The sequence below is a fragment of the Rissa tridactyla genome, chromosome W, assembly GCF_028500815.1.
Source record: "Rissa tridactyla isolate bRisTri1 chromosome W, bRisTri1.patW.cur.20221130, whole genome shotgun sequence".
Lineage (NCBI taxonomy): Eukaryota > Metazoa > Chordata > Aves > Charadriiformes > Laridae > Rissa > Rissa tridactyla.
The window spans coordinates 27,600,955-27,722,850 of record NC_071496.1 but is presented as its reverse complement, the minus strand read 5'-3'; the positions used below and the strand labels follow the sequence as shown (position 1 = coordinate 27,722,850).

Here is a 121,896-nt window from a genome sequence, read left to right as displayed (position 1 = left end):
CGTATGTCCACCTTATCCCATATTTATGTTTGACAACTATTTGGGAATTCAAAGGTGCAGCCCTCAGTATTTGTATTATTTAAAAAAAGGAAAGGAAGCATATCTACTGAGAAAAGAAATTCTCAAATATCAATTTCCATTTTTAAATTTAATTTAAATAGGAAAATATTAAAAATGTGCACATCTAAATTTTTCCATGTTCTGTATATACATATTTGTGTACATATACATAGAAATACTTGCACTTCTACAGATGTTATGCCAACTAACTGTTGCTGACATCACATCGAGGACACATCTGGTTTATAGCAGTGCAAGTGACAAGAGAATCAGGCCAAAACATCCCCAGGTAATTTAAAACCTGGTTGTATCTGCTCATCTGGACCTGATGAAGATATACACGCCACCGTCTAAAATCCACTGAATGAAAAACATGTAGATCACCACAAAGTTTTCAACCAGTAGCACGCTGAACCAAGCTCCCCCCACCCTTTTAATAAATAAAATAGTTGAGAAAATACCCTAAAAATATGGAGGAAACTTTAACATTGTGTACATTACATACAATATAATACATGATGGTTTAGTATTTGACCTAAACCATTTTCCTGACTAGTCATAGGACACCTGATAAATTAATGCTAAAGAAAAAACCCAGTATTTTAGAAATAAAGCATGTATTTCTGATATGAATGAGAACCTGTGTGTATTATATGGTATATACACACAGTACACACATAAAAACAAACTTATATTTTCCAGTTTTGACTAGCAGTCTCTAAGTGGAGAAAATTGTATTATACAAATTTAATAAGCAGCTAGATTTCATGTTTAACATTCAAATTAATTTGGGGAGCAAACAAAGGTCAGTGCATCTTTTGACTTTGAAGTCTGACACTCATTCATATGTTTTAAAAAGTCCTCTTCAACATTACAAGCAATTTATAGCAAAAATGTACTTTGATGCAAGATACATGACACTTGGCTTAGCTTTCAGAGTTTTTTTTAAAATAAATCTGTTATATAAAGAAATGCATGTTTGTCAAAAGTCTGTTAAAATTACATCAAAACAACTTTAAAACCTACTCACTGAGGCTAATTGAATTCGTTTTCTTGTTTTTAAACATTTAGTTAACAGTTCAGAATATTGCCTGGTGTAGTTGGCTGGACAAGTTCAGTGTACGAGTAATCTCTTGCAATAGCTCTATTCCCTTAATGCAATCTGTAATAAACAATGCTCCCCATAAGCCACTATTCATAAAACCTGAAATTCATGTGACATTCTGAAAAAGTCTCCTGCAGAACAGGTTAACAGTTAATTGAACATAGATAGTCGATATATGTATCATGGCCAGAAAACAAACAACTGGCTATTTTTGTTATCTGTGCATGTCAAATTTTACATTTAAAATTCTCAGGGGTTTTTTGCCCCCTTTTTTTTTTTTTCCTGAGGGACTCACCTGCCATCATTGATTGGCTTCAAAATATAGGTAAGTGGAAGATAGTATCTCACTGTAATTACATGGAATTCATATGAAAAAGTAAACCTTACATTGGACAATAGTGTAGAACACCAGAGTAAGCTCCATAAAGAAATACGGTATCTTCCAGTGTGTGTATATATATATAAACAAAAAACCCCAACCAACCAACTAACTGAAAAACCCCAAAAGGAAGAACTTTATACAAGCAGTTATAGTAACTTTGTTTCAATTAAAGATGCAACTCTCTCTCACTCCTGGCAAGAATAAATTGATAACAGCACTGCTGCTCCACAGTGGAAAGTATCCTGAGAAATTATTAAGAACAACAAAATACAGTTCTTGCACAAAACACAGCAATTAAATATCTTAAATAAATAAAACAGCAGATAAACTATATTGTGTCTATCACAAAAAGGGGATGTGACCTGGGACACTGCTAATTCTTCTGTCACTGATAATTAGAAAAGGATTGCATTCAGTTACTGTTAATATCTTTCAAGTTATCTATGGCCAATAATGTACAAGGAGGTAATTTGTAATTCAAGTTTGTTGTTTTTTCTTCAACTAGCTACAAGCTGAGTTCTAAATTTTACATTGAAATATGACTCAAATTTAAAACAAGCCCTCTCAGAAGAGCAGTTTCTAATTTTGTGCAACTTTGATGCAGAGCCCAACACAGTCCTATGAAGAGAGACAGTGCATCTTTAAGCTGATTGACACTGAAATCCCATTTTCTTCAGCTGCATTCTATTAGCTTGGCCAAATTATCTCGTAACTCTGTTAGTTCAAATATTTTTCCATCAAGAATTTCTAAAAATGTCTTCAAGTTATTGCGAACAGCTTCTTGCTCATTCTGACTTTTCTCCAGACGTTGTTCTAGATCAGACAGATGGTCTTCCAGGTCTTTGTTTCGAATTTCTACTTCCTTCAGAGAAAATACATAACATGTTAATGTGTTGTCTGCAAACAGAAAGCAGTTTAACCTCTTGCTGGTATTCGTGTGCTATTTTTGTCAACTGGTTTTTGAAACAATTTGTGATTGTGACCCTTTACATTTTCCACTAAGCCAAAACCAGAACCAAAATTGTTATTAGGATTGCATATATACTATCATTTCCTCCATTTTTTTCAGTAATTCATCTGAAGGACAGAAACTTTTGGACAGGGATAAAATTTAGTCAGTGAACAACAGATGTGATGTTCTGGTAAGTTATCGCTTCTATCATTCAGAAATATGCAACCTACTGAAAACAGCTTCTCAAAGGTTTACTTAAGTTCAAGTATTCCCTTATTTAGACAACATGAATTGCTCAAGTACACAGCCCCCATTAAATATAGAAGCTCATCCAGAATACTGCTTTATTGATGGAGGAGTACTACCTTACGCCTGTCCTACATTATAGGCCTTTTCACCCTGAAAATTAAGACAGAAGCATAAACTAGCAAGACTGATGTCAAGGTGAAATCGATTGTAACAAATTTAAACCAGCAAGTGCAAGCTGAATGTCTTGTCTAGTTGTACTGTGCCCCCGAGCTCCCACCTGCAAGCTCTGCAGTAGTGCAGCCGTGGGAGCAGGGAAAGTGCGTGAGCCACCAGTGCTGTTACAGACAAGCTGTTCCCATACAGCGATTCGAAAGATGAAGCAGCAGCACATTACACATAGCTGAGGGGATCTGACCCTGAGCAAGTTCAACTCTCATTCATGGGTAAGAGATGCTCCCTTGTGCCAGCCAGCGGGAGGGGAGCGCTGCCTGTTGGGACCCCTCACAGCTCTGGCTTGTGCGTGAGGGAGGGAGGTCACAGCTGCTCTGCTTTGTGCAAACTGGATGCCCTCTCTTTTTTCAAATTACTAATGTAGCAGTCATGTGGGTCTGGAATAGCATATTGTTATTTGTCTCATTTGTTGCTGAATTTCATAATTTCAGTTATGAAAAACACTCTCAAAGGTAGCACAGGGACAGTGTATTTAGTACACCATACACCCTGCGTAGCCATTCTCTGGAAAAGTGCATAGTGTATTCATATTTACATACATTAACATTTTTAAACACCACTTACCTTTACAGTGGTTTTGTGTCACAAAGCTTTAACGGGCCTGCTCTGAGTTTTTACAACTAGTTTCACACAGCCATGGGGTGGGCAATTTGGCAGCAGTCATTCCTCCCAGCATGAGCTTGCTTTCTGTCCTCCCACTTTCCCACTGTTTTTGTTATGATTCTTCTGTCTCCCTCAAAGCTAACAAATACATTAATGTTTACATTGGAGAGATCTCAGCTAACCATAAGTAACAACCTGAGCCATACAGAATATGTATTTGGGTAGTCAAGAGTAACAGGTATAAAATGGCAGCTTTGTGTCAAAGTCCATGGCCTTTACATCTGTGAGGGGTGAGATGGCAGCATCGATTGTCCGCTGCACCTCTGGCCAGAGGAGGAGATGATGTGGCCAGAACTCAGTGTCAGCTCCCAGCTTCTGCAGGAGGGGAAGAACTCTGGGACCCCCAGCAGTGGTGAAGGTGGAGAAGGCAGAGCCTTGGGGATAAGATCTCCTCATCGCTGTGGTTGCTTGTGCATCCAAGGATTACATCCAAGCTGAACTGGAATACCTCCCTTACTTCTTGTTTGTAAATGAGCAAGTTAGAGTTTTGGCCACTGGTCTCGAACAGCACAGCTGAGAGCAGGAATTACCCCTTGCTGCCAGGACCAAGAGCAGAATTAGTTTAATCTGTTTAACACTGAATAATATAGTCGCCAAAGCATTAAAAGAAGCTAACTGAAAAGAGTATTTGTAGAAATAATATAAACTAAAATACATAAATGCTTATATAAGGATTAACTACCCCACCGTTGCTATAAATGAACAAGCTAACTGATTATAACCCAGTCCATACACTCTGTAGACTCTCCTTCGTTGACTCTACTCCTGCCCTCCAAACAGTACTGACAAGTACTACCCAGTGTAATGACTGCATGGGTTCAAGACCCTCTGAGGCCAAGTGACTGCAGTACAGAAAGAAAAGGGAAATTCAGGGTCCTCTCAGCTTTGCAGGAATGATACAGTTCTTCCTTTAGCTCACACAAAACCAGTTGCTGTTTTTCCATGTTTGCTCACGCTTCCTGCTTCTCCTGTCACTGCTCCTCTTCTACGCACCAAATGCATGTGTTCTAGGAAGTCTCCTTGCCACTGCTCTTACCTCAGAGATAATTAATTTTTGTAAGTAGGCAAGTCAATGATGAAAGGGATCACTGGAACAAATCCCTGGATATGTATGTGGTTTTATTTCATGACATCTGGGCGTGAAGAGCAGCCTATTGGCTTGTATCTAGCACTGAACATCATCTTTCAGGCCCTCCTCAGATGCTCTTAAACCGAGGAATTGTTTTGCTGTGAGCTGTTAGGTGGGAGCACCCAGGTAAAACCAAAAGCTTTATGTTAGATGTAGGAACTTCTAGACATATTCAGCATAAGGTGTTTCCCTTTAACTCTCCGTTGCTAGTCCTTGCCCTCTATCTCTTCAAACCAAAAGCATTCCCTTCTTTTGTTAAAACTTCCAACTTGTATACTTTATTTATAGTCCATTCTTGATATCTCTTTCCTAATCCATATACATTTAGCTTCCCCAAACACTTCCTCAGATATACTTTCTCCCATACTTCCTTCTGTTTTATTTTCCCTAACCTGTGCTAAACATATTTAATGACTTATGGGAAGCTGTTGCTTTTAATTTCTGGAAAACACTTCTTCACAAATTTTACATTTGATCCTTATGCATATTTACCCTAGATTAGCATAACTGATTTTTGCAATAGTATTGTATTACAAGTCCATGTCCAGCTCGTGCAGTTTCCTATTACTAGTCAGTGTACCTCAAAACTGTTGCTTCTTGATGTGAAGAAATGGAGAGGTGTCCATGCGATATAATCTATTCCCCTAGTTGTGTCATTTAACTTTATTTGCAATTAATCTCATCTAACAATAAACTAACTCTTCTGATACATTCGGGCCCTTTACAAGGTTTATTTTACATTGTTTTTTCAAGCTTTTCTTACAGCAGGGAGAATCATTTGTCATACATTGTTTTGTTTTAGAAAAGAAATAAATTATTAACAAGTTATGTTTGTTGTTTGCACTGTAATCATCTTTTGTGGAATTCAGTACAAGGATCTGAATAAAATATTCAAACCATACACAACAGCTATATTTAGGAATCAGCCACAATAATAAAGATACTCTGACTTACTGCGAGAGTCACACTGATCATGACTCATTGATAGGTCTTCTCTACTTTGCTAATGAAATTATTAAGTAACAAGGGCCCTAATACTTACCCTTCACAGCAATAACATACTGCTCTTCACTGGAATTTGCCAATGATGAATTTCTAATTCATTCCCTGATATGAGTGCGTCACAAATGTAATACACCTTGAAATAATAATTTCTTTGCATATAGATTTTCATACAGGCTATATTCCAAAATATTTTAGACTTACATAATCCATTTGCAAACACAAGAGGGAAAAAATAAAGCAGAAGAAAAAAGAGTGAGCTGAACAGATATGGACCCTGGAGACAATCACCCTGAAAACAGATGATGAATCAACTAAAAGTGAACCAATGTGAGATGGTTAGTTTGGAGCTACAGAAGAAAACACCATTTCACTGATATCACAGATATAGGGTGAAATGGCTCAGTATTATCAAAGCAGGAAGATCATAGCAAAGCAAAGATTCAAGATCTTTTAGATGGGCTACATCAGGTCAGTAATAAGCTTTAAACTGAAGAAAGGTGTCCTGGTTTGGGGTAGAGCAGAGCCAACTTTCTGTTCAGTGAGAGAGGCTCTTGCTTACACTTGTTACTGTGGCAATCTGGGTCATCTGACTCAGTTGTTTACCCTGTGGAGGGGTCCCACCTGTGGGGAAGAGGGGACAGGACAGGTGACCCAAACTGACCAATAGGGTATTCCATCCCAGCTGCCATGCTCAGTATAAAAGCTGAGGGATCAAAGAGGTCAGGTTGCTTCTTCATCTTTGACTTCTCTTTGGTGGCCTGCTGCTTCGGTGGCCGATGTCTGAGGGGAACCCTGTCAGCTCATCTGCCTTTTGATCTGAGTCAGTGTGTTCTAGTTCCCATTTGTCACTGAGTCCAGTCTGGAACTTTCCCAGTGCCTGCCAGTGATGTCTCCCTGGGAGCTTGATCTGGTTTTGTGTATATTGTATCTAGTTCATTATTTCCTTTTTATTTTTTTATTATTAGTATTTCATTAAAGTAGTTTTTTTTTTTTCTAAACTCATAACTTGCTCTATCTCTCTTCTTCCTCTCCTTGGAACAAGAGGTGGGGGAGAGCATCTGTTGTCTTGTCATTGGCCAACTTAGCCCAAACCATGATGACAAAAGGCAACTTTTAACTTGGATCCTAAGACAGCTTTAAATTTATTTGAACAGAATCATATAGAACCGTTTTCAGAAACTGATTGCCTACAGTGTGACATATGGAAATACATACATAATATATCCATTTGGATACTAAAGATAAATATACCAAAAGGAAGCTACTGACTTCTTATAAAGTATATTTTTTAATAAAACCTTAGCATTTTCTAATTCTCAAACATCTTTCATCTTACTAGTGTCTCATAATTCTAAGGATAGCTAGTTCTTGGCTCATTGTTACTTTTCATGTCATCTTACACTGAAATTATTGCATATGCTAATCCTAGAACAATTTACAACTTTCATTATAACTTCCTTTTGAGTCTCTCAGATAAATTCCTTTTCAGCTGAAAACTCCCATGCTTAGTCTAAAGCCAGCAACAATTTTTGGAATAGTGGAATAGGCAAGCTCAGGTGTATTCAAAACAGTCTTTAATAACTGTAATAACATACTTTTTCCAAATAATTTGACTTAAGAATGGGGAAAAATGAATAAAGTCATTTTGTTCTTATGTGGTTTATTCTGTAGTTAAAATGAGATTCAAGGAAGTTCCAACTAATGTAATGCATTTCAAAGAATATCTGCTTAATGAATTTTAAGCTGTGGTAGTCTGATAGGGCTTGTTTTCAGCGTGATTTAGGTCAGGCTACAGAACAGTGAGGGTCACCTTTCAGCACTTTGGATTTGGAGCTATTTAATGCCTGAGTTTCCAGTCCTATCAAAACTCTGAAATCTGAATTCAGAATTTAAACCCAACTAAGCTTTCACGGAATCACGTAATTTCAGAGTTGGAAGGGACCTCTAGAGATCATCTAGTCCAACTCCCCTGCTAAAGCAGGATTGCCTAGAGCACATTACTCAGGACTGCATCCAGGCGGGTCTTGAAAGTCTCCAGAGAAGGGGACTCCACAACCTCCCTGGGCAGCCTGTTCCAGTGCTCTGTCACCCTCACCGTAAAGAAGTTTTTTCTCATATTTGATTGGAATTTCCTATGTTCCAGCTTGTGCCTGTTACCCCTGTTACTGGGAACCATTGAAAAGAGTCTGGCTCCATCCTCCTTAGACCCACCCTTTAGATACTTGTAAACATTAATAAGGTCTCCTCTCAGCCTTCTCTTCTCCAGGCTAAAGAGTCCCAGCTCTCTCAGCCTTTCCTCATAAGGGAGATGCTCCAATCCCTCAATCATCTTAGCTGCCCTTCGCTGGACCCTCTCCAGTAGTTCCCTGTCTCTCTTGAACTGGGGAATCCAGAACAGGACGCAATATTCCAGTTGTGGCCTCACCAGTGCAGAGTAGAGGGGGAGAATGACCTCCCTTGATCTGCTGGCCACACTCTTTCCTATGCAGCCCAGGATTCCATTGGCCTTTTTGGCGACAAGGGCACATTGCTTGCTCATGGATAATTTACTGTCTACCAAGACCCCCAGATCCTTTTCTTCAGAGCTGCTTTCCAGCAGGTCCACCCCTAACCTATACTGGTGCCTGACATTCTTCCTCCCCAGGCGCAGGACCCTACACTTGTCCTTGTTGAACCTCATTAGGTTCTTCTCTGCCCAGCTCTCCAGCCTGTCTAGGTCACGCTGGATGGCAGCACGGCCCTCTGGGGTGTCAGCCACCCCACCCAGTTTGGTATCATCAGCGAACTTGCTGAGCATACGCTCTGTCCCCTCGTCCAGGTCGTTGATGAATATGTTAAACAATACTGGTCCAAGTATTGACCCCTGGGGGACACCACTGGTTACAGGCCTCCAACTCGACCCTGCTCCATTAATCACAACCCTCTGAGTCCTGTCACACAGCCAGCTCTCAGTCCACCTCACTGTCCCCTCATCTAGTCCACACTTCCTCAGTTTCCTAAGGAGGATGTTATGAGAGACAGCGTCAAAAGCCTTGCTGAAGTCAAGGTAGATGACATCTGCTGCTCTGCCCTCATCCAGCCATCCAGTTATAACATCATAGAAAGCTATGAGATTGGTCAAGCATGATTTACCCTTGGTAAATCCATGTTGACCACTTCCAATAACTTCCTGCTCCCGAATGTGCTTGGATACGACATCCAGAACGAGTCGCTTCATTACCTTCCCAGGGACAGAGGTGAGACTAACCGGTCTGTAGTTCCCTGGGTCCTCCTTCTTGCCCTTTTTGAAGACTGGAGTGATATTGGCCTTCCTCCAGTCCTCAGGCACCTCTCCTGTTCTCCATGACCTTTCAAAGATGATGGAGAGTGGCCAAGCAATAACATCTGCCAGCTCTCTCAGCACTCGCGGGTGCATCTCGTCAGGGCCCATGGACTTGTGAATGTCCAGTTTGGCCAAGTGGTCTCTAACCTTTGGGTCAGCCTCATTCAGAATAGAGGTTTCACAAGGGAGGTGCGTCTGTGCTGGCTGGTCAGCCCAGCGACAGAAGGACAGGAGCTCAGATGTAGCAAGTGAGGGTATACTGAGGGCATACTGCTTTCAGTAGGCTGAGGTATCTGGCTTTATGCGCAATAAAGAAACAACCCAGAAAAAACAGTAAAAACACAATGATTCTAATTCCAAGAAAATGTCAGTGTGTTTTTTGAAGTCTATACTACACAAGAACACTTAAACCTTTACTTTCTCAAAGCATGTTTAAAAGCTGAAACTCATCCCAATATGATGATACATAGCCTGACAGTTCAGTGGAACACGAGACCTATAGGAAGACACTGCAGTGAAAATGAGACCAGAATTGCCTAGAACATGTATCAATGAAGCACATCTGCTAGCCTGAGCTTATTCTGTGGACTTGTAAATGAAATTTGGGTCTGTTCACTCAGGAAAAAATAATGAATTACAGCAGGTGGAAATTTTGGTACAAATTCCCAAGGAGCATCCCGACCCACCACTTCACAACGCAATGTAACTTACATATTTATCTGGCACCTTCAGTGAATATAGCACAAGTTGCTGATGCGAACTGCTCACTTGATGATCATTTTTCCCTTCTGTCTAAATTAAGATGATGCACTGTAGCTCACCTGTAACTTCTGGGTCAGAGAATCCCTCTGTGCCTGGAGCTCTTTGGAACTGTCGATTTCTTGTTTCAGTCTTTCTATTTCCTAAGGGAGAAGAAACAACCTCACTAGCAACACATTACCTGGCTTGGCCTCAGTGCAGGTAAGCTGGCTGCTGCTGCTTCTCCTGAGCAAGCCATTGCAATGATATCAAAACTGGCAGTTAGCTACTGCCCATTGCAGCACATGAAGTTTAAGCTCTGCTTCAAATATTCCTGATTCACAGTCCCAAAACAGCAATTCTGTTGTGGATAAACAACACAGACAAGCATTTTATTTGCTATAAAAGTCCAAGTCTTTCTCTCCCACACAAAAAATCTGAAGTAATGTTTTCCTAGAAAATAAAGAGTCCTTGTAATTAGAGAAACAATTTTATACTTTAAATTCTATTATAATCTATCCTCCATTGTTTCAAGTGAAAACCCCAATTTTCATCTGTGAGCTGCTTATTATGTCACTAGCATCAGGGTTGAGCATCAAAAAATTGCCTGCTTTGACCATTGATTTCTGTAAGATCAGAATCAGAATCTAAAAGAATGTGTCTTTAATTTAGCAAGAAGAAAGTAATAAGGTATAAAAATAACAAATATAGATAAAATAATTAATGGAAGAGAAACCTTTTCTTACCTTACTTTCAGGACACAAGAATAGAAACAGTTAATGAAACTAAAAGGTATCAGTCTTAAAACTAATAAATATTTTTCCTCAGAAGGGCATAGTCACCTCCCAGAACTCCTTTCAGAAAGATCTCTTTGCATCCAACAGCTCAGCGTAATTCAAAAGCGCATGGGCACCAAAATGGGAAACATTACGAACCTGAGGCTAATCTCTTAAGTATGAGGGAGTTTGGAAAAGGCTTTGTTCCATTTTGGGAGGATATTCTATAACTACTGTGTGTCTCATGTGTCCTCCTCAGAAACACCTAACAACAGCCCCACTGGAGGCAAAATCCTGCAAGATACACTGCCCCTCTGAACATGCACACCAGTGCCCGCTGTGTCTGTCATGGAAGGCTCAAGGGATCTGGTCTTACAAGGGGCAAACAATACTTCATATGTGGCTCATTCCACCTCCTTTTTCCCATCCATAAAGGGGTGATTCTTGATCATTCTGTGACACAAATCTGCTTTCCTCTAGGACCCATGCCAGCACAGGTGTTATTCCAATTCCTTGTATTTTCCTGCTGCTGGTCCGCCCAAGGCAGACGGCACAATAAATATCATCAAGTTACAGGCTGGGGGTTTGGCATGCGTTTAAGGAAAAGGATCTTAGGGATCATAAAAGTCAACTATATTAACATAGCCTGAAAAACAGATTGGCCTGAATAAGACATTGATCTATTACTTGCTCCAAATCCTACTCTCCAGAAAAAGGAAAGCATGCTTACGACTGCTTCCCTTCTTAGTGAATTTGGACTGCATCAGTGTGATGAGTGCTCTGTCGAAACTACATATGCCTCAATGCAGACTTACTTTTGCAGAGAGATACTCGGTAAAAGCAAATAGGAAAAAATGATACATTTTTTTGTTGTTCAGATACCCATCTCTATATTGGACTGATGTAATTATATACACGGAAAAATATTAATCATTTCAAAGAAGCTGAAAAATGGATTTTATATTCTAACAGCTATAGGAAATAATACAGTATTTACCAGCCATCACAAGTTTAATATTGAAAGCCTTTAGAAATGATGTAACAGAAAAGCCAAAAATAATGTTAGCAAATACCTCTTCTTTTTTCTTCAACATAGACTCTAACTCCTGTATTGTCTGGTTTAATTCTGTTTTATGTGTGTGGACTGCATTGGCTTGACTGCTCACACACTCTAGCTCAGTCACCTGTTGAAATAAGAAGAAGCAACACATACAGAATTAATTGCAAAAAATTCAAGGTATTATAACTTCTTTGCATAAACAGCTGCATTTGAAATATACCCTTAGTTCTGGGTGACTTATGTTGATTAAAATGGTGAAGGTGTTCTTATGAAGTTAGCATAAAATTCCTTTAAAAATTGTTTTGCATAAAATTAATTTTTTTCTAAAAAAGAAAAAAAATGTTCTTAGTCTCTCCTCCTTTATTTTGCATTTATCATACAGGTAAGGATTGCACTTAGGGAAAAAAATTCTGAAAGGCCTTTTTAGTGACTATTTAATGAGCTAACTGTTCTAGCATATGGTGATTATTATACTTAACTGCATACTTCAGTGCGAAATACATCAGCTGAAATAAGATAGCAAGGCAGCTTTTTCTAGAACTTCTCAGTAGAGGCCATTTGAGAGTTTTCTGGAAATATTGATCTTGGGTCAACAGCCTATAAATAGAGGAGGATGCCAGGCAGAAGTTTTCATTGTAGAGACAGCTAGTGCACGCTTGGCTGCTGGGAAGACTGGAGGAGTGAAGCTTAGGTCCAACAAAGAGTTACAGGCTTGATGTGAGCTCAGTGACAGTGACTGCTCAAAGCTTCAGAAGGCTGAAGAATGTCTCAAAGAAAACAAACCAAATCAAAGTACAAAGAAACCAAGAGAGGAGATTGCACCAAATCTCAACACAGACAACTGCTTCATGAGTGAAGACTTTGGTTAGACAGAATGAAAAGAAATGGGAGTGACAGAAATATTTTGAGTGGTAATCTTCCCCAAGCAATTATTGATGGAATGAATCTGAGCTATGTTTGCTGCAGGCTGATTCATTTTTTCAAACCACTTTCTTGAGATAAAAATGTACACTTCTGAGCTCAAACAACAATAGTTTTTATTCAGCATCTTAAATTCAATGCCAAGCAGATCATGAAATTCCTTCTAAACTTCATACAGAAATTACTTCAACTGCTACAGAAATGCAAAAAAAAAGAGACAGATTAAAACATATTTTCAGTCTAGCTGTAGCCTATTTCATAGATATACCTGACACTATTAACTTCTTGTTTCCTAAATATATTTTTATCCCGTATATTTATTGCGGAATGCAATATCCAAGGTCTACTATCCCGGTCTACAGTGCGGAACAGGCAGAGTGCTCACATGCGAGACTGAATTTATGTATTAATTATGTATTTTTAGCTGATTGAGTTACATCCCTAAATGGATCATAACTGTGACTGTGATATTATTCCATCAATAATTCAAGATGAACCTCCTACAAAAAAGAAAAGAGCCCTTTGCTTTCCACAATGACAAGAAAAATGATGTTGCATGGCTCAGCACAACTGGGAATAACTGTATAAAGTTTCACATAGAAACACAGAATCATAGAATGGTTTAGGTTAGAAGGGACCTTAAAGATCATCTAGTTCCAAGCCCCCTGCCATGGGCAGGGACACCTCCCACTAGACCAGGCTGCTCAAATCCCCATCCAGCCTGGTCTTGAACACTTCCAGGGATAATTTATGGTGGACAGTAAGATGCAAGACAGCATGCAAACAAGCCGATCATAAAAATAATTCTAGCATGTCTTTCAAGAATAAAAACTCTGGAAAGTTTTTTGGTGCTAAGAAATGTGAAAATGCAGAAAACATAGTATTATTCATATACATCATTTGTGATAGAAAATTAATTATTGTAGTTTTCCAAGATTTACCCATAGATAAAATGATAACCTGGGGGCAGGGGGAGTTTTGTGCATTACCAACATTATAGTACTTTTTTCAACTGAGAAAACAATTAAAGATTTTGCTGAAAAGGACACATTTTTATCTGTGGGCACTGATGCCTCAAGCCATGGAAATATCAAAATGTTTTCTACAGTTGTTCATTCCTACAGAGATGAAAGAGGAATAATCCATCATCTGCTTCTGCTTGATTTTTGTGAAGAAAGTAATGAAACTGCAGTAGGAATATTTGGAAATATAAGTGTACCAAAATTGATGCTTTGAGCTTCAGACATGCATTATTATTTGCAACTGCTAATGCTAAGACTAACTTCAGGCAACATCCCTTTCTCTGCAATCTAATTAGAATATATTTTTCCAGCTATCTGTCCAGCTCATGAAATACATGCAATAGCAAACACGGTACAGATATGTCATCCTTTAATCCTGAGGATTTAACTCCAGTAATTTCCTCATTCTCCAATGGAGTTTTGGTATTATAGGATACATTTTATTCTACAAATTTTGACTACATAAAAATGTTGTGGCATGTCTGTGTATGTTTTTTATAACTTGCAGATAAAAGGATCTTAAATCATTGCTTATTTTTTTAGAAAGATGGTGAAGATGGGGATGAGGGACCCTTCAGTGAAAACATTTTTTTCCTTTCCCAGAGTGACAACAGTTTGGTTGGTTGTTTTTATTTCTTTTCCAAATTATAATCTTGTATATGACACTTTTGTATCACCCCACATTCAGTGAAAGTGAATTCCCATTAAAACACCCTAATGAAATAGTCTTGGGTTCTAAATGCAAATCTGCTCTAAAAACAAATCAAGGCAAACAGAAAAAGACAGAAAGGATTGCCTTCAGTTCACCATCCATAAAAAAAAGCCAAATTCACATTTTGATTTCAGAAAACAAAACTACCATAACCAGGTTCACTTGTTCTGTCTGAAAAGGGAAGGTCTTTTTAGTAAACTGCAAGTATTATCTAATGGTTGAATCTTGATAAAGTCTAGATGTGGATTATTTATATTAGGAATCATGCATAGAAAGGGAGCTGAGAGTACATTCTGGATTTCAGAAATCCTGTCCTAGGAAATGCTCTGATACTCTAATGTCAAGACTAACAACATATTCCATTTAAAAATTAATATGAAACTTATGATAGCTGAAATGGATATTGGAGGAGCAAAAATGTACATCTGACATAAAAATACATATCCCCTGAAATAAAATGCTCATATTTTTTCTTTGGTCTCCCCTAATTCCATGCAAAGAAGGTGGTCAGCCTCCGCAATGGTTTCTCTTCTCAAGGATTTTTAAAATACTACTCTGGATTTCTTTTTATTAGAAACTAGTTCCACTGTAAGAAGGATAACGGACCTCATGCAGGTAATTACAGCCTGCTCTAAAACATAAACTCTTTTTTAAGGCAAGATTGTAATTTCAAAAATAAAACCCGAAGTCACTATATTCACACGTCTTCTAAAAACTTGACTATCACAGTTAGAACAATTAGCCTTTCCAGATCTTACTGTGTTGTAGAATAGTGATAGGATGAGAGGAAATGGCCTCAAGTAGTGCCAGGGGAGGTTTAGACTGGATATTAGGAAAAATTTTTTTACTAAAAGGGTTATCAAGCATTGGAAAAGTCTGCCCAGGGAAGTTGTTGAGTCACCATCCCTGGAGGTATTTAAAAGCCATGTAGATATGGCACTTAGGGACATGGTTTAGTGGTGGACTTGACAGTGTTAGGTTTATAGTTGTACTCGATGATCTTAAGGGTCTTTTTCAACCTAAATGATTCTATGATTCTATAAGATGTCCTCATACTTATTTAATTTATTGAATGAAAGAACCGGAACGTAATAAGCTAATTTTAACTTATTTCCTAGGAAATCCTGGTAAAATAACAGTCTAGAATTCAAAACTTTACCTCTCTGTTCTTTCAGGAAAACCCTAGAGCTTTATCACTTGCCTTCATCTCTTGTTACCTCAGGTTTCTTTTCCTGCAGATGAATGATCTTCAAGGACTGCAGCTCTTTTATTATGCACTGGTGTTATTACTCTGCGTTATTGCTCAGTGTCATGGGATGATTTACTTTAGCAGTTAGCATGCAAGAAAAAAATGTATAATTTTCATTTTTTACATGACAAAGATGAATCTCTGAGTTACTTTCCATAATGTGTATCACCATACAATCCTTTTCTTTCTATGATATCAGGATTAATGTTAGTACCAATGCTATTCTATTTGTCTGAAGTAGCTCACTTCAGGGTTTTTCTTTCTGTTACCGAGCTGTTCTAAATTCATGAACCCCTTTGACTTTGAAAAGCTATGCAAGGTATATTGGAGTGCTCCCCAACCCTGTTTAAGGGAAATCCTTGTTGTTAAACTGCTTCTGAGCAGATTAGAGGAGAGAAGGTTGAGAGCTCAAGTTAAACTCTTGATGGGGCATCACATCTTCTCATAATTATTATCTTTGTATTTTAGAGGGAAAAATCCATACACTCATTTAGTAAACTTTTGAAAAATATAATGTCTGACAAAATATCAAAGTACAGTATTTCTGACTTAAGCTCACAATATAGCAGAAGAGACCACAAAACTTTAATTTATTGAGAACTTTGCACTCATCCACACTGAATGTGTACTCTGTTTATTCTCAGCTCTAGGCATTATTAATGCAGAGAACAAATGGGAGAAGGAAGATAAAGGCCTCAGAGAAAGCAAATAAATGTAGGATAATATGAAAAACTGAAGTGATAGATGAGGAAATCTCATACTTAATCAGAAATGACAAATAATAAATGAAATTAATTTTTAAAAATGCAATCAAAATCAGAGAGGGGCATTTTAGCTTTGTTTAGGTATTTTCAAATGTGTAAACAATGTGATTGTTATGGTTTGAGAAACCCATAACAATTATTCTATCACTCGATGACCCCTCCCCACCTGGGAAGGGGAATCGGGGAAAACAAAGAAACACGAGGGTTGAAATGTAAACAAATTTAATAGCATAAGACTAAATAATTAACATTATTAATACTAAATAATCAGTATTGATCCCAATATTAATATAAAATAGACAAGGATTATACTCAGCCAATTATATCAGCAGGAAGCTGTGCACTCCCAGCAGTGGACAACAAATGTCGGACACTGCGAGCACAACAGCTTCAGGAGGAAGGGAAGGCCTCAGGGGCCCAGCACCGGGACAAGAAGTTCTCTGGACCGCTGCCATCAAGGGAGAAAGTGAGACTATGCAGCAAACTTTCTAATTGATATTGAATGTGATGTTCATGGTATGAAATAATCCTGTTGGCCAGGTTGAGTCAAGTGCCCAGGCCTCGCTCCTCCTCATCCCTGCACCTGGCAAGGCTTGAAAACACAGAGACCTTGAATCCCACATGACAAAGTTCAAACTATGGGAAAAGGTACCATAAGAATTCAACTAATATGACAGTATTAGCAATAAAAAATATTTTTTTATATAAAGAGGAAACTATTTATGTAAATAAGGCTATTTGTAAGGCCATTTATATAAAGAGGAAGCTAAAGATGAAAATAATAATGCAAAGTTTACTAATCGATATGCATTACTTCCCCACATTTGCCACACTTGAGAGAGGGTGAGTCTGCTGTAGCTTGCAAACAGATGACTCAGGCACCAAAACTTGTATATAAACCTAAAGCACGTAAGGAGTGAATACCACAATTACATTATATATAAGCCACATAATGTATTATTAATTTGAACTAAATATAGCACCTAGTGTTGGCAGTGCCATTCTTCGTTTTGGAGGCTGGTCTATTTTATAAAAGACTATGATCTTGTAAGTGGGCATATCCCTCCAATGCGTACATATCTACACACATTCTTCTTTTCCAGTGGGCAAGATGCTATGACAGCCAACTTTTCCATATAAAACAACTACATTACAATTGAACATGCAAATTGATTTACAAACTTCTGTTTGAAATAAAACTTGAAACTTTGAAATAAATTTTTCTAGGAGCATTTCTATTCAACTTTTTTCAACAAAAGTTCTTTTGTATCAAAACCAATTTTTCTTCTGAACTGGCAATAGATGCGAGTTGCAGCATGACAAATTCCAATTAGATATTAGGAAAAATAATTTGACAAGAAGAGTGGTCAAACATTGGAACAGGTTGCCCAGAGAGGCTGTGGGATTTCCATTTTTTGAGACTTGACTTGCAGCCCTGAGTAACCTGATCCAACCCTGGAGTTGGTTCTAACTTCAAAGCTGTCCCTGATTTCAATGGGGAATTGGACCAGATAACCTCCAAAATTCCTCTCCATGCTAAATTAATTGGTGATTCTGTGAACTAAGGATGAGGTTCCTTTCATCTGACTAAAAGTATGTTTACAGGACTATCTAGATGATTATCCTATGGGGAAAGACAAGCACTTACAGGACCAAATTCAACTCAACACCTTAGTTTTCTTGGACTGGGACACTTATTCTTCATGCTTTTGTCTCTCCATGAATTGCAATTAAAAAAGATGACCATCTTAGACTTGATGTATAACTTCTGCATAATCTCAGGTGAGATGGACTCCAATTTGAGGAACATTTTTTTGATCAGTTGCAGCTACGTGTTTATACTGAGCTTAACAGATAAAACTAACAGAAAGATAACATGATACAGTGACTTAACACTGCTTGCTACCACATATCCCATAACCAACAGTCTCTGCATCTGCCATTTCAACAGCACATTTTCTATCTATGTAACAGAGGAGTATCTGACTTACGGGTTTTTTTTGAATGGGGCACTATTTCAATTTAAAAGATCAGTCTCCAGCATGCAGATTAGAACAGCTCTTGTATCACACTGTATGGATAACAGATTGAGATTGATTTTTTTTTACATAATCTGCATACTTTTGCCTAGAGTTAGCCAAGTCTATACTTTTCTAAAAGCAATTCCAATAGAGGGCAGTACTCTGCATGCCCAGAGAGACATAGGCACAGAGTGTTCCTATATTCTATGTGAGATATCAACAAACCCCAAGGTCACACATTACAGAAACATTTGATAAGGCATGTAAAAGGTGATCAAAAGAGCATAGTGTAGATGATCCCATGTAATAATATTTTGCATTCCCTCAGCAATACAAAATAATTGCAGGAAATTTTCTGGGTAAAGGTTATAAAAAAAATCAGCTATTAATGAATGTAGCTAGAAAGACTTGGTTACTATTTCTGTTAACTGTAGTATCAGGTATAAGCAAAGTGACATGCTAAAAATTCCTATATTTGTTAAGTGCATTTTTCAATAACAGATTTTAAATAAGATTTTACTAAGAGTGAGAGTAACATCAAGAAAAAGGGATCTTCTACCACAATTCCTTGCCCGTCTTGTCTGATTGGGTCTCCCCATGGCAAGGCAGGCAAATAATTCAGCTGCTGTATTGTCTCAGCTTTGCAACAAAAGCTGTTAATACATTTTAGTATGAAGAATGCTACCTCATCATGCCCGTGTTTTAGCAATGAGTTCTTCACTGTAAAACCTGAATCTGGTGATCAAATCCACCTGAACTTTTGCACTATAGTAATTATAATATAAGGTTATAATTTAAATAATTTTATCAACAATGACTATTATCATCTATTCACAAACCTGCAGCACAGGTTAGAAGTTCCACCCTTCCAGAGGAGAAGCTTAAATGAGATGACAAAGTGAAAATCTCTCTATACAAACACACATGACAAACTTGTTTCTGACTGGAAAACTTCTGAAGCAAAGCAATTTTGTCAGCAACTGCCAATTTCTTGAAATGAAAGCACTTTGCAAAAAGCACCAGTTTTAATTACACTTCGTGCGTTTTGTCCAGCCAGCCATGGCACATGCAGTTACTGTCTAACAGAAATTGTCATTCTTCCCTATCAAATCATTTGGCTGGGATTTCAAGATCCTCATCTGCAAGTGAGTCCGGGTATGGGACAGCCCCAACAACCTGCCATTTCCCCAGGTTCCTCAAGCTCAAGGGAATTCCTGGTATTCTTCCAGACCCCCAGGTTAGATGCAGCCCTGCTGAATTTCTCCTCCTCAGATCAACATGATCCTTGTTCCTGGGACTACTAGCCTCCAGTTGGACAGATCCAGCACGGGGCTGAAAGAACCCTTCACAATTTGCAGGATTTGGCTAACTGTAATTGCCATATGTTATTTCATTTAAGAGAGTACAGCATATAAAACCAAATTGTCTGACATGTTTGCTACTTGACCTTTCCCTTCTGTCAACATATTAATGAAACCGGTCTTCATGCAAAAAAGCATACAGGGCTTTTGTTTGTTTTTATCTTCTTAACTAAGTTCATCTCCTTGATATTTTTCTAAGTTAACTGATATTAGCAAAACTAATGCAACTCCATCAAAGACATCTTCCCTCTACATATGCTAATCTTGCTTTCACTTTGTACAAAAATATATCCTAAACTATGATGACAAATTCATATGAATAAAGATGAATAAATTATACAATATAGAGTTACATGTGAAAAGAGAAGAGAAATAAAAATATTATATACTTATTTTCATAATGCAGCCTTCAACCTTGCACACACTTTATTCCTCTCTCAAACACTGGCATTTCTGCTCCCATTGTGCTCTAATTTCTGGTTTGCCAAATGACCTCTGCAAACAAAATTTACAGTGAAGGGAACGGGACCCTGCCCCTCCTGTATGAAAGCAGAGGCAGATCTGTAATTGTGTATAATGAGCTTGATTCTCTGATCCATTATCTTTAGGTGCAAGGATGAAAGGAAGCTGTTGGTCTTTGTTATGTGTGGAAACTACAACAGGGTTCCTTTAACTTACAGATCTGATGTCAAGTTTCTATGGGCTTAAATGCAAGAGGGACTAAAGTGTAATGCTACGGAGAAGGTTCTGAAACAGATGTAATGTAGCTGGCAGCAAATGAAGAGTGAAAGCTGGCAGATATGTCCTAAGTATCACAGGTTAGATAACCCTGCAACAAAACCCTCTGTAGAAAAGGACCTGCTACAAAAGAATTTCCCAACTGAAGAACCCGGTGTTCTTTAGTCATCATTAATTTCTGTCTCAAAGATTAACCTAAAGCCCCAGCAATAAGCTTATTTTACTTCAAAATGAGCGGACGCAGTCACCAGTACTTCCACCTCAAGGATTCTGGCCATTTGCCTCAACTTACCCGCTTATGAAGACGTTCTGCTTCCTCCTGATAGGCAGCAAGCTGTTGCTTCCATTGTTTTACATTGGCAGTGGACTCCAGCAGGGCTGCTGTGAGCTTAGCATTATTACCCTTGAGCGTGGCCAGTTCTGCCTCCCAGTGCTTGCTGATTGTCGAACTGCACAGACAGAATGAGAACGGTCAGAGCCCTAGCCCTCAAATCTCTTCTTTATCTTTTTTTTTCTTAATATGTCTTATATTTTTTTTCAAAACATGCAGGAAAAATAGAATTATGCAAAAATCCTGTGACTGAATGTCCAAATGAGAATTCAAGTGCTCAAGTCATAAAAACTTTACATTCAGAAAATATTCATCAACAGATTTTTTAATATAGATATATGATTATTAGAAAACAACCTCTACCCTCCCAGTTCAACAGGGTATTTTTTTAATAAAACGTTAAGGATGATGAAATCCACATCAGCTTCCCAAAAGCAACAGCATGTAATTCTAGAACATGTAAATATAATATATATTATATATATTTATATATTATATATATTTAATATATATGTATTTGTTATAGTTTGAGAAGATCCATAACAATTTATTGTCGTTTAGACCCCTCCCCACCCAGAAAGGGGAATCGGGGAAAGCAAAGAAACACGAGGGTTGAAATATAAACAGATTTAATAGGATAAGACTAAATAATTAACAATAATACTAAAGAACCAGTATTAATCCCAATACTAATATAAGATATGCAAGAATTATACTCAGCCAATTATATCAGCAGGAAGCTGTGCACTCCCAGCAGTGGACAACAAATGTCGGACACTGCGAGTGTAAAAGCTTCATGAGGAAAGGAAGGCCTCAGGGGCCCAGCACCGGGACAAGAAGTTCTCTGGACCGCCGCCATCAAGGGAGAAAGTGAGACTATGCAGCAAACTTTCTAATTGATATTGAATGTGATGTTCATGGTATGAAATAATCCTGTTGGCTAGTCTGGGTCAAATGCCCAGGTCTTGTTCCTCCTCATCCCTGCACCTGGCAAGGCTCGAAAACACTGAGACCTTGAATCCCACATAGCCTAGTTGTCTATAAAGTAAATATTTTCATTAATTCAGACACTAGAGTCTTCCAAAAGTGGAGTTTTCCCCAGCATTAGAAGAGAAATTAGTCCTGTGTCGCTCAACCCAGGACAGTATTGTGGGTAAGTGCTTTTTTAATCCACTATTTTATGAAATATATTGTAAAAAAAGATTTGTCACCAACTTGATTAAAGAGAGCTAATGTAGTGCTTTGGAACTACAGCTTATTTGTCTTAATGAAAATCTTCTATGCCTGAAATATACTTTATTTATTAAATACCATATTTAATTTCTACTTACAAATTCAAAAGTCTTGAATTTCAAAACCATAATACTGTTAATGTGCCCTTCTTCATTAATATCAGCAGAGACCAAAGATCAAGTAGCACAGAGGTATTATTGCAAAGAGGAAGCTGATGTTGGGGTCTCTTGAAGTAGCCTATGGAGGAACAATCCTTGCCTACAGTTTAGTTATTCTCTGAGGAAACACAAGGCTTTATTTTTCACAGATAATTAGTCTGCCATCATCCACAGACCCTATCCTTGCACTCAATATGCAAGGGAAAAACATCTCAGACACATGAGGTGAATGCATTAGTATGTAAATAGTTCATTCATGTTTACTTGTATAATGTCAACAGCACATGAGGTACACACCTATATGGAAAATACATATAGAAAATAATTCATTTTGTCTTATTAGCTTACTATTAAAGGCATCATTGAAAATCAATGATATTTAACTCTGTATATAGGTTTATGGTGAATTACAAGTAATTAGTATAATTATTTATTATAATAAATATATTTTAATATGCTTAATTTAATTATAAATTATTATTATTTTGCATGTAAGTTTGTAGGCTTATTTGAACTTTGTACATATGAACAATTAAACATTCTGCCACCATTTTGCCCACCAAGCTTCTTTCGTCCACTTCATGCATATATGCACAGCCCATCCCATAAAAGCATATTTCAAAAACTTTATGATTCCTATAAAAGCTCCTTAGGTGTTCAAAGCCAACCAGTCAATGAGGAACATTCATTACCAATTCAGATCACATCTACTGTCTCACTAAAACATGATGTCTGATTCTTCTCCAGTATTTCCTTATAAATACACAATTTCATCCCCTTGAACAGGAATACAAGTTCCTTCAGAAGAGGAATATGAGTTCTTTGCTCTAGCATTTCATGATCTATTCAACAGATTAGAAGTTCACCACTGGAAATTTTAAATCTTAAATCACTAAACTAAAAATAACGATAATCCTATTTCATCAAGGAACACTGACTCACATAGGAAAGAAGATGAGAATTAATTTTTGTAACAATATCTACTCTTCTGTTTCTCTGATCAGATTTATTCTTCATTTATAGTAGCATAGTAGATCAAAAAATTCCATAAAAAGCATGCTACAAAAATCGAGTTCATTGTTATATTCACAATTCCTCCTTGATGTTCTGATCCAGCAAACAACTATCCACACCAGCAATTTCATGCAAGAGAGTAATCCCATTTAGTAGTCCTGCTACAGCAGGACTAGTAGCTAACTGTGTGTGCATGACATGCATACATGTTTACAAAATGTGCCTTACTACTGATTTTCCTCACAGGAAAAATATTTTATATTGATGTAATGTATCAGATAAAAAGCTTTTTATCCAGGACAGTTACAGGATGAGAACTATTTGGTCACTTAATATCCTAATTTAAGATGCAAAAAGGGTAGCAAATGGATTTTTTTTTCAATGTAATAATTTATATACCCACAATGATACAAGGTAAACTTATAAGCCATGAAGATCCCAGAAGACAGACTCCTAGCTAGTGCTGAGTAATAATGTGAGGGGAATTCGTGGCGTTTCATCTTTACCTTTGCACAGTGCCTTACTACCCTGCCAAGAAAACAGCCAGGAGCTCTGAAGTTATTGCTTGTATACTGGAATGTCAGCATTAAATACAAAACATATATTTTCTATTACTGCTATGGCTACCCTAGTTCAAAGGCTAAAAGGTTTCTTTGGAGCTGTTTTTTTTTTAATTGGTTGTTTTCAATAGCACTGCACCAGTATTATTTCTCAATCATACTTTTTATCCCTGAGATCTATATAGTGGGCATGAACATGTCTATTGTAATGTAGATGTTATTTGTTTGTAGCATATACTGTTTTCTTCTACAAATAATTTCTACTGTATCTTCTATAGATTGTACTATGGCTCCATAAAATAGAAATGTATTACTTAAATTAGTCTAGTTTTGTATCTGATAATACACAATGACTTCCCAACTATTTAGACTTATCCTGTTTCTTCTTATAAAACTCCACATTCTCTGACATAAACACAGAAATGTGATGGATATCACACCAGGAAACACAGAACCAAAGATGTGAATTTTTTTTCATAAATTCATAATTTGATTAAAATAGCCCATAACCAGTCCTGTGAGTGCTGACTTACTTTTTTCAAATACTTCCTTGACAAACTGAAAAAAAAAATATTAAAATTATGTTTTGTGGATTATTTTGGTTAAAACTGGACTTATTTGGATTTAAATTAATTATTTTAGGACCAGATAAAAGCACACCTACAGTAGGCTGTTCTTAAGCTAGAGTAAGAGTATCTGCATTGATGTCTATATCTGTAGAGCTGCACTGGTTCAAATTTATCAACAGTTCCAGAGGGAACACTGAGAAACATATGGTTCAGGCACAATGATAATTCCCCCTCAGAAGAGAAGATGCTGGGGCTAACACCTGGGACAGGGAACACACAAGTTTAGAAGCTGAAAGCCCACACGTGGAGCTCCCAACAACTGCTAGAGCCCATGGTCAAAATTTTTATCATGAAACAGCTGCACTACACTCCCTCAGGATAGGTACATGAGGGCTGCATGTACTCTCTCTCACTAAAACCTTTTACTTAATTCCTGTTTGAAAGGCTTTTTGCTAAAAGGTATTGATTCTGCCCTCAAAGCATTAGGTTGTGTCATAGGAAATACATGCACAGCTCTGACAGGTTGTTTTAACAGTTGTAAATATCTAAACCAAAACCAAATCATTCTTCATGTGTTCTGAGATTATTTGCTCTAGGAAGCACATGAAATGTGAACGCTTATTCGGTGATCAAAATGATCCAAAGTGCAACAGAACTTCTGCCAGAACACCTTTCAGTTTTACACCATGGCACAAAGAGCAGAGCTGTATGTATACATTGGGGGACACAGGCACACACAGGTTTGCAGTCCTGCAGTGCAATAATTCAACCTGCACACATATTTTGTTTTGTTTTGTTCTGTGCCACAATTTTAACAGTTATTTCTGTCACAATTTTAACAGTTATTTCTTCAGCCCTGTCAGAATTAACATCACTGACTGCCTGGCACACTCAAAGTTTCAAGATGGTCTTTCAAAAAAGGAGCCATCCTTAATACTCCTGCTTGTTGCCTGTTTCTCAGCATAAAAAGCTCCACCAAACTTTAAAAAATATCATAAGAGAGAATAAAGCCTGGTCATTTCCCTTGTGAAACTTCTGAACGTCTGAAAATAAGATAAAAAGCTGCTTTGCAAACATCACTACATTAGTGACAAATACAAGAGGGAGAATGGGCCTCTAATGGATAACAGCAAAATATGAGTTTTATTGGCTCAACTGATCATGCTATACAAAAAAACCCTTCCATAACAGAGGTTTAGGTCGTACTTATTGCATGGAAAATTATCTTTACAATGACAACTGTTCGTAGGATTGTAAGCACTTGTTAGCGAGCAAAAGCTCAAAACTATCCCTGAATCTTTGATCCTCTGTGCAGGCCACAGTATCTGGTACATGTGTAACATCAGACATGTCCGCAGTCAGAACACCACATAGTGCTCCATTGTCAAGGCAAAGGATTTTAATTCAGATATTTAACATCTATGGCATTCAATAATTTAATCACTACCACAAAACACTCCTAGAACAATTGCTGACTGGTATCATATGGTGTAACTGTGACACCTCCTGAAAATTCAAGTAGGACTCAATGATCTTCCACACTTTTAGGCATCCTGACCAATTAACATCCAGCTAATCTTTATTCCCATTGGGGATTAGTTACAACTCCAGAAAGTCACTGAGGAATAGCTTTGCTATCTGGCCATCTGTGACCTGAATAGAGTGACAGAGGCTATAAATGCACGAATATCTTTCTCCGCAAAGTAGGTCACTTAAGGGAAATTAATCCGAAAAGCTCCAGTCACCACAGTTAGCCAGTTGGAGAAGGCTTTTGAAGACAGGGAGTGGGGAGCACACGTTAATGAGTTGCATTCAGAATGAAGTTATTTCAAGAGATGCCTTCATGAAACAAAAAACCAAAACGGTCCAAATCAAGAGATGTTTTCCACTTTTTGAATCAGTATTGCTTATTCATTGTTTGATGAGTTGTATGCAGTGCCAACACTATAAAACATGGTTTAAGTTTTATTTCAGATTTATAGAAATAAAGCATGTGCAGAATTATGCTTTATTAATATTTTATGGTTTTTAATATTGGATTCATTGCTTAAAATTAATTCATTTAAAAATTGGATTTCTTACTCTAGTCATGGTTTCAAAGAACTACAGTTACTCAAGAGCACGTAAATTCTTTTCTTCAGGTGTCGCTGTGATCTGCACTGCAGATGTATGGTGAGCAGTACTGTCTTGAGATAGCAGAAATGATGAGGAATTCAGATGAGTAGAGATTGGAGCATTTTCACTACAAAATTTGGTATCTGGTATAGTAACTAAATCCATAAGACTTGACAAATATGAATAGAGCAGAATCCCTGTAGCTGCTGCGCAGATTATAAATAATGGCATGTGTTGGAAGCAGACCAAGAATCTGGTGGAGTGAGCATTACCAATCAGTGGGAGAAGTACGTCAACCAGCTGGTAACAACGCATTGGCTGTGCTGGCAGCAAGGGATGATCCTTTCTGACAGCCTTGCTGGTGAGCCTTATGGAGCAGCTTTTTATGCTTAAGGTAGCAAAGGGGGACTGTGAATGATTTATTCTGTTACCACAGTATCTGAGAGCTCTAGTGTAGCAGCGTAGCTGCTCCTCTTTGGAAGTGTAAGGCAAGTGTTTTGGTTTATGTAAAACTCTCTGGTGAATTTGGGAAGGAATTCTGCACAAGGTTCTTATGAAATCCTCCATACAAAATAAAGCCACAAAAGTGTTCATCCACAGGGGCCTGAGAACACTTAACAGTCCTGGCTGCAATAATGATAACTGAAAACAGTGCTGTGAGAATAAGATGGTAAGCTTTAAAGGGTGCCTTAAGATAGCTCCATAAGCTTCTGATAATGCTCAGGTCCCAGGCTGGAAGGGTGAGTGTAGGCTGCAACAGCCTACACTTGCTATTGCCTACATTGGAATGATGTGGCTGTCCTATTAGATGGACATGATGACTGTTGGCACAGAAGATAAGTGCAGCATCCCTCAAGGTATTCCTAAAAGCTCCCAAGAAGCCTTCTCTCTCATTCATGCCGAGAATGACAGTTAAGTTCCTCAGTTCACATCCTGATTTAGAAGAAATTTTAAATAGGGATTTGGGGATTTCATCCCTTTTCAGAGACTTCAAAGGGCATCTGCTGTGGTCATCTATTAAATGTGTAAAATTACATCATGATAGAAAGGATTTAAACATGACGGTTTTAGAGTTTGTCCTGCTGCTAGTCCAAAGTACCTAAAGCCCTAGGTAATGAAACAAATGTCTTCAGTCTCTTTCCCTCTCTTGAACATTCAAAGCAAAATTGGAAACAGAAAGGGGTTTTGTCATTTAATTATACCTAATTAGGAGTCCTGGAGTGAGTGGGAAGCTGAAGAAAAAAGCAGTGGAGCACATAGCCATTAGGTCCTCTTCCATTCCAGGAAGAGGCAAGAAAAAAGTGCCTTGAGTTGTTCTGCCATTTTAGTCTTCATATAAAGCTGCCTGCTTGTACAGGCCCAGTAGATTCAGCCACTCAAAAGACTCCGAACTTATGTGCATGAAGGACACAGTCATCTACAGTATAAATAATTTAAGACCAACAAAAGAGGGGAAGCTATGGTAAGAACGACAGCTTTTGTAAGAAGGAAACTTAAGAAACAAAACAAAAATACTTCTTTATGCCTACTGCTTATTGTCTTTTTATTTGTAGTTGTGATTAACTGGACACATGCAAAAGGAAGTCTTACTTGATAAATTGTAATTTATTAAAAAAGGGTTAGTCCTCTCAAAGTTATAATCAAGAGACAATTACCAGGAAATTGCTTTGAGTTAAATATTTTGAGTGAGGCCAATAAAAAAACTAATTAATATTCAAAGAGATTCTTATCCTTGATCAGAATTTTTAGCAAAGGAAGGGAGCTCCCCTGGGGAGAGTAGTAGAAAGATCTGTTCTTCCCTTTGAGATAAGGAATATCTGCATGATCTCAGTGGAGCTACATCAGCATAAAACCATAGTTCATAGAATCATAAAATCATAGAATTGTTAGGGTTGGAAGGGACCTTAAAGATCATCTAGTTCCAACCCCCCTGCCATGGGCAGGGACATCTCCCACTAGATCAGGTTGCTCAGAGCCCCATCCAGCCTGGCCTTAAAAACTTCCAGGGATGGGGCTTCCACCACCTCTCTGGGCAACCTGTTCCAGCGTCTCACCACCCTCATGGTGAAGAACTTCTTCCTAACGTCCAATCTGAATCGACCCACCTCTAGTTTTAATCCATTCCCTCTAGTCCTACCATTACCCGATATCCTAAAAAGTCCCTCCCCAGCTTTCTTGTAGGCCCCCTTAAGATACTGGTAGGCCACTATTAGGTCTCCTCGGAGCCTTCTTTTCCCCAGACTGAACAATCCCAACTCTCTCAGCCTGTCCTCATAGGAGAGGTGCTCCAGCCCTCTGATCATCCTCATGGCCCTTCTCTGGACACGCTCCAGCACGTCCATATCTCTCTTGTAGTAGGGGCTCCAGAACTGGATGCAGTACCAGAGAGTGAGGTCTCACGAGAGTGGAGGAGAGGGGGAGAATCACCTCCCTCGACCTGCTGGCCATGCTTCTCTTGATGCAGCCCAGGATACGATTGGCTTTCTGGGCTGCTAGTGCACACTGACGGCTCATGTTGAGCCTCTCATCCACCAGCACCCCCAAGTCCTTTTCTTCAGGGCTGCTCTCAAGCCAGTCGCTGCCCAGCCTATATCGGTGCTTGGGATTGCCCCGTCCCAGATGGAGGACCCTGCACTTGGCCTTGTTGAACTTCATGAGGTTGGCATGGGCCCACCTCTCCAGCCTGTCAAGGTCCCTCTGGATGGCATCCCTTCCCTCCAGCGTCTCAGCCGCCCCACACAGCTTGGTGTCGGCGGCAAACTTGCTGAGGGTGCACTCTATGCCACTGTCCATGTCGCTGACAAAGATGTTAAACAAGACCGGTCCCAGTACTGATCCTTGAAGGACTCCACTTGTCACTGGCCTCCACTTGGGCATGGACCCATTGACAGCCACTCTTTGGGTGCGGCCGTCAAGCCAGTTCTTTATCCACTGAATTGTCCATCCATCAAACCCATATTTTATCAGCTTGGAGACCAGGATGTCATGCGGGACAGTGTCAAAGGCTTTGCTCAGGTCCAGGTAAACGATGTCAGTTGCTCTCCCCTTGTCTATTGATGTTGTGACCTTCTCATAGAAGGCCACCAGGTTTGTCAGGCACGATTTGCCCTTGGTGAAGCCGTGTTGATTGTACCAAATCACCTCTTCGTTATTCTTCTGCCTCAGCAGCACCTCCAGGAGGATCTGCTCCATAATCTTACCAGGCACGGAGGTGAGACTGACTGGCCTATAGTTCCCTGGTTCATCCTTCTTTCCCTTTTTGAAAATGGGGATTATGTTTCCCCTTTTCCAGTCAGTGGGGACTTCACCAGACTGCCATGACTTTTGGAATATAATAGAGAGTGGTTTAGCAACCTCATCCACCACTTCCTTCAGTACCCATGGGTGTATCCCATCGGGTCCCATGGACTTGTTCACTTTCAGGTTCATCAGATGGTCACGAACCTGATCTTCACTTACAATGGGCAGTTCTGTCCAACCCCTGCCATTGTCTTCTGTGACTCTGGGAGTGTGGCTGGAGCCCTTGCCAGCGAAGACTGAGGAAAAGAAGTCGTTGAGAACCTCGGCCTTCTCCATATCACTTGTCACCAGCTCCCCCATTTCCTTTCTGAGGGGGCCCACACCCTCCCTAGTCTTCCTCTTACCATTAATGTACCTATAGAAATTTTTGCTGTTTCCCTTGATCTCCTTGGCTGGATTTAATTCTAACTGAGCTTTAGCTTTTTTCATCAGGTCTCTTGCTGTTCGGACAGCTTCTTTATATGCCCCCCATTCTAGCTATCCTTTCTTCCACTCCTTATAAAGTTTCTTTTTGTGTGACAGTGTGTCCAGGAGCTCCTTGTTCATCCAGGCAGGTCTCCTAGCATTCTTTCCTGCCTTCCTCTTTGTCAGTATACTTTGCTCCTGGACACGGAGAAGGTGATCCTTGAATACTTACCAGCTGTCCTGGGCCCCCCTTCCCTCTAGAGCTTTGTCCCATGGCACTTTGGCCAGCAGATCCCTGAAGTGATCAAAGTCTGCATGCCTAAAGTCCAGGGTCGTAAGCTTGGAATATATCCTCCTAGTTGCCCTGAGGATCTTAAATTCTATCACTTCGTGGTCACTGCAGCCAAGGCTATCCCTGAGCCTCACGTTGGTCACCAGCCCTTCCCTGTTGGTGAGAACGAGGTCCAGCATAGCACCTTTTCTTGTTGGTTCCTCTACCATTTGGAGGAGGAAGTTGTCATCTATGCATTCCAGGAACATCCTGGATTGCTGGTGCCTTGCTGTGTTGTCCCTCCAGCAGATGTCAGGGTGGTTGAAATCCCCCACAAGGACCAGGGCCTGTGAACGTGAAGCCACTTCTATCTGTCTATGGAGGGCCTCATCTGCTTGGCTCTGCTGGTCAGGTGGCCTGTAGCAGACCCCTACTGTAACATTGCCTTCCCCTGTCTTCCCTTTAATCTTAACCCATACACTCTCAACCAGCTCATCGTCCTTCCCCATGTGGAGTTCCTTCAATTCTAGCTGGTCACTGACGTAGAGGGCAACACCTCCTCCCCTCCTACCCTGCCTGTCCTTCCTAAAGAGCTTGTATCCGTCTATCCCTACATTCCAGTCATGGGAATCATCCCACCAAGTTTCATTAATGGACACTATGTCATGGCTTTCCAGCAGCACAGTGGCCCTTAATTCTTCCTGTTTATTGCCCGAGCTGCATGCATTCGCATAGAGGCACTTCAGCTGGGCTGGCTGCATCACCCTCTTGTGAGAATCCCCCTTGATTCCCTTGGGGTGTCCCGGTGCATCGTCTCCGGCTTGCCTTAGGGCAACAAGTTGAAAGCCCTTGCTAGGACTCCATCCCTCTGCCCCTGATGTGCTGCCCCACTGTTTGTCACAGGCAAGCATGAAATTATTGACCCCTTCCCCCTTCAAATCTAGTTTAAAGCCCTATCAATGAGTCCTGCCAACTCCTGCCCCAGAATCCTTTTCCCCCTCTGGGATAAGTGCATCCCATTAGCTGCTCACAGCTCTGGTGCCTCATATACCAAGCCGTGATTGTAAAACCCAAAGCCCTGTCTACGACACCAGTCCCAGAGCCATGAATTGACCTGTTGACCCCTCCTATATATTCCCTCGTCCATCGCTGATGTCAGAGGGATGGGGGAGAACACAACCTGAGCTCCTGATCCCTTTACCAGTTGCCCTAAGGCCCTGAAATCTCTTTTAAATGATTGTGAGCCTCTCATTGCTGCCTCATCACTTCCCACCTGAAAGACCAGAAGCGGGTAATAATCTGAAGGACTCACAAGGGTGGGGAGTTTACCTACGATGTCCTTTACCCGGGCACCAGGGAGACAGCAGACCTCTCTATGAAGTGGGTTTGGTCTTCATATTGGGCCCTCTGCTCCCCTCAGCAGGGAGTCACCTACAACAATGACCCTTCGATTTTTCTTTTCAGGGTCAGTTTTGATGGCCAGCCTGAGGCGAGTTGGCCTTGGTGGCTCTTCTGGCCTTCAAGAGCCCTCTTCCTTGCTTGCAACCAGTTCCTCCTGCAGAGTCCCATACCTGTTCTGCAAGGGCACTATAGGTGGTGCACTTCTTAAAGGAACCTGCTTGCTCCGTTTCTTTCTTTTGTTCCATCGGACAGAGACCTGTGAATCATAGTTGTGAATCATCTCTTTAGATTGGAATAACGTGTACAGCTTAAATGACAAATTTGGTCATAGCAAAAAAGATGAAGGAGGCCCTTGAAACACATTGTATTTAAAGTTAGGTGACTAATAACAAAGATGCACACACCTACTGGAAAGAGAAAGGCAGCTGAATGGCTGAAATCAGCAGGTGAGAGCATGGCTTTTCTGATTCTATTGTTTTCTACAAATGTTGAAGGTTTATCCCACTCCAGGGATACTCCAGCACGCCCCTTTGCTCAATAAGGAACTACAATATGCTTGAACTCCCAATTACTATGTCAGTGTAGAAGATAGAAATGCAGAAGCTTTTTCTGCAAATTTGGGAAGAGGGTGCTTATGGAGCTATTACAGATTTCTCTTTCAAGGTGTTTCATATATGATCTTTCACTTGCGTTTAGCCTTTCAGTTTGACCATGCTCTCAGATTCTGAATCATAGAGTCATAGAATCATAGAGTCATAGAATCATAGAATCATAGAATCATAGGGTTGGAAGGGACCTCTGGAGATCATCTAGTCCAACCCCCCCGCCAGAGCAGGGTCACCTACAGCAGGTTGCACAGGAACACGTCCAGGCGGGTTTTGAAAAGCATCATCCAAAGCACACATGCAGCCTGTGGACAGAAGAGTTGCTTTTCCAGTTCTGTTACAGACAGTCCTGTTATTAGGCATCTCTTGTCCTATCAACAGCTCACTGGGGCAGGGTCAAAATCTTTGCAGACTTGATGGATGAAGCTGACCAAAGAGGTTAAGTAATGGTACAGACTCTTTCCACTATATGGCAGACTATGCAATGCAAATCAGTGGCTATATTCTATTTAGATCCACCATCTAAATCCATGTTCTGTAATACAGATAATAATACATAATACAGCCTTAATTCATCACAGGGCCCATAGAAACCACCACAACACAAACACAGACCACCTTTCAATATGGAAGCTTATCACTGAGGAAAAGACTGGAAATTAAATTCTTTTTAAGGAAGGAAAATTCCACAGAAATGTTCTCTATGGTAACCCATCACAGTACTCCTGCAGAAGATAACAAAGCCAGAGAAAAAAATGCCTAAGTATGTTAGTGTTCACTGCTTATTGAAACACTAAGAGTCAATACCAATAGAAGAGCTCTTGAAAGGCACACCATGGGATGCAGAAGATTGGGTATTAACACAAAATTAATGCTTCAGCTACGGTCCTTTTCAATCAGGGATTTAGATCCCAGTCCTGACCCAAGTTAAAGAGAAGAGTCACTCTTCTCCACAAGAAACAATGAAGTTTCCAAGCTTCTTGTATTGTCTGCTAGTATATGCACCTGTCACACAGGTGACATTTAAACTCTGTTTCTCATTAAACTTACACAGTTAACAACAGCTTTATGCATGCCTTTTGTACACTGTATCACAATGGAAAAGATTTGTATTTAACCTGAATTATCACAGTAGCACTGAGAAAATCGCTGATTTCTCTGAAGATGCTCAACTTTTATTTTAATTTTATTCTTTTAAAAAGATCTCATTTTTGTCTTAGTCATTTAATTTTATATAGTAAAGAGACACTAGGTTATCTCTTCATGAAGGCCATATAGCATAAACCAAAATTGATAACTCTGTCTCATAACTTTTAGCCTTTTGCATAGATAATTAATTTCTAGCTTTTTTTTTGCACTAAACATTAAAACCTTGCAGACCTAAAATTTTATCACATACTCTGAAAAAGTAAAAGATTTGCCCTTGTTCCTTTACTGAAATTGCTTATCAGTATCACTGGAAGTAGTTTATTCTCACACCTGTAATGTATTTCATATTTTTCACAACTGATACCAAATAAGTTTTTTAGTGCATTAAGTTACTATTGAACACTAGGCCTAATTCCTTGCTGTTGCTATGGTGCTGAATACTTCAAATATTCCACCAAAACTACATTTTCAAAAGCAACCTAAATTATTTAGGAACTTACGTCCCATTTTCTGAGATGACTAGGTATTTGTCTGCAAAGAAAGTCAAATTGTCTTGGGGTCCTATGGCACTTCATCACTTTATGAAAGCAATTAGATGATGTAGTTATTGGCAAGTCAGATACCAGGACACGGTGACCCTGACACTAAAATGATCTGAATTACAGACACTTTCATTCTGGAACTCATTTGTATACACAAGAATTTAAAGCAGTTTACCTGTAAATTCACACTTTGAATTAGTATGGATTAATTTTTCTGGGGCCCCTGGCTAGACAGAACTCTCTGTTTCTTTCAAAAATCCTACCTATAACAACAATTTATGTGTACATTGATACAACCCACACTCTGTCAGTAATGTAACAAAGAGAAGAGAGTATTCAAGTGCCCTAGAGTTCTCTCAATTTCAAATGTGCTGTGGTAGTAAGGGCAAGGAACAATTATTTTCCCAGTGACCACATCTCCACCACTAAGTAAAGCAGGGCCAAAAAGCCCTGAGCTTCTGAAGGCCATATGGACTAGGGAGTTCGCACTCTCCCCAAACTGCTCAGGTCCACACCAGCTGCCAGACAGATCCTGAGCATAGTTTGCACATAGTCAGGTTTAGCACCCTTCCATCTCTACAGTCTTCCAAAACCACCCTACCAGGCTTTATGCAATCTGCAACCCTCCCACGCCCATCTGAAACACTTCTGGGCATGCAATGCACATCCTTGCTTTTGTGCAAGGAGAATATCGCTCTGGTGGGTGGCGACACAGCCCTCAAATCATTGCAGGCATTTAGAACTGGAAAAGGACTCCACACAAAACAGTAAATGTGTCTTATGGCTGCAATGACACTACATAGGCCCAGAAGAGATCCAGTGTCATTGCTATAACATGTAGATATGCTTCAGATCATGGCCCTCGGTGCCAAGGCCTGTTTTATTTAGCCATATAGATGTGACCCATGAGGCTGTTGCAGCTACAGGTTGATTCTACTGAGCTCAGCAGAGATCCTCAGCTTTGCAATGACAGAGTAAAGACAGACAGAGCGATGCTCTGAGCAACTGCTACCACATATAGAGCAGTGAGGTAACTAAAGGGACTTCTCCCAACCCTGTAAATCTGACATACACTACATGTAAGGGGTGGAGATCCTCTGCACAAACCTCTGTCTGCATTTCTAGGTACTGTCATAGCTTAAACTGGTGTGTGTTGTGCCTCTGCCGAAGACAGTAGCTGTTACGAAAGGGTGAAATGTGAAAGATTTGCAAGTGTTTATTTTAGATCTTAGTTGAACCTTTTGTCGGTGATACCACAGGATATCTCAGTCTCTAAGACCCTTTAATGCTGGTTCCTGTCTTACTTTCATAGCAAACACTGAATTTAGCAGAACAATCATTACAGCTGTAGAGCCTCACAATTTCACTATCAGGAACATAAAGACATGCTGTAGAATGACCTACAGAAATATATGTGATTAGGCAGTTGCATAAAGATTCTGAATGATGACTATTTGTCCTCCGCCCAGCTAGTGCATTAGGTTATCTTACAATATCAAATAATAACTACTGGTGCAATTCATTTTTGCATTACAATTGCCATTTTTTTTTTCCCAGTAAATAGAACGACATGCATTAATCACAAAGTTAGCGTAGGAGATGAACTGTTAGTTTACATGCTGACAACAAAATAATTTTATTCCATTAAGGGAACAGAAGCTATGTGAGACCATGGCAAATTTAAGTAAGTTTCATTTGTCTCCCGCAATAGCCATACAATTACTTAGAGTCAATAGCCTATATAAAGCCCAAACTAAACCATCTATGAAGCTGTCAGAAGTACTTTGAAAAACAAGCAGCAAGTCACATGAACTATGTGATCACAGTAAACCATATATTGACTGCATAGGTTTGAACAAAACAATTTGCTAGTGAGTCGCAATGTTTATCAGTGGATACTGCCACTCGTGGTTTTTTCTGTCTCAGCTTTTTAAGAGAACGGAAGTAATAAATTTGCCTTGTTTAAACCAAATCTGAATCCAAGAAAAGTCTACATTTACTGCACTATGTTGATCCTAGAGTCAAATTTACTAAAAGGAGATTAAATGGATGGAAAAAAAAAAGAAATTTGATGCATGGGAAGTCTCTGATTCTGGTGCTTTTTTCTATGAACTACAGGTTAGCACTCAGAGGAAGTAGTCCCTATGTAAGTTTGATGCTGCTCATGAATTGCCAGTTATCCACATCTCACCAAAGTGCTATTCAGCAACTTGAATTCATCTCAGCAGAGCCCCCTGTTATACAATCAAAGCACCGATCAATGCAAACTTATTTCTGCCTGTACTACAAAACGTCAATGGCATTTACAGTGATATTAAAGGAACTCAAAAGATATGACACTAGGTACAGAAAGCTTCCCTAAAGCATAAAGCTGATGTAAAATTACAGGAGATGTTGATCTCCATTTAACTGCATTCCCCGATTTATTCTTCAAGCTAACTCTTCCCTTAAAAGAGAATATATTAAGTACTTCATATTTTTGACAGACAAAATATTCTACTTCTGTGTTTATGTGTGCCTGCCTCCAACTTTTACCCATGTCTGCAGGAAGTAGGTCAATGCTGTTGAACTTGCACTGCAAGGGGTCTGCCTACCAAAATGCAACAGAAAATAATCAACGTGACACAATTATTTTCAATAACACAGCTTCTGCTGGTAGAGCCTGAACACTGTTTGTACATTCAGGCACATTCTGAAATGGCTTACAATAAAGCAACTTTGGACTTTTACTTGATCAATGAGCTTTTACTCTGGTCTTCTGGGGGCTTATGCTATCTGGATAGGAACCATCACCTGTAGAATGGGCCAAGTGAATGAAACAGCCCACCAGGGAGGCACGGCAGCAATGCCGGGGAACGTGACACTGTGTTGCCTCCATAGAAAACAGGAAGCACAACTCTGGATCATAATGTTGGCAGGAGGTACAATTTAAGGATGGACCCGTTAAAGAAAGCTTGGTGGATGAAATCCATCTTCCCCAGGTTTAGATGTTTAAAAGCTAAGAGAAGTAAGTATCCTCAGATGGCTCTTAATCTGGAAGCCCCTCAGGCATAATTTTTTGGCTCCAGTGTCATGTGAATGTGGCAGAATTTGCCAGTTCTCCCCCAGAGAACCCAGGCCACAGTATTCTCCAAAGGAATTACTACCTTAACTAGGTTTAATTGTAAAATCTACCTCTAAATAAGGGAGAAATCGTCAGCAATCTTAATTCATCTGACAAAAACAACACATTCCAAAGAGTATCAAATTAGTAAGACAGCATGGATCTTTTGGATTAGACTTAAAACCAAGCTTTTTACTTCATGTGAAAATTAAGAGCTCCTGGACCTTGGTCCTTGTCGTGGTTTAACCCCAGCTGGCAGCTAAGCACCACGCAGCTGCTCGCTCACTTCCCCCAGTTGGGATGGGGGAGAGAATCAGAAGAGTAAAAGTGAGAAAACTCATGGGTTGAGAAAAAGACAGTTTAATAGGTAAAGCAAAAGCCACACGTGCAAGCAAAACAAAACAAGGAATTCATTCACTGCTTCCTATCAGCAGGCAGGTGTTCAGCCATCTCCAGGAAAGCAGGACTCCATCATGCGTAATGGTTACTTGGGAAGACAAACGCCATCACTCCGAACATTCCCCCCCTTCCTTCTTCTTCCCACAGCTTTATATGTTGAGCGTGACATCATATGGTATGAAATATCCCTTTGGTCAGTTGGGGTCAGCTGTCTTAGCTGTGTCCCCTCTCAACTTCTTGTGCACCCCCAGCCTACTCGCTGGTGGTATGGTGTGAGAAGCAGAAAAGGCCTTGACTCTGTGTAAGCACTGCTCAGCAATAACGGAAACACCTCTGCATTATCAACACTGTTTTCAGCACAAATCCAAAACATAGCCCCATACTACCTACTGTGAAGAAAATTAACTCTATCCCAGCCCAAACCAGCACAGTCCTACATCTCTTGCAGGGATGCAAAGTGATCCCTCAAAGCGTACACAGCTACACAGTTTATGAAATTCAGTCATCTCTATTACAGATAAATTCTGGAAAAAAAAGACCCTTTGATGAAAGTTATTTTTTGTATAAAGGATTCATTTAAATATGAAACAATTCTTTAAAAAAATATATTAAGTTGGTACTTATGCTATGTATTTTCAATATAGAGTTTTCCAAACTGCTTTTCTGTGCTTTGTCAAACTTTATTTTTTAAATACACGTTCTTTCAAGAAATGGGCAGAGGTAATCCATTTGGCTGAATCCTATCAATAAACATATAAGATCAGCAAGTGGCTTCATCAAGTTCACTATGATTTCTTTGCACCATGCAGACAGCTGTATGTTGGCAATGAATGGGAGAAGTCAACAGACACAGCACAGTTAGTTCCTAAGCCAGGCTCCACATATGCCTGGGAGTGAAAAATATTCCAGGGAACAGAAGTGTTCACTCAGCTCTATCCAATCATCCCTTCTGTGTAACCAATGAAGGAGCCCATATCAGCTGCTCAAGGTACAGTTTCTGAAGCTCTAACTATGGCACAAGAGGGGTAGCAAAGGAATAGGACTTATAGCCACCTCCTAAACTCACACTCCATCTCTTCTTCCTTTTAACCCAAGCAGAATTTGGCACAGCAGCACATCTATCTCATACCTTCATCAGGAAGAGACTCCATAACTTACATTAAATATTTCTTGCCAGCTATCATTGGCTCTGACTTCCATGGTCAATCCTCTAGGAGAAGTTATAAAATTGATTAAAAATTAGCTAATTTTTAAGTCCATATGGGCTTCATTAACACAACCTGAGCACTTTGCAAATGGCAAAACACTCCTCCATGGATCTACATAGCGCATTTTAGGTGAATCCACAATTAATAATTCACCAAGGATGAAAGTGGAAACACTCCATGACTTAAGATGTTTGGCACCTTCTAACTCAGGTCAGATGTAATGTAAATTCCCCTGCTCTATATCTAATAATATCCTTATTAATGACAGCAGGAATAAAAAAAGAATTGCTAGTTCTTAAGCTCAAATAACTGCAGAGGATGGTGCTAGCCAGGCTGATTTCTGCTTCCAGAGTGTCCCTCTTCGCCAAGGAGAGGGGGCAGTTAAGAAGGGAGTAATACAGAAAAGATTAAAAAGAATATATAAATCCATAAAGTAAATCAATCATTTAATCTCCAATGTGAGTTGTTAAAGGATGAAGGTACGTTTATTTATAATCTACTTGGAAGTTTGAGAAAAACTAGTTCTACACCATTTAAAGAATAGTAACTTTTTAGTCATTACGTTGTCACCATACTTCTATGCTTATCATTAGGCATTCCAGACAGCAGTGATAACATAACCACACAGCATATAGATATCCAGTTCTAAAATCTTTTATCTATATATATGTGCAGGTTCTCATATGTCTCTCATTATCCACCACTACACCAGAGACAACACAGAGAGCAAGTAACTTGTTGATATCAATAAAAGAAGGACTAAATTGGTATCAATCAGATGCATTCAATGGAGCTTCAGCTTCACTAAAATGTACTTGGTTACAGACTTCTTTTTTTCTCTCTCTTATTTTTTAAAAATGCATTCCTCAAGTACTCCACTGGGTTTGGCCCCGCTGCTTAAAAAACTTAACATATATCCTTTCTCTTAAAGATAATAAAGTGGACAGACAAGGTACAGCAACACAGAGATCTTTCAGAAGAGCAGGTGAGCAGGTAAAACAGACACTATACCTGGTGTGGGGTGCAGGGGCCAAGTGACTTTGAAACACAAAGAGCCTACATTTGAAAAGAGCCACTAACTGAAAGGTTTGGGCTTTTTTTTTGTTGCTGGAGGCTTTTTTGTTTTGTTTTGTTTTTTCTTTCAGGTGACAATTTTAGCTCCTGTATTCTCAGTAAAGCAGGAAATAATTCCTGGTATAGAGTCATAGAATGGTTTGGGTTGAAAGGAACCTTTAAAGATCATCTAGTCCAACCCCCCGCCATAGGCAGGGATGTCTTTCACTAGAACAGGTTGCTCAAAGCCCCATCCAACCTGACCTTGAACACTTCCAGGGATGGGGCATCCACAGCTTCCCTGGGCAACTTGTTCCAGTGTCTCATCACACTCATCGTAAAAAAACCAACATGGGTGAAGTTGAGCAATTGAACAATTGGAGATGTTTCTTCATTAAAAACACACACTTCAAAAATATTCAAGAAGGTATGGCTTTGGGGCATAGGTTTATGTGGGCTTTAAAAGAATAAAGCTGTATTTTTAAAGTATATTGTTATGAATTGTAAATTGCTATGAGTTGTAACAGATTTTAATATACCAAAACTGACAAAAAGCGAAGTTTTCACTTGTCTTCTGAGTTGTTGTTTTTTTTAAAGCTGTTTTTTAGCTTATGGACTTTGAACTCAAAATTGTTCAGTAACCCTTCAATTTCCTGTATTTCTAAGGAATATGACAGAGGCATTTTACCATGACTACAATCACTATAAGTTACAGAAGCTCATCCATGTTCTGTATATTGATTTTACAAAATAATCCAAAATTGACAATAAGTGAACCTTGAGATGAGTAAAATACACAAGAATCGAACTAAGATACTGATGCAGACTGTTCTGCAGCATACTTAAAAGTGATCAGAAGGCCACAAATCTTCAGTTATCTTTATTTTCCTTTCTCGAAAACTGCGTAACCTTTTCAATAATTTCTATGTGGATGGGAATATATGCCAAGTCTAGACTATTCCCCAGTTTCATAGAACCAGATTGTGACTACAGAGTCCATTTAGAGTCAGAAAATAGTAAATGAACAAGTCTGGAAAAGTTTCTGTAGCATTTGTCTAACAAAATAAGCATTATATTCTGTGTTGATAAAGGTAAGTGGACAAAGGAACCTTCAAGATTATCGAGTCCAACCATCAACCTAACACTGCCAAAACCACCACTAAACCATGTCCCTAAGCACCACATCTACCCATCTCATAAATACCTCCAGGGATGGTGACTCCTCCACTTCCCTGGGCAGCCTGTTCCAATGTTTGATAACCCTTTTGGTGAAATTTTTTTTCCTAATATCCAATCTAAACTTCCCCATGCGCAACTTGAGGCCATTTTCTCTTGTCCTATCACTTGTTACTTGGGAGAAGAGACCGACCGCCACCTCTCTACAGTCTCTTTTCAGGTAGTTGTAGAGAGCAATAAGGTCTCCCATCAACTTCCTTTTCTCCAGACTAAACAGCTCTGGTTCCCTCAAATGCTCCTCATAAGACTTGTTCTGTTTGAGCTTAGTACTAACAAAATGGCAAATATTCTAAATAATATATGTACAAAACACCCCATAAAAGAAACCTCACAGACACTGCTCAAAAATTTAAACAAGCATACACATCTGATATCATGATATCAAAATGCACAATAGAAAAAGTTCATTAATTCAAGTAAACTACTAGGAGAATCTAGAATAAAGAGAATAGGTCCTCCACCAATGCCTAAAGATGACAACAAAAAGTCACTGTGTGCTAAGAATAGACTCCTAAAAGGAATAACACATTTCAGAAAACTGTATTATTGAAAATACCTAACAAAATTCATGATTGTGAATTAATGGATGCAACAACAACAAAAAAAAAGCCAACACACCCCACAGAATCTGATTTAATGTTAAATATCACATATCCCAATTTATAGAGGCAATGTTCACAGTTGCTGAAGTATTAACACACACTTTTAAATGTCATCCATATTTTGGATTGGTTGAACACAATGGATATATCCTTTTAGAAAATGAAAGTTCCTTCCTTAAGCAAGATAGATAGTGCCTTTTTTTTCTTCATTTTTACTATTTTTTTAAATTCTTATGTATGTGATTAAAAGAGGAAAAAATTACATTACAAGTTGCATGTTTTTTAATATAAATTGTATAAGGATTATATTCCTCTTCTAAGAATGTACTTGACAGATATGTTAGAAGAGTGCTCACTTGTCCCTGAGGATGGTATTTACATCATCTCATTTCAAACACTCATCTCGCATTGTCTGAATCACCCCTTAGAGTTCTTGCTAAATAAACAGCAGGAAGTAGGTAATTCACATGCTCCAAACTAGGACTTCCTTAGGTGCACAAGGGAGATAGTGATATTACTCTCTTAAGTGTTGGGCTATTTTTAGTTTTGCCTCTCATCCATTCCCTCAGCCATTAAAATTAGCTCTATGAGTTGCAGAGTTGCTTAATTTTAAAGATATAAGTAACATATACACCATGACCATTCTTCTAATAGGAGATACGAGTCCTCTCCACTTCTCCTTCCATTATTAGAGATATCTTATGAAAATGTTACAGTATGAGCTGTATTATGCTGTGTTTGACACAATACTGGTTTAAAACCATGTAATGGTTTCCTACGTATTCCAGAGATTCACTACAGAATTTTCAGAAATTGTCACAATCAGGAAAATCAGACATGAAAAAATTTACACGAACACAAGGTAAGATTTTCCTTTGAAATTAATGGTTCCCTAGCAAGAACTTTTATTTTTGAAGGATAGCCTACTTGAGCTAAATCCCAGCAGCTCAGACAGAAGTGCAGGAAGCAGTAGGAATTAGGTCATGGAGGGATGGGAGAACAATCCCTCTCCATGTGCTTCTTCCTGAGACCACCAGGCTCTTGCTGGTGGAGCACAAGAGGCAGAACAGCATCACAGCTAGGACCTTCAAAACATCAAACAAATGTCGGTTGAGGTGAAGTCAACACCTACTTCTAAGTTGCTAGATTAACCAGTTCTTTGCTTACACTGACAGCGGGAACATATCACCTTTGAGTTTCTTTTCTGAGTGTACCTCAAGAAATAATCTTTTCTCAACAGAGTAATTGAATTTACCAGAGTTCCTCCAGTGTGCCCTAAAATGTCACAGTTCATTATAGTACTGTGCAATGTGAAGACAGTTATTGCTTTTTATGTGGTAGAGAAACCTTTTTAAAAAGCCTAGCTTTATCAGTCTCCATTCTAGGAGGTTTTCAAAACCCAACTGGATAAAGCTTAGAGCAGCCTGGTCTGATCTCATAGCTGGAGCTTGGATTAGAGACTTCCTGAGCTTCCTCACAACATGAAATTATCCTGTCATCAGGTGTCCTGGTTTCAGCTGGAATAGAGTTAATTTTCTTCGTAGTAGCTGCTGTGTTTTGGATTTAGCATGAGAATAATGCTCATAAACCACTAATTTTTTTAGCTGTTGCTAAGCAGTCAAGGCCTTTTCTGATCCTCATACCACCCTGCCAGCGAGTAGTCTGTGAGGGCACAAAAAGTTGGGAGGGGACACAGCTAAGACAGCTGACCCCAACTGACTAAAGGGATATTCCATACCATATGATGTCATGCTCAGTATATAAAGCTGGGGGAAGAAGGAAGGGGGGGACATTCAGAGTTATGGTGTTTTGTCTTCCCAAGTAACCATTACGCGTGATGGAGTCCTGCTTTCCTGGAGATGGCTGAACACCTGCCTGCCAATGGGAAGCAGTTAATGAATTCCTTGTTTTGCGTTGCTTGCACATGTGGCTTTTGCTTTACCTATTAAACTGTCTTTTTCTCAACCCATGAGTTTTCTCACTTTTACTCTTCTGATTCTCTCCCCCATCCCAACTGGGGGAAGTGAGCGAGCAGCTGCGTGGTGCTTAGCTGCCAACTGGGGTTAAACCACGACATCAGACTGAATAGCATTCAAAAACAAGAATTAAAAAAAATAATAAAGTAATACACACCCCCAGAACTACTTGGTAAGGAAGCTACGCATAACACTATAAAGAACATCCAAATACTAGTCTTTGAGTATAAATTCAAATTACAAAATATCACAAAACTTATAAACTCAAAACTTTTCTTTAAAGCCAACTTAACAGTTCAGCATGATTCACAAAGTATCTTTACTGTAACATAACTGAAATATTTAAGCTTGTAGAAGTAAGTAGTTGTAATACACAAAGTGAAAAATCTACTAAACAGATTTCTGCACACAACTTTTAATGAAAACTCAGTGAAGGAACATGAGCTAGCAGCAAGATTTTTGTTTTTTTCTTTGTTATTACAGCATTGGATTTACATGCAGCATTATTAAATGATAAGCTATCTAAAAAATGAAATACCTAATATATAAACATTGTAAGTCCATTTTCACTAAGGCAACGAGTTAAAATTTCATATTAAAAACTTGTTTGAACACAAAAATAGGAATTTTAACGAATAAGCAACAAACGTACACATATATATTGTCTAATTAAAACATTATGTAATAGAAATTCCAAGTTTCATTAAATTTAGATGGAACATCTTTATATATTACATGAAAAAATGAGGCATAAGGTACAAGTCATAGTTGACAAGACTTTCAAGATTTGTCCCAGAAGAATCTTCTTGTTTTAAGTTTTGTTTCTGAAAGTGTTTTATCCCACAGCTTCATGAGGTGCCAAAAATGGAATAAAACTTGTTATAGACAAATATGTTATCTTCAAAGGTGAAAGAGCAAGTTCACCAAACAGTTACCAAAAAACCCCAAGCAGCAGTTGCAGAGTTCGCCAGACACACTATTTGGCTTTAATATTTGAATTATATTCTAAGGCTAAATAAGCTCAGTATAGTATTTCTTTGGTATATTCAGGCCATCAGGAATTGTAAACTATGCACCAGCAGGATTAAAACTTACATTTAAAAGCCAGGTGCAGTCACATTGGAAACGGTTACAAATTTTTTAGCAACTATTTTCTCTCCAAATGCCTTTTTATGGTCAACTTTTTTTAGTTGGGAAAAAAAATAATCACAATTTAAAGAATGTGGAAAATATTTTATAAAAAAGTAATATGTCTGAGAAAACTAATATTTAGTTAAGAAAATACACACTTTTTTAGTCTTAATTATTTTAAATATTAGATTTTATTAACTAGCTTTTGTTAGAAAAAAGCCTTCCTGGACTATCCATTGTTCAGAAAATCAGACTCGATCAGAGTCTCAGCGAAGATTTTTAAAAATTCTAATGCCAGGCTTAGGTTACATTTTACTTTCATTTGTTTTGGCAACATTAACTAATGAGAGCAGTGCTCAGGTTATATTATAAGATGTGGGAGCTCCCAAGTAATATTACTTCATAATTCAACATTAACCATTATTGTTAGTTTAAAAAAGGCAAGAGGTTTAATTGCAAGAGTTTATCTTTCTGTGCAAGGCTCATAACCATTTAATAGCCTTATCTCTCAAGCAGTTGACTAGAGTCACACTGCCTGTGAACAGTGTTAGGACTTTACAGATAAGGATAAATTGAAGCAAGTAGACTTTTGCTCTATTATGATCATGGGATATGAATAGGATTGTAGACAGATGTGGCAGATCTATGAGCAGAGGCCTGCATACGGCCAAAGACACAGTGAGCAGAGCACACAGGAAACACAGAGCCAAGAGAACAGTTCATACCTTCACTCCATCCTGTGACGACCATATAACATTTTCAAATCTCGGACAAAGAATAGGGCTAAGTATTCTTCCTTCGCTAGGAACAGCAACGGCATTAAATACGTTGAATAAGATAGGGTGTTGGGCAAGTAAACAGATAAACCTTACAACTGAAATCATACCTAGCTTGCTTACTGATGCTGATAGCATTCGGCATGCTATGTTGCAAAACTATTGATTTTTTTGCTGTTAGCTCAGGGTCATGGATGTGAAGATTTTGAAGGTATGTGTTGTATGAACCTTTCCGACCACTCATCATCCATTCATAAGCAGTTACGGGAGCTGAAGGATAACATGTCCAAATTAAAAGCGGTTAAAAATGGTTTCGATGATTGGTTAAGCTCATGGGGTATAATGGGATGGTTATCAGACTTACTAAAGCAAGGGCTCATGCTATTGTTGGTTATATTATTATTGATTATGGTAGCCTCATGTGTTCTCCGCAAAGTGATTGACATGACAGAAAATGCCATGCATAAGGTCTGGCTGGCTCAAGAAGAAAAAGGGGGTATTGTAGGAATGTGTCTGAGAGAAAATGGTCACGTGAGCCAGCCTCCCTACTATGAGAGATTCGATTAAGAGCAAAACAGGTGGTAGAAGATGGAATTAGTACATGGGAAAAATGGGGACTGAGAAGGTAGAAAACATGTTGTGCTAATGACTAAGCAATTTACTATGTGAATTCTTGTAACCAATCTGATGTGTGAATGAACTGCATGGACAGCGCGTGAACAGAGACTGTAAGCCAATCATATAGCTGCCGCTAGCGCGTGCTCTTATTGCCTGTCTCTATATACTCTGTGAAAACTTGAATAAAGGGAGAACGATCATACTCATATTGAGACTCCATCGTTACTCCGGGTCCGTCTCCCATTTCGACATCTTCCGACAGACATATATTGGAGAATGTTCATTTCAATACTTAAAATTATTTACTGAAATAATAAAAAAAATAAAGATCTAATAACAAAACTCTGGTGACGTAAGTAATTTTTTTTTCAGCTTTTGGGTCAGAAAATAACTATAAATACCAAAATAGTCTGTACTTACTCTGCTGAAATAACATAGCCCCCAACTATCTACACTAAGACATACAAAGCACAGAAAAAATGCTTGCAGAAGAGGACATATCCCTGCCAGAGAGGATGTGTTACAACAAAGTCCTGATCTAGTTAAAGATGTCCCTGCTTACTGCAGAGGGATTGGACTAGATGACCTTTAAAGGTCCCTTCCAACCCAACACATTCTATGATTCTATGATTCTGTGAAAACGAAATTGAACATTTTTCATTGTGCGAAGATTAAAAGTGACAAGTAGTAAGATGTAGACTAAAGCATGACCTCCACACCTTTCATTTTGACCTTGCTAACTCCTTTCAGACCCTTCCAGTTCATACAGACATGAAAACTTCTTCATCACTGTCTTGACAACAACCCCCTTCAAACCTTTACCCCTGTTCTCTGACACAGAGATGACTGCACTCAGCTAAGCTCGCTAATGAGCTCTGAGAGGCTAACTCTCTCGGCAGCAACACAGTTACCACCTCACCAGCCATCCTTGCTGTGCGGTGCTGTGGCCCCTCATCCTGCCCATGAAGCTCCAACCTTTGCCCCATGGCTACCTGAGCTCCTGCCAGGTGGCCCCACACATGCCTCTCCCAGAGACCTGGGAGTCCTGGTGGACAACAGGATGACCATGAGCCAGCAATGTGCCCTCGTGGCCAAGAAGGCCAATGGCATCCTGGGCTGCATCAAGAAGAGTGTGGCCAGCAGGTCGAGGGAGGTCATCCTCCCCCTCTACTCTGCCCTGGTGAGGCCGCACCTGGAGTACTGTGTCCAGTTCTGGGCTCCCCAGTTCAAGAGGGACAGGGAACTGCTGGAGAGGGTACAGCAGAGGGCTACCAAGATGATGAGGGGACTGGAACACCTCTCTTATGAAGAAAGGCTGAGGGACTTGGGTCTCTTCAGTCTGGAAAAAAGACGGCTGAGGGGGGACCTTATCAATGCTTATAAAATACTTAAAGGGTGGGTGTCAGGAGGATGGGGCCAGGCTCTTTTCAGTGGTGCCCAGTGACAGGACAAGAGGTAACGGGCACAAACTTGAACATAGAAAGTTCCACCTAAACATGAGGAGGAACTTCTTTACTTTGAGGGTGGCAGAGCACTGGAACAGGCTGCCCAGAGAGGTGGTGGAGTCTCCATCTCTGGAGACATTCAAAACCCACCTGGACACTGTTCCTGTGCAATCTGCTCTACGTGACCCTGCTCTGGCAGGGGGGTTGGACTAGATGATCTCCAGAGGTTCCTTCCAACCCTATGATTCTATGATTCTATGATTCTGTGGTTCCCTGTGCTCCAGCCTACACTGAGGACCACTCCTTTTGGATCTTCGCAGGGTAAGTATGTACTGTCATGCCAGAGCAGAATATAGTTTTCCTAATCGTGGAAGAAATGAACTTGTTACACTAGTGTTATTTCAGTGAAGCATGGCCAGCTTCAATGACTCTCATGTCCCGTATAGCTGAACTCATTGGAAGGAAGACCCACACCATCTTTTCTTTTGAAAAGCACCTAGAGATTGATCAACAGCTCCAGGAGTAAAGGCAAATATGTAAAAAGCATTGCCATGCACAAGACAACACTCACATGCCCTTCCAGCATTATCCTTCTCACCCAGAAGCATTGGCTAAACTTTAACTTTGCTGAAACACAGGGTGTGGAAGAGGCTCAGTGATCGTCAGGAGTTACCAGGGAATACAGGGAAAGGGCTGTGTGGCAACTCCTCTCCATCACACATGGAGTGTAACCAATACACAGCAGCATCAAAAGGGCAGGGAACACGGAGGAGCACAATCCTTTTCTGTACCCGACGTGAAAAGACCAGGGAGTCTCCAATGATCGGGGTGTAAGATTTTGTTTAATTTTTTTTTTTTTTTTGGAAATCAGAGGCAGACAGACTTCCTGCAAAGATGCAAAGAGCACCCTTCCAGCCAGCACAAGCAACTAGGTATGTCTACCAAGTTGCCAATTTAATATTATGAAATGCCTCAACAAAAACATGCCCATTTAACCAGCACTAACACAGTCCTGGAGGTTTTACTTTCCATCTCTTTCATGCATGTTTTACATAGTGCCATTTTAGAGAGCCTTCATTACAGCTAACAATTAAATCCAATCAAAGCAGCAATATCCAAACTAAGTTATGTCATCAACTTGAAAAACATAATGGTGCCTGGGAAATAACTGGAATCTTTTGGAATATACATTTTTTAAAATGGTAGTTTTCCTCTGATTGAGACAGTGTTCCTTGACACTCACACACACACAAAAGGATTCTTTTTTTTCTATACAAAAAAATTGACAGAAAGCACCTGAAAGCATTTTCTGTCTGGATTAATTAATAATATATAAATGTCCTCACTTGAGCTTTTCAGTATTAAAAGTTATTAAAAGTAACCTATATGAATCTTTATTTATTTATAATAAAAACCTTATATAGTCCAAAATTTAATTAATTTCAAAGGGTTTGAAAACAATTGCATTTTCTTCAGTAATAGCTCACTAACAAGCTTGAAGCTACCATTAGCAAGACAAATGATTCTCATGTGAATCATCATGAGAAGGGACCCTCAAAGTGTAGAGTTACTGTCAGAAGACCAATTCTAGCTAGTGGTATTTAATAGGACAATAAACTAAAACCAAGCACTCACACTGCATCATGAAATAGATAGAAAAATGCAAAGCACGTAAAAATTTTGCAATGTCTATTCTACACCATCAAAAATTAAAACTGGGTAGTTTCAAAAAATATCATCAGTCATGGTCAATACAGAGCAAAGCATAGTTACTATATCGGCATACCAGAAAATATATTTACATATGCAAAGTGAGAGGGAATATTTTGCAGCTGTCATTTTTTTAAAAAAAACAAACACCACTACTCCTGTGTGGACTTTATCAGAACTCCTTTTCACGAAAATATTGATAGAGAATTCCAACACACAAACAGTAAGTTTAAATGAACTCATTACAGAACACTGCTGTGCAACATTTGTAATACTCTTTTAACATGCATGGAGGTCTCTTACAAAGTACCATTTCTTGTAAAACATGTAATAGATGCACTGGTGACAACTGAAGTATAAACACAATCACTCTGCTAGAAAAGTATATTTTTTTTCTCATTTGAAAATGTAAATTATTTTTTTCCAAAATTGTTTAATAGTAGTATTCTCTTACAAAAAATGAGGTCTTGAACAATTCCAATTCCATCTCTGCTCATTCCGAATTATTTGCATGACATATCTGACATCCTGGCGTTCCCCAACCTTTAATCAAGAGCTCTTAAACTCTAAACCGATTCAGACCATGTTTAAGAAGTATTATGAAAGAATTTCTAGCTTTGCTCTAAGTTTATTAAATATTTAAGTTACTCTCCATGGTCTCAGTACATAATGTGTTTTATTGAGTGTCCCATTTACAATCATTTCTAATAGACGAGATATACCCATCTTAACTCATTATTTGTATCATTAAATTAAAAGTCCTAGTTTTCTTAAAGAAAAGAGTACAGTATTGCTAGTGCAATGAATTATAATTCAGTCTGAAGCAGAACTACACTTCTCATGCTTCAAAAAAAAGTTGAAAAATGTTTACAACTGTCAGAGAACTGTTCAATTAAAGGCTGTTTTAAATTTTATAATGTGAAAGTGTTGTAAGAGTCTCTTTTCTTCCAACAACTCATCAGTGAAAGGCTAACATCCAATCATATCAGTCATTTAAAGAAAATGTGTGCAAAAATAATTTAATTGTAATATTCTAAGAAGCAGTTAACTTTACTAAGATCTCAAACATTGAAATAATGCTTCCTGTTAAAGGGACACCTGCACTAGCCAGTGTTCAAGGGCTTGCATTCAGCTGATTAAACTATAAAATAATGCCCTCCAAAATCTTAAAGAGATTTCCTCATGTTTTTTGTGAAAACAAAGATTATACTGCAAATCTGACAGTCAATCTTTTTTTTTTTTTCTAATCACGCAATTTAATTCTTAACTTTGCTAGGTGGAAGCCACGACATGGGAGAAGGTCTCTTTAATGAGGAAGGACATAAGTATCACTTAATCAGGATGTGAGAATGGAATCTGTACCTATGGGTAAATGACAATGCGTTCTGGGTTGGTTCAGCTCTTGGTTCTGAGTTCTGCGTCACTTCTGGCATCACTCTCTCGTCATCTGTCCCATTAATACTTTCTGGCGTTAAAGGAGACTGAATATCCCCTCCAGCTGATTCCTTAAGTAAAACAAACGACACATTAGAATTACCAAGCAACCTGCTCAGGAAGGCTATGGTGTATATAAGCACTGACATTAATTCTTAAATGAGATACGGACTTTAGGCAGTATTAATGTGAGGCTCACAGATTTCCAGCATCCCTCATGGTCATATTTCATCATGTGAATTTAATTAAGAAGTGTATTACCACAGGATTCACATTATCTTGCACAAAGCACAACTGACCTATGATTTCTTTCCGAGTATCCAGCTTCCTGCTTATTACAGACTTCTCTCTTACCTGATATTATATTCAGCCCTCAGACAGCTACACAACAGGCGACTATTGACACCCAGGATTCTTATCTCTTACTTTATATTCTAACATGGTGAAACAAATAATTCTGATATTTGTTTGAAAATCTAGCTTTCATTTTGTGTATTGACCAAAGTGAACAGTGGAAGGGCCATTGGTGGTGCGTTCACAGTTTCACCTATGAGCTAGCTGTAAAGAAAATTTGTTCAGCACAGTCCTCACAAAACTTTTGTAGACACGTTAGCCTGGCCTAGCTCTTGGCTGGTCATGATATTATCTGGGAAGGCGAATACTCCAGTTATACCCAGGCAGCTACTGCTACGCAACCAGACACCTGAAAAGCTTATTGGCTGTCTTCCTATCAGAAGGCACTGGTGCAGTTTTAATCAGCCTTCATCACGTCAACGCATACATTTATGTTTTGTCCAACAAACACTATTTTCCAATTTCTAGTCACTGAAAAGTACTTCCTTTTTAAAAAACAAAGTACACTCTGTAGCTCACATCCTAAGTTAGAACATTATAGGCTTTTCAGTCCCTGTATGTGGTTTAATTTTAATATTTTCTTTCCCATTATATACTTTTTCAAGCAGTGATTTTTGCAGGAGATAAGCGAATCATATAAGCTAAGTAGCTCATCTCGATTTTAAAATGTCTTAGTAGGCTTTTAGTAATCAAGTGGTAACATTTAACTCTAAGATAGAAGAGTTTCACGCATAGAGTTAAATGGATGTCATGGAGGGGTGTCTATACAGCAGAAGACTGGTTGAATTACAGTATTTCCAAAAGCTAAGCATCTCCTATGGCCACACAGCCTTTTACCATCTGCATGGGGAAGAGATAAAACTGCTAGTTAATGTTATTAAACTGAAGCACAAGCACAGTCTCTGGAAAGCAAGCAGCTCCTCTTCCCAGCTCTTTGACACTGCGGAGAAAGCTGAAGAACAGCAATCTCAGAGGAAATTGCAAAGTGTCTGAAGATGATCATGATCTTACAAGATCAGGGTCTAATTTTGAGCCTCCACTTGCAGCCTTCAACTAGGATAAGACTTTTTGAAAGCCAATACTGAATCTGATCCTATATCTATAAGAAATGTTGCCCTTGACTTTGAGACTTGACCAGATGGAAAAACTCAGTTCTTTGAAAGAAAATAAGATCTGGCTGTTATCATCACCTACCACAAAGCACTCGTCACTTAACCAAAAATATTGTCGTTTAACATTTTCATTACACTTTAAATTATATTAAGCATTTGCAGCACAACAATTGTCAACATTTTGCTTTTATTCTACTGTATTTCTGACATAGTGAGAGACATATCTCACTCTACAATTTGAATTAGTGAGTAATACTGAGTTATATTAAAACATTTTAATGACGACTTCAAGTTCTATTATATTTAGCATTCATCAAGTTATACAATGCACATGCACAAGAGTCTCCATTCTGCATCTTCTTATTAAATTCCTACTGATTAAAAAGCAGAAAATAATTAGTTTACACTGATTTATTACACAAATATAAACTGTTATTTATAATATAAATGTAAATTATTTTATGAATGTAAATTGTTACCTACTTTTGGGAAGAATCCTCTTATTTTATACACATATTATCTTGTGTTAATACTTTAGAAGTCAAAATTAAATCTTGATTTTTACAGAACAATTTTACTGAACTGAAACTGAATTGAAATTAAGCGTCAAAGGAGAGCAGAGTTGGCAAGATAATCAGGCACAGGAATTATTTTATACAAATTATGTGGTTTTGTTTAATATTATCCTCTGATTTGATAAACAGTTTCCACTGCCCTTAAATGAAAGGCATTATGAACCCAAGAGTTTCTCTGTTATTTCCTCCTCTTACCAAACTACACTAGATGTTCTAAAAAACATATACCACATCCCACAAAATCTGTCTTGCTTGTATCTTTAAGCTAAAATTCCTACAACACTATTATTAGATACATAAAGCCAGAGCTTTATTAAAATATTTTAAGTATGAATGCATAAAAATTATTTCAGCAGAAGAAAATTGTGCAAGTTCCATCTAGGCTTATTTTTCAGTAAAGTACTTTCAGAGACATCTAATTTGAATGTAAGTCAAGTGACAAAAAATTAATGCAGACAAACATCACAGTCTAGGTAATACCTAAAGGTTCACTCCCTGCAAATTCATGAGGGGCTGATCATACTAGCATCAGATTCTAGTATGTATTTCTTCCACCAATACAGGTTAATCAGTGCTCTCACACACTCACAACTATCCCTGCCTGGTAAATAATTTATTATGAAGCTGGCTATGAATAAAGCACCAAATACAAATGAAAAAAACCACTTACACAGACCAAAACTAAGTTTGCAAATAATATATTCACATTTTATATTATTTGGAGAGAATAAAAGAATTCTAGAAACATTTTTGTGAGACATTCGTAAATAATGAAGTTTTTATTCCATATCCTTATACCTTCACATATCCACTTCAAATTTTACAGAGTTGGTCAGCTGAAAAAGATTTTCACCCCTCCCTCCTAACTGGAAGAGTGGGTTAACTAAGACCCTATATGGAAAAAAAACAGTGCTTTAATTGAAAGTCTTCCTGTAAACCAATGACATATTTTTAGGCTTGATATTTCCCACTCACGACAGCTACAAATAGATATTTCATACATTTGAGAAGAAAGGATGGTATAAAGACATTATTATATCATATATAGGCTTTTGGAGGATATTGAACTTTAAGTCACTTGCCAGTCCTGGACTTACACATGGACTGAGGATTAATATTTTTCAACGTGACAAGTAAATGTGAGAGTCTGCTATTTAAGAGTTTTTCAGAGACCTGCATTGTCTAAAGGAGCCTTGGGCCTACTAATAAGTATCCAGGACTGGTGCTGACAAGCAGTATAAAAATGACAGTTGCCTACAATATACAAACTAAGCATAATAGAGGGGAATTCATCAAAAGATGCCTTAAATTTCAAAATCTTATAAACAAAATGCATGTACTCACAAAAGAGTCTCTAAAGTAAAACGAGCTGACTTCATAGCACATTGACTTCACCTTTTAATGGTGATTAAATATGGAATAGAAGAAAAGAAGGACTAGGTGATTCTAAAACCATGAACAAACCAAACCAAACCAATTCCGGCTTCGTTTTTTATTAAGTAGTATACTGTTTTCTCATTAAGTATTCCATACACTTCCCTGGCATCGCTGTTCTTCACAGAGCTCTCTTCAGTACTGACTGGCAAAGACATACAGCTGCCCACTACTGATTCATAGAATCATAGAATCATAGAATTGCTGAGGTTGGAAGGGACCTTTAAGATCATCAAGTCCAACCTTTAACCTACCCTGAGAAAAACCACTTCTAAACCATGTCCCTAAGTACCAAATCTACCCTTTTTTTAAACACCTCCAGGGATGATGAATCCACCACCTCCCTGGGCAGCCTATTCCAAAGTTTAATAACCCTTTCAGTGAAAAAATGTTTCCTAATATCCAGTCTAAACCTCCCCTGACATAACTTGAACCCGTTTCCTCTCGTCCTATCACTTGTCACCAGGGAGAAGAGGTCAGCCCCCATCTCTCTACAACCTCCTTTCAGGTAGTTGTAGAGGGTGATAAGGTCTCCCCTCAGCCTCCTTTTCTCCAGGCTAAACAATCCCAGCTCCCTCAGTCGTTCTTCATAAGGTTTGTCCTCCAGACCCCTCACCAGCTTTGTAGCCCTTCTCTGGACACACTCCAGCACCTCAATGTCCCTCTTGTAGCAAGGGGCCCAAAACTGAACGCAGTACTTGAGGTGGGGCCTCACCAGTGCCGAGTACAGGGGGATGATCACTTCCCTAGTCCTGCTGGCCACACTATTCCTGATACAGGCCAGGATGCTGTTCACCTTCTTGGCCACCTGGGCACACTGCTGGCTCATATTCAGCCAGCAGTCGACCAACACCCCCAGGTCCTTTTCTGCCGGGCTGCTTTCCAGCCACTCTGCCCCAATCCTGTAGCACTGCATGGGGTTGTTGTGACCCAAGTGCAGGACCCGGCACTTGGCCTTGTTGAACCTCATACCATTAGCCTCTGCCCATCGATCCAGCCTGTCCAGATCCCTCTGCAGAGTCATCCTACCCTCAAGCAGGCCGACACTCCCACCTAACTTGGTGTCATCTGCAAATTTACTGAGGGTGCATTCGATCCCTTCATCCAGATCATCGATAAAGATATTAAAGAGAACCGGCCCCAGCACCGAGCCCTGGGGGACACCACTTGTGACCGGACACCAACTGGATTTAACTCCATTCACCACCACTCTCTGGGCACGGCCATCCAGCCAGTTTTTTACCCAGCGAAGAGTACACCTGTCCAGGCCATGAGCAGCCAGTTTCTCCAGGAGGATGCTGTGGGAAACAGTGTCAAAAGCTTTGCAAAAATCCAAGTAGATAACATCCACAGCTTTTCCCTCATCCACTAAGTGGGTCACCTTATCATAGAAGGAGATCAGGTTTGATAGGCATGACCTGCCCTTCACAAACCCATGCTGACTGGGCCTGATCACCCTGTTCTCCTGCATGTGCCGTGTAATGGCACTGAGGAGGATCTGTTCCATGACCTTCCCAGGCACCAAGGTCGGACTGACTGGCCTGTAGTTCCCCGGATCCTCCTTCCGGCCCTTCTTGTGGATGGCTGTCACATTTGCTAACCTCCAGTCAGCTGGGACCTCCCTGGTTGTCCAGGACTGCTCATAAATGATGCAAAGTGGCCTGGCGAGCACTTCCGCCAGCTCTTTCAATACCCTTGGGTGGATCCCATCTGGCCCCATAGATTTGTGCACCTCCAGGTGCTGAAGCAGGTCCCTCACCGTTTCCCTTTGGATTACAGGGGCTTCATTCTGCTCCCCATCCCTGTCTTCTAGCTGAGGGGTCTGGGTACTCAGGGAACAACTGGTTCTACTGCTGAAGACTGAGGCAAAGACTGCATTAAGTACTTCAGCCTTTTCCTCATCCTTGGTCACTATGTTACCGGCCCCATCTACTAGAGGACAGAGATAATCCTTAGTCCTCTTCTTATTGCTAATATATTTATAGAAACTTTTTTTGTTGTCCTTGACAACAGAAGCCAGGTTTAGTTCTAGCTGGGCTTTGGCCCTCCTGATTTTTTCCCTACATAGCTTCACTACCTCTTTGTAGTCCTCTTGAGTGGCCTGCCCTTCCTTCCAGAGGCCATAGATCCTCTTTTTTTCCCTAAGTTGCAACACTAGCTCCCTGTTTAGCCAGGCCGGTCTTCTTCCCCGACGGCTTGTCTTCCGGCACATGGGGACAGCCTGCTCCTGCGCCTTTAAGACTTCCTTCTTGAAAATCATCCAGGCTTCCTGGGCTCCTTTGCCCTGGAGGACTGCCTCCCAGGGGACTTTGTCAACCAGGCTCCTGAAAAGCCCAAAGTCCGCCCTCCGGAAGTCCAAGGTAGCAGTTCTGCTGACCCCCCTCCTTGCTTCTCCCAGAACCGAAAACTCTATCATTTCATGGTCACTGTTCCCGAGACAGCCTCCAACCTTCACATCCCCCACAAGACCTTCCCTGTTTACAAACAACAGATCCAGCAGGGCACCTTCCCTAGTTGGCGCTCTCACCAGCTGTGTCAGGAAGTTATCCCCAGTACATTCCAGGAACCTTCTAGACTGTTCCTTCCCTGCTGTATTGTATTCCCAGCAGATGTCCGGCAAATTGAAGTCCCCCACGAGGACAAGAGCTCGCGATCTTGAGACTTCTCCCAGCCGTTTATAGAATATTTCATCTGCCTCCTCATCCTGGTTGGGCGGTCTATAACAGACTCCTACTACGATATCTGCCTTGTTAGCCCTGCCCCTGATTCTTACCCATAAACACTCAACCCCATTATCACCATCATTTAGTTCAAAGCATTCATAACACTCCCTGACATACAGGGCCACACCCCCGCCTCTCCTTGCTTGCCTATCCTTCCTGAAGAGCCTATAGGCATCCATGGCAGCACTAGAGCTATGTGAGTCATCCCACCACGTTTCTGTGATGGCGACTACATCATAATTATCCTGCTGCACAATGGCTTCCAGCTCCTCCTGTTTGTTGCCCATGCTACTGTGCATTGGTGTATAAGCACTTCAGCTGGGCTATTGGTCCTTTCTCCTTTTTACTGGAGGGAGCCAAAATTCTGCCACCCCCAGACTTATTCCTAAGGAGCCTGGTTACGCCCCCTATCTTTTCCAAGTCTAGTGCCAGCATGCTGCTTTCAGGCTTTTTGCTAGCAAGCTTGGATCTATCCCCATCCCCCTTCGAATCTAGTTTAAAGCTCTGTCAATGAGCCCTGCCAACTCCCGCCCTAAAACCCTTTTCCCCCTCTGAGACAGGCTTTTGCCATCTGTTGCCAGCAGGCCTGGTGTCCTGAAAAGCAGCCCATGATCAAAGAATCCGAAGTCCTGCTGATGACACCAGTCTCTGAGACAGGCATTGATCAGCTGGCATTTCCTGTTAATCTCCTCATCAATCTTTGCAACTGTTGGGATAGAAGCAAACACTACTTGTGCTCCTGATCCCCTCACCAGCCGTCCCAGGGCCCTGAAGTCTTTCTTCATTGCCCTCAGGCTTCTTCCCGAAATTTCATCATTGCCTAACTGAAAAATCAATAAAGGGTAGTAGTCAGTAGGCCTAACTAGGGTAGGGAGTTTCCTCTGGACATCCTTAACTTTGGCCCCAGGGAGACAGCAGACTTCCCTACAGACTGGGTCTGGTCTACATATGGGACCTTACACTCCCTTCAGAATCAAGTCCCCTACTACAAGGACCCATCTTTCTTTCATAACTGAGGATGTTGTTATACGAGGCGTAATCCATCTTGGCCTCGGTGACAACTCCAAGTTCAGCAAGCTGTTGTCCTTCTCATCCTCCGGTTCCCTTTGCAGAACATCATATCTGTTCTGCAAGGGCACCTGGGATGGTGTGGGGGTTACCTGGGAGGCACGCCTGCCACGCCGGGCAGGGACTCGTTGCCACTGGCCCCTGTCCTCTGAATCTCCACATTCAGCTGTGCTGCTAGAGGGTGGGGAGTGCTCTGTATGTGGAGCTCTGTCTGCCTGAGGTGCTTCTTTCAGGGAAGGCAGGGTGCGACTCCAGTTGTCTATCTCCTGTTCACACTCAGGATTCCTGTTCCCACTATGGATTCAGATACCATACAGATGATAAAACCATGATGATTTTGCCAAAACCAACCCCTTCCTTGCACTATAGAAATGTTGTGATACGAAAACTTTTCAGGCAATAGCTATTCCTAATAGTATATGAGGGTCTCAGAATCGCAGAAGAAAAAGTTGGATTATTTTAATTTATTTGACTTTTTAAATTTACTCAACACACAATTTGAGAAATTAACAGAGGTCTTAATCTGAAATGACCGGTGTCACAAGAAATATCTGAAGACTGAAGACAGATTCTTGCTTAGAGAAAAAAAAAAGAACTGAGGTTCAGACTCCAGTTCTCCAGTTGGTTGTAAGACTGATGGGGGGAGGGTGCAAACCCCACAATATGCACTATTTGATTCTGTACTTGAACCTAATTAACATTAGTTTAAAAACAAAGAAAAAAATAAAGGGGGGGCAGACCACAGAGTTTTCAGCCTACTGATTCATGCTGCTCAGTGAACTCCAGATCAAAGTGTTGCATTTTCAGTGCATAGGCAAGCCTGTAACAGAAAATAGACCAAGGGTGGCTTGTCACTGTAAGATCCATGGGTTTATGACATGAGCAAAATAATGAATTTTTTAAAGCAGCACCATGAGAAATGTAACACATTCTATGTAAGTTTTACATGCATATTTTCCAGTTTTGGTATGCAGTATCTTCCTACCTATTATTAATTTAATGCAGAATGATATCTGCAAGTCCAAGACAGCAGAGGGACTGACGCTTGTAGCTAACTAACTGAGCTACTGTTATAGAGCTCACTACTCACACACTTTGCATTTCCTGTCAAAGTTTCTTAAAAAAGCCAGGTTCCTACGAAGTCTTGACTGGCCACTGAAAATATCTCTCCTTCCTCTTTTACTCCCTCTCTCTGCAAAGGAAAAGAATAGCTGTAAAATGATTGAGAAAGGCAACACTGGAATCACGTGCCTTGCAGGCTGTCCTGGTTTAAGGTAAAACAACCAACGTTCTGTTCAGTAATTTTACTTTTCAGATAAGCCTCTTCTAACTAACTGAAACTCTCTGAAATTGACAGTACATTGTGCAGAAACTGTTTGCTCTTCGAGTGATAAGACCTATGTTTATAGTGAATACCAAGGAATGGTACGCAGAGAGGCTTTTGCTTATACTTATTGCTATAACAATCAAGGTCAGCTAATTCTGTTATTTGCCCTGTTGGAGGGTCGGAAACAGCAAAGCGTAGAGGGGTCCCACTTGCAGGGAGGAGCGGAAAGGACAGGTGACCCAAAACTGACCAACAGGGGTATTCCATCCCATATGCATCACGCTCAGTATAAAAGCTGAGGGATCAAATGGTCAAGTCTCTTTCTTCAATGGCCGGCGTCTGAGGAGGACTCTGTTCGTTTGCCTTTGATCCCAATGTGTGCATTCCTGACTCCAGATCCAGAATCCAGTTCCCATCTGTCAATGAGTCCAGTCTGGGACTTCCCCAGTGCCTGCCGGTCACATGATCGCCATCCTGGGAGCTTGATATGGTTTTGTATATATTGTATCTATTTCATTATTTTCTTTTTATTTTACTAATATTTTCATTAAAGTATTTTAGTTTCTTCTAAACTCGTAAGTCTCTCTCTCTCTCCCCCTCCTCTCCTTGGAGCGAGAGGTGGGGGAGAGCATCTGTCATCCATTTCAGTGGCCAGTCCAGTCCAAACCATGACAGATTTATTGGCGCCCAACATGGGGCTTGAGCGGGGCTCGACCAAGGCTCTGATAGATTGCTTGAATAGTTAGAATTCCAGGTTGCTAAAAAATTAGAACAGACAGCTCACATCATGTCATTCTTAAACAAAATGCTATATCATGCCTTTAGAGACCTTTGTTTAAAGTTAATTGATGCAACGCTGCTTAACCTGCCAAATGTGTTGCATGGTTTATTTGCTCTTTGTGTTTGTATGCGGTGGTTTAAATGTGCTATTCTGCTGTGGTTTGGGATTCAGATGTAGAATATGATTACTTGGGTAACGGTTCTACCTGCATATCTCGGGCATCACATAATGGATTCTATTACTAATTACACTTTTGGTTTTACCTTGGGAAAGTTTACTTCACCCTTTAATGCTTATGCCAAATTGACACCATCAGAGCTAGGGGATGGAAACCCTTTGGACTGTTTTGAAAATCAATGTTACTTTCATAAAATCATGATTTTGTTGTTGGCTTTCCTGAATGTGTTGCAGGGCTGTTTTTTTATTAAACACAGGTGCAGCAGTGGGTATTGTGTGACATGCACTGCTGCTACTCAAATCCACGAGTCACTATGCAGCGTTGTGGTGGTGCGGTCTCCCCTTTTTCCCTTTTCCTCCCCTGGCTCCTGCTCAAGCCATGGCCATCAGCGGGAGTTGTTATGAGTTGCACTTGAACTGTGGGAGATGGCTGGCAACATAACCAAAACACTGTCTGGAGTGGGGACCTAGGTATCATGTTCCCATGAGAATATGACTATAGGTCAATTATCTTACTCCATAAAAAGTGGACAGCCCAAGAGCCCCTTTGAGCTCTCCTGCACGGCAGCGGGCTGCACGCCAGGATCTCCCCTTGAGTGGGGACGCTCGCTTAAGGTTCTTCTCCTCGAGGTTGAGAGATTCCTTGCTGCAACAGATTCTCGATAAGTGACTGAGAGCATGCTAAACTCTGAAATCTTAGCTAAGTGATATAAAGGATTGATTGCGCATATATAATCCTTTAGACATAAACTGTTGACCAAGTCTGGGACTAGGATTGGATCCAGCCGCACCTCGACTCCTCTCTGAGAAGGAGTTTAGACAGCAAGGGGGTCCTTTCCGAACCTCGTGACTCAACGGGAGGGTCTCCCTGACAGCTCTGTCTGACCCTGTCCTCTAATGCAGTACATAATCAAGTGTACCCTGGCATCGAATCTCGTAAAACACTGTTGCATTCACTACTAACTTTGTTAAATCACTGCTTTATGTTAATAAACATTTCACTTCTCTCTTACAAGTGAAGTTAATCACTCCGCCCGTGACAAGTGTGCACCGGCACAAGCTACTCTACCGACCACACCAGCACAAGCCACTCTGCAGACTGCACTGCCACAATTTATTCCATTGCCTGTACAGTCACAAGCAACTCCACAGACCGTACTGGCAACAAGACACTCCACAGCCTGCACTGGCACAATCCGCTCCACGGCGTGTACTGGCACAAGCCACTTTGCCACCCAAACCAGCACAAGCCACTCCATGTCCTGCACCGGCACAAGTTACTCTACCGACTGCACTGGCACAAGCCACATCGCTGCCCATACTGGCAGAAGCCATTCCATTGCCTGTACTGACATGAGCTATTCCAGCCTCCGCAACAAGCACCATCACTACTCCAGCTGCTTGAACAACTGCTGTTATTCAAACTCCATCAAGTTGCCCTGGTGTCCAGGAAGCAGAAAAGGAGGTCAGTTCGTTCCCCTGCTCCTTATGACGAAGACCAGCTCGAGCCAGAGAGCACGGGAGAGAGTTCTTCTGATGAAGATCAAAGAGAGGGTCCTTCTAAAGCAGATAAAGGAAAGGGTCCTTCTAAAGCAGATCAGGGATAGGGTCCTTCTCAGGAAGCATCAATGCAGAAGGAAGACTCAGATGCAGAGATAATCGTTAAATCCTTCTCTATTGAGGACTTGCAAAATATGAGAAAGGACTTTAGCCGTCGTGAAGGTGAGACGCTTATCTTCTGGTTGCTCTGATGCTGGGATGCTGGGGCCAATACCATAGACTTAGAAGGTAGAGAAGCCAGGCAGTTGGGAAACCTGGCCAGAGATGAAGGTATTGATAAAGCGATTGGGAGAAAAACAAACACACTCACTCTGGAGGCGACTGGTATAAGCCGTAAAGGGCAGGTATCCCTTTAAGGATGATATCAAATGCCATCCAAGCAGATGGACCAGCATGGAAAAAGGTATTAAATACCTGAGAGAACTGTCTGTGTGAGAGGTGATTTATGGTGACTGGTGAGTGAATGTAGATCCTGATGAAATCCCATGCAAAATGACCTATGCTGAGGAAGTTTGTGCAGAGTGCACCACCAACGTATTCCCACACACTGTCAACAACGGTCTGGGGAGAATCTGATGCTGACACACCAACTGTAAATGAAGCGGCTAACAGAGTACGACAGTATGAATTCTCTCTTGTCCCCTCACTGTGGCAGCCGTGGAAAAAGTGGCTGTGAAAACCGAGAAAATGGCTAAGAAAAATGAGAAGCTGTTTCATAATCTGTTTGATAAACTGTCCGGGATGAAGGAAAGAGCCCACTCTTCCCCTACATGGACCCACATTGCAGCTGTTAGGAAAAGACACCCTCCTACGAGACAGACTCAAGAGAAACAGGACCTGATGCGAGATATCCTGTGGTTTTGCCTCCGTGACTATGGAGAGGACATGAGGAAGTGTGATGGACAACCTACCTCAGGCCTACAGGCACAAGTACTTGAGCTGCAAGATAAAACAGATAGAAGAAAGAATGTTTCCAGGAGGATGGCTGCTCCAGTCCACGGTAAGTGGTTCTCTGGTCAAGGTAGGAATTCATCTGCTAATTGTAGATGTTCTCAAGATTAGAAGGGCCCTGCCTCCACCCAGTAGGAGGAGACGGAAAAACGAATTTATTGGACTGTGTGGATTTGATGGCCTGGCACATTAGAGTCACAAAAGTATAAAGCCCTTGCGGACACTGGTGCACAGTGTACCCTATTGCCATCGAATCATAAAGGGGCAGAATCTGTGACTATTTCTGGAGTGATGGGGGTGTGTGTAAGGGACAATAGAGGATGGTCCAAGTGAGACATGATGGAAAATTACTAGTTGAACCAAACCCAGTATACGTGCTGAGAAAAAGGACCTCAGTACTTTTTTTCTCTGTAACAAGGCTTCACAATAAAGCAGAGTTAACCTTTTTTTTTCCCCTTTGTGTGGGCTCTGGTTTGTACATTGGAATCTCTACAAAAAAGAACCCGTTACAGGGGGGTGGGTCTCAAGAACTGTCTGTATTGGAGGCTGAAGTGACCCTAACTGGGAAGGAGTGGCAAAAGAAACCCATTGTGACTGGCCCAGAGGCTCCGTACATCCTTGGTATAGACTACCTAAGGAGAGGATATTTCAAAGACCTGAAAGGGTATCAGTGGGCTCTTGGTATAGCAGCTGTAGAGACTGAGGACATTACACAGCTATCTACCATGAAACTTCCGGTCATCAAGGAAGGGATGCAACATATCAATGGGCCCATGACTGAGGGGTGGATTTAACCATGGACGCTATTGCGCAGGTTATCCACGATTGTGAAACATGCACTGGAATCAAGCAAGCTAAAAGGTTAAAACCTTTGTGGTATGGGGGACGATGGCTGAAATATAAGTATGGGGAGGCTTGGCAAATTGACTACATCACACTCCTTCAGACCCTGCAGGGTCAGTGCTGTGTTCTTACAGTAGTGGAAGGAAGTACCGGGTGGTTGGAAACCTATGCCATACCCTGTGCCACTGCCCGGAATACCATCCTAGGCCTTGAAAAGCAAGTCTTGTGGCGACATGGCACTCCAGAAAGAATTGAGTCAGACAATGGGACTCATTTCAAAAACAGTCTTATAAGTACTTGGGCAAAAGAAGATGGCATTGAGTGGGTATATCATATCCCCTATCATGCACCAGTGTCTGAGAAAACTGAGTGATACAATGGACTATTAACAACTACCCTGAAAGCAATAGGGGGTGGAGCTTTTAAAAATTGAGACAAGCATTTATTGTAAGCTACCTGGTTAGTTAACGCCAGGGGATCCGTCAGTCGAGCTGGTCCTGCTCAGTCAGACCTTTTACATACAGTAGAAGGGGATAAAGTCCCTGTGGTGCATGAAAGGAATATGTTGGGAAAAACTGTTTGGGTCTTTCCTACTTCAGGCAAAGCAAACCCATTTGTGGGACTGTGTTTGCTCAAGGACCTGGTGGGTGATACTGGAGAACAGAGAAGTTCAATGTGTAATTAGGTAAAACAGAAGCAATTTTCTGTTCAGTAATATTACTTTGCAGCTAAGCCTCTTGTAACTAACTGAACTCTCTGAAATTATCAGCATATTGTGCAGACACCGTTCGCTCACACAGAGATAAGACCTGATTGTTTCTAATTTATGCCAAGGAATGGTATGCAGAGAGGCTCTTGCTTATACTTATTGCTATAACAACCAAGGTCAGCTAACTTTGTTATTTGCCCTGTTGAAGGGTCGGAAGCAGAAAAGCGTAGATGCATCACACCTGTGGGGAGGAGCGGACAGGACAGGTGACCCAAAACTGACCAACAAGGGTATTCCATCCCATCTGCCTCATGCTCTGTATAAAAGCTGAGGGATCAAAGGGTCATCTCTCTTTCTTCAATGGCCGGCTTCCAAGGAGGACTCCATTCGTCTGCTTTGATCCTGATCTGTGCATTCCTGACTCCAGATCCAGAATCCAGATCCTGTCCATTGCTGAGTCCAGTCTGGGACTTGCCCAGTCATCCTGAGAGCTCGATATGTTTTTGTATATGTTGCATATATTTCCTTATTTCCTTCTTATTTTATTATTAATATTTCATTAAAGTAGTTTAGTTTTCCTAAACTCATAAGTCTCTTTTTCTCTCTCCTTGGAGAGAGAGGGGGGGGACACCATCTGTCATTCAAAAAAAAAAAAAAAGACTCAGCTGCATTAATGGTACTCAGCTCAGGAATCCCTGCTCTTGTGTTAAAGTTGCTTCATCCTCCAAGAGAAGGAATTAATTTTGCCTTCACTATTGCTTAAAACAAAGCAAATAGCTACACACAGAATCAGAAACACTTGAGGGGTGGGGCATAAAAGCCTCATGCAATTTCTTTTTTCAAAGCAAATTCAAAGTATCCATTTTCAAGTAAATTAATTTTAGGCATGACTAATGTAAATATGACTATATTAATTTCTCTTCCTCTTAGTCCTATATTAACCCAGTTCATGTTTTGAGATGTGTTTTATAAGCTCTTCTTTTACAACATGGCAAACCACAATAAAACTCCAGAACCCATGTGCGAATCTGTCATCTTCCTTCAACACATTTCCCAAGTGAATACTACAACAGGAGGAAATAAGTAAAAATAGTTTGCTCTTTTAACTTCAGTTTTTCTTGTAATGATTCTTTTATAGAAGTCCTTTACGGTGCATCGTCTGAAGTTTCATAGATACAACAAGAAAAAACACAAAAGGTCTTTACTATAGATTTACTTACATAACTGCTCACCATCTTTACTCATAACATATTTTCTGGGGAAAGCTCAAAGAAAGGGATGGGAATAAACAAAAGGCCAATTTTTATATTAAAGCAAGCCCCTTTGACACTTCTGCATTGTATACTAATGCATTCTTAGACTCTTTGACACTTCTAGTTGACTGCTGAGAGGATTCAGGGAAACTGTGAAGTACCCTGTTCATTTTTAATACAGCATGTGTGTAAGATACAGTAAGTAGCACAGACTATGAAGTACTAAGCTTGAATCAGGGAATAAGACTCACTTGAGAGGGTGTACTTGTTAGCTCCATCTTTTCTTGGGATTTTTCCTTTGCTAGTCGCGCAGCTTCTTTGAATTCCTGAAATTTTTCTGCAAACTGAAGGTACGTATGTTTAAAAAAAAAAGAAAAAGAGAAAGATTAGGCGTGCAGTAGTTGTATTACATGCAAAACAGAATGCTGTACTTAATATTTTTCAAAGTAGAATTTTAAAATTTTTCACCTTATTAGATACTCATTTAAAAGAGTTACACAGTGACATACCTTTCATACATAATGTACTCTGTTTATATGACAGTAAAATTATGATGCGACAAAGTTTAATTGATAGTGTTAAAAAACCCACCTCATATATGGTTAATAATAGTGATAAGTTGCCTTGCACAGCTGCTTTCAGGTTCAGGTTTTACTGTCTTCCTGACAACGAATTAAGTCTACTGTGGTCACTATTAGCCTTCAATGGGCTTCATTCTTTCATGACTGAAACAATACTAATTTCTTCCCAAATTTTAACAGCATTTATAATTTCAGTATCTAATTAGGAAAGCAGCAGTGGGAATACTGAGTCAAGTTCATTTCTTGATTGTTCATTGACATCAATCAAGTTAAAGAACAAATTAATTGAACTAAACACTCACATATACTGAACATGAAAGAATTTCACATTGAACTGCCATATGAAGCTTGATTTCTCTGCTACACATACCTCTTCCAGAAAATAGCTAAAGCAGCAATTTAGAAATGCATGCACTCTTAAACTTGATAGATTAAATCAATTTATTAAAAATAGGGCCTAGATTCTCTGGCTAGAGAAAAATTGTAGCTTGACACTACGCTAATTGCTATAGTAGCCAAGCATTTGTTTTTGTGTGCTACTGCTTTTATACAGAACATGACCTTATTATGATCAGTTTAAGACTGAAATGATTTTGTAAAAACATTGGAAACTTCACCAACAGCTTCTAAATCTCTCCAGCAGCAGCATACAAAGAAATTGTTTTGCACTGCATGTATTTAGAAGGGATGAAGGCTACCTTTGTGTGACACAATTTCCTTAACTATTTCACTTGCTATGCAAGATTTAAAAAACCTTATTGTCTTTAAAATACTTCTCCTGATAGTCTATTAGTACTTGAGGAAGTATCATTTCTCTGCACTGGTATCCTATATTTCAGCTGTCAGGTTATTTAAAAACATATGTTTCCTGAATATAGAAGGAGAAAAAATATACCATCCTGAAACTCTAATTCAACATCATCAGTATCAGAACAGATAATACAATTGGCAACAGATCACCAGAACTGGATGATACTCATTTAAGAGTTGTAGATAGACCTCAAAATCTGATGGGCAACCTATTATTTAAAACAGCTTTAGGACCAGAGGATTGCTGAGAAAACGTAATGCTGAGGTTTAGAACGGCTGAAGACATGCAAGGCAGTAAATACGATCTTCTGTATCACAGTGGTAGAAACTGTAAAAATATATATATAATGAATAGACAGAAAAACAGATAACATTCTAAGAAAAAGCCAACTAGGCTGACATAGGGAAAATTTTCACAAATTTACTATAATTCCTTGAGGCAGCCAGGTGATAGATAAAAGCAAGCTCTTGATAAAATTCCTAAATAACAAAGATGAGATCTTGTGGTATGAAAGGAAGGGTTCTCTGGAGGATTAATAATTCAAGGAAAAGATGGAAAAATTGTGGAGGGAGACTGCAAGAGGATCTCACAAGTAGCTGTGATGGTCCTTTTGTCATTTAGCATACTCTTAAGTTATTTGTAATAAATCAGGCCAATTAATTCAAAGGGATAAAACAGACAGCAATCCTGACAAGAAATATTTCTTCCCATATAGGAGGATACTATCAAAAGCACAGATTTATATTCTGTTTGAAAATTAGCCTCATTTTTCTCTGAATATCATAGGACATTTTGTTCTCCCTACTAAAGCAGCAAGAGGGACTGCGCTAGGAAATCCTGATCCTGTAAAAGGAATATTCTTCAACATAGAAATCATCTTTTAGGTATTACTGACTTCCACCTGACTCCTGATGGAACAATCTTGCAGTAAATTTGTGGTCTGACATATTGAGAAAAGGTCTAATGAAGATAAACAAATGTTTAATTAATTTTCTTCTATACTGTTTGCATGTGAAGTTGATAAGAGTGCCTGTCCTGGTTCCAGCAGGGATACTGTTAATTTTCACAAGAAGTTAGGATGGGACACAGCCAGGATGGCTGATCCAAGCTGGCCAAGGGGATATTCGATACCACATGACGTCATGCTCAGTATATAGCTGGGGGAGCTAGCCAGGGAGCAGGAATCACTGCTCGGGAACAGGATAGACATTTTGTGTTCTGGTTGTTGAGCGGTTACATTGTGCAGTAATTGTTTTTGTATATTCTTTTGTCAGTATTATTGCTGTTGTTTTCTCTCTTCCTTTCCTGTTCTGTTAAACTGCCTTTATCCCAATCCACAAGTTTTGCCTTTTTCTTCTGATTCTCTTCCCCATTCCACTGAGAGGGGAGGGGAGGGGTGAGCGAATGGCCGCATGGTTATTTGTTGCCGTCTGAGGCTAAACCACAACAGTCCTTTTTGGCATCCAACGCGGGGCTCGAAGGGTTGAGATAATGACAGATCTGACCAGAGTGTGTTAAAACAAATTTGTTATATGCATTTGTTATATTAGCTAAATACCTGCTGGTCACAATGTTGCTTTGTTTGTCCACGTAGTTGTGTTATGTAAATTCTTATATGCACTACGTATTCCCCATGGTGATTTTTAACATGTCTGGGAGAGGGATTAGGTTTATCATTTTGCTGTCCTGTGTAATAGGGACTTATGATAGCATCACTGTTCATGAGGTTAAGTTGGTATGTGTATGCAGCATTCCTGTCATGCCTGTACCTTGGGCGCCATCTCTTGGAATTTACTAATAATCGCACCCAATTTATGGGGAAAACGGGGGGGGGGCACTTTCCCCTGCTCTTTCGCCTCCCTTTTCTCCTTGGGGCCAGGTACAACAGCTTTAGAGCTTCTTCCTGTTGCTATGTCTCCTGAATGTGTTTCAGGTCTTGTTTAGGGTTAAACAATGATTTAAGAATATACCACCCAGAGATCTGCCCTGAGGCTGTATAGTCATGGGTGGCATGGCATGTGGAAGAATATGGGCAGGTATCTAGAGAACTTCTCACCTCCAATGGTTTGGAACTTCACTCCCGAACAACTACGGGACCTGATGAAGTGATAGAATATTTGAAAAGAAAATGCTGTGGCTATTCCAGAGAGGCACAACTGACTGCGCTGTGCTGGGCCCTGGACAGTATCTACCAAACACTGCTCAATATTATGCAGCACCCTCAGGGGAAAGAGACGTAAAACAGACTGACAGGCACTGCAGCTACTCCAACCCCCGTGACAAGCACTGCAGCTACTCCAACCCCCGCGACAGGCTGGCTACTGCAACCCCAGTGTAAGGCTGAACCAGAAAACCAATCCATGCTGGTATCAGTCGCCCCTATACAGAAGAATACACTGAGAAATCAGTTTGCTTAGTAAGGGATGATGATGAACCAGGGTCATCACGAGGACAAGAGGAAGAGGCAGAACCAGAGATAATCACTTCATCGCTATCCCTGAGTGAGCTGCAGGATATGCAAAAAGATTTCAGGCAACTTCCAGGTGAGCTCATTGTCACCTGGCTGCTCCAGTGCTGGGATAACGGGGACAGTAGCCTGGAATTAGAGGGTAGGGAAGCCAAACAGCTGGGATCCCTGTCTAGGGAAGGGGGCATTGACAAGGCGATTGGGAAGAAGACCCAAGCCCTCAGCCTCTGGAGGCGACTCCTGTCAGGCATGAGGGAAAGGTACTCCTTCAGTGAAGATGTTGTATGTCATCCAGGCAAGTGGACCACCATGGAAAGAGGTATCCAGTACCTGAGGGAATTAGCCATGCGGGACATGGCTTATTATGACCCAGACATCGCACAGTTACTCACAGATCCTGATGAAGTCCAATGCACACTGCTCATGTGGCGGAAGTTTGTATGGAGCACTCCATTGTCATATGCAAGCTCATTGGCAGTGATGGAATGGAAAGGCGAAGAGGGATCAACAGTTGATGAGGTGTCTGGCCAGCTCTGGAAATACAAAGAAAGTCTCTCTTCCTCCCTCATCTTGGCTGTGGAGATACTGCCAGACATGATAGCTGAGAAACTGTCCTGGGAGTTCCAGCAATTCAAAAAGGATAGGTCCTACTCCCCACCTGTACAAACCAGTATCTCAGCTACTAGGAGTAAGTGTTTCTCCACTCAAGAGAGAGGATATAGAGGGTACACACCACGAGGCACCCTGTGGTTCTACCTGCATGACCACGGAGAGGACATGAGGAAGTGGGATGGACAACCTACCTTGACCCTAAAGGCACGAGTACAGGAGTTCCAAGGAAGGACAATCACAAAAGGGATGTCCTTCCTCCAGGAAAAGTGCCAGCCCAGTTTCCAGTGGGCAGTTCCCCAGACAGAGTAGAAGGCCTGATCTTACTTCTGACCCTCTTGAAGGGACTTTTAAGTCATTTTTGCAAGGAGTAATCCCTTTTTGAGAAAGGGAAGAAAATAGTCCAAATCCTTGAGAGATGGTTTTGCCATAAAACAAAGTAAGGTCAAGGGACCTGCACAGGAGATCCAGTTTTTAGGAATAAAATGGCAAGATGGACGCCGTCAGATCCCAATGGATGTGATCAACAAAATAGCAGCTTTCTCTCCACCAACTAGTAAAAAGGAAACACAAGCTTTCTTAAGCATTGTGGGTTTCTGGAGGATGCATATTCCAAATTACAGTCTGATTGTAAGCCCTCTATATCAAGTCACACGGAAGAAGAATGATTTTAAATGGGGCCTTGAGCAATGACAAGCCTTCGAACAAATTAAACGAGAAAAAGTTCATGCAGTGGCCCTGGGGCCAGTCTGGGCAGGACAAGACATTAAAAATGCGCTCTATACTGCATCTGGGGAGAATGTCTCTACCTGGAGCCTCTGGCAGAGAGCACCAGGGGAGACTCGAGGTCGACCCCCAGGGTTTTCGAGTCGAGGATACAGAGGATCCGAGGCCAGCTATACTCCAACTGAGAAAGAGATATTGGCAGCATATGAAGGGGTTCGAGCTGCTTCGGAAGTGATTGGTACAGAAGCACAGCTCCTCTTAGCACCTCGACTGCCGGTGCTGGGCTGGATGTTCAAAGAAAGGGTCCCCACCACACATCAGGCAACTGATGCTACGTGGAGTAAGTGGGTCTCACTGATCACACAGTGGGCTCAAACAGGAAACCCCAGTTGCCCAGGAATCTTGGAAGTGATCATGGACTGGCCAGAAGGCAAAGATTTTGAAATATCACCAGAGGAGGCGGTGACACATGCTGAAGAGGCCCCACTGTATAATAAACTACCAGAAAATGAGAAGAAATATGCCCTGTTCACTGATGGGTCCTGTTGCATTGTGGGAAAGCATCGGAGGTGGAAGGCTGCTACATGGAGACCTATACGACAAGGTGCTGAAATTGCTGAAGGACAAGGTGAATTGAGCCAGTTTGCAGAGGTGAAAGCCATTCAGCTAGCCTTAGACATTGCGTGTCAAGAAAAGGGGCCAGTGCTCTATCTCTATACTGACTCATGGTCAAATGGTGGCAAGAAATTGGGCAAGGGACACAGGAGACCTGCATGGCTGAGCAGGGAGCTTCTGAAAAAGCTCAAGTGGAAGAAGGACGTTTACAGCACGTGGAAGAAGGGACTGACCACTTGGAAGATTGCAAGAATGCTGTCAGAGTAAGCAGGGATGAAACGAGGAAAGCCAAGGCCTCCTTGGAATTAAACCTGGCAAGGGAGGTCAAGCTCAACAGGAAGGGTTTCTTCAAGTATATTGGAAGCAAAAGGAAAACTAGAGAAGTTGTGGGCCCACTGTTGCATGAGACAGGAGCCATGGTGACAGAAGATGCGGAGAAGGCGGAGTTACTGAATGCTGCCTTTGCTTCGGTCGTTACTGCTCAGGCCAGCCCTCAGGAGTCCCAGACTTTGGAGGAAACAGAGAAAGTCTGGATGAAGGAAGACTTCCCCTTGGTTGAGGAGGATCAAGTGAGAGACCAATTAAGTCAACTGGATATCCACAAGTCCATGGGTCCCGATGGGATGCACCCGAGAGTGCTGAGGGAGCTGGCAGAAGTCATTGCTGAGCCAATCTCCATCATCTTTGAAAGGTCCTGGAGAACAGGCGAGGTGCCTGAGGACTGGAGGAAAGTCAATGTCACTCTGGTCTTCAAAAAGGGGAAGAAGGAGGAGCCGGGGAACTACAGGCCGGTCAGCCTCACCTCCATCCCTGGAAAGATGATGGAACAGCTCATTCTGGGCGTCATCTCAAGGCAAGTGGAGGAAAAGAAAGCTATCAGGAGTACTCAACATGGATTCACCAAGGGGAAATCATGTCTGACTAATCTGCTAGCCTTCTATGATGGCATGACTGGATGGAGAGATGAGGGGAGGGCAGTGGATGTTGTCTACCTTGACTTCAGCAAGGCTTTCGACACAGTCTCCCACAGCATCCTCATAGGGAAGCTTAGGAAGAGTGGGCTTGATGAATGGACAGTGGGGTGGATTGAAAACTGGCTGAAAGAGAGAGCTCAGAGGGTCGTGATTAGGGGCACAGAGGCTAGTTGGAGGTCAGTGAGGAGTGGTGTCCCCCAGGGGTCAGTACTGGGCCCAGTCCTCTTCAATATATTCATCAGTGACCTGGATGAAGGGATAGAGGGCACCCTCAGCAAGTTTGCTGATGACACAAAACTGGGAGGGGTGGCTGTCACACCAGAAGGCTGTGCCACCATACAGAGAGACCTGGACAGGATGGAGAGTTGGGCAGGGGGAAAACTTTATGCAATTCAATAAGGGCAAGTGTAGGGTGCTGCACCTGGGGAGGAATAACCCCCTGCACCAGTACAGGTTGGGGGCTGACCTGCTGGAGAGCAGCTTGGTGGAAAGAGACCTGGGAGTCCTGGTGGACAACAGGATGACCAGGAGCCAGCAATGTGCCCTTGTGGCCAAGAAGGCCAATGGCATCCTGGGCTGCATCAAGAAGAGTGTGGCCAGCAGGTCGAGGGAGGTCATCCTCCCCCTCTACTCTGCCTTGGTCAGGCCGCATCTGAAGTCCAGTTCTGGGCACCCCGGTTCAAGAGGGACAGGGAACTGCTGGAGAGGGTACAGCAAAGGGCTATGAAGGTGATTAGGAGACTGGAACACCTCTCTTATGAAGAAAGGCTGAGGGATTTGGGTCTTTTCAGTCTGGAAAAAAGACGGCTGAGGGAGGATCTTATCAATGCTTATAAATACCTAAAGAGTAGGTTTCAGGAGGATGGAGCCAGACTCTTCAGTAATGCCCGGCAACAGGACAAGAGGTAACAGGCACAAACTTGAGCATAGGAAGTTGTAGGAATGTGTCTGAGAGAAAATGGTCACGTGAGCCAGCCTCCCTACTATGAGAGATTAGATTAAGGGCAAAACAGGTGGTAGAAGATGGAATTAGTACATGGGAAAAACGGGAACTGAGAAGGTAGAAAACATGTTGTGCTAATGACTAAGTAATTTACTATGTGAATTCTTGTAACCAACCTGATCTGTGAATGAACTGCATGGACAGCGCGTGAACAGAGACTGTAAGCCAATCATATAGCTGCCGCTAGCGCGTGCTCTTATTGCCTGTCTCTATATACTCTGTGAAAACTTGAATAAAGGGAGAACGACCATACTCATATTGAGACTCCATCGTTACTCCGGGTCCGTCTCCCACTCCGACATCTTCCGACATCTGGTAGCAGAGGATGGTTCAGCACGACTGAGTTCTCCGAGACTGCGGTAAGCAGCTAGAGGAGGGGAGTGGGAAACTTTGGCTGGGAGACGTGCTGCTTGGGCGCATCAGCGGGAGCAGACAACGGCATGAGGTTGCTCCTCACCTCCCAGGCGCAGCTATGGAAACAGAAGCTGCGGCCACGCTACTCGCTGGGATCCTCTCTAAGAGAGGGATTGAAACACCAGCGAAACTGTTGCTCAAACTGATTAAGCCGGGGCAGGAGATGGGGCAACAAGTAACAAAAGAAGAAGGGGCTGTATTAAGACTTCTCCTGCATATCCTCTCTAAGAGAGGGGTGAAATACGATGAGCGTATGCTCCGAAGGTTGTTAACCTGGTGCAGAGAGAACGGATTCGCACCAGAGCCCCAGACAGCTTTTAAACCAGAAATATGGGAGGCTGTTGGGAAAAAACTGTGGGAAGTGATAAGTAAAGGAGACAAAGAGGCATCACCGTTAGCGACGACATGGTGGTTGGTGTTATCAACCTTACAAGATATGAAGGCGGAGCGAGCCACGGCAGCCAGGGCTTTTGCAGCATTACAACCCACGGGAGGGGGATCGTACAGGCCAGGTCCGAAGGTCTGGGACAATCCCCTGCTGATCCCCTCTGCTCCACCTGAGGCCGATGGAGGAGGCAGAATGTCAGCAGAGGAGGACAGAGCCGGAGCTGTTTGCTCCTGCCATTGCCCGCCTCGCCCCCTCCCCTCCCCAGTCGTCTCCCTGAGATAGAAGTGCTGGTTTTGTATGTCTGCTGTGTAAGTGTGTGTGGGCGCCAGCTTATACCTGCTGATCAGCATGTGTGCTACTGTTTGCTTTTTGTTGTGTGCAGTGTCGTTAGGTGACTCCACTTGAGCAGGTGTTCTGCCCGGTGTGGTACTGTTCTCGTACGCGACTAGGGCTGACACTCCGTCAAGTGAAGAAGTTTGTATATACACAGTGTTTAGACGTAAGGCGAGCGCGCCCCAGGCAGATACACCAGCATGGGCTGTAGAACCAATGGAAGCCCTGAAATATTGGGGGAGTTTTCACCAGCCGACATGTTTACGCTCTCGGGAACGGCTCGCCTGTGCAGGGCGTATCGCTGGTTGTTTGTTGTTTGTCTATAAGATCATGGTTGATTGGGAAAAGGAGTTGAGCCAAAATCTATAGGATGCTCTGTAGGAAAATGAGAAACTTAAGGAAAAATGAGAAACTGAGCTCTCGTTGCAAAGGCAGACTTTTATGTCAGTCGTAAGTGATGGGAAAAAAAAAAAAAAAGAAAAAAAAAAGAAAAAGAAAAAAGAAAAAAGAAAAAAAAAGAAAAAAGAAAAAAAAGAAAAAAAAAAAAGAAACCAAACAGGAACAATTAGATGGGAAATGTGCCACGTCAGCACAAAAGTATGCCATAAGCATTACGAGAAAGCATCAGAAAATGAGAAATAGGAAATAGGACACCTGATTCAAAGCAGTACCATAGAGATATGTTTTTGGTTTTTTCCTATATGTGTCTATGTTATTGCATGCCTTAGTAGATTGCTCTGTGTTATACCCTGCGAGACTAAAATGAACCCCAGCAGAAGCGGTCTCTTGAGCAAGGGGGTGGAATATGGGAAAGCAACGGAAGATCGGCGAGGAGGACTGTAAATACACTCAAGGGACTCGCACCTGGGTGCTGGAAAACACATATATCACACCAATTGTTATTCAGTCTCGGGTGCTGGCAAGAAAAACATTTGGATAACATAAGCCTGTAATGGACTCACGGACACCTTATCCAGCTGCTTGAGAATCTTGGCCTGTTGTGGAAGAAGATCAAAGCACAGTACCAGCAAGAACAGGGAGTCCGCATGCGCTCTTGCTAACAAGGACTCTTTTGCTGCCAAGGATTCGTGATAACAAGGACTCTCTTGCTGCCAAGGATAAGTTTAACAATGCTACTAGTACCGCTATTTCTGAGGTATTGCTAGATGTAGATAGTATTCGATATGCGATGTTGCAAAACAGAACTGCTACTGATTTTTTGCTTTCAGCTCACAGACATGGTTGTCAAGATTTTAAAGGACTGTGTTGTATGAATCTAAGTGACCACTCCAAATCCATCCATGCCCAGCTGCAGGAACTGCACCGACCGAACCAGCAACTTGTGGAGACCACTGGGTGAAATCTCTTTGCTGGATGGACTTGGGGGTGGGGTTGGTTGAAGCAAATTATACTCATTGCCTGTGTGGAAGGAATTTGTCTGTTATGTTGAGTATGCTGTTTGCCGTGTTTAATAAGCATTATACGATCAGCTGTAAATGCTGCTTTGCATCGTACCCTTGTACGAGTTGTAGAATATGTTGCTCTAAAAACTATGTGTGTATCCATGAGAACCTGACCTTCACAGAAGAAGATAACAAGAAGGGATTACAACAATGTCGTCACGTATCAGACAGCCGCTGTTAGCAAAGCTGGATCATGAGTTTGGTGAGACTCGCTGCATACACTGGCCACGTGTGCAGCGACTCTAGCCTGTACTTTTCTACTCGATCCAGTGCAGGAGAGTCTGGTGGGACTCGCTGCATGCGCTGGTGTCCTGGTTCCGGTGGGGATAGGGTTAACTTTTCCTGGTATTCCATGCCATGTGAGCCATGCCCACCCTGAGCTGCCGGGGGAGGGGGCAGGAAGTTGCTGCTTAAAAGCGGGCTGGGGCGTCCCGGGTCTGGCCAGCGAGCGGTGAGCAGCGGGGGAGCGGCGGTTCCGTAATCGCGTTTGTATATTCCCCTATCCGTGTTGTTGTTGTTGTTGTTTGCCTGTTCCCTTTGCTGTTCTGTTAAACTGCCTTTGTCTCAACCCAAGAGTCTTGCCTTTTCTTACGATTCTTCCTATATTAGGAAGGCGCGAGCGAGCGGCACGTGGTTCTTTGTTGCCGTCTGAGGCTAAACCACGACAGTCCTTTTTTGGCGCCCAACGTGGGGCTCGAAGGGTTGAGATAACGACAGAATCCAACTAGAACGTGGAAAAAACGGTTTTGGTTTTTTTTTTGTATGCATTTATTTTATTAGGTAAGTAGTCACTGGTCATCATGTTGCTTGGTTTGTTCTCATGGCTGTGTTACATAAATTCCTATATGGCTTATGTACTCCCTGCGATGCTGTTTACCATGTCTGGAACAGGGATGAGGATTATCATTCTGCTGTCCTGTGCGATATCTGTTTATGATATGATAACATCACTGTTCAGGCGGCTATTTTGGGGTGTTTATGTGGTTTTGCTATCCTGTCCGTACATTGGACACCGTCTCTCAGAATTTGTTAATAATTTCCCCAGCCCTTTTGCCTCCCTTTTCTCCTTCGGGTCAGGTATGACAGCTTTTGAGAATTTTGAATATCCTTGGGATACTCAAACTAGTGTGTTCCTAGTGCTATGTCTCCTGAATACGTTCCAGGTCTTGTTTAGGGTTAAGCAACTATTTAAGACTACCACCCGGAGATCTGCTCCGAGGCTGGATAGTCAGGGGTGGCACGGCATGTGGGAGAGCATGGGCAGGTACCTAGAGAACTACTCACCTCCAATGGTCTGGGACTTCACCCCTGAACAATTACAGGACCCTGATAAAGTGGTAGAATATTTGAAGGGAAAATGCTGTGGCTATTCTAGAGAGGCACAACTCACCGCGCTGTGCTGGGCCCTGGCCAGTATCTACCAGGCACTGCTCAGAATTATGCAGCACCCTCAAGGGGAAGAGATGGAAACCAGACCAGCGGCCCCTGCGGCTGCTGCAGCCCCTGCGGCGGCCCCTGCGGCTACTGCAATCCTTACGGCGGCCCCTGCGGCTACTGCAATCCTTGCGACAGACACTGCGGCTACTGCAGTCCGAGGTAGCCACTGCGGCTACTCCAACCCCCATAGCAGCCACTGCCACTGAACCAGGGAACCAACCCGTGCCGGTATCAGTTGCCCCCATACAGAAGAAGAAGTACACAAAGAAATCAGTTCGCTTAGTAAGAGATGATGATGAACCAGGGCCATCACGAGAGCAGGAGGAAGAGGCAGAACCAGAGATAATTACTCGATCCCTATCCTTGAGTGAGCTGCGGGATATGCGAAAAGATTTTAGCCGACTTTCAGGCGAGCACATTGTCACCTGGCTGCTCCGGTGCTGGGATAATGGGGCCAGTAGCCTGGAATTAGAGGGTAGGGAGGCCAGGCAGCTGGGATCCCTGTCTAGGGAAGGCGGCATTGACAAGGCGATCGGGAAGAAGACCCAAGCCCTCAGCCTCTGGAAACGACTCCTGTCAGGCGTGAGGGAGAGGTACCCCTTCAGTGAGGATGTTGTATGTCAGCCAAGCAAGTGGACTACCATGGAAAGAGGTATCCAGTACCTGAGAGAATTAGCCGTGCGGGAGATGATTTATTATGACTTGGACAATGCAGACTTACCCACAGACCCTGATGAGGTGCGATGCACAAGGCCCATGTGGCGGAAGTTTGTACGGAGCGCACCATCGTCATATGCCAACTCCCTGGCAGTAATGGAATGGAAAGGTGAAGAGGGACCAACGGTGGATGAGGTAGTTGGCCGGCTCCGGCGATATGAAGAAAGTCTCTCTTCCCCCCTTGTCTCAGCTGTGGAGAAACTGTCGCGGAAGGTCCAGCAACTTGAAGAGAATATGTTCTACTCCCCACCTGCACGGGCCAGCATCTCAGCTATTAGAAGCAGGCATTTCCCCACTCGAGAGAGAGAGTACAGAGGGTACACACCACGAGGCACCCTGTGGTTCTACCTGCGGGACCACGGAGAGGACATGAGGAAGTGGGATGGACAACCTACTTCGACCCTGCGGACACGGGTACAGGAGTTGCAAGGAAGGACAACCACAAAAGGGGATCCCTCCAGGAAAAGTGCCGCCCCAGTTTCCAGTGGGCCGTTCCCCAGACAAAGCAGAAGGCCTGATCTTGCTTCTGATCCTCTTGAAGGAACTTCCAAGTCATTTCTGCAAGAAGTGAGTAATGGATACTATGACCAGTATTAGGGGGGCCCTGCCTCCGGCCAGGTGGAGGAAAGGGACAACCGGGTTTATTGGACGGTGTGGATTCGATGGCCTGGCACATCAGACCCACAGGAGTATAAGGCTCTAGTGGACACGGGTGCGCAGTGTACTTTAATACCATCAAGCTATAGAGGGGCAGAACCCATTTGTATTTCTGGGGTGACAGGGGGATCCCAAGAGTTGACTGTACTGGAGGCAGAAGTGAGCCTAACTGGGAATGAGTGGCAAAAGCATCCCATTGTGACTGGCCCAGAGGCTCCATGCATCCTTGGTATAGATTACCTCAGGAGAGGGTATTTTAAGGACCCAAAAGGGTACCGCTGGGCTTTTGGCATAGCTGCCTTGGAGATGGAGGAAGTTAAACAGTTGTCTGCCTTGCCTGGTCTCTCGGAGGATTCTTCTGTTGTGGGGTTGTTGAGGGTCAAAGAACAACAGGTGCCGATTGCTACCACAACGGTGCATCGGCGGCAGTATCGCACTAACTGAGACTCTCTGATTCCCATCCATGAGCTGATTCGTCAACTAGAGGTTCAAGGAGTGATCAGCAAGACTCGCTCACCCTTTAACAGTCCCATATGGCCGGTGCGAAAATCTAATGGAGAGTGGAGGCTAACTGTAGACTATCGTGGTCTGAATGAAGTCACGCCACCGCTGAGTGCTGCTGTGCCGGACATGCTAGAACTCCAGTACGAACTGGAGTCCAAGGCAGCCAAGTGGTATGCCACAACTGATATAGCGAATGCATTCTTCTCAATCCCTTTGGCAGCAGAGTGCAGGCCACAGTTTGCTTTCACTTGGAGGGGCGTCCAATACACCTGGAATCGACTGCCCCAGGGGTGGAAACACAGCCCCACCATTTGCCATGGACTGATCCAGACTGCACTGGAACAGGGTGAAGCTCCAGAACATCTGCAGTACATTGATGACATCATTGTATGGGGCAACACAGCAGAAGAAGTTTTTGAGAAAGGGAGTAAAATAGTCCAAATCCTTCTGAACGCTGGTTTTGCTATAAAGCGAAGTAAGGTCAAGGGACCTGCGCAGGAGATCCAGTTTTTAGGAATAAAATGGCAAGATGGACGCCGTCAGATTCCAATGGATGTGATCAACAAAATAGCAGCTATGTCTCCACCAACTAGTAAAAAGGAAACACAAGCTTTCTTAGGTATTGTGGGTTTTTGGAGAATGCATATCCCAGATTACAGTCAAATTGTAAGCCCTCTGTATCAAGTAACCCGGAAGAAGAACGATTTTAAATGGGGTCCTGAGCAACGACAAGCTTTTGAACAAATCAAACAGGAAATAGTCCATGCAGTGGCCCTGGGGCCAGTCCGGGCAGGACAAGATGTTAAAAATGTGCTCTACACCGCAGCCGGGGAGAACGGCCCTACCTGGAACCTCTGGCAGAAAGCACCAGGGGAGACTCGAGGTCGACCCCTAGGGTTTTGGAGTCGTGGATACAGAGGATCCGAAGCCCGCTACACTCCAACAGAAAAAGAGATATTGGCAGCATATGAAGGGGTTCGAGCTGCTTCGGAAGTAGTTGGTACAGAAGCACAGCTCCTCTTAGCACCTCGACTGCCGGTGCTGGGTTGGATGTTCAAAGAAAGGGTCCCCACCACACATCATGCAACCGATGCTACATGGAGTAAGTGGATTGCACTGATCATGCAGCGAACTCGAATGGGAAACCCCAGTCGCCCAGGAATTCTGGAAGTGATCATGGACTGGCCAGAAGGCAAGGATTTCGGAATGTCACCAGAGGAGGAGGTGACGCGTGCAGAAGAGGCCCCACCATATAATAAACTGCCAGAAAATGAGAAGAAATATGCCCTGTTCACTGATGGGTCCTGCCGTATTGTGGGAAAGCATCGAAAGTGGAAGGCTGCTGTGTGGAGTCCTACACGACGGGTTGCAGAAGCCAGTGAGGGACAGGGTGAATCGAGCCAGTTTGCAGAGGTGAAGGCTATTCAGCTGGCTTTGGACATTGCTGAGCGAGAAAAATGGCCAGTACTTTATCTCTACACTGACTCATGGATGGTGGCAAATGCTCTGTGGGGGTGGTTACAGCAGTGGAAGCAGGGCAACTGGCAGCGCAGAGGCAAACCCATCTGGGCTGCTGACCTATGGCAAGATATTGCTGCCCGGATAGAGAATCTGGTTGTGAAAGTACGCCATGTAGATGCCCACGTACCGAAGAATCGGGCCACGGAGGAACATCAGAACAACCAGCAGGTGGATCGGGCCGCTAGGATTGAAGTGGCTCAGGTGGATCTGGACTGGCAACATAAGGGTGAACTATTCATAGCTCGGTGGGCCCATGACTCCTCAGGCCATCAAGGGAGAGATGCGACATATAGATGGGCTCGTGACCGAGGGGTGGACTTGACCATGGACACTATTGCACAGGTCATCCATGAATGTGAGACATGCGCTGCGATCAAACAAGCCAAGCGTTTGAAGCCTCTTTGGTATGGAGGGCGATGGCTGAAATACAAATATGGGGAGGCCTGGCAGATTGATTATATCACACTGCCACAAACCCGTCAAGGCAAGTGCTATGTGCTCACAATGGTGGAAGCAACCACTGGATGGCTGGAAACACACCCTGTGCCCCATGCCACTGCCCGGAACACTATCCTGGGCCTTGAAAAGCAAGTCCTGTGGCGACATGGTACCCCAGAGAGAATTGAGTCGGACAATGGGACTCATTTCCGAAACAGCCTCATAGACACCTGGGCCAAAGAGCATGGTATCGAGTGGGTGTATCACATCCCCTGTCACGCACCAGCCTCTGGGAAGATAGAACGATACAATGGACTGTTAAAAACTACACTGAGAGCAATGGGTGGTGGGACTTTCAAACACTGGGATACGCATTTAGCAAAAGCTACCTGGCTAGTTAACACCAGGGGATCTAACAATCGGGCTGGCCCTGCCCAATCAAAACTTCCACGTACTGTAGAAGGGGATAAAGTCCCCGTAGTGCACATGAAGAATATGCTAGGGAAGACAGTCTGGGTTAGTCCTGCCTCAGGCAAAGGCAAACCCATCCGTGGGATTGCTTTTGCCCAAGGACCTGGGTGCACTTGGTGGGTGATGCGGAAGGATGGGGAAGTCCGATGTGTACCTCATGGAGATCTGATTTTGGGCGAGAATAGCCAATGAATCAGATTGTGTGCTGTTAATTGCTAAGTAACACTGTCACTGTATGTCCTCATTGCTATAATTGCTATCAGTTGTACTACAAGTAAGGCACAGGGATGATGGGATAAGAACTGATCTCAGCAGCTGGCGCCCAGCAGTTTCCTCAAGATCTACATCTTCAGCCCACGGACTGTGTGCATGAGCCACACCAGGTGCACCAGTCACAAGCTCCGAAAAAATACAGCATGCAACAGACCAGCACCACCCAGCATCTCACCTGCCCTGAGAGACTGTTCTAACAGATGGAGCCCAAAGCCGTGGATTAAAAGAACTCAACGGACACTTTGGAGGGATGGCCCATAAACTAAGGGCATTATATGTGTGTGTATATATATATATATAACAGGGGAAAGTGGTGGCAATTCATTGGAACCTGCTGGGCATGGCATAGATGGTATGGAATAAGGGGTGGATAATGTCCTGGTTCCGGTGGGGATAGGGTTAATTTTTCCTGGTATTCCATGCCATGTGAGCCACGCTCACCCTGAGCTGCCGGGGGAGGGGGCAGGAAGTTGCTGCTTAAAAGCGGGCTGGGGCGTCCCGGGTCCGGCCGGCGAGCGGTGAGCAGCGGGGGAGCGGCGGTTCCGTAATCGCGTTTGTATATTCCCCTATCCGTGGTGTTGTTGTTGTTGTTGTTTTCTTGTTCCCTTTGCTGTTCTGTTAAACTGCCTTTGTCTCAACCCAAGAGTCTTGCCTTTTCTTACGATTCTTCCTGTATTAGGAAGGCACGAGCGAGCGGCACGTGGTTCTTTGTTGCTGTCTGAGGCTAAACCACGACAGCTGGCCATGCATGCAGTGACTCGAGCCTGTACTTCTCCACTCAATCCAGTGCAGGATATAAGGAGGCTGTCTCGGGTCAGAGAGGGGGAGAGAGACATGAGCACACTTTGAAGATACAGGGGATGCCCTGAAGCACTGTGTCTGCCCCCGCCCCCCCCCGTAAGTTTTATGTTCATTAACCCCAACAGCTCCGAAGGCATTACAGCATGTTGAAAGATAAGATATAGTCTACTACTGCTGCAAGACGCACTGAACACCTTCCTACAAGAATTTCAACTTTATGCCCTGATAGGACAGTGGGATGATGCACTCGGCAAAGAGCCTGACTGCATTAGAGTGGGTATTTTTGCCACATACCTTTTCAAAACCAGTAACTATGATGATTGAAATGTTACCACGATTGTTTTCCCAGGGTCGTTTGTGCTGTCACCAGCTTTCTGGAATGGATCCAAGCCACATACATGTCCCCATCAAAAAGGATGACCTTGACCCTTGGTTATCACAATTTGACATGTTTTTGCAAAAAAAAAAAATAAAAAAATAAAAAAAATATTCGTCCTTTACATGATCAGCTAAATGCTCAAATACTAAAGATTCAAGACTTAATGAACCACAATGTATTTGAAATATTACAAAAGGATTTCTCGTGGGTAAATCCAAAGAAATTGGCTTTCTGGGCTAAATTTAGGAATCTGGGTATTTATTGCCTTAGCAGGGTTCCTTTTGATTCTGTTTTTAATTGTGTTTAGTATATAACCATCTAAGAGCGTCACAACGAGTAGAAGCACAAGTCATGGCGACCTTGTTAATAAATGGTCTGGTGTTAAACAAAAAAGGGGGAGATGTGGCAGATCTACGAGCAGAGGCCTGCGTACGGCCAAAGACACAGTGAGCAGAGCACGCAGTAACCACAGAGCCAAGAGAACAGTTCATACCTTCACTCCGTCCTGTGACGACCATATAACATTTTCGAATCTCGGACAAAGAATAGGGCTAAGTATTCTTCCTTCGCTAGGAACAGCAACGGCATTAAATACATTGAATAAGATAGGGTGTTGGGCAAGTAAACAGATAAACCTTACAACTGAAATCATATCTAGCTTGCTTACTGATGCTGATAGCATTCGGCATGCTACGTTGCAAAATCAAGCGGCTATTGACTTTTTGCTGTTAGCTCAGGGTCATGGATGTGAAGACTTTGAAGGTATGTGTTGTATGAACCTTTCTGACCACTCATCATCCATTCATAAGCAGTTACGGGAGCTGAAGGATAGCACGTCCAAATTAAAAGTGGTCAAAAATGGTTTCGATGATTGGTTAAGCTCATGGGGTATAACGGGATGGTTATCAGACTTCCTAAAACAAGGCCTCATGCTATTGTTGGTTATATTATTATTGATTATGGTAGCCTCGTGTGTTCTCCGCAAAGTGACTGACATGATAGAAAATGCCATGCATAAGGTCTGGCTGGCTCAAGAAGAAAAAGGGGGTATTGTAGGAATGTGTCTGAGAGAAAATGGTCACGTGAGCCAGCCTCCCTACTATGAGAGATTAGATTAAGGGCAAAACAGGTGGTAGAAGATGGAATTAGTACATGGGAAAAACGGGAACTGAGAAGGTAGAAAACATGTTGTGCTAATGACTAAGCAATTTACTATGTGAATTCTTGTAACCAACCTGATCTGTGAATGAACTGCATGGACAGCGCGTGGACAGAGACTGTAAGCCAATCATATAGCTGCCGCTAGCGCGTGCTCTTATTGCCTGTCTATATATACTCTGTGAAAACTTGAATAAAGGGAGAACGATCATACTCATATTGAGATTCCATCGTTACTCCGGGTCCGTCTCCCACTCCAACAGGAAGTTCCACCTAAACATTAGGAGGAACTTCTTTACTTTGAGGGTGGCAGAGCACTGGAACAGGCTGCCCAGAGAGGTGGTGGAGTCTCCATCTCTGGAGACATTCAAAACCCGCCTGGACACTGTTCCTGTGCAACCTGCTCTAGGTGACCCTGCTCTGGCAGGGGGGTTGGACTAGATGATCTCCAGAGGTCCCTTTCAGCCCTTACCATTCTTTGATTCTGTGATAGTCTGGGTTAGTCCTGACCTAGGCAAAGGTAAACCCATCCATGGGATTGCTTTTGCCCAAGGACCTGGGTGCACTTGGTCGGTGATGCGGAAGGATGGGGAAGTCTGATGCGTGCCTCATGGGGATTTTGATTTTGGGTGAGAATAGCCAATGAATCAAATTGTATGATGTTAATTGCTAAATAACCCTCCCACTTTATGTCATCACTATGACAATTGCTATATGCCCTATCAGTGGTACTACAGTAAGAATCACCCAAACTAATGAAGAATGAACTTTGATGAAAGTGCAGCAGTGATGAAACTAGAACTGGCTTCAGCAACTGGCACCCAGCAACTTCCTCGAGATTGACATCTTCAACCCACAGGCTGTGGGCATGGGCCACACCAGATACACCATCTGCGAGCTCAGAGGGTCATGATTAGGGGCACAGAGTCTAGTTGGAGGTCCATAAAAACTGGTGTTCCCCAGGGGTCAGTACTGAGTCCAGTCCTGTTCAATATATTCATCAATGACCTGTATGAAGGGACAGAGCGCACCCTCAGCAAGTTTGCTGATGATACAAAATGCAAAAATCCAACTCTCTTATGCAGAGAGGATACAGCATGCAGAAATCCACCACCACACACCATCTCTCCTGCCCTGAGAGACTCTTCTAACAGATGCAGCCCAAAGTCATGGATTAAATGAACTCAACAGACATTTTAGAGGGATGGCCCATAGAATAAGAGAATGATATTTGTGTGTGGTATGTGATATTTCCACAGGGAAAAGTGGTGGTGATTAATTGGAAAGTGTAAGACCTGGGCATGACGTAGATGATATAGGATAAGGGGTGGATAATGTCCTGGTTCCAGCGGGGATACTGTTAATTTTCACAAGAAGCTGGGATGGGACACAGCCAGGATGGCTGACCCAAGCTGGCCAAGGGGATATTCGATACCACATGACGTCGTGCTCAGTATATAGCTGGGGGAGCTGGCTGGAGGGCAGTAATCACTGCTTAGGAGCAGTCTGGGCGTTTTGTGTTTTGGTCGTTGAGTGGTTACATTGTGCAGTAATTGTTTTTGTATATTCTTTTATCAGTATTATTGTTGTTGTTTTCTCTCTTCCTTTGCTGTTGTGTTAAACCACCTTTATCCCAACCCACAAGTTCTGCCTTTTTCTTCTGATTCTCTTCCCCATCCCACCATGGAGTGGGGGAGGAGTGAGCAAGCAGCCACGTGGTTCTTTGGTGCCAGCTGGGGCTAAACCACGACAGTGCCTTTATTTTTATACCAGATAGTCTTGCTCCACTAATTCTCACCATCACGATAATTATCCAGAAAGAGGTTACCGTTGTTTCACTCTACCCTAGTAATCGGTTTAGGAGGACAAACGCACATGAACCAAAAAGTAAAAGTCCGAAAGTCAAACACTTGATAGATGCTTTGGAAATCACCTGCTTGTTTAGTGACATAGCTAAGCAGACAATGATCTGAGAATAAACAGTTTATTAGAAGACATGACTTCTTATCTCTGTTCTGATTGTTTGCTTCATTAACTTGTTGATATCAGTCACAGACTAGACTAAGTTTTTTGCAGGCTGTCTTTTGCTCCCTGGAACTTGAAATATTTCATTGGGGCCCAGAGACAGTACTGCAAAACAAATTACATGCAACAGGGTTATTCACTTAGGGACTTTTATAAACCAAGTACATAAAAGAAGTTCCGGAATCAATTTTTAAGGAAACTTCTAGAAGCAACCTGTTTCTGAACAAATCCATTAATACAGTTTATTTGTTAGCACTATTACTAATATCCAGTAGTATCTTGAGCCCTAAATTAGATTTCATGTCCTACAATGCTAGGTGTACCAAAGAGCGCTCCGTTAAACCTGGCTACAATGCCAGTGCACAGAAGTGTGAGTTAGTAATCTCAGCAGAGATACAAGAAAAGAAAGAGAAGATAGACGTGACTTCTCTGAAGCTACACAGCAGATCCAGGGTTTCTAATTCAGCTTTTCTGATTCCAAGACCAATATATCTACCAACTCCAGTGACTGAATAGACTGTAATCTAAACAAAAGTTTCTTTTCCCTCCATGAAATATGTTTGCTAATTTTACAATAACACAAAATGTTTCACCTTTATGAATTTTAGTAGCAATGATCAGCAATTTTAATTCACATGAAAATCACATTTTGATAATTAAGATATAATACAAGGGAAACAGTTTGCTGAAAAGGTCCTGAAGATTCATCACCATAAGCCTCTTAAAAGCTCTGTGACTTGGCATTTTCTCAACAGATCTGTGTATTCTTCGTAAATCACAGCAATCTGAGTAACTGCTAATTAAACGTGTATTTAAGACAAAATATCTACTGTAGCTTTTCAGATTATTTTTTCAACAGCAATACAAAGTTTAAGCCAAGGGCATACTGAAAACTCTTACACATCAGTTTGAGGGCAGTGAAAGAATGGGATTGAAACAACTGTAATTAAGAAGGAAGTATCACTTGGGGAGAGCAAGGAAAGAGTGAAGGAAAGGACAGATGAAAAAAATCAAATTATTTTCACTGGCAAGGACAACCCAGTGTTGAAAGGCAGGCAAAGACAGACTATGCATGACTACAGCATGATACTTTGCCTCCAAAGAAGTATTCCATGATTAAGGAAAACAAGCTAGTATATGAGAGGTAAACTAAATTAGGATTTATGCTACATCCTTTGAAATATTAACAGAAGTTATTACTATGTTGGTAAGCAAGTACCTCTAGGACATACACACCAATTTAAATAAATGACAAAGTTTCTAAGTTCACTGAAGCAATGACGTGCACAAATGCACATGTATATATTCAATATTAATATTACTAAGAATTTTCTGTGTTTGTGTTGCTTGGTAGAAATGCAAGCTCTCGGATTATGAAAGGAAGAAATCTTACAAGCGTATCACACTGTCCAAATAAAGCAGATGTACTGCTTCTCTTTTTAATGGTTTTCTGACAGGCCCATGCTTATCATTGGATAGTGACAATTACTTTCTCAAAAGGGACGGTATGATTTTTTTGTTTATTTAGGGTTTTTTTAATAAGAAGCCAACCATTATTCCTTACTCAAGCATTTATTATACATTCCTTTTTATTGCATTTGGATTTCCAGATCTTTTGTATATTTCAAAGATGAAAATTCTCTGCTTAATGTAGAAACATGTTTTTAAACTGAAAATGGAATTCCTCATCTGGAGGAAAACAACATCGGCTTTTACAGGTTCCTGGACTCATCTACGAGTAGTATCAATAACAATAGGGACCGTAGAAAGGGTGCTCACAGGTACCATACCATCACTTTGAGAAAAAGGAGTTACTGCTTTCCTTGGATTAAGGTGGACTTCCTTCCTGCACAAGTAGACCAAAATAAAACCTCACAGGGCACTGAGTTTCTTTAGTAAAAATTTCAACTTTTGTATTCCAACAAGAAAATGTAGTTTTCTATTACGTTGCATATTTTTCCCACTAGCTTTACTTTAAGCCTGCACATGTTGAATTATCTGTAATTTGATGCACTACACAGCAGAAAAGTGAAAGCAAATGTGGCTTAAAAGACAAAAATGCATCTGAAGACTACCGACAATTTTTTTCTAGGAGTTCTAAACACAGAAGAAACACTTCATAGTCTACTCCTTTAAATTCTGTCATGAAAAACTGTAAAGGAAGAACAACTTCAAAGAAGAGAAACTTAACGAAACCTAATAAGTGAATGCCTAGAAAGCATTAACAACATACACTGGAGTAGCTTAAATCTCTCTCCTTTCCTCAATCAGTTAAAAGAAAATTCATAGGCAACAAAGTGTTATAACAACATTGTCTTGTCTTTTTACATTATAAGGATGGATATAGAACATTTTTTTGTAAACTATTTTTAAATAACAACCGTAGTGAGCACTGAGTCAAGATACAACCAGCAGGAATCAAATACTCTTAAGCTGCTTGACTGGCCAAATAGTTGCCATTGGTCATACTTACTTTTGAAAGGTGATGTTCAGATGAAAATCCCAAGCCATAGACTGTATTTGCCCTGCTGTCTGCCCATTGGCCAAACTTCTGGGATGTTTTAGTAAATGTCATATTGGGGGTTATAGTGCTATTTATTATTGCCTGAAAAAAAAGTAATAGTTGTAAAAAAGGGGTTCTGTGGTTTTGATTTTTTTTTAAAAGACTACTCAATAATTGAAAATGCCAGTATTATAGACAAGTATCTGTGTACACTGAATGAGACAAACTTGCAACTAGGGAACAGTTTTACTTTAATTCAATCACAGCTAAAATTATGAAAGCATATATTGGCATATATTCTTTAAAAGGAGCAAAAAGAGGAAGGGGCACCTGTTAGCGATTGCAAGCAGTCATTTAATAGTTAGCAAGTCTAAAAAAAAGTCCTTTAAAGCATCCACATAGGCTAATGAGATCAGAATAGAAGAACTAACAGAGTCTTTTTTTGTCTCGCAAGTGTATTTCTTTGTCCCCTAAAGCAATGCCTCTCAAGATCCACTGTAAGCTCCACAGTTGCATTCCTCCCATTGCATATGCAATCCTCACTGGAAAACATGCAATAAAACAAGAAGCACAATTTATTTTTAAGTTTCTGTATTGCAAGAATCTGTTTTTCCTTTATACACACACAAACATGACTAACAGTGACAGAGTCATACACCAACTACAGAAGAAGAGCTACTCTTAGAATTGATATTTCTTCTCTAGTTCTTGTTATGTATAGGATGGAAGAAGCGCATCTTCCAGCATACAGCTTCTGCTAATGTAAACAAAAAAATACAGCTATTCAATTATGTGCTATTCCACTAAAACCAACTAAAGTTTTACCATGGATTCCACCATTATTTTCATCACATTAAAGTTTGTCTAATATATTCTAAATCTGTGATGTGGAACTGTCCAGTTGACTTAAAGTATGTCAGGATAAAGTCTTATAATGACACCACTGGGTCCCATTTAACTAAAAAATTGATGGCTATTACAGTTTATAACCAGCCAACGTGAGAAAGACAGACTAGCCATAAAACCAGATATGTGTATTGGAAGTGAAATGCAGGCATGCTTTCTCATCTGTCTGATGGTACTAAGAGTTTCAGCAACATTTGTTAAATAATTCACAGCTTTTTTCATAAAACACTGGTTAGTAGGTGCTTTGTAACACCCACGTGAAAGAGAATGTCCTTAAAACTTCCCAGAAAATAGCATACACTGTGAGCAGAACAGTTCAGGAAGAATCTTTCTTACATGCCAGTTATTGTGTTATTGTCAATATGGGTCCTACTGTCTCACACTACAGAGCTGGGAATCTTTTGAACATCAGTGTGTATGTGTTTTGTTCTGCTCCCATGAAGCCATAACCCCTGCCTTGCCCCCAGAGTTCAGAGCCAGTGATTACTGTAGAATCCTAGAGCAGCAACAAAATTCACAGGGTCCAAACCAACTTCTCTGTTGAAGATAAAGAAATCTTAATTTTATTCTTTGAGTAGCAGGAACTGGGCTGATGTGTAGAGAATAACAATATTATCTCTGGATGGTGATGGTGAGAAACTTCAACATCCGAGAGACCAAGTACTGCTCTCCCAAGCTCGAAATTTCCTAGAAGTCAAATCCAGCCTATACTACTTGTGTGAGATGGCCTTCAAGATGGACATTAAAGTGAGTGGTTATGTTTACTTAGCATCCTTTGCTTCTGCTGAGATTTAGGTAGCACTGGAGCACAGCTACCATCAACATCAAACTTTCCTCTGAATTCTACAGGGCAAGCCTATAAAAATTACAGCTGAGGGATCAGCTAAGCCCAAAAACAGCTGCCATGTGCATATGCTGATTCTCAGATGAAGTGGGGAAGAGGAGTATTGCAAGAAAGTTCAGAAGAACACATTGTATTGCAACATGTAGAAAAGCAAGCAAAGATACTGCAGCACAGATGAATTTAACAAAACTGGCATCTTCTACAGTGGCTTTGGCAGCTCCACTATGCTCGCATTAAATTGGAAGAGTGTCCTGGTTTGGTGTAGAGCAGAGCCAACTTTCTGTTCAGTGAGAGAGGCTCTTGCTTATACTTGTTGCTGTGGCAACCAGGGTCAGCTGACTTGGTTGTTTAATCTGTGGAGGGGTCACACCTGCGGAGAGTAGTGGACAGGTCAGGTGACCCAAAACTGACCAATAGGGTATTCCATCCCATCTGCCATGCTCAGTATAAAAGCTGAGGGATCAAAGGGTTATCTTTGTTCTTTAATGGCTCTTCCCCTCCTTCCCTGTGGTTGATGTCTGAGTAGGACCCTGTCTGTTTGTCTGATTTTGATCCTGATCTGTGCATTCCAGAATCTAGATACAGGGTCCACTTCCCATCCATTGCTGAGTTCAGTGTGGGACTTCCCCAGTGCCTGCTGGTGATACTTTCCTGGTAACTTGATATGGTTTTGTATATATTGTATTTATTTCATTATTTCCTTTTTATTATTAATATTTCATTAAAATAGTTTGGTTCCTTCTAAACTCATAAATCTCTCTATCTTTCTCCTTCCTCACCTTGGTGAGAGAGGTGGGGAAGAGCATCTGTCATCTTGTCATTGACCAATACAGTCCAAACCATGACAGACTTATTGGCGCCCAATGTGGGGTATGAGCAGAGCTTCACCAGAGCTATGACAGAGTGCCTGAATAGTTTGAATTCCAGCTTGCCCAGGGAGAACAGACAGTTCATATTATGTCATTCTTGAGCGAAATGTTATATCGTGCCTTTAGAGAGCATTGTTTGAAGTTAATTGATGCAGCGCTGCTTAACTTGACCAATATGTTGCGTGGTTTATGTGCTATTTGTATGCGGTGGTTTAAATGTACTATTTTGGTGTGGATTGGCATTTAGATGTATAACATGATTACTTGGATAACAGTTCTACCCGCATATCTTGGGCATCATGTGATGGATTCTATTACTAATTACACATTTGGTTTCACCTGGGGAAGGTTTACTTTGCCCTTTAATGCTTATGCCAAAGAGCTAGGGGATGTAATGCTTTTGGGCTGTTTAGAAAATGAATATTACTTTCATAAGATTGTGATTTTGTTGCTGATTTCCCTGAATGTGTTGCAGGGGTGGTTTTGTGTTAAACATAAGTGGGTATTGTGTTACATGTGCTGCTGCTACTCAAATCCCACGGGCCAATTCACAGATGGCACAGGCACAAACCACTCCCCAAGCCACCCCCATCAGCACTGGCCATGACCCCGCCTGTACCAGGGGAAGCCACACCCTTGGCTACCCTGGCACCAGTGGCACTGCCCCCTCCCACCCCCATGAGGCATCAGCTGTGCAGGCCACGCTCCTGCCCATCCTGGCACCAGTCAGTCAGCAGTGTGTGGTAAAAGTTACTCTACCACCTGCATGGGTACCAGTCACTCACCAGACACCTGTATCACAAGCCCCTCCCCTGCCTGTATTGACACAGGCCCCTCCAGCCTTGACAACAAGCACTGTCACTAGTCCAGCTGCTTTGACAATGAGTACTGCTGCTACTCAAACTCTATCATCAGAACCAGTACAAGTTGCCTCAGTGACCAGGAAGCAGAAAAGGAGATCAGGTCATTCCCCAGCCCCTTATGTCAAAGACCAGCAAAGCCAGGAAGCATGGGAGAGGGTCCTTCTTGGGCAGCATCAATGCAGGAGAAGGAATCAGATGCAGAGATAATCGTTAAATCATTCTCTATGAAGGATTTGAAAAACATGAGGAAGGACTGTCATGAAGGGGAAACACTTATCTCCTGCTTGCTCCGATGCTGGGACAATGGGGCTGATACCATAGACTTAGATAGGGAGGCTAAGCAGCTGGGAAACCTGGCTAAGGAGGGAGGTATTGATAAAGTGACTGAGAAGAAAACAAACGCTCTCAGTCTCTGGAGGTGACTGCTATCAGCCATAAAGGGCAGGGTATCCCTTTAAGGATGATATTGAATGCTGTCGAAGCAGATGGACCAGCATGGAAAAAGGTATTAAATACCTGAGGGAACTGGCTGTGTGAGAGGTGATTTATGGTGACTGGCAAGTGAATGTAGACCCTGGTGAAATGCCATGCAAATAACCTATGTTGCGGAAGTTTGTGCAGAGTGCACCATCAGTGTATTCCCATACATTGTCAATACTGGTTTGTGGAGGATCTGATGCTGATGCACCAACTGTAAATGAAGTGGCTAACAAGGTACGACAGTATGAAAAGGGGTATGTCCCCTCACTGTGGAGGCTGTGAAAACTGAGAAAATGACTGAGGAAATGGAAAACAACAAAGAGAATAGCTGAGCAAAATGAGAAACTGGCTGAGAAAAATGAAAAATTGTTTGATAAACTGTTTGAAAAACTGTCCAGGATGGAGAAAGAATCCAACTCTTCCCCTGAACGGACCCACACCACAGTCATTAAGAAAAGACACGCTCCTATGAAACCGACTCAAGAGAAACAGGACCCACTCAGAGATTTCCTGTGCCTTTGCGTCTGCAACTATGGAGAGGACATGAGTAAGTGGGATAAAAAACCTACCCCGGCCCTACAGGCAGGAGTGCTTGAGGTGCAAGGTAAAGCAGATGGAAGAAAGAATGTTTCCAGGAGGATGGCTGCTCCAGTCCACAGTTCTCTGGTCCATGAGGGAACTCATCTGCTAATTGTAGATGTTGTTCTCAACATCAGGGTTGCCCTGCCTCCAGCCAGGAGGAGGAGAGGGACAACTGAGTTTATTGGACTGTGCGGATTCGATGGCCTGGCACATTAGAGCCACCAAAGTATAAAGCCCTTGTGGACACTGGTGCACAGAGTACCCTATTGCCATTGAATCATAAAGGGACAAAATTTGTCACTATGTCTGGAGTGATGGAGGGATATCAAGAACTGACTGTATTGGAAGCTGAAGTGAGCCTGAATGAGAATAAATGGGAGAAGCACCTCATTGTGACTGGCCCAGATGCTCCGTGCATCCTTGGCATAGACTGCCTCAGGAGAGGGTATTTCAAAGACCAGAAAGGGTATGGGTGGGCTTTTGGTATAGCAGCTGGAGAGACTGAGGACACTACACAGCTGTCTACCTTACCTGGCCTTTCAGATGACCCTTCTGTGGTGGGACTGATGAAGGTTAAAGAACAGCAGGTGCCAATTGCCACTGCCACAGTGCATCAATGACAGTGTCGCACTAACTGAAACTCTCTGATTCCCATCCAGAACCTGATTCATCAGCTAGAGACCCAAGGAGTCATCAGCAAGACTCCCTCACCCTTTAACAGCCCTAGATGGCTAGTGCAAAAATCTCACGGAGACTGGAGATTAACAGTAGACTATGGTGACCTGAATGAAGTCACACCACCACTGAGTGCTGCTGTGCCAGACATGCTAGAACTCCAATGTGAACTGGAGTCCAAGGCAGCCAAGTGGTATGCTACAATTGACATTGCTAATGCATTTTTCTATATTCCTGTAGCAGCAGAGTGCAGGCCACAGTTTGCTTTCACCTGGACAGGCATCCAGTACACCTGGAATCGACTGCCCCAGGGGTGGAAACACAGCCCTACTCTTTGCCATGGGGTGATCCAGACTGCACTGCAGAAGGGTGGAGCTCCAGAACACCTGCAATACATTGATGACATCATTGTGTGGGGTAATACAGCAGAAGAAGTTTTCAAGAAAGGTAAGAAAATTATCAAGATCCTTCTGAAAGCAGGTTTTGCTGTAAAAAGAGGTAAGGCCAAGGGACCTGCATGAGACATCCAGTTCTTGGGAATTAAGTGGCAAGATAAGCGTCGCCAGATCCCAGTGGATGTGATTAACAAAATAACAGCTATGTCCCCACCTACTAAGAACAAGGAAACACAACCCTTCTTAGGCACTGTGGGTTTCTGGAGAATGCATGTTCCAGGTGATAGGTTGTGAAGCCTCTCTATGAAGTGACTAGAAAGAAGAATGAGTTTACATGGGGTCCTGAGCAATGACAGGCCTTTGAGCAAATGAAACGAGATTGTGCATGCAGTAGCCCTTGGACCAGTCCGAACAGGATGGGACATTAAAAATGTGCTCTGCACTGCAGCCGGGGACAATGGGCCTCCCTGGAGCCTCTGGCAGAGAGCACCAGGGAAGACTCGAGGTCAACCCCTAGGATTCTGGAGTCCTGGATACAAAGGCTCCGAGGCCAACTATACCCCAACTGAGAGAGAAATCTTGGCAGCATATGAAGGAGTCAAGTCAGAGCTGCTTCAGAGGTAATTGGTACTGAAGCACAGCTCCTCCTGGTGCCCTGATTACTAGTCCTGGGATGGATGTTCAAGTTCCTTCTACTCATCATGCCACTGATGCTACCTGGAGTAAGTGGGTTGCCCTAATCACCCACTGGGCTCGAATAGGAAACCCAAATCATCCAGGAATTGTAGAAGTGATCACACACTGGCCCAAAGGCAAAGACTTTGGAATGCCACTAGAGGAGGTGGTGACACGTGCTGAGGAAGCCCCACCACATAATGAACTCTCAGATAATGAGAAACAGTATGCTCTGTTCACTGATGGATCTTGTCGTATTGTAGGAAAGCATCAAAAGTGGAAAGCTGCTGTATGGAGTCCCATATGAGAAGTCGCAGAAGCTGCTGAAGGAGAAGGTGAATGGAGTCAATTTGCAGAAGTAAAAGCCATCCAGCTGTCTTTAGACATTGCTGAATGAGAAAAGTGGCCAATACTCTATCTCTACACTGACTCATGGATGGTGGCAAATGCTCTGTGGGGATGGTTAAAGCAGTGGAAGCAGAGCAACTGGCAGCACAAAGGTAAACCCATCTGGGCTGCTGAATTATGGCAAGATATTGCTGACAGCTAGGGAAACTAGTCATGAAAGTATGCCATGTAGATGCCCACATACCCATGAATCGGGCCACTGAGGAACATCGAAACAATCAGCAAGTGGATCAGGCTGCTAAGATCTTCCAGACAGATTTGGACTGGGAACATAAAGGTGAACTATTTTTAGCTTGGTGAGCCCATGATACTTCAGGTCATTGAGGAAGGGATGCAACATATCAACGGGCCCGTGACCAAGGTGTGGATTTAACCATGGATGCTATTGCGCAGGTTATCCACGATTGTGAAACGTGTGCTGAAATCAAGCAAGCTAAATGGTTAAAACCTTTGTGGTATGGGGGACGATGGCTGAAATATAAGTATGGGGAGGCTTGGCAAATTGACTATATCACACTCCCTCAAACCCCCCAGGGTAAGCTCTTTGTGCTTACTATGGTGGAAGGAAGCATCGGATGGTTGGAAATCTATGCCATGCCCCATGCCACTGCCCGGAATACCATCCTGGGCCTTGAAAGGCAAGTCTTGTGGTGACATGGCACTCCAGAAAGAATTGAGTCAGACAAGGGGACTCATTTCAGAACCAATCTTGTACGTACTTGGGAAAAGCACATGGCATTGAGTAGGTATGTGATGTACCAGTGTCTGGGAAAATTGAGTGATACAATGGATTGTTAAAAACTACCCTGAAAGCAGTGGGGGTGGTGGATCCTTTAAAAATTGGGACAAGCATTTAGCACAAGCTACCTGGTTAGTTAACACCAGGGGATCCATCAATTGAGCTGGTCCTGCTCAGTCAGACCTTTTACATATATTAGAAGGGGATAAAGTCCCTGTGTTGCATGAAAGGAATATGCTGGGGAAAACTGTTTGGGTTTTTCCTGCCTCAGGCAAAGGCAAACCCATTTGTGGGACTGTTTTTGCTCAAGGACCTGTATGTACTTGGTGGGTAATGCTGGACAATGGAGAAATTCAATGTCTACCTCAAGGAAATTTGACCCTGGGTGAGAATACATAATTCTGAGCTGTATGACATTAATTGTTATATGATACTAACAGTGTTCAATAAGTGTTTTTCAGGATAACATAGTAGTAATGAAACCTGAGCTAGCTTCATCAAGTGGCATCCAGCAAGACTCTTTAGACATGCTACCCATGGGCGCAAATCACAATGAATTTCATACCATCTTTACTACCCTGAGAATCTGCTAGGATGCATGAAATCCTGCAGTTATGAACTAAATGGACTTATCAAACTTTTGTGATTAAGATAAATCATAAATGAGTGACCTTCATGTATCTATCTATATGTGGGTCTATAGATTTGATAGATAAAAGTATTAGTGATCATAGAATCAAAGAATGATAGAGGTTGGAAGGGACCTCTGGAGATCATCTAGTCCAACCCCCCTGCCAGAGCAGATTGCACAGGAACGCGTCCAGGCCTGTTTTGAATGTCTCCAGAGATGAAGACTCCACCACCTCTCTGGGCAGCCTGTTCCAGTGCTCTGCCACCCTCAAAGTAAAGAAGTTCCTCCTCATGTTTAGGTGGAACTTCCTATGTCCAAGTTTGTGCCTGTTACCTCTTGTCCTGTCCCTGGGCACCACTGAAAAGAGCCTGGCCCCATCCTCCTGACACCCACCCTTTAAGTATTTATAAGCATTGATAAGGTCCCCCCTCAGCCATCTTTTTTCCAGACTGAAAAGACCCAAATCCTTCAGCCTTTTATCATAAGAGAGATGTTCCAGGCCCCTAATCATCTTGGTAGCCCTTTGCTGCGCCCTCTCCAGCAGCTCCCTGTCCCTCTTGAACTGGGGAGCCCAGAACTGGACACAGTGCTCCAGGTGCGGCCTCACCAAGGCAGAGTAGAGGGGGAGGATGACCTCCCTCGACCTGCTGGCCACACTCTTCTTGATGCAGCCCAGGATGCCATTGGCCTTCTTGGCCACAAGGACACATTGCTGTACTGGTGCATGGGGTTATTCCTCCCCAGGTGCAGGACCATACACTTGCCCTTCTTGAATTGCATAAAGTTTCCCCCCGCCCAACTCTCTGTGCCCCTAATCACGACCCTCTGAGCTCTCTCTTTCAGCCAGTTTTCAATCCACCCCACTGTCCATTCATCTAAGCCACTCTTCCTAAGCTTCCCTATGAGGGTGCTGTGGGAGACCATGTCGAATGCCTTGCTGAAGTCAAGGTAGACAACATCCACTGCCCTCCCCTCAATCTATCCATCCAGTCATGCCATCATAGAAGGCTAGCAGATTAGTCAGGCATGATTTCCCCTTGGTGAATCCATGTTGACTACTTCTGATAGCTTTCTTTTCCTCCACATGCCTTGAGATGATGCCCAGAACGAGCTGTTCCATCATCTTTCCAGGGATGGAGGTGAGGCTGACAGGCCTGTAGTTCCCCGGCTCCTCCTTCTTCCCCTTTTTGAAGACCAGAGTGACATTGACTTTCCTCCAGTCCTCAGACACCTCGCCTGTTCTCCAGGACCTTTCAAAGATGATGGAGAGTGGCTCAGCAATGACTTCTGCCAGCTCCCTCAGCACTCTCGGGTGCATCCCATCGGGACCCATGGACTTGTGGATATCCAGTTGACTGAATTGGTCTCTCACTTGATCCTCCTCAACCAAGGGGAAGTCTACCTTCATCTAGACTTTCCCTGTTAATTTCTCCAAAAATCTGGGACTCCTGAGGGCTGGCCTGAGCAGTAACGACCGAAGCAAAGGCAGCATTCAGTAACTCCGCCTTCTCCGCATCTTCTGTCACCATGGCTCCTGTCTCATGCAACAGTGGGCCCACAACTTCTCTAGTTTTTGTTTTGCCTCCAATATACTTGTAGAAGCCCTTCCTGTTGAGCTTGACCTCCCTTGCCAGGTTTAATTCCAAGGAGGCCTTGGCTTTCCTCGTTTCATCCCTGCTTACTCTGACAGCATTCTTGCAATCTTCCCAAATGGTCAGTCCCTTCTTCCACGTGCTGTAAACGTCCTTCTTCCACTTGAGCTTTTTCAGAAGCTCCCTGCTCAGCCATGCAGGTCTCCTGTGTCCCTTGCCTGATTTCTTGCTCTTTGGGATGGATGCACCGATCCTGAGCTTGGAGGAAGTGGTGTTTGAATACCAACCAGCTCTCTTGAGCCCCCCTGCCTTCCAGAGCCCTAGCCCATGGGATCTCTCCAAGCATGATGGAAGTGTTCTGCATCGCCAAGTGATCTGAGCATGATGCAAATGGTATGGAATAAGGTGTGGAATGTCCTGGTTTGGGGTGGGGTGGAGTGGAGCCAACTTTCTGTCCAGTGAGAGAGGCTCTTGCTTATACTTGTTGCTGTGGCAACCAGGGTCAGCTGACTTGGTTGTTTAATCTGTGGAGGGGTCACACCTGCGGAGAGTAGTGGACAGGTCAGGTGACCCAAAACTGACCAATAGGGTATTCCATCTCATCTGCCATGCTCAGTATAAAAGCTGAGGGATCAAAGGGTTATCTTTGTTCTTTAATGGCTCTTCCCCCCCCCATGATTGATGTCTGAGTAGGACCCTGTCTGTTTGTCTGATTTTGATCCTGATCTGTGCATTCCAGAATCTAGATACAGGGTCCACTTCCCATCCATTGCTGAGTTCAGTGTGGGACTTCCCCAGTGCCTGCTGGTGATACTTTCCTGGGAACTTGATATGGTTTTGTATATATTGTATTTATTTCATTATTTCCTTTTTATTTTATTATTAATATTTCATTAAAGTAGTGTAGTTTTTAACTCATACATTTCTTTATATCTTTCCTTTCTCTCCTTAGAGCGAGAGGTGGGGGAGAGCATCTGTTGTCTTGTCATTGGCCAATCCAGCCCAAACTGCAACAAAGAGCAAATCTCGATGTATCTGAGGATATCAAACAAGCCCTTCTCTCTGATAGCCTTTGCCTCAAAGTGCAAGTTTTAGCTACCGTTGTGAACAATTATTGGAAAGTTTTGGAATGTTTTAAAGCTTAGATTTGAATCAACAAGCCTCACCAGGTCACAGACAAGATTTATTGTGTGACTAGAGACTGGAGAACCATCTCTAGCATTAATTGTCCACAAAACTTCTCCTCAGATTTTCACATAGGAGAAGCTGGTCAGTGAAGTCACTGGTAATTCAGTCATCCTCCTTTCTTTGGGCATATCATTGGGGGTCCAAATAAAGCCAGCAGGCTTGCACTTGCACCGAGGCCTCCAACTGACCTGATGGGAAACAACTGTTTATGCCATGTAGGACAGAAGAGAGAACATGAGACAGCAGAGGTGGACTTAGAAAGGAGGTGTCCTGGTGCTGCTTTTTCTTGTATACTTCTTGTCTTCTTGTGTACTATTAGTGCTTGGAATTCCTCCTTTTGAAATAACCTGGTGGAAGCCCAGAACAGAGCTGTGCAAGTTCACTGAATGCTCTCTCTCTCTTGGTGTGGAAGCTGTCAACAGTAACATTTTTTTAAGCTCTAGCTATGTTGTCTCCTTGCTTAAGCCCTATTTCTATCCATTGCTTGATTAATTTGAACTTGTATCACAGAGTTGAGAGTGCAGGTAATTTTGTCACAGATGTAACTTCCTCAGTGAAGAAGACTCTGAGTACAAGGACTTGTGACCTCCAAGCAACAGGCAGGTTTAAAGTCTGCGGGACTGGCATTTGCTGCAGTGACAGTGGCATATCTGGTTGCAAATTAACTCAGCTTAAAACATTGGAGAAACTGACCAGTTTTCAGCCGAGACTGCTCACTGCTTCAGCTGGCCATGTGGGCTGGCTGCACAAGAGAGAACCCAGAACAGGCTGCCTGGATCAATTGTTCACCCAACATGTTATGGACTTGTCTAGCTGTATGCTGGATGTTTTGTCCAGAAGGATACTATAAGAGACAGTATCAAAAGCTTTGCTAAAATAAAATAAAAACAACACATCTACTGGCTTCCCTTGGTCAACTAGATGGGTGACCTTGTCATAAAAGGAAATTAAGTTGGTTAAGCAGGACTTCTTCCTTGTGAACCCATGCTGGCTATGACTAATGGTTGCATTGTCTCTCAAGTGTTTTTCAATAACTCCCAGAATAATCTTCTCCATAATTTTACCAGGCACTGAAGTGAGACTGACAGGCCTGTACTTACCAGGGTCTTCCTTCTTACCCTTCTTGAAAATTGGGACAACATTTGCCAGCTTCCAGTCAACTCGGACCTCTGCAGATTCCCAAGACCATTGAAAAATAATGGAGAGAGGTCCCACAATGACATCGGCCAGCTCTTTCAGTACCCTGGGATGAATCCCATCAGGCCCCATAGGCTTATGTGCATCCAGCTGGAGCAGCAAGTCTCAAACAAGTTAAGGGTTGGCTGGGAGTTTATCATCCCCCCAGTCATGGTCTTGCAACACGGGGCTCCAGGAGTCCCATGGCCCATCATTGGCATTAAAGACAGAGGCGAAGAAAGCATTAAACATCTCCACTTTATCTATGTCCCTATTTGTGAGGTGACTGACCTCATCAAGTAATGCACCAATATTATCTCCGATTCTCCTTTTGCTGTTAACATATTTTTTAAAAAGCGCCCTTTTTGTTGTCCTACACAGTGCTAGCCAGCTTGAACTCTAATCAAGCTTTGGCTGCACAAATTTTCTCCCTACAGTGGTGAACAGCATCTCTGTAGTCCTCCTGTGTTGCCTGTCCTTGCTTCCAACGTCTGTACACTTTCCTTTTCTGCCTAAGGCCAAGCCAGCCTTCTGCCCTTCTTGCTTGACTTCTGACACTTTGGAATTGCTTGCTCCTGCTCTCTTAAGAGATGTCTCTTAAAAAGTGACCAGCATTCATGGACCCCAATACCTTCAAAAGCAGATTCCCAGGGGACCTTACTAACTAGCTCCTTCAGCAGCCCAAAGTCTGCTCTCCCCATATCCAGGGTTGAAGTTTTGCTGACAGTTTTTTTCCTATCACCAATGATTTGAAACTCAACTATTGACCAAGACAGCCACCAATCACCACTTCACCCACGAGTCCCTCCATGTTTACAAACAAGACCTGGGCTTACAGGCCTTACTTAAAATTTATATTAGCATTAAACAGATTATCACTTTAATGTGTGACTAGATTATTTTACAACAGTCGTTACAATGTAAAGATCATCTATTGCAATAACACTGATGGGAGACTTGACTCAGAAAAAATATATACAAGGCTTATGGAACCTACAGACTGGAAAACCACTCTTTTCCAGAGTCTTCTCTTGATTTAGATGAGAACAAATTATTGGGTTTTTTCCCCAACCTTGCATCCGTGAAAACATCATCAGAGAGTTAACTAGTACTGCAGGAACCATTTTACTGAATCTCTTTTCTTTTCTCAGTGACTGCTAGAGATTGAATGGAAAAGAGAGCAGGATTCTGGGAATAGTCTTAGTGTCTGTCTGCAATGTTACTGGAGAAATTATGGAGACTTCCTTCCATCACCTAGGAGAAAGAAGTACTAAAGCACATTTTTCCAAGGAGCTATGAAATTACTATATAATTAATGAGAACTGAAAGCCTTAGCAACAATTGCTCAATGTTGTCATGTCATGTTGCATAAGAGATTTTATTTTTCAGGTTTGCTCTTGATTCCTAGAGTGGTAGGAAAAAAAGGCTGCATAAAAGATTTTTACTCAAGAGATCTCAGAAACCAGCCTCAAGTTCTATCTGATTATTTGCATCAGGATCTCCTTGACATGGGTGACAGGGATCCAGATGCTGTATATGACTATAAAATGTGGCCTGTACACTGAACACCTTATGGTCCTGGAATGTTTTCTGGAGTCAAGTTAGAGGGAGATGCATCATTTCTTGTGCCAGGTATTTTAAGAGGAGACAGTAGCTGCAGAAAACAACATTACACAGAATGTAGAAAGAATAAGCAGAACTTGTTTCTATAGGATCTATCTCAGCTGAATCCAGCTCATAGACCCATTGATATGGAATAAGGGGAAAAAAAAAAAAACCAACCCTCTCTCAAAACAGACCAAAGATTTCCACAAGCAAATTCAAGCTGGAATCTGTTATGTATGGTAGCATCTCTCAGAGGTGAGTGAAGATCACATCTTAAAAATATCCTTTTGTTTTCAAGAAGAAAGATTTATTCATGTTCAGACAATCAGTACAGAAGTTAAATTTTATCCAGGAATCCTACTGGAACCTACTGACCTAAAGAGGGGGAAGGGTGTGGGGCAGAAATGGGATTATCACTCAAATCTCAAGTGTATCTCTCGCAAACTTTCCTTACTGCAGTCTAAGTGGACATACACGTGAGTTGCCATCACTTACTGTCTTACTGCTCAGCACCTGAGCCACTGTAACTGAGCAGCCACATGCACGTCATTCTCTCCAATGTACAAACCCACAGGGTGCTGTAAACTCCACCAGCACAGAGGTTTACAAGTAAACCTAGTTGGGGCATGAGAGCTGCAAACCCAATACGGTTCAACAAGCATTTTTGGCAGCTGGCAACATGTAATTTTCAATGTAAAATTTGTTTTAAAAAAAAAACACCACAAAATCATCCTTATTCCATTTAATTTCAAAACTCAAAACTGGAGAATTAAATTGCATAGCTTTTTCTCCTTAACACTTCTGCCTGACCAATCCACAATGCAAGGCATTGCAAGCTCAGATGCCAGTAGTGTTACTGACACTCAACTGTATGCCATACAGCAGAGAGACTCTGGATGCACTCTGAACTTAAGAATGCTTTATATTTATATTTAGCCCTTTTTACATACTACATTATGTATGTGCAGACATGTTAAAAAAGATGTGGCTATAATTAAAAATAAAAAAAATTCTCTGAGAATTATGCTGAAAACCTAAAAATTCTTCAATGGGTCACACCCTGCTATTCACCTGGATATGTTTCAGAGCAATGTTGTGATATCTAAAAAATGGCTCTTTCTTAATCATGATTGGGATCCTAGATCTTAGTCAGACATATAACACTTGGATGAAAACATTATTAGGATTGCAGCAATCACAGAGAGAATAAATAAAAGTCATAGATTCCATTATTAATATACCTTGCCAGTAGTACTGCGAATTTGAAGGAAATGCTGCAATAGACAAAAGAGGAAATAAATAGATGAACAACTGCTTGACAGTGCAACTCAGCAGCCACTTTTCAAGAGTTTCAGCTTTGGACAAATGCAGAGGAACCCCAGTGGATATCAGAATAAGTATTTTATAAACTGTGCAGATCAATAAAGATGCTACAGATTACAACTAGAAGCCTTGATTTCATAGAGCATCTAGTCTCAATCCCAAAGTCTTTTATAAACAGTCACACAAAAGGTATTTTAATTATTTGACAGAACGAAATAATTTGAAGGAGTGCTGAGAAGGTAAGAAACAGTCAGAGTTAAACTTGGAAAAATTATGGTAGGCTCTGATACCAGAGTCTCAATCACCTAAAGTAGTATCATATAGAGATCTTTGACAGAAAATTCCTATATACTTCTGTAGGATAGAAACTCTCCTTCCTCATTTAAAACAGCAGTACTCTGGATTTAAAAAAAAAAAAACAAAAAGAAAAAAAAAGGAAAAAAAAAAGCAGAGTAATGCTTCCCAACTTTCAATAAATAGCAAAGAAATCTATGTGAATACTGCTATGCTCTAACAGAGCTGATCAACGGCTCAATGTCCAAGTGGAGATGAGTGACGAGTGGTGTTCCTCAGGGGTTGTTATTGGGACCAGTGCTGTTTAACATCTTTGTCAGTGACATGGACAGTGGGACTGAGTGCACCCTCAGCAAGTTTGCCGATGACACCAGGCTGTGTAGAGCAGTCGACACACTGGAGGGAAGGGATGCCATCCAGAGGGACCTGGACAGGCTTGAGAAGTGGGCCCCTGCAAACCTCATGAAGTTCAACCAGGCCAAGTGCAAGGTCCTCCACCTGGGTTGGGGCAATCCCAAGCACAAATCCAGGCTGGGCAGAGAATGGCTTGAGAGCAGCCCTGAGGGGAAGGACTTGGGGGCGTTGGTGGACAAGAAGCTCAGCAATGTGCGCTCGCAGCCCAGAAAGCCAAATGTATCCTGGGTTGCATCTAAAGAAGCGTGACCACCAGGTAGAGGGAGGTGATTCTGCCCCTCTACTTTGCTCTGGTGAGACCCCACCTGGAATGCTGCATTCTGGGGCCCCCAACATAAGAAGGACATGGACCCATTGGAGCAGGTCCAGAGGAGGGCCATGAAGATGATCAGAGGGCTGGAGCACCTCTCCTATGAGGACAGGCTGAGACAGTTGGGGTTGTTCAGCCTGGAGAAGAGGAGGCTCCGGGGAGACCTTATAGAAGCCTTCCAGTACCTCTTTAGGGGCCTACAGGAAAGATGGGGAGGGACTTTTTACGAGGGCATGTAGTGATCGGACAAGAGGTAATGGCTTTAAACTGCAAGAGAGTAGATTTAGATTATATATAAGGAAGAAATTCTTTACTATGAGAGAGTGGTGAGGCACTGGAACAGGTTGCCCAGAGAAGTTGTGGATGCCCCATCCTTGGAAATATTCAAGGCCAGGTTGGATGGGGCTTTGAGCAACCTGGTCTAGTGGAAGGTGTCCCTGCCCATGGCAGGGGGGTTGGAACTAGATGATCTTTAAGGTCCCTTCCAATCCAAACCATTCTGATTCTATGATTTTAGTTCCAACTATTATGAACTGAGACATCTCCATAACTTGGAAATTAAAGTCTCTTGAAAGGATTATAGCTTTTGATTATACTCTGTGTATCTTTAATGTCCTTATTGCAGAGATTTCTGACATGCTATTTGTAAAGTTACTGTTTTTATACCCACTTGGGGTAAAACCTAAGGAACAGTCAAATATTTTCTCCGAATCTTCCAAATTAATTTCTTAGATGAGGTTTCTTACAACAGCAGCTCAACACATTATCTTTCCTAATTAAAAAAAAACACAAAACAAACCAAAAAAACCCAAACAAAAAAACCCAAACCCAACCCAACTGAGTTTTGATAAAAGCTTACCATGGAGAGCTTTATTAGGAGGGAATTACCACATTCTCTACAGCTGAAATTGGAAGATTATATAACAGAGAAGATTTTACTAAGTGATTATGGGCACTAAACAGATGTCATTCATAATGCTGAAGCCGATGATATTGATAACATCATTGAATGCAGAGATGAAAACAGGTTATTGTAACCCTATTTGTACTTTTTAGTGCATCTCACAGGGAATGCACAGGGAATATTAACTAACAGGTTATCGCTTAAATTCAGCAATAGATTTATCAAAGTAAATACGAAACAATAAACACTTAAACATGTAATGAAGCAATGTAACCATTTTAACACATCAGTAATCTGTTACTCAGATAATGACAAAAGCATCTTATAAGATACATGAAGGACATCAGACTGGAAAATAAATACAAAAGTCGATCAGCATGCAAGTTCTCTGAAATAAAGCTTACCTTTGAGCCATCCAAACTGATTATCCTGTAGACATTTCTTGTGCTGTCATAGAAATAGGACACAGTGACAGCATGCTTGCTGGTGGGAACCCAGTTTTTCTTAGTGTTTGGGTCAATCTGGAAGACATGAGCTCGGGTGCTGAAGATGGGTTGTTCCCTGAAGGACAGAGAGTAAAAGTCACGAATCTGATTTGTACGTAACATTGTTGCACATAAGTTATCTGCCAGTTGTGCCCACTGGGATGTACGCATTTCACTTTGCATGATACTTTTTTCCTAAGAACTTCTGTATGTGTTGCTGCGTAGAGCAGATAAGTGTATTAATATACATATGCAAGCAAAATTCAAGCCTTCTAAAGCAAAAAATCAGCACCCAGCTGTAGAGTCAGATAAAGACAGCCATCTCTAAATATAGATTCAGCCCTGTCCCATCACCTCCCCAGCCCTCATCCCCCATCTATCCCTTTAAACTAACCAGCGTGAATACATTAGCAGATTCTGTCTGCTTGACAGAGTCCCTTAGGAGGCAGTCCTGAAGGGCAAAGGAGTCCAGGAAGGCTGGACATTTTTCAAGAAGGAAGTCTTAAAGGCACAGGAGGAGGCTGTCCCCATGTGCCAAAAAACAAGCCGTCGGGGAAAAAGACCAGCCTGGCTGAACAGAGAGATATGGATACAACTCAGGGGAAAAAAAGGAGAGTTTATGGCCTTTGGAAGAAGGGGAAGGCCGCTCGGGAAGACTACAAAGATGTTGTAAAGCTATGTAGGGAGAAAATTAGAAGGGCCAAAGCCCAACCAGAACTTAATCTGTCTTCTGCTGTTAAGGACAATAAAAAAAGCTTCTATAAATACATTAGTAATAAAAGGAGGACTCAGGAGAATCTCCATCCTTTATTAGATGGGGGCGGTAACATGGTGACAAATGATGAGGAAAAGGCTGAGGTACTTAATCCCTTCTTTGCCTCAGTCTTTAATAGTAGGACCAGTTGTTCCCTGAGTACCCAGACCCCTGAGCTAGAAGACAGGGACAGGGAGCAGAATGAAGCCCCCATAATCCAAGGGGAAATGGTTAGCGACCTGCTACTCCTTTTAGACACGCACAAGTCTATGGGGCCAGATGGGATCCACCCAAGGGTTCTGAGTGTGCTGGTGCAAGTGCTCACCAAGCCACTTTCCATCATTGTGTTAGGGATAATAGAGGATGGTCCGAGTGAGACACGATGAAAAATTACTAGTTGAACCAAACCCAGTATACGTGCCGAGAAAAAGGACCTCAGTACTGTTGCTGCAAAAACTATGTGTGTATCCATGAGAACCTGACCTTTTTTCTCTGTAGCAAGGCTTCACAATAAAGCAGAGTTAACCCTTTTTTTTTTCCTTTGTGTGGGCTCCAGTTTGTACATTGGAATCTTTAAAAAAGAACTGGATACAATCATGTATCAGCAGTCCTGGCTAACCAGGGAGGTCCCAGTAGACTGGCGTCTAGCAAATGTGATGCCCATCTACAAGAAGGGCTGGAAGGAGGATCCGGGGAACTTGTCGGTCTGACCTCTGGCCCTAGGAAGGTTATGGAGCAGATCATCTTGAGTGTTATCATGCAGTACATACAGGACAACCAGGTGATCAGGCCCAGTCAGCATGGGTTCATGAAAGGCAGGTCCTACTTGACAAACCTGATCTCCTTCTGTGACAAGGTGACCTGCTTGGTGGATGAGGGAAAGGCTGTGGATGTTGTTTACCTGGACTTTAGTAAGGCCTTTGACACCATTTCCCACAGCATTCTCATGGAGAAACTGGCTGCTCAGGGCTTCGGTGAGTGTACTCTTCACTGGGTAAAAAACTGGTTGGAGGGCCGGGCCCAGAGAGTGGTGGTGAATGGAGTTAAATCCAGTTGGTGGCCAGTCACGAGTGGTGTTCCCCAGAGCTCAGTATTGGGGCCAGTTCTGTTTAATATCTTTATCAACGACCTGGATGAGGGGATTGAGTGCACCCTCAGTAAGTTTGCAGATGACACCAAGTTAGGTGGGAGTGTCGGCCTGCTTGAGGGTAGGAAGGCTCTGCAGAGGGATCTGGACAGGCTGGATCGATGGGCAGAGGCTAATGGTATGAGGTTCAACAAGGCCAAGTGCCGGGTCCTGCACTTGGGTCACAACAACCCCAAGCAGTGCTACAGGATTGGGGCAGAGTGGCTGGAAAGCAGCCCGGCAGAAAAGGACCTGGGGGTGTTGGTCGACTGCTGGCTGAATATGAGCCAGCAGTGTGCCCAGGTGGCCAAGAAGGCCAACAGCATCCTGGCCTGTATCAGGAACAGTGTGGCGAGTAGGACTAGGGAAGTGATCATCCCCCTGTACTCGGCACTGGTGAGGCTGCCCCTCAAGTACTGTGTCCAGTGTTGGGGCCCTCACCACAAGAAAGACATTGAGGTGCTGGAGTGTGTTCAGAGAAGGGAAACAAAGCTGGTGAGGGGTCTGGAGACCAAGTCTTATGAGGAGAGGCTGAGGGAGCTGGGATTGTTTAGCCTGGAGTAAAGGAGGCTGAGGGGAGACCTTATTGCTCTCTACAACTACCTGAAAGGAGGTTGTAGAGAGGTGGGGGTTGGTCTCTTCTCCCAAGTAACAGATGATAGGACAAGAGGAAATGGTCTCAAGTTACGCCAGGGGAGGTTTAGGCTGGATATTAGGAGAAATTTCCTCACTGAAAGTGTTGTCAAACATTGCAACAGCTTTCCCAGGGAAGTGGTGGAATCGCCATCCCTGGAGGTATTTATAAGACAGGTAGATGTGGTGCTTAGCGACATGGTTTACTGATGATTTTGTCAGTATTAGGTTGATGATTGGACTCGATCTTAAAGGTTCCTTCCAACCTAGACAGTTCTATAATTCTATGATTCTACGTGTAACTTCATCTCATTGCACTGCACGTTGCAGAATGTGTACTACTTTTAACTCCCATCTTCTCAAAAATCTTTTAATAATCTGATTATTCTAATCAATCTTAGGCCATAATCTGAAACTGAACTGGCTGATTCAATGCAATTATTCTAAAACTAACAGTAATTAGGGTCAGGAACACGTGTTGTGAAACCCTCACTCTTTGGAGCTTCACATCTGAACGTTTTTATAGCAACACTAAATATGTATAACATACATGGTTCAAAGTTAACTGCTTACCAAATAAAATTATGTAAGGTAAAAAAATTACTGTACTTCAGAATTTACAAGTTATTTTTCTCCATGATCATTACCAAGACATATAGTATTGCATAGAAATCTAAAAATATTTTAGTATCACTAAGATGGTTGTCAGTTTAAATTTAGCTACATTTTACTGACAGATAGATTGCTGTATTCTTCAGGGAATGATGCCATCAAATCCCAAAGATATTAAGTACCAGAAGTTGAGTTTAACTTTGTAGGTTTTTGAACTCTTTTGTTTTCTCCCATTTCCAGGATGTGAAGAAAGATATCCTTTGTCCCTGTCCTCACCTCCTTTTAAGTAAGAGGTAAGTTCTTAATACATTTTTCTGGCCAAATAAAAGCAAAAGAAAAAAAATATGATTTTGGGTACTCATAGTCAAAGGCTTTCAATCTGGCATCATTACAAAGGGGTACATGTGAACTCTCAGAAATATCTCTACTGATTGGCAGTGAGAGCAGCCAAGACCAGCTGCTTTCAGCAGCAGAATCATATTATTCAGCTAGGAGTTAAGGCTCCTTGAAGCCCATCTGCCAGAAGATGAGGTGTTCTCCTATGCTGGATGTTAGAAGTGATACAGAAGAGACCAAAGAGAGCACCATTTCAGTGAAAGCTTAAGGAGGAGGAAGGTAGGCCAGGGGAATCAATGCACATGCTAGTCCTCCATACAAATGTCACTGTACCCTCAGCACCAACTCATCTTCTCCTTCTAAATCACCAAGCTAAAGTAGGTTGGGTACTTTTTTTCCTAATCCCAATGCCTTGCACAAACACAAAGATTATGTAAAGGTGACTTTTATAGCCCTTTTGTTTAATATAACCTTTACACTAATTCTTATTGCTCTTTTGAATCTCTACAATTACTTCTTCAGTCATACCTAAACTTTAGTTCTTGTCTTCGATATTAGATACATTTTCCATTTACCTCCAAATTAAGCATACCCAAATGTAATTTGATGCATATTACCATAGTGCAACCAGTTCTTTAACTCTGGAAGGTTAAAGAGCCCATCAAAACAAAAGTCTTAGAAGCCTGACAATTATTTGGATGAAGACTGACACTGGAAGGAGAAAATAAAGGCTCTGACCACATTAACTAAAAAGACAAAAGAACTGAATACAAATCATAGATGTGTGGTTAATGAATACACATTTGACCAGAAATGCTATTCAGTTCTGTCACAGTACAGTATATCATACAACATACCACAGGTTAGGATTTTCATATGTAAACAGTAGGCGAAAACTATACAACTAAAGCAAGCAGGAGTGTCAGTAAAAGTCTGAGTGTTCAGCCTTGAGGTGCTGCTCTCCTGCACTGTCAGCACAAAAGTCTTCTATAGCCCCAGATAAATAGCCTCAATTTGTTTGATGGGACGGCCTGCATATTCCTGCTGATTGCTCAGCAGTGTTTCGCAAAGACAAACTAGAGAGCTTTGCAGAGAACATATGTATGTCTGCCATAGACATTACAGTTAGGTACAGAACAGCGTTAATAAAGCTTACCTGCACTTTTTTTATCACTTCTGATAAACTAGAGTTACAGTCTTTTCTTTCCATGTTTTAACTGAAACTGCGGCTTTACTGAATAACAAGCTGTCTACACTGTGGCAATAAACATAGCCCCCTTCATTAAACTAGTTGGAGAAATCATGATTTTGCCAAATTACTGTGGTAATTAGGAGTTTTTTCCAACAACAATGCTAAACTTCAGATGCCTCTAGAATTAAACCAACTAGAATACATTTTGTCACTTGATGATGAACATTTATACTGATTATTTCTTCAAACAAATGGAAATTACACACCTTACGTCTACAGGATGAAATGTGTTATAGAATCAGTCACTGATTTGCCAGTAGAAGCCCTTCAAAGCTGCTGTACAATTAGGTCATCTGTACTTTTCTGTGGCAACACACTATAGAGATACTTAAATTATAGATTTACTAAAACATTCATAAACAAGCAAAAGTTAATATGTAAAACATATACAAGATTTACAACTTCAAATAAACAATCCTTACTATAAGACTTGTTTTTTCCATTATCCACACAGGACATGATGCCCTCCCAATCTGGAAGTTTCAATTAACTCAGTTGAAGTAGTATTAGTTGTATTAAATAGGAGAGTAGTTTCCTTTTTCCCTTGCTAAGTGCTCAGACATATATATATAAAAATATAAGTGTACTTCCTATATAGAGTTGACAGAGAAAGAAGAAAAGAACAACTTTAAATAAGAAAAAAAGAATCCTGTAAAAACAACTATCAGTTCCTTACTCTTCCTTCTCTTCCTCTTTCATCTTTCTCTTACCATTCCTTCACTGCCACAACGTATTTAGTATTCATTAAGAACATGAATAGGAACTAAGACAAGAAGTCATCACTAATTACAAAGAGACGTAATTCATTTTTCCAGAAATATCCTGATGCTGAACAAAAAGAAAAGAAACTAACAGAATGCCATAGTAACACAGTTTGACTATTAGAAATGTCTGCTCAAGCATGGCAGAAGCATTAGGGCTAATATGGTGTTGTTCTTAATTCACTTTGACCATTGTAATGTTGCAGTCTAATGGAGACTAAAAAAAGAAGTAAGTGCTAAGTCCTCCTTGACTGAAGTGGAAATGTGAGGATGAAAGAAGGATGAGAAGTACCACTTAAGGAGGTAGAGTCACACCAGTTTTTATCATTGATACAGAAATCCATTCATTGATATGTGATCAGTCCTGGGCTAGGCTTAGGATAAAAGTCTGTGTCTTAACAGTTGAATGAACAGTGTTTTCAACTCTTCTTTCCATTTTGACATCTTAACATATCCTTTTAAAAAAAAATACAGACTATTGAATATAAGAACCTAAGGGTTCCTTTCTCCACATGTGAGATTAATTAACGCTTTCATAAAAGCAGCTTAAGTTAGTACAGAAGGTTAGAAAGAACTTTCCTTTCTAATGCATAATTAACATTTGCTTTAAAAACCAGTATTGTTCTTTGATGTGTCTGGTACTTCCAGGTCATGCCAATACTAGTACTAAAGACCTCCCTCCTCTTACTTCTTTCCCCATGCTGTTTACCATGACACCAAAGTTATTTTCATTGCCATGTGTTAGGGATAATAGAGGATGGTCTGAGTGAGACACAATGAAAAATTACTAGTTGAACCAAACCCAGTATACGTGCCGAGAAAAAGGACCTCAGTACTGTTGCTGCAAAAACTATGTGTGTATCCATGAGAACCTGACCTTCACAGAAGACAATAACAAGAAGGGAGTACAACAATGTCGTCACGTATCAGACAGCCGCTGTTAGCAAAGCTGAATCATGAGTCTGGTGGGGCTCACTGCATGCGCTGGCCACGCGTGCAGCGACTCTAGCCTGTACTTTTCCACTCAATCCAGTACAGGATATAAGGGGGCTGTCTCGGGTCAGAGAGGGGGAGAGAGACATGAGCACACTTTGAAGATACAGGGGACGCCCTGAATGCGCCGTGCCTTGCCTTCCTCTGCCGTATCGATGCAGCTCCTCGTTATCCTGCTGCTCAGTGATGCTACTACGGTCTATGGGTTGGTAAGACTCTCTGAAGTAACTTTTGGAACATTTGGGAACTTCTTAGCAAGCGTTGTGCCTCCCTTCCTCTGCTGTACCGATGCGGTTCCTCGTTATCCTGCTGCTCAGCGATGCTACTACGGTCTATGGGGTTGCTAAGACTCTTGAGTAACTTTTGGGACATTCGGGAACTGCTTAGCAAGGCTTCACAATAAAGCTGAATTCACTGCTTTTTTTTCCTGTAGTAAGGCTTCACAATAAAGCAGAGTTAACCTTTTTTTTTCTTTGTGTGGGCTCCGGTTTGTACATTGGAATCTTTAAAAAAGAACCGGTTACATGCCATAATATCTACAACTTCTCAAGGCTGGGATTCTGTTGTCTTAGTTACTGTAAAAACAATAAGGCCACTGAAAAGAAGGTATGAACTTCTACAACATTAGTTGATGTCCTACTTGCCTCCCCTTTCAGTGTGTTAATGATGCTAAAAAAATAAATAAGTTATACACACACCCCCATATTGGGATAAATTGACGGGCTTTTGGTAGTGGCGGTGCTGCACTGTGAGGGAGGAAGTCAGGGACTGCTCTGTGAAGACACAAGAACAGAGCAGGATTGGGGCTGAAAAAAAAAAAAAGACACAGGGGCTGGAGCAAAGAGCTGCCCAAGCAGGATCAGAGAGCAGACATGGGAGCAGGTACAACACTGAGGGGACTGTGGCCGGTTGTGGAATAATTACTAAAATGGTCAAAAATACAGCATTGTTCACACATTAAGGAAAGGTATAAAATCAAAAGGCTTCTAAGGTATAATACAGCCGCAGCTGGCATGCAAAGAATTCAACATCTGCGATTCCCTGTACAATATTGCTTGCGAAGTTACACGGGGGATGGAACAGAATGTGACCTTCTGTGGCCCTGCCCTGTGATGTACAGCAGATATGGGAATGAGATGGTACTATGGAACCGATAAGCTGCCTATTTGCTACCCTGAGCCAACATTTTGTCAACTTTCGATGAAATGCTGTCCTTTGTGCGAACTTTGCTCATTATAATGTCATTATAATACCAAAACACACCTCCATCCAGAAGGCTACCTGCCTACAAGGTGCGACCACTCCTCCTTGAGTCTGTGCCCTGAATTTTTCGTAAACTATACCTTTAAATGTGAAGCAAGAGAATTTTACACCAATCATAATAAAAGTATTTATGACTAAAGTCACTCAAACTCCACCTTGAAGGTAAAAAATAGTATAAAAATAGCCCAAGAAAGGGGGGATGTCAGGGAAGACACCATTGTGAACAAGTCAAGGAGGACTCCATCACAGACTGCCTTTGACTTCCGGGACCAGTTGACGGGCTGAGCCTCTCTTCCCCCCTCCATAGGGACGCCTTTGGGTAAGACTTAGACTATACCGAGTGCTTCCTCGGGAAACTTAGAAATCTCTCTAGAGAATCTCTCTCCTACATTTATAGCCAGGCTGTATTGTTTATAACTTTGTCGCGTGTTTTGTATCTGTAACAATACTTTCATTTGCACGTGCTTTGCAGACAGTGTATTTATCACCAGCAATCATAAGAACCTGTATATCTGTTGTTTAAGTAAACTGCACTGTTTAAGTAGCTAGTCGTTTTGGTTTCTCACTGAACGCGACCAAAGACTCGAGAGTGGCCGTGCTAGTTCATGAGCATGACTAGACTGAAGGTGCAGTCCACTATTAGTGTATCCAAATCGTAACGGTTTAATATATATTTAGAATCATAGAATCATAGAATCCTCATGGTTGGAATGGACCTTTGAGATCATCGAGTCCAACCATACACACACCAAAAAAAAACCAACAACCCCCCCCCACCACGAACAAACAACCTACACTCTCTGCCACTAGAGCATGCCCTGAAGTGCCACATCTAGACATTTCTTAAACACCTCTAGGGATGGTGACTCAGCCACCTCCCTGGGCAGGCTGTTCCAGTGCCTGACCACTCTTTCAGTAAAGTAATTCTTCCCAATATCTAATCTAAACCTCCCCTGCAGCAGCTTCAGACCATTTCCTCTGGTCCTGTCATTATTCACCTGGGAGAAGAGGCCAACACCCACCTCTCTCCAACCTCCTTTCAGGTAGTTGTAGAGGGCAATGAGGTCTCCCCTCAGCCTCCTCTTCTCCAGGCTAAACATGCCCAGCTCCTTCGGCCTCTCCTCATATGACTTGGTCTCCAGACCCCTCACCAGCCTGGTAGCTCTCCTCTGGACACGCTCCAGCGCTTCAATGTCCCTCCTGTACAGAGGGGCCCAGAACTGAACACAGTACTCGAGGTGAGGCCTCACCAGTGCCGAGTACAGAGGCACGATCACTTCCCTGCTCCTGCTGGCCACGCTATTCCTGATACAAGCCAGGATGCTGTTGGCCTTCTTGGCCACCTGGGCACACTGCTGGTTCATGTTAAGCTGGCCGTCCACCAGCACCCCCAGGTCCTTTTCTGCCGGGCAGCTTTCCAGCCACTCTTCCCCAAGCCTGTAGCGTTGCTTGGGATTAAATGGGACTGGACTGATAGTGGTGAATTAGGCATCACTCAGAATTTAAACCTAGCCGCACCTAGCCTCCCACCTCGGTGAGGAGTGTTAGAACGCAAGGGGGTTTATTTTCTGCCAAAACTGCTTTTCCCCTTTCACGCAACAGAAAATTTGCCATAGTCGGCAGGATTGCCATGGATAAACTGCTGCAAAAATATGATTGTGCCCCTTCCCAGGCTGGGAAGGAGTGGGCCCATAAATTTTGGAAGGATGAAGAGAAAGTGGTGGAACGTATTGAAGAGTGTCGGGCTTCACTAAAGCTCAGAATGGGAAAAGGTAAGGGTGTGATTTCTGCTGTGTTAGGCGCCTGTTTATCTCGTGCACAACAAGAAGCTAGGGAAACCCCTGCTCCTAATCTAATTTCTGCTGTAGAATATGCAACTCTGAAATCGGAAAATGAGGTGTTGAAGTCATCATTAGCTTTTCAGAAGGAGACAGGAGAAAAACTAAGAACTCAAGTTGATAAGCTTGTGAGTGAGAATGAAAGTTTAGGAAACCAGAATGCTCAACTTGGGAGTGAAAATCTCCAACTTAAAATGTTATTGGAAAGGGTGACTGGGCTCTTAGATAAAATTCAGCCCTTGACCCAGGTCCAACAAATTCATAAGTTAATGTGTTATCCAAATTCCGGAACCCAGACTGGAGATTTTTGGTCTAACAGTGAGGATGATGAAGAAGATGAGGCGGAAGGGACTTTTACTTTGAAATCCCGGTACTTTTACTTTGAAATCTTGATGATGATAATGAAGTCCACAACACTGTGCGTACTATTCCGTGGACACCAACAGAGTTGGCAAAAATAAGGGAAAAATATTCGAGGCGGCCAGAAGAATCAGCTGTTGAGTATGTGTGGCGAGTTTCTTCTGAAGGAGGAGACAGAATTATGCTGAGTGAGGAAGAAGCAGGAGACTCTTGGGGACCAGGAGTGTTTTTAACTACTATGCCCAGAGATCATAATTCCCTAACTGCTCGAGCAGCCTTTTGGGCAGGTGGTATGGATCTGCGAGAGAGGGGGGAGCCATTAGAGATTAGAGCTACAGGCTACTCTGATCTGTGTGCGGCAGTATGGAAAGCAGCTTGTCAGCTTGTATGACAGAGAAGAATTTTGGAAATCCCCAATGTCAGCCCCTATCGACCCCGATCGATTAGCCCCTCTCATCCGTGGTCTTCCCGATTGCCTGAAACCATTCGTTGTCCGCACTCAAGATTGCATACGAGAGGCTCGGGGTACTCGTAGCAGGGCCGACGTCGCTACATACCCACCTGGAATGAATATGTACAAGAAATAGACCAATACGGGCGCCAAATGGGCTGGGCCAGCCTAACTAGTGAGAAATCCTCCGAACACCCCCGAAAGGTTCGCCAAGTCCAAACTCACACTCAAAACCCTAAATCAGATGGAAGGTTTAAGCCTGATAAGGACCGAAATGAGTTGTGGCATAAAGCCCTACAATTAGGGGTACCCTGACAATTCTTGCACGGTGTCCCTACGGGAGATCTCCGTACACTGGTCCAATCTCTAACTAGAAAGAATAATTCGGCTGGGGAGAAAAGTCTAACCAGAGAGTCCTCAAGCCATGAGAAAATTGTGCCTTCCGCACCGGAGCATAACTTGATTGATTTGTCAGAGTCCCAGTCAAAAAACTCCTATCCCCGGGGAGGGCAGTGAGCCACCCTGTCCGACGGGTACTAGCAATTCAATGGCTCTCTCATAAAGACTCCGAACCTGTTATCGCCATTCCTGTTGGACCCCGGAGGATGTCGGTAAACTTTATTATTGATACCGGAGCCCAAATGTCCGCAATCACTAACGAAACGGCACAACTTCTAGGTATAAATCCCACCAGACGCAGAGTCAACTTCGCAGGAATTGATGGTGTGGTAAAAACATGCCCCACCGCAAAAATTAACCTCTGGTTGCCAGGGGAACAGCGACTGACCAGGACAGAAGTGTTGGTGGGTGCCTCGCGTACTAACCTCCTAGGATTTGATGCGCTGCGTGGGCAAATGTGGAAATTTCCAGATGGAACTGTGTGGAGTTTTGCAGGATGCAAAAAAGGATTAGACACAGTGAAACTGAGTCTATTAGAAACTTCTATACCTTTGCCTCCCTCAAAAATCACCAACGTCCATCAATATCCAGTGCCTGCAGCTGCACTTGCAGGAGCTCACAAGGTGGTATTAGATTTGGAAAAAAGAGGCATCATTAAAAGAACTCATTCACCTTATAATTCACCGGTGTGGCCGGTAAAGAAACCAACCGGGCAATGGCGTTTCACAGTAGATTACCGAAAGTTGAATGCCAACACTGCACCCCTGCCAAAACCGCTTTGCTGCTTTCACGCAACACCAGTGGAGGAGTTGAGTAAAAAAAAAGGAGCAGGGGGAAAAAAAAAACGTCACCAGGCACTGATCGCCATCCCTTGAGTGCCACCTGTGGCAAGGAGATGGGAGACCAGGATGAGCACAGCAGACCCTGCCACGTGGCAGCCTGCACGCTCAGCATACGTGCTCTGTCAGTCCCAAGGACTGCAAACTCTCTCGATAGGAATCACACACACGTTTTTGCACACAGTGAGTTCTGAGCCTCTGTAATATCTGTCATCCAAGGTGATTTCTCCCCATATCAGACAACATGAATCCCCTGCATGATCTCTCAGGCATTTGCTGATTATCCTCAGATTTAGGACAGGTCAAAGACCTTTTTTCTTTTTCAAAATGACAGCATAACAAGACTACAGCTTTCTCCCAGTGCCCAGCTACAGTCTTAAAATATACTCTCCCTGGCTTGTTTTTAAAGTTGTAGCAAGCTTTTGTTACTCTAAGCAGCTTCATGAGGGATCCCTGAAAAGAAATAAGGAGAGTGATTAAAAGTGCAGCTATAGTCAAAACTAATTTGTCAACTATGGCATCCAAACACGACCAGTGGTTTCTCAGGAGTCTGAGTCAACAAGCTCTGTAAACACAATCCAAAGCAATAGAAAAACACAGAATTTTCCTTATTCCTAAAAATGCTCTGAAGTCTGATATATATATATATATATATAGTAGCTTGTGGGATAGTATTGCATAACATTGGCTTCTTGTTGCATGGAAACTGCTCTGAAATAAAAATCTTTTTCTGGACAGAAAGTGACCGACAACTCGAACAAAACATACTCAGCATACTTGTGAAGTGAGTACATCTTAAAATTTTGATTTCTATATTACATGCATATAATAAGAACTTTGATGTCTTAAAACAAGCTTTGAGATAGTAAAAAAAAAATAGAAGCTACAACTGAGCAACCAGATCAAAATCTCTCCCATACCACCAGCAGTTTATCTAGTTTTACACTTACATTCTTAGACTTGCTTTTGCTATTGTGTTTTGGGTTTGAGTCAGGTTTACTCATGGTCAGTAAAAGCTTAGGAAATTGTTCCTAAAAAGCTTGGAAAGTTTTCTGTATTCAATTAGAAGTTAATACATATATGCACCTATTTACCTATAAGTTCAATGCCTTAGTTTATAGAATATGTTTTATAGCTACATAATACTGCACAGAACGTGCCTTCAAGCTGTTTTCTAAACTGTTTAGTTCCCATTTAACAATCAGCTTTTAGCATTAGATCTTTGAACACTTCTGAGTTAGCGTACCATCAAAAATAATACCAGCAATTTTTCAGGAGCTGAGGGGAGAAAAATGGGCTAGAACCATTCATTAAACCTATAAGGTTAAGAAAAAAAATACATTTACCTTCGCCAGAAACATCATTACATACTGTATGTTAGATTTTCAAGGATGTGAAGTTTTGAGCAACTGAAGTGTTTCAGCTTGAAATCAGATATCATGCAGTACTTAATGGACATAAGATACAGTGATTTAGTGATCTGCTCATATTTTCATTTCTATGAATTTATGTTTTGTCATGGGTGATCAGAAGACCAGGCCTTGCTGATATGCCACAAGACAGCTGCTAGGCCTGCTGGCTTAATCAGCTTTGGCCAGCTCCAATACTTTGCTTTTCTGAGGGTAAGTTGTAGCCTATGCTTTTAACATTTATTTTTATGAATCTACAATAGACATATTGATGCCCAGTAATGCCTATTTTTAGGAAGGAAAGGTTCAAACCCCAGCTTGTAAACTCTGTCCCTTCCCCTACACCTTTGCCCACACCACAGCATCTATGCTTCATCCACATTCATTCTTTGCTCATTAGCTCTAGTCTTACACATGAACAAAGAAGTTTCAAAGACAGTAGAAATACAGAGCATGGTATAAAATAATTTCAGTCCTATGAAATTACAGATCAGACACTGAAAATAGTGAAGAATTATTCAAACATTAGATTTTTAAAGTTCCTTAGATGTCAAATAACTTTAGAAGACAATGACAAACCCCTCAATGAATTGATGAAACGGCTTCTAACATTAAAGTGTATATCAATAAGCAAAGACATTGCTGGACTCCCCTCTTAGTCAAACTGCACTGCACAATGGTGATACTAATGTTAAATGGAATGAGTCATAGCTGGTTTTAGAATTCAAATTGACTTAGTAGCTTTAGTTTGGTGAATGGGAAATCACAACATGCTCTAAGTTACTGTCCAAATTGTAAAAGTTATTTACTATTGGAAATGGTTCTGTGACTGGTTCATATAGAAGTCCCTGGAAAATATCTTACAGGAAAAGACTCCAGAGCAGTGGTATTACTTCTAGTGAAGGCAAACAATTATGCATTTGGTTTTGGCCATGTCAACCTTAAATTGTCATGTGGGTAAGTAGGAATCAATGTCAAAAAAACAATCTGAGTACAGGGATTAAGGGAGGGAGACTGACCTGTGGAAAACAAAACAAGAAGAGAGAATAATGATGTAACAGAAATGCCATGGTACCCATTCCAATGGAAATGTGGCAGAGAACTTTATATTCATCCAATTCTTTACCTGCATCATTTTGTATCATCCTAAAGAGATAGCATAGCACACCGTCCCACACTATTAATTTAATAAGGAGTTGGTGATGTTGGCAACCCCTTTTTCTCTTCTTTACCAAGTGTTTTTTGGTTCGTTATTTAAGTATTTATACTAAAATAGCAGAATTAATAAAAAATGGTCTAAAACCAAATTCTAAGTTGCAGTTGGAACCTCCAGTGCCTAACAAAAGCAAACTTACACCTGAAAACTTCCTGGCTTTTGAAGCAGAACATCTGATACAACAGATTCCCCTGTGACTATTAGGAATTGAATGCTCTCTCAACAAGCACTCTAATAAAGTCTTTTCAACCTGGGTCTTTATTTTGATAAAATTTTCAGAAATTTGTTATCTTTGAAATGTTGTATTGTTTTAACGTGGCAAGTTTTTGGTAGTGGGGGGGTTACAGGGGTGGCTTCTGTGAGAAGATGCCAGAAGCTTCCCCCATGTCTGATAGAGCCAGTTCCAGCTGTCTCCAAGACAGACCTATCGCTGGCCAAAGCTGAGCCAATCAGTGATGGTGGTAGCACCTCTGTGATAATGTATTTAAGAAGGGGAAAAAACCTGCTGCACAACAGCAGCCGGAAAGAGAAACAACCCTGCAGACACCAAGATCAGTGAAGAAGGAGGGGGAGGATGTGCTCCAGGTGCCAGAGCAGAGATTCCCCTGCAGCCTGCGGTTAAGACCATGGTGAAGCAGGTTGTCCCCGTGCAGCCCATGGAGGTTAATGGTGGAGCAGATATTCACCTGCAACCCGTGGAAGACCCCACGTCAGAGCAGGTGGATGTGCCCGAAAGAGGCCGTGACCCCGTGGAGAGCCCACAGTGGAGCAGGCTCCTGGCAGGACCCGTGACCCTGTGGAGAGAGGAGCTCACACTGAAGCAGGTTTGCTGGCAGAACCAGTGACCCCGCGGGGGACCCCTGCTGGAGTAGTTCGTGAAGAACTGCACCTCGTGGGAAGGACCCACATTGGAGAAGTCTGTGAGGTACTGTCTCCTGTGAGTGGCTCACTGCACTGGAGCAGGGGAAGAGTGTGAGGAGGAAAGAGCAGCAGAGACAAACTGACCACAAACCCCCATTCCCTGTCCCCCTGTGCCGCTTGTGGGAGGAGGAGGTAGAGAATCTGGGAGTGAAGTTGAGCCCAGGAAGAAGGGAGGGGTGGGGGGAAGATGTTTTAAGATTTGGGTTTATTTCTCATTATCCAGCTCTGATTTTGATTGGCAATAAATTAAATTAATTTCCCCAAGTTGAGTTTGTTTTGCCCATGACAGTAATTGCTGAGTGATCTCCCTGTCCTTATCTTGACCCACAAGCCTTTTGTCATATTTCCTCTCCCCTGTCCAGTTGAGGAGAGGGAGCGATAGAGCAGTTTGGTGGGCACCTGGCAGCCAACCAAGGTGAACCCACCAAAAATGTCA

The 121,896-nt window shown here is 42.0% G+C and overlaps 1 protein-coding gene across 1 annotated transcript; it reads right to left on the bottom strand.

Annotated features, from left to right (window-relative positions):
* Positions 1 to 2,162: 2,162 nt before the first annotated feature.
* On the bottom strand, positions 2,163 to 106,369 carry LOC128901977 (homer protein homolog 1-like). The gene is made up of 8 exons (XM_054184197.1): positions 106,217 to 106,369; positions 88,910 to 89,041; positions 65,923 to 66,015; positions 50,733 to 50,875; positions 20,753 to 20,909; positions 11,686 to 11,796; positions 9,920 to 10,000; positions 2,163 to 2,409 (listed from the first exon to the last, which is right to left on the bottom strand). Exons 2-8 carry the CDS (start codon positions 89,009 to 89,011, stop codon positions 2,221 to 2,223), a joined length of 876 nt encoding a protein of 291 aa, XP_054040172.1. The 5' UTR covers positions 89,012 to 89,041; positions 106,217 to 106,369; the 3' UTR covers positions 2,163 to 2,220.
* Between the last annotated feature and the right edge of the window lie 15,527 nt (positions 106,370 to 121,896).

Excerpts from the sequence above, each read along its gene's own strand:
- LOC128901977 (XM_054184197.1), bottom strand. The coding sequence starts at position 89,011 with ATGACATTTACTAAAACATCCCAGAAGTTTGGCCAATGGGCAGACAGC. Across the intron at positions 10,001-11,685 it reads TGTTGAAGAAAAAAGAAGAG|GAAATAGAAAGACTGAAACA; the intron begins GTATTTGCTAAC and ends CTTCTCCCTTAG. Across the intron at positions 2,410-9,919 it reads CTCTGACCCAGAAGTTACAG|GAAGTAGAAATTCGAAACAA; the intron begins GTGAGCTACAGT and ends TTTTCTCTGAAG.